The following is a 143677-nucleotide window of genomic DNA, read 5'->3' on the forward strand; positions in this document are numbered from 1 at the left end:
TTTCTATCAAATAAACCCCTGCATGAAAAATTAGCTTTCCGCAAATAAAACCCTAGCCTTATCCTTGATCCATCATGTGCATGTATTCTATTTATGCCCCCTCCGTGGGTGTGGTTGGACTTGCTGAGTATGTTTGTACTCACCCCTTACTTAATTTTTACAGAGGAAGATCCATACTTTGTTCCCGAGGACGTTGAGTAGGGGTTCCGTTCTGCACCCAAACTTGCCTGTGGATAGGGTCACCCGCAGAAGTTCCGTATGGCGCAAGACTCTGATGACTTCTTTGTGCTTCACGTTCTTGTTTGGGTTGTAGTTGTTGTCCTTGCGATAGTGGCGCTTCACTGCCCATTACCGCGTAGTCGTACGGTGATGTACTATCTGATGTAATAAATGTGTTATCAGCCTCCTGGGATTGATATTGTATCACATTTAAGTCTTCTCTTATGAGGGGACGCTTCAGCGGCGCGGCAGCGCCCCGCCGGCCCCCTCACTGGCGTGCACGCTTAACCGTTAGGGAGCGTGCCACCGTCGAGCGGACGGATGGTGGTGCCCAGGCTGCGCGCCGGTTCTGCTTGGCGGTCGTGGCCCCGCGCGCGGATGCACGAGGGCGAGCGGCGCGGCCGATTCTGCACGGCACGCCGGCGAGTGGCGGCGGCGGCCAAGAGAGAGGTAGGTCTCCCCCCCCCCCGTTGTGTTCTTGGTTCAGCGGGTATTCTAGGGTTTGGGTTTCGTGGTGTTCTTGTTCGATTTGAAATTGAACCTTGCGTTCTTTCGGTTCTGTTGATTCGATTTGAGAACGAATCTCCGTTTCTTTCTTTGATTCTTCCCCAAAAACCCGATCTACAACTAGATTGGCGTCTGCTACCATTGATAGACTCTGATCTTCTCTATTTCTGTACAAGGATCTTATCTAGATGCAAAACCGAGTATGGGGAAAACATTCTGAGTAGGATTACAAGTGTTCATCTCTAATCTAGTACAAGAGAGAGAGGGGTGATTAGAGGGGCGCAGACCATCCACGGATGCCGATGCAGAGGAGCCGGAGGCCATGGCGCAGATGGCGCAGAGGAGCTCGGGGTCATCGAGGCGCGGGTCCGGCGGCGATGATGGTCGGCGAGGAAAGCGGAAGCCCTCGAGCCTCCACCGGCACTGGCCGGCGACAGGAGTGGCGGCGGCGAATGACGTGGTGGCGCTAGGGTGCTTCCCGTCGGCCTCGCGCTCACCCCAGATCGGTAGGGTTGTGGGAGAGCGGTTTGACAGCAGTCAACTTAGGTAAGCGTGCCCCGGCCCCTCTCCTTTTCCTTATAGAGCGGGCGATGGGGGCCCACCAGCCATAATGACTGGGTGCCCCCGATCAGGGCGCAAATCAAGGGATTGGGCCAAATCTTTGGATCTGGCCCTGAGATCAATTCCAACATATATCAATAACTTGCAAGTGAAATGCTAACTATATTGTTACATATGCACGAAATTCCAAAGCCATGCGGTTAGGGCATAGGACCTCTCTTTCTCCGTTTTCTGCGTATCTACGGTCAACGTAATTACGAATTGTAGCTCAGCTGGTAAAAGGTTTCTTTGATGGAATTTGCCTATCCGGATTCGAGTCCTTGACTTGGCATGTGGATGCACACGTTTTTTCTGAATGTATTTCATGATTTAACCAGCGCTATTCTTTTCAGTGCTAGATGACGTGCCCATCGACAACGAGGCACCTACGATGAGTTCGACAATCTCAATATATATTGGTCTAGTCTCTCGAAGGTGCTTATAAGGTGGGTTGTTGCGTACATGTATTTACAAAGCTGAGTGTGCGTGCGCATATGATGGATATAATGCACACATTTTGTGCGAACTTTTGGTAACTGAATATGAAATATATGTGGCTAGGCATAATTCAGAGTCACATGATATAAAACAACAAATACAGCATTGCAGTTGTGACACATAGTCTGATAGTTTCTCAAAGATGTGATTATCATATAATTCACGGTACCCATGCTATAGTGGAAGAACAGAGCACCTTGGTTGGGGCGCAGCTAGCCATCGCTTCAGGCGATGGTTCGCGGAACCATCGCCTGAAGCCAGGCCAGCGGCCCGTCTGCCTCCCATCATCTTCTTCCTCCTTCCACCTTCTTCTTCCCAAGCCTCCCACCGTCCGCCACCCAGCCCCTTCTCCACCCCATCAGCACGGGCGGGCTAGGGTCCCGTCGCTGCCTCACACTGCCGTTGTTGTCGCTGTCGACTCCCCTATCCCCCATCCCTGCACCAGCCCAATCGCCATTTCTCACCACGCGACCGGCAACGCTCCCACCACCGGGCTCACCCCCCTCCCCCCAACCCCCCCTGCCCGCCTCCTCCATCGGGCTAGCCGACCGCCGTCAGCCCTCCCTCTATGGACGGTGGTGAGCAGCAGCCCCCCGGCAACCCAGAAACCCAGATCCCGAAACCCTAATCTAGCATGGCGACGGTGAGCGGCGGCGGGAGTGATTGGGCCGAAATAGTAATTGGACTGAAATCATGTAAGCGATGGCATCACGCGCGTGATGTAAAGCTTCAGCGCCTTGGTTGTGCCACCACCATCACTCAGCGCATTAGTGCTTTTAGTTTCACTCCACCCCCTTGAAAAGAACACAATGTCAGCGTCATAATGCATTTTGAACCATGAAGGGACTGTCATCTAAACATATAGATAATAAAATCTTCAAGCCTCCTCTACAACCTAGAATGAAGCAAGAATTGAATCAGTAGAAATAAAGAGATGGTAAGTAATCTGAATATAAAAAATACTAGATTACAATAGAAATGCTAAACTAAAATGAACATTTGCTTCACAGATTGATAGGCATATGCGAAATGGCAAAACTATCGTAATATGAAAAATGACAATGCCAAATCATAGAAATGCTAGTCTAAAAATGAAACAATTGCATCTTCATTCTTCCTCTCTTAGGATCCTAGTGCATGCCATAAGCATTTATATTAATATTTAGTATGCATTTTAATGATACCAATTAAGCATTTCAAATCTCCATTTCAAGTAGTTTATTGCCTAATGAAGTATATTATTATTAATTTATATGATCCTGAACCATAATATTTCCTAATTTTCTTCGATATTATTACCTAGCTGGGAACCATAATTTTGCATAACAAAGTACATTATTTTTCCTACTCATAACTATAAAATTGTATAATCAGAACCATATTATTGCCTATTGAATTATATGGTTTTGGAAAATTGGGCTAGTTACACCACACCATAGCTCTAAGGGGAAGACATAGCAAAAATGGTGGGCTTGTTACCCGCACCAAAACAATTTCACCAAGATTAAAAACACACTAAAAGAACTGCTATGATTAGGTTCAGCTGTTCTTTATGCAGAGTTAGTGTTTTCACAAATAATAACTATATATCTTTAGTGATGATATTTGTGAATTATTTGTGAACAATTATTTATGATTAGACCGATTGACGCCGTCTTCATCCGTCCATGTACTCTGCTCTTCATTGTACCACGTGGATCGCCCATGACTCCGCCTGGACTCCTCGGGTCCCTCAGTCCAAGCCTACTCACGTTCATCCTTCACTGCCCTTGGTTCATTGGCACAAACCTTTCGCTTGGCCTTCACCGCATCTATCGACCGTCATATCGCATCTTGCATCTGCACATCATGAGTCAAGAGATATCAAATTCACACAATGGTGTCAATCACTCATCATCTAGGATTGACTATCATTGGTCTTCAACTGTGGTGCCAAAAGTGTTAATTGCAAAAAAGATAAGGGAAAAATCCAGTTTATCGAGTCGGGTCAGGTAAAAACCCTCGGTTTTTTCATCAGCCCGAACCCAGCCCAACCCGGTCATCGTGTTGTATTTTTGGCCCGAGCCTAACCCGACACGTGGTCGAGTTGGGTCGGGTTCGGGTACTGTCGGGGCATACCTAATTTCTTGTGTACAAATTTCGAGTCGAGTCAGGTTTCAGGTAAAAAAATCAGCCCTTATCTAGCCTGAGTTTTGCGTCGGGTCGGAAATTTCAGTCCTAGTCCAGCCCACATGTTGATCAGGTTGGGTTGGATTTTTTCTGGCGGATCGGTTCGGATTTATCGGGTCAGGCGGGTATAGTCGTGTCATCTACATTATAATTATTTAACAAGTTTAAACACGCTAAGGCCACAACTCCAGTGATCTGCGTGATCCTGCCAGAGTTACTTGAAGATAACGGTGGCAGGTGGTGCCGCCGTGCCGGTTAGGTTTATGGTTCCAGGGTCCTGCAATCACAGCTAGCACATAGAGAAAGAGGGCTTGGGCCCATGCCCATTGGCCATGACACGCACGGGCTGTGACGATGCCACTGGAGCAGCGGGTATGGCATGGCAATTGGCAAGAGGTTAGTGGTTGGGGCTGGCAGCAAAGCAAGGCACACATAAATGCCGGCAGGAAGGAAGAAGGGAAGGCGAGGAGGGAGATGACGTGGCAGACCATACGTTAATTAGCTTCATCCTTTGCTGTCTATTGTCTTTTTTTCAAAAATTGTAAGAAAAGAGGCAACACATGTAAATGCGCGCTGTCCATGTATATGCAAGACTTTCATATGATTCATAAGCTCGGATGGTGACAGACATTTGGTCACGTACTGGCTTCTACGCTAGTTCTGCAATTTGCATTCTCCCTCTTGGACGACAGTACTTAAACGTGACTGTCTCTCTCAAACTCTTCTTTTGGCATATGCTTCATGCCTCATCAAACTGTGGACACGTCTCTCTCTTTACATCTCTTGCGAGTTTTGCACCTCAAACTCTTCTTTCATTCGATTTAGCTGATAAGGTTGGTGCCAGATGCCATCAAAACCAAAACTAGTGGTCGTCTGGTTCGTTGCCGTTAGCAGACATGTCATTTGCAGTGATACAAGAGGTCGATAGGAACTTACATATATTATATATAACAAAGTAACTAACTGGATTTCGTTTACTTTAACAAATGTGATCCTCTTATGCCTCTGTTCCAGACACGGCACCCTGTCAAAGGCAGAACACTCGACGACCTACCAGTCACACTCATGCATGCCGCTAATCCGCTATAAATACCTGTATGCACGCAATAGAGAATCGCCAAGTAATCTAGCTGCAGAACAGATATCATCAAGAAAAACAACACTAATATTCATACCGAAAAGATGTCTGCACTTCATTCCAACAGTGATGAGGGGCTGGCAAAGGCTCCTACCTTTCACCCGAGCCTGTGGGGTGATTTCTTCCTGACTTACCAGCCGCCAACTGCACCTCAGGTAACGATGGCATCACACTGAAGATATGGAGCATGTTTTTAAATGCGCTGACAACCTAGACTGATGCTTGTCTCTTGCAGCATGCATACATGAAAGAGCGAGCTAAGGTGTTAAAGGAAGAAGTCAGGAAAATTATAAACGGCACAAATGAACTACCAAAAATATTGGATCTTATACTCACACTACAGCGGCACTTGAGATTTGTTTACAATTCTGGTTATGATGTTAATGATCTGAATTTAGTCTCACTGCGATTTTATCTTCTAAGAAAGAATGGCTATGATGTACCATCTGGTAAGGCCTTGCTGTTAGTTCAAAAAATATTTGAAAGAACAACAGTATAATTCAAAGTAAACCACATTAAAAGGTATAAAAGGGAAGCTGTTAACTTAGTCTGATGACTTCAATTCCTTTTTCATGGTTCACAACATGTAGATCTCCATGACTATACATGTGTACAAACACATAAGTAGTTGATATGGTTAGCTAGATAGTATGCACTGATTCCGGAATATATAACATAAAGGGACCCAAAATTATTGATTTTAAGTTGAACATGGTCAAATGCAAGCCTATCTGATAAAATAATTGATATGTTGTAACTCATGCATATACTTTTGGTTCTAATCATAAATATGGTTGATTCGATCAACTTTGCAGATGTATTTCTAAATTTCAAAGGTATGGAAGGACGTTTTGCTTTTGATGATATTCGAGGTCTTTTGAGCTTATATAATGCAGCATACCTGAGGACTCATGGCGAGAAAGTACTGGATGAAGCCATTATATTCACTAGAAGCCACCTTGAAGCTGTATTAGACTCTTTGGATTCCACATTAGCAGATGAAGTCTCAGTCCCTTCAAACACCTCTGTTCCGAAGGGTTAGAATACTGGAAACAAGAAACTATATCCCCATTTACGAAATGGAGCCTTCACAGAATATGGCCATATTAGAGTTTGCAAAATTGAACTTCAACCTCCTTCAACTTCTTTATTGTGAGTTGAAAATGGTCACACTGTAAGTTTGTACAGAACTTTGAAGTTGTATTCACTAGCTAAGTCAATTACACAACACATATTTACAACTATATCATTACAGGTGGTGGAAGCAGCTTAATGTTGAAACAAATTTAAGTTTTATTCGAGACAGAATAGTTGAAACGCATTTCTGGATGGCAGGAGCATGCTCTGAGCCCAAATATTCTCTTTCACGAGTTATACTAACGAAGATGACAGCCTTTATCACCATATTAGATGATATAATTGATACCTATAGTACAACAGAGGAGGCCATGCTGCTTGCTAAAGCAATATACAGGTACAGTTACAAGTCCCCCAGGCAATCTAATAGTCCATATTGATAGTGTAATTTTTATCTTTTACTCCACCTTTACTGTAAAATTCGTGTTTACTTGCCATTTTGCATATGCATAACATCTGTCATGGTAAGGGCTCCATGGGCAACATTTCAACAGCTGCACACAGCATCTATTGCTGCTAGCATAAGTTCCACTGTGGACTATGTATACCATGAGATTGCATCACATTAGATGGCCTATTTTCGATTAGTATAGTTAGGAAACCATATCAAATAATTTGGGATGATTTATAATCTTATCTCTTGCAACTTTTCTTTAAGAAAGAAGATTGTGTTGTTATGATAAAAGATGCAATGGAACTGCTTCAAATGTTCCCAATGGATTGTACATGTAGATTCAATGAAGACGCAACAGAACTACTTCCGGACTACATGAAGGATTTCTACCTGTTTTTATTGAAGACATTGGACTCTTGTGAGGATGAACTGGGACCAAACAAAAGATATCGGGTGTTTTATCTCAAGGAAATGGCAAGTATTGACTAGACAGCTAGTTCTAGTTACTTAGCAAACACATGATTTACTAGAAGTACATATGTATTATTATCTTAGAGGGTCAACCACTAAAGAAAAGAAAATAAGAATATTATATCAATCATATTGTTTGGTTCTACTGTTTCAAAGTAATATTTAGTTTCACTACAGCAGAAGATAGTTACATATTTTCCCAAACACATATCCATAATTACTTCATATTTATTGTACAGATTTACTACGATGAAAAATTTCTTTACAAAGACTCCCTAGTTTTTTGTGGAGAATTCTGAGCATAGGTACCAGGCATGCACAAGCCCAACAAGCTACTTGAACTGAAAATCATTGCAAAGCCCAACAAGCTACATGATCATTGCAAACCTTTCTCCAAGACATCATTATGGGTTCACACTACTATTACTATCTGATATGAACTCACATATTTATATGTTCCATGCAGATAAAGATATTGGTCCGAGGATACTCTCAAGAGATACAATGGCGTGATGAACATTATGTTCCAGAAACAATCAATGAACATCTAAAAATTTCAGGAGTAACCATTGGAGCTTTTCAACTAGTATGTTCTTCATTTGTTGGGATGGGTGACATCATAACAAAGGAAGTTCTGGATTGGCTTCTGGCATTTCCAGAACTTCTCAATTGTTTCCCAACATTTGCACGACTCTCCAATGATATTGCATCAACAGAGGTCATTGTCTAGCTTCACACATGTGAATCTCTATGTGTATTCATGCACCTTAGCACTTCTACATTATTTTGTGGAATTGAACTTCATCACCAAATATCACATGATATAAGTGAATACTTAAGCAACTTTAGGTAGACAAGCACCAAACTAATGAACAAATGATTGCAATACACATTGAATCAATCTATTTATTTTATTTTGCTACTAAATGCAGCGTGAGCAAACCAGGGGGCACCATGCTTCTACCATCCAATGTTATATGTTGCAGCACGAAACAACAATGCACGATGCATGTGAGAAGATAAAAGAACTAATTGAAGATTCATGGAAGGATATGGTGAAACTCTACCTTACACCAACGGAACAGATGAAGGTTGTGGCACAGACAGTTGTTGATTTTGCAAGGACTGGGGAATACATGTACAAGAAAACTGACGGATTCACTTTTTCCCATACAATCAAAGATATGGTAGCATTACTGTACGTGGAGCCAATATTGTTCTGATCTGCAGAAACTCGGCAATGCCTATTTACAAGCTATTATAGTTCAAAATATAGTGTTTAACTACTTTCATTTGTGTGGAATAAAGTGGTGACTGCCTGACTGGTGTTCACTGTCAGTTAAGGTAGAGTATGAAATGTTGTAATGGGTGAAACACAAAACACTATCATCAGCTCATCAGATGCATTGTGTTGCCTTCCCGTGTAATATAATGTGATTTTTTTTTCCTTTTCTTTCCATACATTGCTCTGTTTCCCATCTCAAAAAATTAATGGTTATGCAGAAAACATGTTACAATGTTTTCTGCGCCAAAACTGCTTTTTATAAGCAGGTGTTAAGTATCACAATTTCTTGGAAACGATCCACGTGGGTTCCAGTTCTTTCATTTCGCAGAAGTAATTATAACATAATTGGCCTATTTGACTTTATCTGGCATATATTGCCAGTCTGGAAAGAGTATATAATGGGCACAAATACAAGATAGAAATCAATACCAGAGGTGTGTTATTCAGGAAACTTTCAATGTAGAATCAGTGCAATGTATCCTCTGTGATGCTAAGGTGACGGAAGAGTGGATGCATCATTTATTAAAGTATAAGTTCAGTAAGGTTTGCTCAAATCAAATTCACAATACCGGAACACATCTGTCCAGATTTGCGATAGCATTACTTAAATAAACAACTAGAGATGGGAAAGTATTCTTTGATCAAATGGAAGCAAATGGAGCTCCTTGACAAATGGTTGATGATATGACAAGTTGGATCTGCGTACTGCGGCCGAAAGGTGGAGTTTGTTCGGCCTCAGTAGCATATTTCTTCATTAGGAATTATTCTCATCAACTGAATCATTACATATCACTTCTAAAACAAATCATATGACATCAATAGTTTGCTAAACAAATTCTCAGCAATGTTTTCTCCTACGATCATCCTTAATAATAGTTCCATGAATGTGGGGTTATGTCGTCCACAATTGAAATCTTTTGGTTGCTTCTTAATTACAGGAGGCAGTTCCTTGCCTTCTAAAAAAATAAAATAACTCCAGTTAAAGCAACATGAATTGCAGGTTCGTTGGTTCAGAAAGAAAGCTGAATCAATGGCAAGCATAGTAAAAAGATTTCATTTACCTTATCAAGCAATCCTCCTGTGCCTCCAGGCTCCTGCGGGGCAGCCATTTCGTCGAGCATCTAATGGGCTTCTTCCGTTCTGCGGACTGCGGGTGGCTCGAGACCCAGCCTCATCCGGGGAGATGAGAAGCCGCCATCGGAGCCATCGTCCGTGCGGGGCCACTGAAGTTCGCTTCCCGTGCCTCCGCTTCTGCACTCGCGCCGTGCACTCCCCTCCCCTCGCCGTTGCGCCGGTGCCTCCGCGGCTCCGCCGGTCACCCTCACGCGGCACTGTTTTTCTTCCTTTTGGTCCTTGTGGAGTAGATGTCATGAAAAAAAAACGCCTTATTTGGACCTAGCCAGTGTAGATGTGCGGTATCACTTACTTGAGAACTCATCTGCCATGTTCCACAGAAACGAAAGGAAATAGGATCATCACTAGAACGTTGAGCTGAGATTAGTTACTGATGTTTGCAGAGTCAGGAAACTTTAATGTGTTTGCGATTAGTTACTGGATGATTATTGCAAACACATTAAACTTTAATGTGGGTTTGGAGTGGGGGAAAGAAAAAACTAGTCAATGTCCGTGTGTATATGGTAAGTTCTTTAGACTAACTGAGTATATGCAAGTTCTGGGATATCATTTCTATGCATTTGTTTCTATGCATTTGTTACGGTGGTTGTGGGCTGAGAGGATTGAAGAGGAATAGACAGACAACTAGAGCTGCTGGGGCGCTGAGAGCACTAGCCGCGGGGTTTCGCCCACGGTCGGTAAAAGAGAAGGTGTTTCCTTCTAATCTCTTGTTTCGTTAAATTGATACATCTCCCCTCTTTATATAGAGAGGCTTGACTTTGCCCCTACGCAAACAACTAATTAATTCTAACCCTAACGGGCGATAAAGCCAGCCCAAACCAAATAGGCCCATGACGTACTCTAACACTACATCCCACCTGGACACGCAGCTTGTCCTCGAGCTGCAGCCTAACAAATTTATAACTAGGACTCAACTCGACATAATCCCAACATCTGAAAACAAGCATTTTACATCTTGCCTTTTTTTTATTACTTTCAACCTAAAATAGACCGGGACTCTATATCTGTGGCCTGGTGGACACCATCTACTAACCTGACCTGTACATCTACAGCCATCTAGATCCCAGGGATGCAGCCATATGGACTGGCCTGAATGTGGGCCGAAATCTTCCAAAAACAGCAGTAGATCACCAACCCACATAGCACACCTGGAAGCAGAACGTGGGCCAAATTCTTCCAAAGGACCATCCTATCAGGCCCGTCCAGCAGCGCTCCCCTCCAACGCAGCAACCCACAAGTCCACCGCCCAACTCCAGGGCCAAGTGAGCGCCGCCGACCCCTTTTCCAAACGGAAAAGCGGACATCACGCCTGCCGCCATGAACACTGTCGCGCCCGTCGCGTTCGCGCGAAGAGGATCTCCACCCCGTCCGCCGATGTCGATCCTCTCGCACCGCAGCATGGCGAGGGTGCTGGGCGCCCTGGTTGATGGAGGCCAGCCATGGCGACTGGCGGAGGCGTCCACGCATCGACTGGTGCTGGTAGATCAAGTAGGAGGCCCGGCTCTTCTGGGCGAGCATCCTCCAATCCGCCGGCCGCATGGGACCTGCAGCGTGGCGGCGAGATTGTTGTTGGACCTCTGGCGAGGCGAGATCGAGCCCCCTGTATCGAGGCCAACCGCCGCCAGGTCTGCCTCCCGATCCGCATCTTCTGGCGCATCTCCTGGAGCCATCGCCGCCAACACCTGATGGGTAGGCCGCTTCCCCGCCGGCTCCGTTGAGATGTTCGTCGGTTGCTTGATCTGTTGGGAATTCTCGCCCTGGGCTTGGATCTGCTGGGCGTCGGTTATAGTGGTAGTGGTGGCCGCCGGCCCATAGCCTGGCAAACCGTAGGGGAACACCGGTGGCATGGTGAGGATGATGGTCGCCCGCTGTCAGGATTCCAAGGCCTCTGGATTTGCCCAAAGAGATGCCAACTGCTGGAAGATGTCGGCCATTGTCTTGGCGATGGGATCAGGCAGCGGCTGGATTTGCCCAAAGAGATGCCAGCTGCTGGAAGATGTCGGCCATTGTCTTGGCGATGGGATCAGACAGCGGCTGATCAAAACCTGGCATCTCTGATACCAAATTGTTGCGTTGGTCGTGGGCTGAGAGGATTGAGGAGGAATAGACAGACAGATAGAGCGGGGTTTTGCCCATGGCCGGCAAGAAAGAATGTGTTTCCTTCTAATCTCTTGTTTCATTAGATTGATACATCTCCCCTCCTTATATAGAGAGGCTTGACTTTACCCCCTAAGCAAACAACTAATTAACCTTAACCCTAACGGGCTATACAGCTAGCCCAGGCCCAATAGGCCCATGACGTACTCTAACAGCATTCTTCTTCATTGGTAGTGTACATCTATTGGCGTGTGAAGTTGCTACTATGATAGTCGATGATATGCTTGGTTGCTTCCTGCAGCTGTGCAGTATTTGGTCGATTTCTTATCTGCTGACTGCTGGTGCATCTAAGGATTACTCACTTGCACTTCTAGCAAAAGCAGAGGATGGCACGGCGGAGGCGGGTGCAGCGGCACCGAACAGGTGACACAAACCCCATCCAAACCAGGACGCTATATGCAAAATGCTAGGGGCGTATGTAAATAAATAGTGGTCAATATGCAAATAATCGGATCGTGATAATTGCGATCCAAATGAAAGTGGTGATTTTGCAAATATTCGATCTTTCCAAAATTTCTAGTTGCAATCCGACCCTCCGTCGCGACTCGTCGAACTGTGGACTCCCACGTGAGCATATAGATAGCCATGCCCAAGGCTCATGCTGCCTTTTTGGCCCGGCACAAGATTAGTCGGACTCAGGCCTAGCACGGGCCTCGGCACATGGGGCGGCCTGGCACGGCACGGTTAGCAGATGGTCCAATGTGCCCTATAATTCCAGTCCATCGGACCAAACAACCCCCACCAACCTACGTGTATGTACACACATCTTCATCCCCAAACCCTAACTTCCTATCTCCCAAACCACCCCGCCTCCCTTGTCCTGCGATGGCGGCGGCGCCCGGCTGCACCTCTCCTTCCGTCCCCCGCGGCAGTGGTGGTCGCCTGCCTGCACCTCCTTCTCTCAACACATCCTCCTGTGCAACGGTGCTCGGAACTCATGGAGTTGAGCTCGAACCAGAGGTCGTGGATGATGAGCTTGTCCTTATCCCGCGACAGCTGGTTTCACCGGCTCCGGCATCGTGGATAGGGTCGCGGAGGAGTCAAAAAGGTGTCATCAGTAACGGTTGGCAGCGCCTGGAGCTCCTCTCTTTACGCCCGCCCTTCTCCGAGTGGCATGTCGCGGCGGGTGCGGTCAGCTTGCCCTAGCCATGTGCTGCATGCTTATGCAGGTCAATCGAACCACTGGACTGGCACGACACGGCTAAGACGTCGTGCCTAGGCCGACACCTCAGCCCGTGGATGGCGCGTGGCACGGCCCGTTTAGCAATCATGCCTTAACGGGCCTAGTAAGGCAGAGGAAGGAAAAGGGGAAGGAGAGGAGCGAGATGACGTGGCGGATCACCAGGGGCTGGCCACACATGTATTCATGGGTATTCAGTTGTACTTAAAATTTTGGCAAAAAAATTTATATACGTAGTATATAACATGTGTATGTATCATAAAATATCAAATAACACCACAAAACAAACTTTTCAATTGCATTTTGCATCTTAAGTTCAATTGGCCCATTTCCACCTCCTCTGGGTCCAATTGTGGTGGCCCAACTGCTCCCCTCGTCTCGGTCCTCAACCCGACTCCTTTCCCCATTCCCCCATTCCGAACTACCGTACTGATCAGCCCTGCTCCTCAGCATGGGCTAGCTAGGCGGCCAGCGGTCACCGGGCAGCGGCGGTGGTGGTGCGGTGGCGTAGCGGGCGGGCAGGACCCACACACAGCGTAGGCCGGCCGGGTGCCGGGGGGCAGATGGTTCTGCAGGTGGCACATCGGTGTGCAAGTGCAGCTGGGCAGGCGGCCGGCTAGGCGGCACACCAGTGGCACGGCAGTCTTCTCTTTCAGAACTTGGATTTTGGTATACTATTTATTTTACAACTTGGATATGTTGATTATTTAGTACATCTATTATTTCCGTGTCAAACAATTTCAAATTATGATAAATGTTATAATTTTGATACTTAATTATATGCTATGAATATATACTTTAGGCTGTCAAAAAAAATTCCGCCCTGTAAAATTTTAAATACCCGAACCTTAAATCCTAGGCTGGCCCTGTAGACCACTTCGTACTTTGCTGTCTATTGATGTATATTTTTCAATTTTCTTTTAAGAACTGAGGCAACACTTGTAAATAAAGAGGGCAAGAAACCGACCAAATAATAAATGAAGCTTACTCAAAGGCGTACTGTATAAATATATCGTCGAAGTATATGCATGACTTTCATAAGAGCAACTCCAGAGGAGTGACTAAATTTGAGTGACTAAAATTCATTTTAGTCACCCACTTTTCAAATTTAGTCATTCAAAATGTAGTCTCTACTCCAGCAGCACCGACTAAATAGATTTCTAAATAGACTAAAAGGAGAAAAAATGGGAGGCTTACTTTTGGTAGTCTAAGTAGAGAGTGACCAAATTGAGGGGGTGGGAGAGGAAATTTAGTCACCCCTTAATTTTAGTCACTCAAGTAGAAGCCCTACTGGAGATTAAAATTTGAGCAAAATGACTAAAATGTGAGTTTAGTCACCAAAATAGTGACCCTGCTGGAGTTGCTCAGCTCGGATGGTGACAGTCTTAGGTCATCACGTACGGGCCCGGGCTTTTACACCAGTGCCTATTGAGAATCTTTTACGCTAGTTTTGTCATTTCCATTCCCGCTTGGGCTACGGTAGTACTTGAAAGTGACCACTGATGAAACTATAACCAAATAACAAAATTGGCAATTTTGCTTTGTCGAAATCCCAAACCAAGATATTGTTCAAGCCTCAAACTCTTCTTAGTTTGGCATATGCTTCACGCCTCATCAATCTGTGGACACGTTTCTCTCTTTATCTCTTGCGAGTTTTGCACCTCAAACTCTTCTTTCGTCCGATTTAGCTGATAAGGTTGCTGCCAGATGCCATCAAAACCAAACTAGTGGTCGTGTGGTTGCCGTTGCGAACAGAACCACTCGCAGACCGACCTGGGCTTTGGGTTGAGTTGTGAACGGCTTTGACAGTCAGAAGATTCGAAGTGAGTAGCATGCACTCAGACGTCATTTCTGCTGCATCTATGTGACGTCTTCAGGATACAACTTCAGAACTTGATTCAGAATGGATACAACGTCATTACTCATTAGAAACATTAGATCATTGGTGGCTCTGTTCACAAAGCAACAGATCTCTCGATTGACAAAAAGGTGTTCCATCGTGAGGAATGTTGAGTACTCTACTCTAAAATTTCATATGGCAGAGGCTAAGCCACTACCAAATTTTAAGCTTCTATAACCTTTCAAAATTCTACAGTAATTTTAAGCTTGGGCACCAGGCACATGGGCACCAGGCAAAACCAACGGCGTCCCCCCTGAACATAGGCGATCCTCTAATGCCTGTTCCACTAGGAAGCCATTCTATCGAGCATCTGGCGTGCTTCCATGTGTGTAGCCTGAGACCCAGCCCCCATCAGTGAAGCTGCTGTCAGGCTATGCCATTTGGCTTCCATCTCAATCGAAGTCGTTTTTTGGCATTATTTCAGTAAAAAAAACATGTTTCTGCCGTTGTCGGGCCATGCCATGTGGCTTCAATTTCAATAGAAGTCATTTTTTGGCGGCCAGCAAAAAAGTAGTAGCTTTTGTCATTCAGCAAAAACATGTTTTCGTGTTAATTAAAATGTGGACTGCTAGGAGACAAAAAGTTGCCATTATTGTTAGCTTGTGTTGTGTCAAGATCAGAATACATGTTTGATGTTACTTCACTTGGACGGTCAAATATCATTGCACTACATTGCCACCAAAATTGGGCAAAAATAAAAAAAATCTAAATCAGACACCTTGAACTCTCCACATGCATGGCAATACGTCGGTGTAGGCAGACTTTACCTGTCCTATTCAAACGTTGCTGTGTATTGTCACACATTTTCAAATATGAAAAGGGCACATTGTCAGAAGTGACTAGGCTTTATTTAGTGGTTCATGAGCTCAGATGGTGACAGAGATGTGGGCACATACTAGCGTCCAGCCTAGCTTCTATTCGGCAATAATATTTTGCTCTTGTTTTGTTGTATCCATCCTCTATTGGAGGATCAATCTTGAAATTGACCATTATTAAAAGTGTTTTTTGCGTGTAAACTAGCACCACACATAATTTCCATTTTTTTCTTTTGTCAAAATCTCCACCAGGATATATATGCTAGGTTTTTTCTCTTATAAAGTTTCTATATATGATGCCTGGCATACACATAAGATCTTTCCATGTTGCAACAACCGTAACTAAATAGCTTTTTTTTAGATAATGGAAATTTCAGATAACTAACTAGCTAGAGCATAAAAAGTAAGCTCCACAGCATGATGGCCATTCTATTGTTACTTTTGCAAGGCAGGTTCTAAGGAAAAAGCATGATATATGGCATTATCCTGAGTGGGTTGGGTGGAGCCCATGGCAGGAAAAATTCATATATGACATGTAGTCACCAAGACACTTTGCAGGACAACATTGTAGCGCCTTCTCATTTCTTAGCACAGGTGGCCAAGGTTTTTTTGTTCAGGCACATGTGTGGCGGTCTAGTCTTAGGATTAACAGTCATTAGTGTGGAAGGATATATATCAAACTCTGTTTAGGCTGTGTGCCGTTCAGATAGAGGTTCGGAAAATTTCAAAACGATGTATCACCTTGATGTATTGTGCTTGAAATCAATAAAATTTCTCTTTTTCAAAAAAAAAAGTCACCAAGACACCAACCCAAATATATGCTTAGTGGTTAACTTGAACAACGACTGGGGTTTGAGCCTGTAATATATGGACATAAGTGCACATCTTTTTTACTGAATCATCCAGAGCTCATGGCCCTATTTTCAAGGTGTAGAAAACTAGAAATGGATTTGCCTGTGTCGAATTTCTCCCATCCACATCAAACGTTTATCATGCAAAACGTTTTTATCATGATAACACAAGTAGTGGCCAACTTGTACAGTTCAGCTGTCACCATTTGCTTGCATGCAAGCGCCATTTGATTTGTGTGCATACATGTTTAGGCTGTAGATTCCTTTGGCGATGTAACGACGTTAGTTCCTGGTCCGCCGAGCCTATAAGTACTGACACAATGGAACAGAGATGTCCATCAAGAAACCTACAAGCAACAGAACAACGATCACCAAGAGAAACAAAAAAGTTAAGGCTGATTGACATCGCGTCGAGAAGATGGCACTCACGCCTCCAGTTTGCTCTGTCAATGATGTTCATCAGGGGCAGCGGAAGGATCGGCCGACGTTTCATCCGAGTCTGTGGGGTGATTTTTTCCTGACATACCAGCCGCCAACTGCACCTAAGGTAACATCAAAGAGAAGGTGCACTGACATTCTGGATTGTAAAAACTAACTACTATTTATTTGTCTGGTGCAGCGTGCATACATGACAGAAAGGGCTGAAGTGTTAAAAGAAGAAGTTAGGAAGATGGTGAAGGCTGCAAACGAAATACCAAGTATATTAGAACTAATAATCACGCTACAGCGGCTTGGACTGGATAATTACTACGAGAATGAGATTGATGAGCAGTTGCTCTTTGTTTATGATTCTGAGTATGATGACAAAGATCTGAATTTAGTCTCACTGCGATTTTATCTTCTACGAAAAAATGGTTATGATGTGCCATCAGGTAAGGCCTCATTTTTAGTATGAAAATATTGAATAGACAATCATAGAACGTATGTGTCAAACAACAAACAAGCACACCGAAATTTATACTAAGCGCTGTCCATCTCACTAACGAAAACCACCAATGTTATCATGCTATTTTGATATCCATGCTGACCATGTTTCATCTGACTCCATTGCGCATGTTTTTTGAGCAATTACTATAATAAGTAAACTTCTTTTGTTATCAATACATATATCTCCGGTGAATATGTACAACGACGGATCAGTATCAATAATGCAATATTATATAATCAGCCAGCTACTTTTAACTACTAAGCATTCCCAAACTATATAAACCATGCAAGTTAAATTGAACAGATCATGTTAATGTCCCACATTGTTAGATACTTTGGATGTTGTATTTCATTTAAATATTTTTGGAGATAAAACATCTACATTTTTTGTCATTTGATTGTCTTTGCAGATGTCTTCAAAAGTTTTAAAGATAATGAAGGAAATTTTGTTGCGGATAATACAAAAACCCTCTTGAACTTATATAATGCAGCTTTCCTTAGGACTCATGAGGACAAAATACTAGATGAAGCTCTTTTATTCACTAGAAGCCAACTTGAAGCTGTATTAGATTCTTTGGAATCAACATTAGCAGATGAAGTATCTCATGCACTTCAAACACCTCTCTTCCGAAGGATTAGAATACTGGAAACAAGAACCTATATCCCAATTTACGAAAAGGAGGCTGCACGAAATGAAGTCATATTAGAGTTTGCAAAATTGAATTTCAACCTTCTTCAACTTCTTTACTGTGAGGAGTGAAAAACCGTCACACTGTAAGTTGATTCAAATTTATAGATTTTTAATTATCATCACTAAGTCAACTAAACAATTTTATTTAAACAAATTACATTGCATGATGTGTGTTTATATTCTTTATATCATTACAGGTGGTGGAAGCAGCTTAATGTGGAGACAAACTTAAGTTTTATTCGAGATAGAATAGTAGAAATGCATTTCTGGATGACAGGAGCATGCTCTGAGCCACAGTATTCTCTTACACGAGTGATAACTACAAAGATGACAGCCTATATCACCATACTAGATGATATAATGGATACCTACAGTACAACTGAGGAGGACAAACTGCTTGCCGAAGCAATATACAGGTACAAGTAGCTAGTATCCTTTACAATATATTGATTGGTACTTTAACTTTATCATATAGTCCAACCCCACCACAAATTGATCTGTGTATTTTCAATCGATTGCAAATATGCAAAAATCCTGCCATGGTAAGCACTATCTCCATAGGCAGTATTTTTGCATATCTGCCAACAGATAGTGAGGGAGGGGGTGCCAAGGAGGGGGGGGGGGGGGGGGGGGGGCTGATGATTGTGAGACTGTTGCAGCACCTCTCCAAATAATTCTGAAAATAGTTTTGGGGTTCTTCCAATACCACCTTGTTGGGAGTCACATTGACTCTAGAATCCAAGTGGGAATTGCTAGTTTCGATTAGTTTAGGATCTTATCTCTATAAATTGTTTTTACTTAGGTTAAAATGTTGTAGACAAAGGACTTAGGGGATAAGTCAGTCAAGTATACTGAATATTCACTTATTCTCATTGCAACCAAATAATATGAAATTTGATCAGTAGTTTGCATGAAATGCACTCTGACTATTCAAATATTGAATATTTCAATTAGTGTATTGTAAAATGCTGATGGGAAGAGAATGCAGCGGAAATACTTCCAGAGTACATGAAGGATTTCTACTTGCACTTATTGAAGACATTCGATACTTGTGAGGATGAACTAGGACCAAATAAAAGCTTCCGAGTGTTTTATCTTAAAGAATTGGTAACTATTGTATTTGGTCTCACTTAATTAGTAGTTAAATAACAAATGCATGTGCTTTATGAAAGTAACAACTTATTGTCATAGGTGATGAACTATTTTGCATACATATAGGAAAAGAAAGAATATTCTATTTTCATAATGTTCACTTGTTGTAAATATTATTATAATTTGCATACCAGGATTATTCTAAAACTTATAATTGCTTCTAAATTTATAACAATGAAGCCTTTTAGCCTTCAGAAGTTAGGCTAGAGGTTAAATCAAACAAAAGTCGTATTGTCAGAGAATAAAAAGGCATAGTAGTAATAATAGCAACAATAATAGTTCTTTGGGTATATTTCATCCTCTTAGGTCTCTCTTTACTACCTCTTCCGATCCCATGTCAGAATTGATCTACCCCTACTTCTTCTCACACTATTATTGGCGCACCTTAAGCCATTGCTATGAGATAGTGTCTCCATAGGACTTCATTGGATATGTGTCCAAATCATCTTAATCGATGTTTGACAAGTTTTCTGTGATCGACACACCCATTACCTCATCATGAATATAGTCTTTTCGTTAGTCTATCCTCATGACCACAAGTCCAAAGAAACATGCATTGCATTGTCTACTACACAAATAACTGCTAGACATAAAAGCAATCAGTAAACTACCATTATAATTTTCCAAATGGCTATATGCTAAGAATTTTATTGGCAAATATTCATGGTGTGCATGAAGAAATCATAAATTAGCTTACTTGCATAGCAAACTTCATGAACTTATCATACTCGTTATAGACCATGTTCAAGAAATAAATATGACTTCCCAATTATGTGAACATACAATATGGAATTCACATATACGTGTTTTGAATGCAGTTAAAGGTGTTGGTCCGAGCAAACTCTCAAGAGATAAAATGGCGTGACGAACATTATGTTCCAAAAACAATAAATGAACATTTAGAAATTTCAAGAGCAACTGTTGGAGGTTTTCAAGTAGCATGTTCTTCTTTTGTTGGGATGGGTGATGTCATAACGAAGGAAAATCTTGACTGGCTTTTGACATATCCAGAACTTCTCAAGTATTTCTCAACGATAGCACGACTGTCCAATGATATTAAATCCACGGAGGTCTGGCTCTCTTTCTCTCTCTTTCTCTAATTTACACATGTGAAGGGACCTTATGTGTATTTATGCACCATATTACTACTACATTAAATTGGAGCACCAAGTTAATGTTGTAACCAAATAGTGTATATATATATGATATAGACAACAAAAAATTAGCACCGCATCTTAGTTGAGAAAAGAGCACCAAACAAATCAAAAGGCGCAATTTTAGTATACAATTATTCTATATATTAATTTTCTTTTGTGTTGCAGCGGGAGCAAATTGGGGCACACCATGCTTCTACTGTAGAATGTTATATGTTGCAGCATAGGACAACAATGAGTGATGCATTTGAGAGGATAAAAGATTTGATTGAAGATGCATGGAAGGATATGATGAAACTCTTCCTTACACCAACAGAACAGCCAAAGCTCATCGCAAAAACAATTGTTGATTTTGCAAGGACAGTGGACTATATATACAAGAAAAGTGATGCATTCACTTTTTCCCACACAATTAAAGATATGATAACAATGCTCTATGTGGATCCAACATTATTTTGAACACCAAAAAGTGAAAACACCCTTTCCCCATCTATTACTCCAAAATCCCTTCTGTTGTATTGAACAAAGTGGCATCCACAAGACTTGTGTTCACCAAATTACAAAAGTCAACTGTTTAAAGGTAGAGTAAACATGCTGTATTGAGTAAAGCATGAAATATGTTATGAAATAATTGCATGTATTGTGTTGCCTTGTTAAATAATATTACACACATTTTTGTATGTTGCCATGTTTCAAATCCTTGTTTCAGTTACTTTGTGGTTCAAAAATAGGATACACTAATCAATAATATGTTAGAAAAATATTTTATGAGTATGTCCTCATTATGATAAGAGGGTAGTGGTTCAGCCCTAGATCGTAGCAGGGCCAAGGCACCTGCGAGAAGGAGAAGGAAGGAGTAGGGGAGCAGAAGAAGATGGCATGGCAGGCCAAACATTTACTTTAACCTTTGGCTATCTAGTTTTTTTTTCATTCAAATTTTGTAAGAAATGGGCCAACACTTGTGAAAAAGATTTGCACAAAACATGGCACATCGTGAAACTATTTTGAAGGTGTGTACTATATATTGAAGTTCCAATTGAGGTGCACTACTAAAAAACAATTTGAAGAGGCAATATATACCTTTTTATGGAGCAGACGAAGGGTTTATCCACCCCTACTACCTTCTAGGTACACTGTTGTGGCCAATCCGTTCTTCAAAGTTGACTTTTAGGTGGCAATTTTTGCTATGATCCGCTCTTAAAAATTGCCTTTATTTCGTGGGTGGACCGAAACATGAACCATCCCTACAAATAAATATTTTAGGGACGGTCGACGGTGCGGACCTAAAAATAGGCCGACCTATTGGAGCGAACCACCTTATGAACTATCCCTAATGATGGTTGTTCATAATGTGGCACAACCTTAGAAATGGCCACGTGAAAATAAATTCATAACTTTTCTATATGACCTTGAAAAGATAAAATTTATAGTATAAAATTGTAGAACTTGACGAGATCTAAAACTTATATTTGACATTTTTTCATTTAAGATCATTTAGCGCTCCAAATATTCAATTTAAATTTCACCATAGATAATATATACAAACAATAGCATATGCCACATAGTCTCAACTAGTGTGGTGTTATGAAGAGGATGAAAAATGCCATATGCGAGGCCTCTAATCTATTTCATGAAAAAAAAAGCCTGAGACTTGTGAGCACATGATACCTCCTCGAATATCTATTTTATTTCTGATTTTTTTGAAATTGATTTCCAGGAGGAGTTCATGTTATGGAACCAGCCCTAAAAATGTGGTTTCGACCATACCTACAAATGTTTTATGCAGTACTGGTGGTCAATATAGTACTTGAAAGTGACATGTCACTACTACAGAATAGGTTTTTGATCCAGCTCATTTGTCCCGGCCACCATTGAACCCGGGACCAATAATAGATTTAGTCCTGGGTCCAACAACTAGCCAGAAGAAGGGATCATTGGTCCCGATTGTAGCCACCAACCGAGATAAATAATAGACATTTAGTCCTGGTTGGTGGCTCTAAGTGGAACAAAAGGAATTGGTCCCCGTTGGAGAGAGCCACCAACAGGGATCGGTGGTTAAATTTTGGTCCCGGTTCAAACAACCGCCTGGGACAAAAAAAAATGGTGGGCTGCCGGAACTATCCCTCCTTATTTTTCTAAGTCCTTGGCTGGCTCCTCTCTCTCTTCTCAGGCCATAGCTGGCCGCAACGGCGGTGCTGGAGAGAGGGACCGGGATAGGGCGAGCAGCAGCGGGTTCGGCGAACGGCGCCTGCAGCGCGCAGAGGCGGTGCGGGGCCGTCGGGCAGTGCCCGGCGGTGGGTCGGGCCTGCAGCGAGTGGCGGCGGCGCAAGGTTGGACCCACAGTGCGTGGCGGCTGTGGGTGGCCCGCAGTGTGTTAAAGCATCGCAAGGCCTCGCCCACAGCGTACGGCGGCGGTGCAGGGCCGGCAGTGATGGGTCGAGCCTGCAGGGACCCGCGGCGGCGCAGGGCTGCGCCCATAGCACGCACGATAGTGTGGGGTCGGCGGCGGGCCGGGCTCGCAGTGAGCCGTCGTGTTGCGGGTCCGGCGAGCAACGCCTAGTGGCGGCGTGGGGAGCGGCGAGTCGGGCCCACTACGCACGGCGGCGGGGCCGGCGAGCAGCACGCGGGGGCGGCGGGGCTGGCAAGCACGGTGGCCGGCCGCCCGCAAGCAGGACTTGTAGGGTTCTTTTTTTGATAGTCTTTGATCCTGGTTCCAGACACTAACCGGGACTAAATGTTTCGACCTTTAGTCCCGGTCCCAGTATCCCGGTTGGGAAACCGGGACTATTGTAATTTTCCAACCAGGACAAATCAATGTTTGTGTAGTAGTGTGTGGTGCGATTAAATAATGAAAAGGGAGTGACCTATGATAGGCCTTGCACAATTGGCCATTTTGCTTTGTCGAAATCTCAACCTGAATATCTGGGTATGCTTTGAGACTCTACTGTAGATACATCTGTCTCGTGTGTTACGTTTGTGTGTTGATTATGATGCTGCCGGATGCCATCAAAACAAAAATTAGTGGTCATGGTTGCCATGTGTGAATGATGAAGACCTCAATTAGACCGACCTTGGCTTGGATTGTGTTGTGTTGTGAACGGCTTTGATAGCATCAAAGCCGTACACAACACAATCCAAGGCCTTCCCTTCCCCAGCCACCCCTCCCCTCCTCTCCATCCCTGCCCGCCCTCTCCCTCCCCACCATCCTTCCCTCTCTTGCAAGGCGAAGCCAGCCACGGCGGTCACCGAGGTCATCGTAATTTTCCGATGGGGTCAGTAACATTAAAATCAGTGATGAACAATAAATTTGTATAGGATTGCCGGAACTTTCGTCGGGGTCCACTGACCCCAATGACAAGCTTTAGCTTCACCATTCTCCTGCCTGGCGGAGTTGAGGTGGATCGAGGTGGCTACGATGTCACGGATATCTCGTCACCACCTCCTCTTTCCTCGCCTAGCGTGACGGTAGCTGCGGCAGCGCTAGGGGGAGCGGTGTGGCGGTAGGGGGTGTGACATCCCGGCTCAGGACTTAATAGGATTAACAGAATACTCATACCAACAAGTTGCAACTTCTTTTCCGAAAGCCGATCTCCAAAGAACTCCGAGGTTAATCGTGCTTGGCCTGGAGCAATTTCGGGATGGGTGACCGACCAGAAAGTCTTCCTGGGTGCGCACGAGTGAGGACAAAGTGCGTAGAAAAGACTTGTGTTGGTCTGTGAGGGTAGTCTATATCCTAATAAGTTGCCAGATGTAAGCGGACCCGGCCTCGGGGAGGCGGGATGTTACAGGGGGACTGTGGTAGCGTGGATCGAGCCATCCCTCCCCCTCCCTCAATGGAGGGGCAGCAACGATGGTGGCGCGAGGGGCCTGGCAGCAGGGTGGACCGCAGTGTGAGAGCCGGCAGCAGCGGTGAGCAGGGTGGAGCCCTTGTTTTTTATTTTTTTTCTAGAAACGGTATCACCCAGCGGTGATAGCCCAATCCATCACCATCGATTTAAATCCAATGAGGATCTAAATTGGCGGTGATGTGCCTTCCAAACCAGTGGTGATGACCATGTCTGTAGTAGTGAATCGTGTAAATTGTCTATATATATAAACTGCTCAGTGCAAGAAGAGGAAAAATTACCGGCCATTAGTTTGACTTGCATTATAATAGTGGACAATGGCAGTATGCATTGGATGATGCAAAAGGTCTGATCTTTATCCATTTTCTAAGAAAAAATAGTTTGACTTGCGCTGAGCCAAGATCAGGACACATGTTTGATGTTACTTCAGTTGGACGTACGGTCAAATCAAATGCCATTAGACTACATTGCTGGTGAAAGTCGGCAAAAGTCGGCAAGCATAGACGACCTTGGATTGGATCTGCACACAGTAATACGCTAGCTGTAGATAGGTAGACTTTACCCAATCCTGTTCAAGTGTATGTTGCACATTCTCACATGTAATGTAACATAGGCTATTGTGGTTCATGAGCTCTGAAGGTGACTAGGTGTGGGCACGTACTTGCATGTCCGGTTCTGTCAGAACATTGATGTGAACTGATGTCCACACCCTAGTTTCTATTTGTATTTGCCGAGAATCTTTTACTTCTGTTTTGTGGTATCAGCCCTCCATTGGACGAGTCAACGAACCTGAAATTGACCAGTGATAAAACTTGAGCTAGATAATTGCCATTTTCACTTTTGTCGAAATCTGTACCAGGTATATGCTTCGACCCCCTGTTCACTTATTTTTTTCTTCTCTTGTGACTTTCAAGCCTGGAAATCTCATTTTGTTGATTACATGGAGTTCAGATGCCTGGACTTGGAGATACCGGTTAATTGTTAATAGTCAGAAGATGTGAGGTGTGTGGCTTGGGCATCCTGTGCCAGCCAATGGCTTCAGGAAGGATACAATTTTAGAAACAGCAGCCTTGTGGACTGACAAGGCTTTCGAATAGTAGGCAAATCAAAACCCGCTTGAATTAGTTCAAATTTATTTGGACTGCATTCTAAAAATTTTGAGAAAATTAGATATTTGGGACTTCAAACATTACGCTTAGCAGTTTCGTCATCTCTATCATCGACTTTTTTGTTTTTCTTTTTCTCTCGGCGTTTTGACTAAAAAAAAATTCAACACATACTGGAGCAAATGCTAGAGATTGCTAGCCACCAAGAAATCTGCTAGTAGCTAAAGACCAAAAAAGATCGGTGAGATAGAAGAAAAAACAAGACTTAATAAAGTGGAGTCCACCCGACGTGTGTGTTAACCAAATTATAAAAGTCAGCTAATGAGAGTAGAGCAAGAACTGCTCGCTGCCCATGGCCCGTGAGAGCATTTTTGTTGGGAGCCATGACAGGCATTTTGTTAGCAGTGAAGACGTGAAGTAGGCCCAGCCCAACAAAATGCTCCCACCAGCCCAACATTTTGTATTTTTGTCATTGCCGGTCATCGGCAAACGCTGTGACTTCATTAGGTTTTACTTCCTAAATGATATGATGACAGAGAGATGAAGCACAGTGAGAGAAAGTCTGTGTGCAGTGTTGCCTTTAAGAAAGAGAGACATGATTTTCTGACGGAGAATAGGCCTACAACAGTGACGGAAAAAATAAGATAAGTTTTCACTTAAAAGATGTGCACTCAAAGAAGCCTTCAACACAAGAGCAGACCCTTTTTCGTCGTAATATTGATACGCAGCTTGCGTATTAGAGAAAAACACGCAAATTTGACAACTTGGCTTGGACTAATATTTTTTCTGAATCGTATAAAAAATGATTAAAAAGAAAGTACAACGGCAATACGGCACCAAAGGTCCAGCGCGCGTGCCGCGGACTGCACTCAATTGGCATGTGTGTGCCGTGCATCCTCAAACTCCCAAGCCAATACGTCGTGACAGCTGACAACCCGGCGAATCAGCCTCTCTTGAGTCTTGAGTCTTCAGTGAAACCTTAGTTGCATCGGATGTGAAAGTTCTGTTTCTTTTGACTATTGTCCTTTCAAAAGTTCCACTAGCACTATTATAGAAAAGGTTTTTGATCCAACACATTAATCTCAGTTGCTGTTAGACCTGGTACTAATGAAAGCTTTAGTCTCAGATCCAAAGGCTAGGGGATGACCGGGACTAAAAGTCACCCTTTAGTCCCGATTGGTGGCTCCAGTCGGGACTAAAATCCAAAACATTTAGTCCCGGGTGGTAACACCCACTGGGACAAAGGATGACCCTTTTGTCCCGGTAGGTAACTCCAACCTGAACTAAAAGATCATTCACGGGTTAATTTAAATAGAAAACATCTTATCTAAAGTTACATATACTCTGTAGAAAGGGTGGTCGAAACAGCTACACGTGAGGCGAGACATCTTGAATTCAAGTTTTTGCCTTGCACATGAGGATGCAATGAATCATCTGGCAGCGTATAATTGGCTGGGTACTGACCAGATATTTCTTTACACAATGTTCGCAAGTCAAGTCTTCGTTTTTAAGAACAAGTCCTGCATGCGCAGGTCTTCATGTTCAATGAGACGAGTTCTCAACTCAATTGTGCTTCGGTCAGTGAGGTGTTTAGTCGGCGGTCACATGCTTGAGTAGTAGTATTTAAAACCAAACATATGGTGGTGGCAAGAAGGATCAGTTCTTTGATCTGATCTAGAGTAAAGGGAGAACAGAATCTCTTTGTTTAATTTATGTATAGTTTCTTTGTGATTTCCAGATGTCCTTTTTATTTTAGGGATGGAAGGCACTGCATTCGCACTTCAGTATATAATCCTCAAAACCCTTGTGGAAAAAGAAATGACTCGATGACAACCTGTTTTCAAGCCATCTGAAAAATAGAATAGGATAGCTGGCATCATCAAAACGATTATACTTAGGTCTGGTTTAGATGCAAAATTCAAAATTCTAAACTATCACATCGAATGTGTGCAGCACATGTGTGGAGTATTAAATCTAGATGAAATAAAAAATAATTGTATAGTTTGCTTGTGAATTACGAGATGAATATAAAAAGCCTAATTAAATTATAATTAGACACTAAATTGCTATAGTAATTAAAAAGAAAGTACAACGGCAATATGGCACCAAAGGTCGAGCGCGCGTGCCGCGGACTGCATCCAATTAGCATGTGTGTGCCGTGCATCCTCAAAGTCCCAAGCCAATACCTCAAACTCCCAAGCCAATACGTCGTGACAACTGACAACCCGGCCAATCAGCCTCTTTTGAGTCTTGAATCTTCAGTGAAAACTTATTTGCGTCGGATGTGAAAGTTCTGTTTCTTTGACTAATATCCTTGCAAAAGTTCCACTATCACTATTACAGAAAAGGTTTTTGATCCAACTCATTAATCCTAACTGCCGTTGGATCCGAGACTAATGAAGGCTTTAGTCTTGAATCCAAAGGTTAAAGGACGGTAGAGTGCTTTAGTTCCGGTTGAAACTACCAACCGGGACTAAAAGTCACCCTTTAGTCCCAGTTGGTGACTCTAACTGGGACTAAAAGTCCCAAACATTTAGTCCCGGATGGTAACACCAATTAGGACAAAGAATGACTCTTTGATCTCGGTTGGTGGCTACAACCCGGACTAAAAAGACTTTAGTCCCGTTTGGCGGCTCCAAGCCGAACTAAATGGTCATTCACGGGTTAATTTAAACGGAAAGTATCCTATCTAAAGTCACATGTACTATGTACGTGGAGTGGTAAAAAAGCTACACGCGAGACAAGATATCTTGTGTTCGAGTTCTAGGTTCTGTAGAATATTTTTGAAACTGGGATTAAAAGGAATTGCAGCCCGGGACTGAAGATCCGTTGTGTACTAGCACACATGCGGTATTCTCCTTTTATGGGCTTTCAGCAGAAAGAATTCTGTAGGGGGGATGCAATGAGTCATCCGGCAGCGTATAATCGGCTGGGTACTGACAAGATATTTCTTTACACAATGTTCGCATGTCAAGTCTTCGTTTTTAAGACACTACTACAAAAAGAGTTTGTAGGGGAGAGGAAAAAACTATTTTTAAGAATGGGTAGCACATCCGCCCCTGCTTTTTGCAGCTAAAAATAGCTGTTTGCAGAAGCGGATACGTTACCCGCCCTTAAAAATTCATTTGTAGGGGCGAGTGACCCCTAACCCGTGCCTGAAAATTGATTTCTAGGGACAGTTAGGGGGATGACCTGTCCCTAAAAATTCCATTTTCAGGGGCGGACCGCGGCACCACCCGCACCTACAAATAAAAAAATAAAAAAGGCGAGCCGCGGGTGTGACAAGCAGACACCGCCGCCGCTACTGTGGGCTGCTGGTGGAGCAGCTCCATCGGTCGGCCCCCCTAGCCCCACGCTTGCTGAAGCCGCTGCCGAAGTTCCACGCCTGTCGGACATCGAAGCCGCCGTGGTTGGCCTCCGCGTGCTTCAGGCCGCCGCGCTCTTGTTCGCCGTGTCGACCCGCCGCCGCAGCCCCGCAGAGGCCGCCGCACTCGCCTCCCTCGCACCGAGCCGCCGCCGTAGTCCAGTCGAGGCCGGCACGCTCGCGTCCGCCGTGCCGAGCCACCGCCGCAGCCCTACAGAGGCCACCGCGCGCCGCCGCCCGATCTGCTCCCTGCGCCGCCGCCCGATCCGCTCGACCGCTCCAAGCATGGCCCGCGGCCATGGCCTCCGCGCGCCGCCCGATCCGCTCCCCTGCACCGCCGCTCGATACACTCGGCCACTCCAAGCATGGCCCGCGGCCATGGCCTCCGCGCGCCGCTGCCCGATCTGCTCCGCGGCCATGGCCCCCGGCCTGTAGGGAAGGAAGGGGATGGGGGAGAAAGAGACGAGAAAGAGAGAGGGAGGATAGTTGGTGTGTGGTGGGAGGAAGAGATAAGCAAGAGAGAGATGCCAGCGCCCCAGCAGGGAAGGGGAGGGGTGGGCCCATCGATCCTCGCCCAACTGTCCCAGCCAATGGTTTGACAGTATATGGATCCCACTACCTGTTTTGTCCCGGCCTCCATTTCTAAGGGCGGGTAGGGGAATGACCTGCCCATAAAAATATTATTTGTAGGGGCGGGTTACCCTATCACCCGCCCCTAAAAATGATCCATTTTAGGAACGGGTGAGGGGGTGATCCGCTCCTATAAATGTATTTTTAGGGACGGGTCTGTTGCTACAGTAACCGAGTATTATTTATAGAAACGGGTGAATTTTTAGTCTGTTTCAAAAAGGAGGTTGACGCGTTCCTACAAATCAATTTTGTAGTAGTGAGAACAAGTCCTGCATGCGCAAGTCTTCATCTTCAATGAGGCGAGTTCACAACTCAATTGTGCTTGGGTCATGAGATGTTTAGTCGGCGGTCACATGCTTGAGTAGTAGTATTTAAAACCAAACATATGGTGGTGGCAAGAAGGATCAGTTCTTTGATCTGACCTAGAGTAAAGGGAGAACAGAATCTCTTTGTTTAATTTATGTATAGTTTCTTTGTGATTTCCAGATGTCCTTTTTATTTTAGGGATGGAAGGCACTGCATTCGCACTTCAGTATATAATCCTCAAAACCCTTGTGGAAAAAGAAATGACTCTATGACAACCTGTTTTCAAGCCATTGAAAAATAGAATAGGATAGCTGGCATCATCAAGATGATTATATTTAGGCCTGGTTTAGATGCAAAATTCAAAATTCCAAAACTATCACATCGAATATGTGCAGCATATGTATGGAGTATTAAATCTAGACGAAATAAAAAACTAAAGTAAAGGGAGAACAGAATCTCTTTGTTTAATTTATGTATAGTTTCTTTGTGATTTCCAGATGTCCTTTTTATTTTAGGGATGGAAGGCACTGCATTCGCACTTCAGTGTAATCCTCAAAACCCATTTGAAAAAAGAAATGACTCGATGAGACAACCTTTTTTTAAGCCATCTCAAAAATAGAATAGGATAGCTGGCATCATCAAGATGATTATACTTAGGCCTGATTTAGATGCAAAATTCAAAATTCCGAAACTATCATATCGAATATGTGCGGCATATGCATGGAGTATTAAATCTAGATGAAATAAAAAACTAATTGCATAGCTCGTTTATAAATTGCGAGATGAATCTAATGAACCTAATTGGGCCATGATTAGACACTAAATTGCTACAGCAAATATATACTAATGATGGATTAATTAGTTTTAATAAATGCATCTCGTAGTTTACAAACGAGTTCTGCAATTAGTTTTGTGATTAGTCTATATTTAGTACTTCAAATGTGAAAAGATTTTTTTTCAAAAACTTTACCACGTGCATCTAAATAAAGCTTTAGATGAGACTTGTTCCCATCTGTTGAACCAAAAGCATATAAATAACCGTATCCAGGCATGCTCATGCTCATCAAATAAGAGCAAGTATTATGGTGGGCTAAAAACAGGCTAAATGCTGAGGTGGAGGAAAGAGAAGAGAAGAGAGAGGGGAAGTGGGCTGTTAGTTTACAGCCAGTTTCGACACAAGAACCAAGAATTTTTGTGAGATAGACAAGTTGGCCAAGTATTTATAGTGGAGAGCTAAACCATTATATAAATGGACTGAGAGATGAGCTGCAAACACTACTAGAAAACAGGCCAAAGATCCAGGCCAAAAGAACCACTTGTTGTTTGAACCGGTACTAATGTGAGACATCAGCACCGGCTGCATCAATAGCCAGTACTCTTGGCCTGCGCCGCGCACTGGCAAGGCGCGCCACGGCACAAACCGGTGCCAATGCACTGACAAAGGCACCAGTTAATGCCATGAGCCGGTACCAAATGGACGGTGCATCAATGGCACCGGATGGTGGATCTAACCGGTGCTAATGGCGCAGACATTGGCACCGGGTCATTCCACAGCCCGATGCCACTGGATGCCCTAGGTATAGGCACTGGTTGGTGCCTTCAACCGGTGCTGATCAATAACTTTTGGCACCGGTTCCTAGGCACCAAATAGTGCCTTTATGCTCCTCCAAGCTACCGTGAACTCACTGTTCATGGCAGCTGAGTGAGGGGAGGGGGGCGAATTTTTTCATCTTTTTTTAAAAGGTTAGTAATATTGTTTTCAATACTTTTACAAATTAATTTTGTAGATGTAATTAGCACTTGATTTAGTTTATACACATAATAAATATTTGTAGATATATTTTTGGACCCGATTTAGTTTATGGTTTCATATTATTGTTATATAAAATATTAGTCATAAGATAACTATTTATTTATATATAGTTAGGATTTGGATTATTATATTTTTATATTAGGCATGCATAATATATATATATTTGTAGTATATAATTTTGATGACACTCCAATTTAATTTGTTTCGTAATCAATCATTGATTAATTCAATATGTTATTATTTTTACTTCCAATGTTTATTTAAAAATAATTTATGTTGACACTAGTTTGATGTTAATAAATGAAATGTGAACCCAAATGAGTCGGCAATGGATGTACATGACGGACCGGCATTCAATGGAGTTCATCGATAGTGTGCATGAATTCATTAAAGTTGCAGAGAACCACAAGTATGGTGGTTTCGTTCGTTATCCATGCAAAAAATGCAAGAATGAGAAGGATTACTCATCATCAAGAACGATCAACAGTCACTTGTTCAGTAGTGGTTTCATGCCGAACTATTATGTTTGGACCAAGCATGGAGAAAGAGGAATAATGCTGGATAATAATGAAGAAGAAGATGACAGGATTCCTGACTTTGCAGGCAATTACAGTGCCTTTTTTGATGACACTACAATGGGTGAATGAGATGCTGAAGGACATGATGTAGAAGATGATCTCGGTCAGATGCTGCGTGAAGCTGAGGAAGTTTGCAAAACAGAAAAGGAATCGAGAGATTTGAAGCATATGTTGGAGGACTACAGAACATTGTTGTACCCAGATTGCAAATAAGGCCAAAAGAAGTTGGGTACTATATTGGAATTGTTGCAATGGAAGGCATCAAATGGTTTGTTTGACAAGGGATTCGAGGAGTTGCTGAAACTTATAAAAAACTTACTCCCTGAGGGTAATACCTTGCCGGAGACAACATACGAGGCAAAAAAGGTTGTTTGTCCTTTAGGATTAGAGGCATAGAAGATATATGCTTGTTCTAATGACTGCATCCTATATCGAGGTGAGTATGAAAATTTGGATTCATGCCCTGTATGCAACGCATGCCGGTATAAGATCCCTCGAGATGATCCAGACGACGTTGAGGGGATGCGTGTCAAGAAGAGGGTGCTTGCCAAGATGATGTGGTATTTCTATCTAATACCACGTCTGAAACGTTTGTTCATGAACAAAACAAATGTTAAATTGATGCGATGGCACAAAGAAGAACGTAAGCAAGACAATATGTTGAGACACCCCGCTGATGGGTCGCAGTGGAGAAAGGTGGACAGGACATTCCAAACATTTGCAAATGGTGCGAGAAATATAAAGTTTGACTTAAGTACAGATGGCATGAATCCTTTCGGTGAGCAGAGCAGTGACACTCTGTATATACAACCTTCCTCCCTGGTTGTGTATGAAGCGAAAATTCATTATGATGCCGGTGCTTATCCTCGGCCCGAAGCAACCTGGTAACAATATAGATGTGTATCTAAAACCACTGATTGAGGATCTTCTATTATTGTGGAAAGAAGAGGGTGTTCGTATGTGGGATGTGCACGCAGAGGAACATTTTAACCTTCGTGCATTGCTTTTCGTAACCACCAACGATTGGCCAGCTCTAAGCAACCTCTCCGGACATTCCAATAAGGGTTATAGGGCATGCACCCATTGTTTAGAAGAAACCGACAGCACGTACCTCAAGCACTGTAGGAAAATTGTGTATATGGGTCATCGTCGATTTCTTCCGATCAAGCACTCATTAAGGAGGAAGCATGCTCACAATGGTGGAAAGGCAGATCATCATACCAAGCCTAGGCACCGTTGTGGGAAAATGGTGTCTGAAATGGTCAAAGATATAAAAGTAGTATTCGGAAAAGGACCTGGCAGCAGATCAGTGCAGAGGGATGACAGTCGTGCACCTATGTGGAAGAATAAGAGTATATTTTGGGAGTTACCTTATTGGAAAATCTTAGAGGTCCGCCATGCAATTGATGTGATGTACCTAACAAAGAATCTTTGTGTCAACCTTCTAAGCTTCCTTGGTGTCTACGGTAAGCCAAAGGATACACTGGAAGCACGGCAAGATCTTCAATGTATGAAACAACGGGCCGCCCTACATCCAGAAAAAGGGATAAAGGACATCATTACCTAGGTCCTGCGTGCTACACTCTTAGTAAGGAAGAGAAGCAAAATATGTTCGACTGTTTGAACAGTATCAAGATCCCATCGGACTACCCTTCGAACATAAAGAGGCTACTGAACCTGAAAGAGAAGAAATTCGCACACGTAAAGTCCCATGACTGTCACGTGTTGATGACGCAATTGATTCCAGTTGCACTTAGAGGTATTCTACCAGTTAATGTTCGGGCAACAATCATAAAGCTATGCGCCTTTCTCAACACAATTTCTCAGAAGGCAATCGATCCATCGAGTCTAAGCAGGCTACAAGAGGATGTTGTCCAAAGTTTAGTTGGTCTTGAGATGATATTTCCTCCATCATTCTTCAATATTATGACGCATCTTCTAGTTCACCTAGTCAAAGAGATTGGTATTCTAGGTCATGTTTTCCTTCATAATATGTTCCCTTTTGAATGATACTTTGCAGTCCTAAAGAAATACGTTCGTAATCGGGCTCGTCTAGAAGGAAGCATTGCGAAGGGTTATGTCACAGAGGAGGTCATTGAGTTTTGTGTTGACTATGTGAAAGAACTCTGCCCAATTGGGATTTCAGTATCACATCATGAGGGCGGCTGATTGGAAAGGGCACACTTGGAAGAAAATCAGTAAATGCCACAGATCACGCCACGTTGAGCAAAGCACATCTCACAGTTCTACAATAATCAGCCTTGGTGGCTCCATACATGGAGGAGCACATGCAAATTGTGCGAAGCATGTACCCTTTGAAGTCGGAGATATGGATTACAAAACATCATAACGATACATTCACCACCTGGTTGCAGAAGGAAGTCATGGCCAACGATGAAATTCATGAGCAGCTAGCTTGGCTGGCCAGGGGTCCGGCAAATTCAATCCTGATGTACCAAGGATATGAAATTAATGGTTTCACATTTTATACAAGAGCCCAAGATAACAAGAGCACCAATCAAAATAGTGGTGTCCGTATTGATGCCACTGACTCTAGTGGCCAAACGAACTCATATTTTGGTTACATTGAAGAGATCTGGGAACTCGACTATGGGCCGTTGAAGATCCCTCTATTTTGTTGTCAATGGGTTAAACTGACAGGAAAAGGTGTCGATATCGACGAGTACGGAATGACAACGATAGACCTCAAAGCACTTGGCTATCGAGACGAACCATTCGTCCTAGCTAAAGATGTCACTCAAGTTTTCTATGTGCAGGACATGTCTAGCAAACCGAGAAAGGACAAGTCCAGAAATAAATCAAGTTTTCTAGGTGCCGGAGATGAGTCAAAGCGCCATATTGTTCTTGCAGGAAAAAGGAAAATTGTGGGAGTCGACGATGTCACTGATGAAGAAAAATACAATAAGGTTGAAGATATGACTCCGTTCGCAGTGGAGGTTGACACAAGTATTCTTTTAGCCGAAGAGGAGGCTCCGTACGCACGTCATGATCATAATGAAGGAACGATTGTAAAGCGAACCATCGTTAATATTCCCTTAGTTGAATGATTATGTCTTGTAATATTTTCCGTGAACATACTATTAATGATTATCTATGATTATTCTGGCAATTATCAGATATATTATGTAATTAAATGATGTATTAATAGAGTTATTGTGCATTTAAATAATTTATTATGCAATTATCCAATTTATTATGCATTTAAATGTATTATTATGTAATTAATAGAATTATTGTGCATTTAAATGATTTATTATGCAATTATCAAATTTATTATACATTTAAATGAATTATTATGTAATTAATAGAATTAGTGTGTATTTAAATGATTTATTATGCAATTATCTGATTTATTATGCATTGAAATGAATTATTATGTAATTATAGACAAATAATAAAATTATTGTGCATTTAATAATTTATTATGCATTTACATGATTAATTATATTTGTAGTTGAATTATTAGGCAATTAATAGAATTATTGTGCATTTAACCAATTAATTAGGCAATTACCAGATTTATTATGCATTTACTTGATTAATAATGCAATATACAAATGTCCAATGACCTAATGGTACCGGTTGAAAACTTCAACCGGTACCAAAGGCGTTGCAAAAAGAAAAAAAAGGTGCACGGGAGTCGAACCTGTGCCGCGACGCACACAACATTTGGGTTTACCACTGAGCTACTCCGTGACTTCAATCCTTAAGGCGGCAAAACTCTAAAAATACAGATGCCACAAGGGCCTAAGACACCGGTTTTTTAAAATCAACCGGTGCCTTAGCTCCTTTTCAATTCCTGCCCGTTGGAACCTTAAGGTACTGGTTGGATCATCACCCGGTGCCTATGTGATACCAAAGGTACAGGGTGGATCACCACCTGGTGCCTTAGGCCCTCTTAGGCACCGGGTGATTTTTTTCAACCGGTACCAAAAGGCCTTGCGTATATAACAGTTGGATCATCACCCGGTGCCTATGTGATACCAAAGGTACAGGGTGGATCACCACCTGGTGCCTTAGGCCCTCTTAGGCACCGGGTGATTTTTTTCAACCGGTACCAAAAGGCCTTGCGTATATAACACAGTGCCCTATTCCTCCTCTTCACTTGTTCCCCCTCCATTGCCGATCGTCGAGCTCTGCCGCCGCACGCCCGATTCTCGACATCCGCCGCCGGCCCCTCCACGCCCGGTCGTCACCGCCGCGCCGCCTCGACGCCGCGCCGGTCGGCCTCCACAGCGCCACCACCAGGCTCCCCCTCGATGCCGCCGCGACACCAGTCGTCCGCGCGCTGCCATCTCCGCACCTCCACCTCGACGCCCCTCCGCCTCGAGGCCGCCGCCCCGTCGTCCGTGCGCCGCCGTCTCCGCCCCGGCCGCCTTCGACGACGACGCCGCCACGCCGATCACGGTGTGCCGCCGCCCTTCCCCGTGCCACCTTGTGCCGCCTCGTCTTCGCTGCCCCCGGCCTCCACTACGCGCCTCCGCGCCACGCCGTCTCCGCCAACACGCCGCCGCCCTCTCCGTTGCGCACCACCGGGCCGCCAGCTCCGCCTCATCCAGGGCCGCCGTGCGCCCTATCCCCACCGACGCCGCCGTGTATGTGTGGCCGCCGGCCAAATTTTTTTTCTTTTAACATTTTAAGTTTAAGTAATTCTAGTTTTTATATTAACTAGAATTCAATTATGCATATAGATATTTTTATAATTATATAGTTATTTATAGAATTATATACATATTTTTATAATTATGGATATAGTGTTTTGTTTATTATATATTAAGTAGAATTGATTTATATAGATATTATTAGAATTCAATTATGGATATAGCATTTTGTTTATTATATATTAAGTAGAATTGATTTATATAGATATTATTAGAATTCAAATACTGATATAGTGTTTTGTTTATTATATATTAAGTAGAATTGATTTATAGAGATATAGTGAGAATTAGAGAGGATATAGGGAGAAATAGAGAAGGAAATAGAGAATTAAGGAGAATTTCTATTGTCATGTATTAATTATTTAATTATGTCATTCAAAGACTTTAAGTACATGTATTCTTCATTCTTAATTCAAAAGTGTTATTTATATTACTTCTCGAGCTCGCAAACTCGCGCTAACACGCAAACACACGCTCACTCACTAACTCTCGCTCGGTCACACGCTCACTCACTAACTCTCGCTCGGTCTCTCGCTCACTCACTCACCGACGCTCTCTCCTTCTCACCGACGCTCGATCTATCACTAACTCTCGCTGTCCACACCCTCACTGACATTTGTCCACACACTCACTCACACCCACACCCACACACACACACACAAACACACACACACACACACACACACACACACTCACACTCACACTCACTCACTCTCTCTCCTAACACACACACACTCACTCACTCTCTCTCTCTTTTTCTCTCCCTCTAACACACAAACACACACACTCACACTCACTCACTCTCTCTCTCCTAACACACACACACTCACACTCACTCACTCTCTCTCTCTCCCTCTAACACACACACATTCGTTTAAAGAATTAAATTCTCGTGCTTCAGTTAAGGATGGTCACCTACTCTTACACATTTATACGGTTTCAGTTAAGGATGGACCCTTTCGGTGATGACGAGGCCGCCAGGCAATACATGTTGGACACAATAAACGAAGATACGAGGGCCAACACCACCCAGTCAATCGGTGAAGAAGAGGCTAAGATAGCTGATTCGTTCCTGAATATGTCTGGAGATGCCGAAGAAGAAGATGATGACTTTGCGTCGCCGCCCAACCATCGGTAGCACGTTCCAGTATGTATCTTAATTATGCATGGTGACTTTGGTAGATTAATTTTGCAATTCACATATCTTTTCTGTAATTTAGTCGACCCCCACATCGACTTCGTTGAGCCAGTCAAAAGGGAGACGCCGGCCAACCAAAAAAATGGAGGAAAGACAGGTCATCACAGAAGTGGATGCGGAGGGCTGTCCAAGTGCTCCAGAGGCTGCTAGCACGAAATTTGTCAACCAATGTGGGGTTATTGTTCGGGCGAGAATTCCGATCACCACAAGACTATGGAAATCGAGCAAACAAGAAGAACAGCAACACGCCGTGCCTCCACATCAGAAGGAAATGCTATGGACAGAACTCAAGGATATGTTCACTCTTCCTGAAGGAGTTGACCAAGAACTTGTGAAGAAATGTGCCTTGAAAAAGATGGCCCTTGCCTTTGCAAGTTTCAAGAAGAAGTTGTACACCAATTACATCAAAAAGGATAAGGAACCGAACTGGGATGATCTTCCTCGAGTTAAACCTTACTGGGAGGAGTTCAAACAATACAAACTTTCAGAGAAAGCCCAAGAAAAATCCCAACAGGCCAAGGCGAATGCAGCAAATAAGAAGTACAGCCACCACCTTGGGGCTGGAGGGTACAAGAAGGCAATAAAAAAATGGCAGAAGATAGAGCAGGACCTTATGGACAGAGGCATCAGGCCGACGACTTGGGATTGGCCGGATATATCCAAGTGGTAGTTATTTCCTAATGGCATGACACTAAACCAGTTGGATGGAAGTTTGGTCGTGCCCGAGCATATGCAAGAAGTGTCCCGCGATCTGGTCGCTGCAATAGATGAGGCCCAACAAGGAACATTCCAGTCTTAAAGGGAGAATGATGAGCTGACAAGGGCATTAAAGAATCCAGAACACCCTGGACGAGCCCGCGGCATCGGCGTGGTCCCATGAAAAGTTGCTTGGGCCGGAGATTCCTCTTACAAGACTCACCGAAAGAGCAAAGCCGAACAAGAAGAGATGAACAGGAAGGTTGCGTCCTTGGAATCTCAGATGGACGCTAGGGTCAATGAGGCAATTGCGCTAGCTCTGAGTCAAAGGGGCACTGCTGGGTCACACCCGGATGTTGTGATAAGTCCGGCCTCTCAGCGACGCAGCAGCTGTGCATCCACGGCGACGCCCGACGTACAAGCTGAACAGCAACCCCAGATTGAGCCAACAGCGGTAGATGACCAGAGGTATCCAGTAGATGATGTCACCATGCCGACACCGTGCGAGCTTCATGTGCGAGCAAAGAATATATCCATTCATGTCGCATACGGGTCAGCCCTGCCCCTCAATCATTGTACTACAATCCATGGAAGGCCGATACCCCCTGGCTACACCTCTGTCACAGTCAAGCAGATAGTTGGAAACAATGAGGATCTTGAACTCGACTTCGTTGGAGGGGATGGAGAGAAGACATTGGGAGACACAATGCACGGGGTCGTTCTATGATGCAAGGCCGACATCAAACTAACTGCAAGCACAACGGCTCCCGTGCAGACCGATCGCCCATCTCCGCGGCCTCCCTCACCGCCGTCCCCACAACCAGCTCCCTCACCACCGTCTCCGCCAGCGCAAAGGGCCATGAGTACTCCAACTCCTCCTGCACCAGAAAAAGCAAAGAAAAAGAAAGCATCCCTCCCAGCGGCTGGACCCTCAAAGAAAAAGCAGAAAACGGTCGAAAGAAAATTAACATACGAGAAGACCGCTGAGGAGTTGGAAGAGAAGACTGCTCGATATATAAAAGATCAGTTGAAGCCTAAAATCCCCCCGCCGAGGGAAAAGGTTCCTCTAGAATTAGGGAAAAAGCTTCTCGCGAACCTAGACAGCCCACCAAAACCGAAAAGCTTACCCTCGGACTATGATCGTACTCTGATAAAGGCACACAAGGTGAAATGAGAAGAAAAAATGTGGCAAGACCATTCCTCAGCTTGGCACGCAACAAAAAGAACTCGAGGCCCCATTGGTCTTGGTTTGGGGGAACTGGTTGGAAAAACCGGTGCCTAAGGCTGTTTCCAACCGATTCCCATGGCTCGTTTTCTAGTAGCGAAAGATTCTTACAGCCAGCAGCAGACTAAATCATTAGCCTTACTCTAATGTCATTCCAACGCTATCGGCTAATAGCTTTGAACTAAGAAACTTCCACGACAGTAGGGTCGGCTAGCTTTAATATGTATAATATACGTTGCTCTCTACTACATCACAACACGTCAACACTAGCTGGTGAAGGTCAAACACCAACTACCCGGCCAGCTAGGTTAGCCGCCATAGCCATTATTATTATTGTTAGGTCACAATATCTATTGCTGCTGCATGCGTGTCCTCCCCTCCCATTCAATCGCCATTGTTATATAAGTAGCGCTCCATGGATCAGCAGCTGCATCCTTTCTTCATCAACTGAGAGAGAGAGTGTGTGTGACAAGACAGAGAGAGAGACAGACAGAGAGAGAGAGAGCCCTTGTACGAGTCGCAACTGCAGAGTAAGGCAAGAATCCTTTCTCTGACCATTTACATCCAATCGAAATTTTCTCAAAAGCGCAAATGAGTCTCATTGATGTATATGCATGCAGGCTGGCTATACATACATCAAGCAAGAGAGGCGTTGGTCAGGGGGATAAAATGGCGTCGGGGCATGAAGATGATTCTGGCTCTGGCCAGGAGCAGACGAAGAAGCCATCTGCTTCGACCTTCCACCCGACTCTCTGGGGTGACTTCTTCCTTTCTCACGAGCCGCCAACTTCACTTCAGGTATATTTCTGCCTACGCTGAGCAGTAGTTCCTGCTTTAGTAAACTTGTTATTGTGAGACCGGAACGGGCGACTAGAAGGGGGTGGGAATTGATAAAATCGTCTACGAAAAGGTGACTCTAATTCACAATCCAAAACATTTCTCTTCTAATTGCCAAGATGACACAACTCAACTAGTAATATGCTCATCCTAGAAATGATCAGGAAAAACTCGACGCAAAGCGGAATCAAAGATTAATCAAAACACCGAAAGCTCGAGACTAAGCGAAAACAAACTCAAAACAATCTACTCGAGCAACTCTATCACAAAAGTTTAACTAAACTAAGCATGCGATGATTTAACAATGATTAGCTATCCTCAAAGTCAAGCGAAAGCAAAGGCATTAGTACGAGAAAGTACTAATCACAAGCTTAAACAAATGTGCTCCAGCCCCCCTTGGGCCGTCTGCCCCGCGCGCCGCCCCCTGGCCGCCTCCACGTGCGCAGCGCATGTGCTGGCTAAGGATGGATTCGGATCGAATATGAATAAAATCGGATCTGAATGTCACATTTTACCACATTTTAATCCAGATACGAATGCGAATGCGAATCTTATCGAATACGAATACAAAACGGATAGTTCGAATCCAGATTCGGATCCGGATACCTTCTTGATTTGAAACATAGAGCTATCACGAGTATCATTTGATTTTGTCAACAATTTTATAGTAGATCAGAAACATTTATATAAGTAGGGAGTAAAGGATTAGAAGATAGCTAATAAAAAAGAATATAATTATCTATGTATAGCTTTATATTAAATATATAATATTAATTTTAAATGTAAAATAAATAAATATTTAATAATTAATATATATATATAATATTTCATCATTAATTAATTAATTTAACTCGTATAAAATAATTTTATCATGAAATAAATATACTAAATAGTTAAAGTTAATTTTTATATCATTACTAATTTAAATAAATATATTATTAGTCATCTAGCTTTCTAAATAATTTAAATAGTGTACATCATTAAGTAATTAGATATAGAGATAAGTTTAAGATTGTTTCGGTAGTCAGTTTTTCTTTGCGTATATGGATGGATACGATGTGATCGGATATTCCTCAAATACGAATATGGAATCGGATAGAGAAGAATTCTCAAAGTCGTATTCGGATACATCTATATAGCATCCATATTAAAATCGAATACGAATACGGATATCCATATTTATGTTTTAAGCAAATACGAATACGGATAATTCAGATGTTCAGCCATCCATATCCATCCTTAGTGCTGGCAGGGCTCGCTGCTGCCGGCCGCCACCCCGCCGCGAGCCGCTTTCCTCCACACGCCGCCGTGCGTGCGAGCCTGCACAGAATGCAAACAAGCAAGGAACAAGCAAACCAAAAGGTCCAAAACTAAACTTTTGAACCCAAAATACTCCCTCGATACTTAATATATGCAAACAAAATTCGAACCATAGATGTGCAGGGACAAGATCTATCAGATCCAAAATACGGAGGGGAAAAAGTTACTTAACCCCCAACTATTAATGATAGACTACTTCATCCTCCAAACTATAAAACCGAATATTCTACCCTCTAAACTTTCCAAACCAGATCAAATAACCCTCAAACAATTAATGGTGGACTACTTCACCCCCAAACTATAAAACCGGATATTCTACCCCTGAACTTTCCAAAAGCGGTCAAATAACCCCCTCAAGTAGTTTTGGACGGTGGTTTTGCTACAGTAGCACAATTTTATCCTTTTTTTTACTTATTTCCTCTAAATCTTTAAAAAATTATAGTAAATCATAGAAAAATGATAAATAGAAATCCAATTTTGTTGGACTTTACATGAGTAGATCTACACAGTGAATATATAATATGATAATTTTTAGTATAAAGTTTTTGTCGTAGTTTTAGATCTATGCTTTTCTATAATTAATTGAAACAATTCACAACTACAGCTTCTACGGTCCAATTGTGGTGAAATTTCATACACATTGGATCACGTATAACATAGTTATAGATAAAGCATAGATTTAACAAGTATAAATCTAAATAAATCTATAACTAAGTTATATGTGATACAATAAATATAAAAAACCAGACGCCCCTTTCAAGAATACGATTTTGGGAAAACTCAAAATTCGAGATGATTTCATAAGGAATTTGAGGGAGGATTGGACCAAAGATATTCACAAGTATCCTAGCAACAAATCCCCTCAAAAATTTTGATCCAAATCGCAGCCAAATCAACAAATGAAAATTCATCCGAAAATCACAAAGAAACATTGGGATGAAACAAAACAAGCACGAGATGAATCTTCGATTATTTACCAGGTCTGCTCCTAGCAAAATCAAAGCAAGGATGACAAAAAGCTCAAATTAAAGAGTCACTCTCTCTCAAACCCTAACTCTCACCCACACAAATGAGAGGATCTCCAAAAGAGAGACTACAAAGATGTGGCTGCTCCAAAAGCCCACCACACACATATATAGGCGCAAATGACCAAAACACTCTTACATGAAGCACAAACCCAAATATCCTCCAGGGGCAAAAACTGTCGAACTTTTTGCTGGAGCACCAGACGGACATGCCACCTTCACGACTCTACTACGCCTCGACACAAGCTCCGCGATGATGTCACGTGTCCTCCTCCACTATCATCTGACCGCACCGGACGCACTCCCGGTTTTGAGGTCCAAACCGGTAAAATCTGCCGCCCCAGATTTTAAGGTCAAATCAGTCAAACCCCTCTTGCACGCCATGCACGGCATGGCTCACCGATGTCGACGCATGTCCGTCCTCCGCCAAGCTTTGACGCCTTCGAGTCTTTCGCGCTCCCGCCGCACGGGCAGCCGACTCGATCTTACCATCATCTTCCTTCTTGACTTGACCGACACCATCTTCATCACCTTCTCGCTCTCCATGTACTCTTGCTCTGATCATGCACCATGTGGATCGACCATGACTCCGTCCGAACTGCGCGGGTCCCTCAACGTCAAGCCTGCACTTGTTCTTCACCACCACATAATGCATCAGTGCCAAGCCTCTTGCTTGCCCATCATCACCGCATGGTAGATCGCACCCAAGCTGGAGCTCGCCCTTCACCACATGCCTTCAGCCGTCATGTCGAATCCTACACCTGCACATCACAAGCCAAAAGATACATCAAATCCATACAACGTTATCAATCACTCATCATCCAAGGGTAACCACCATTTGTCCTCATTTACTGATTGATTTTTATTCCTAAGATGGGTTAAGTTGTCACATTGTTAATTTAATGTTACTTAATTAGTAAACTTGTGGCATCATATGCTGCGAATGCCTTCATACTCCCTGGTTAAGCTTAAAAGAGGGGAAAATGTGTTAGCTACATCAGTCCATCACGTGTTGTGGAGCTTATTGATCTATATGCTCATAAAAAAAATGGATATTTGCACAAAAAAGCCATGAATAGAAAAATTATATACTATTATGGAACTACTATGGATATGCTGGCTAATATCATTTTCAAAAGCTCAATCTAACTAGATATATTCCAACAGATATCAGTGTCCAAAGTTTAAACACGCTGACCACACGCAATCCATAAATCCAAAATTCCACGCAATTAAGTGTATATATGTATAGATAGATAGCTACTCATGTATCAGAAAAATAATATTGCTTTACTATTTATTGCAATATTATAATAAAAATTAGAAGAAGAAGTATAATCATTTTAATTAATTATCATATCAATTTTTAAATTGACTGTTAAATAACTGAACAGAACTTGTACATAGCATGATGTATTATATCTCTGTTCAAGAAGATATATATCAGCCTTCTGATAACACATACGGTTTTCGGCTAAAAACTTTTAGCAACAGCAGTTATCATAACAACTATGCATCAGAGAAAAAAACTGTAGATTCCATATCAATTCTAACCATACTGCAGGAAATTCAAATGCGGGAAAGGGCTGAAGTGCTAAGGGAAGAAGTGAGGAAGATAATCAAAGGCTCAAATGATTTGCCAGCGATGTTGGAGCTTATAATCACGCTGCAGAGACTTAGTCTTGACTACCACTACGAGGATGAGATCAACGAGATGCTTCTCATTGTTTACAACTCCAATCACTATGATGGTGATCTAAATGTCGTCTCCCATCGATTTTATCTTCTGCGTAAAAGCGGCTATTACGTGCCATCTGGTGAGGTTTATCATATCTAGTCAAGCTATCTAATGCATATTTCATAGATATGGCCAACTAATTGTAATTGTTAAACAACTATATGCAGATGTATTTCTAAATTTTAAAGATAAACAAGGGAATTTTGTTGATGCTGATATTAGAAGCTTGTTAAGCTTATACAATGCAGCATATCTGAGGACTCATGGAGAGCCATTGCTTGATGAGGCAATTTCTTTCACCAGAAGATGCCTTCAAGGTGGACTAGAAAATCTGGAATCACCACTTGCTGAGGAAGTGTCATGTGCCCTTGACACACCTCTTTTTCGAAGGGTTGGGATTTTGGAAACGAGAAACTATATACCCATTTATGAAAAGGAGGCTACACGAAAGGAAGCTATATTAGAGTTTGCAAAATTAAACTTTAACCTTTTGCAACTTCTTTACTGTGAGGAGCTAAAAGACGTCACAGCGTAAGTTTATAGAAATCTCTTGCTGGACATACGTTGGTCTCACGGATTAAATGATTGTGGAAATCCATTTATTCTTATGTATATTATTCTAGGTGGTGGAAGAATCTCAACGTTGAAGCCAACTTTTATTTTGTGAGAAATAGGATAGTAGAAATGTATTTCTGGATGAATGGAGCATGTCATGAGCCTCAATATTCTCACTCCCGAATTATACTTGCAAAGATGACGGGATTTATTACTATATTAGATGATTTCATTGACACATATGCTACCACTGAAGAGAGCATGCAACTTGCTGAAGCTGTTTTCAGGTCAGACTGGCCCTCACCTACTCAAATATTTTGCTTATTCATTTACTTTATCATCAAATATATTAGTTGTTGCACTATTATTTGGTTTAACAGGATGCAAATATCACCATTTGCTCATGTATAAAACTAAAATGAACTAAAATGTGTTGATTTAATAATTGGGAACTGGCAGTTAAGCAGGATGTAAAGGGCAAAAATAAATTTCGTACTCCCATTTTCTTTCACAAGTATAAGATACTAGAAAGGAATAAAAATATTATATAAAATCAAAAAATATAATCACAAAGGCAAGAATATCAGCAACTAGTATTCCAAAAAGTTATACTTTTAGAGACAACCATGTATCTATTACTGCATCTACCATTTGAATAGAATGTGGTTTATTTCATTTTGTTCTTTGAAAAGAATCTATTTTACTCCCCTCACAAATTCACTTTGTCCACTTAACCCCCTGAATAAAGTTTAGGCTCAATTTACTTCCCCCAGCTATTTCAATTGGTCTAATCTACTCCCTTGTACGATTTATCTTTTTTATTTCTCCATGTACAAGTGGCATTTTAATTTCAAATTTTGCAAGATGACTTATATTATGATGCCCTATGCTAGAAAAATACAGTATGGTTTTTTCATAATTATTTCACTTTCTAAATTATATCTCTAAGATCAATTTCATATTAAAATTACCTAATCTATTAAAATAACCATGAAAAATTCTTAATATATTATTAACATAAAAAATCATCCTCTATATCCACTCAAAAAATTTGAACTTAAATTTGTGCACAGGGAAACAAAAAAGAGAAATATCATTAGGGGATATATTGACCAATTAAAATCATTCGGGGGAGTAAATTAAGTCTTCATTTTGATTCGGGAGAGTTAAATGGACAAAGTGTTTCTAGGAATATTATGGCATAAGTGTTAACATGTTGCTAAAATGCAGGTGGGACAAGGATGCCATAACTTTGCTTCCAGAATACACAAGGGATTTCTACCTGTTCTTATTGAAGACATTCTGTTCATTTGAGGAGGAATTAGGAACTGGAAAGAGCTACCGTGTGTTTTATTTAAAAAAGGCGGTCAGTATTGATATTGCATATGATGGTTGATGGTATCAAAAATAAAATCACATATTGTTTATTGGATTCATTTTATTTGGAAAGATATGCTAGTGTTTGTTTCTTGAAGTCAGCGGGGGTCTAATAAGAAAGCCCACCTGAATGATTTCATTTCCTCAAAGGCTTAAAGATTACAAGATCAGGCAAACATCCTCGTTGCCATGGATGGTGATCGAGATACAATTTTGGTAGAAAGGGGTAGGGGCCACAAAGGATTATGATCGAGCACACACCAAAAGAACGCAAAAGATATTGTTTGTCCTTGTTAGATAGTGCAAACAGTGCAAACATTATATATTATTTCTTCTTATACATATTCATCATTTGGTATTAATTTTTTCATCCTTTCCTTGAAGTAATATCAACATGCAAAATGACTTGGAACACATGTATATTTTGGCACAGTTAAAGCAACTAGTGCAAGCATACATTGAGGAACTTAAATGGCGCGATGAAAATTATATACCGGAAACATTGAGTGAACATCTTGGACTTTCAATGAGAAGCAGCGGGGGCGCTCAAATACTATGTTCTTCATTGGTCGGAATGGGTGAAATAGTAACAAGAGAGACACTTGACTGGTTTCTAAGCTATCCTCAGCTTGTCAGGTCGTTTGATACATTTGTACGACTTTCAGATGACATGGCATCAACTGAGGTACTCCTATATCTTTACGCATTTCGTTGTTCATTTGTGTTCTCTTTATATTATTGTTAAGTTTATCTCATGCACATTATTGCTATTTTGGTTTGTGTCATTATTTATCAAGAAGACACACCTCTCTAAATTTTATTTTTGGTTTATGTGATATTTATCCACTTGAACATCAAGATGCAACCCTAAGATAAGACCATAATTTTCCAAGGCATTCAAACCCCAGTTGACTCCATCTTGAACTGTATTCCCCTCGTACAATATTCATCAATAAGATAACAAACGTTTTGCAGCGTGAGCAAAAAGGGGATCACAGTGTCTCCACTGTCCAGTGCTACATGAAGGAGCATGGAACAACGATGCACGAAGCGTGCAAAAGATTACAAGAACTCACCGAAGATCTATGGAAGGACATGGTACAGCGTCACCTTGCAAGCACCGAACAAACAGAGATCGTGTCACGTATGGTGCTTAACTTGGCACGAACTGGAAACTACATGTACCAGAACAACGTCGACAAATTCACCTCTTCGCACACTATCAAAGACGCGATAAGGCGACTCTTTGTGGAGCCAATACCAGTGTGAATGTACCTTGTTATGTTAAGACTAGAAGAGACCAAATAATGAACTCGTACCAGATATTTGTACCGTTGGTAAAAAAAAACAATGATTTGTTTTTTGGGCTATTGATTGTTTGGGCCTCGCCGCTGTAGATTTGGTTGCAACAAGCCTATAATGATGGTTTCTGGGCTAAGTGAGTTGTTGGGCCAGCGGAGGAGGGAAGAAGAGACCGGCGCTGGTTGCCGAGCCCTCGGGAGAAAGACATGCATGGCCGACACAGTACCTGTCACGTTGCATCTCCAACAAAATGCCCAGTACTTGTCAAACGCGCCTTTTTTATTTTTATATTTAAAAAAATAAAATTTTAAAAATATATGCCGAATAGGGAAATTTTCAAAAATGGGTGGCCCTGCCTCCGTTTGCTGAGTGTCCATGCCAGGCTCAGCAACAGTCATGTCTCCTTGCCGCAACTCATTTCACGGCTTGTTTTGTTCCACTTAAAATTTCACAAAATTTCATATCATATTGAACATTTAAACACATGTATGAAATATTAAATGTAGCTAAATAAAATAACTAATTATACAGTTTGTCTATAATTTGCAAGACAAATTTTTTGAGTCTAGTTAACCCATGACAGGACAATAATTATCAATTACAAACGAAAGTATTATAGTGCTTTACAGATTCAGTTTTATGCATCTAAACAAGGCCCTGTTTAGATCCCAAGTTTTTACACCCCAAAAACATCTCATCGAATGTTTGGACACATGCATGAAATACTAAATGAAGTCTATTTACAGAACTTTTTGAATGGATGGGCTGTAAATCGCGAGACAAATCTAATTAGCCTACTTAATCCATGATTTGCAACAGTGATGCTACAGTAATCATCCGCTAATTATGAATTAATTAGACTCACTAGATTCGTCTTGCTCCATTTCTGCAAAAAGTTTAATAATAGATTTTATTTAGTACTCTGAAATAATAAGATTCTGTGTCCAAAAAATTTGGCCAAAAGGACTAAACAAGACCTGCACTTTCTTTCATTTGTTTGTACTATCCTACTGTGTTCGTCAATGAACTGTTTACCTGCACCGTTGTGAATGCTCAGTTCGTTCAGCTATAGACCTATATATGGTGAGAAAATTTAACTGCTAGATTTCGCATGTACGTGTATGTCTTAGAGTTTCGGATATTGTCGTGGTGGATATATACTCTACCCGCACTTTACATGACTTGTTGCCATCTCTAACAGTCACATGTGACGATATGAGATATGTTATTCTTTTATATTAACTCTGAAATCGATTTGTAGGGGCGGGTGAGACCGTACCCCACCCCACAAATCCATTTTCGGGGGCCATAAAAATATTTTTCTATTTTATGTTAAAAATTTATTTAAAATTTTAAATATAGCAGAAAAAATTAAAAAATGAAACTTTTACACTATAATTATCGTGAACTATAGATACCGAAAAAATATGTCAAATATATTTTAGTATATAAATGTTAAGATTATGAAAACTTTAAAATATAACTTGAGTTGTATGAGATCTACAGTATAGTCATAGCTATATGTAAAGCATAATTATTTAATGATCTTGTGATACTAAATGTTCTTAAATGAATAAACTATAAAATTTTAGATCTTACCACTAAAACCTTGGTATGCTACTACTCTACATTTTACGTCCGAGGTTGTTTGAAAACAAATCAAAACTTATAAATTATGAAACTTGACAACTTATAATAATTATTTAGACTATTAAATGACTTTAAAAGGAAAAGTTGTCAACTACAAAGTTATAAATGTCATCAAGCTCTACAAATTTGGTATAAAGTTTATTTTTATTCGAGATCATATGAAAATTTTTTTGTGTAAAATATTTGTAGAAGTGGATTATGCCATCACCTGTCTCTACAAATGACCAACCACTCTAGAGGCGCTGCTCCGACTCCAGCTATCACCGCATCGTCCTCACCCCAGATCCGCTGTCCGCTATCGCCGTTCACCTTCTGGCGCTGCCGCAGCTCCGCATCCAGCCAACCCGCCGGCACACGCACACACTCGTCGACGTCTCCACGCAAGTCGCCGTGGGCAACCACGTGGCGCAGCTCCTCACTCCAGATACTACAGCCGAGCTTCGTCGTGGTCGAGCAACCTGGCCGCCGAGCCGCGTCCGCTGCTGGCCGCCTTGTTGCCAGCGATTGCTCCAACTCGCACCGGTGCTGCTCGAATTGCAGGTGGGGCGGAATCTTAAACGAGCCCGTTTAGCCGCCCCGTAAAATCAGCTGCTGTGGCCGATGCGGGTCAGCTGCAAAGTTTATGCGGCCTATTGTTGAACAGCCTGCTAAAGTCTGTGGACAACAGATGAAACCCGCAAAGCCCACAAAAAACCCGCAGCCATTCGTAACCTAGAGACGGCAGCTGCCACCACCATCGATGTCTGCGCCCCGCCGCCACCACCATCGATGTCTCCAGCCCTCCTCAGTCCTCACCAACGAACATGAGCGGCAGGAACAACAAGAGCAGCTCGTCGCTCCCTCAGCCCATGCCGCACCGGTGCCATTGCATAATATTTAGCACCGGTTGCTGATCTCCAACCGGTGTCTTTGTGCCAGCACTATAAATACCACGCTCCTTTTCCCCCTCCAAATTGTCATGAACTCACTATTCTTGGCAGCTGAGTGAGATGAGGAGAAGCGAATTTTTTCAATTTTTTAAAAGGTAAGTGATATTATTTTCAATACTTTAGCAAATTAATTTTGTAGATATAGTTAGCATTTGATTTAGTTTATACACATGATAAATATTTGTAGATGTATTTTAGACCCGATTTAGTTTTATGGTTTTATATTATTGTTATATAAATTATTAGGCATAATATAACTATTTATTTAGATGTAGTTAGAAATTGGGTTATTTTATTGTTATATTAGCCATGTATAATATAACTATTTATAGTATATAATTTTGATGACACTCCAATTTATTTCGTAATCAATTTATTGATTTATTTAATTTATTATTTTTACTTTCAATATTGATTAATAAATGGTTTATGTTGACACTCTTTTAATGTTAATAAATGAAATGTGAACCCAAACGAGTCGGCAATAGATGTACATAATGGATCGGTGTTCAATGGAGTTCATTGATGACGTGCATGAATTCATAAAAGTTGCTGAGAACCACAAGTACGAACCACAAGTACGGTGGTTTCGTTCGCTGTCCATGCGAAAACAGCAAGAATTGAAAGGATTACTCATCATCAAGAATTATTCACAGTCACTTGTTTAGTAGTGGCTTCATGTCGAACTACTATGTTTGGACCAAGCATGGAGAAAGAAGAATTATGCTGGATAATAATGAAGAAGAAGATGACAGGATTCCTGATTTTGCAGGCAATTACGGTGACTTTTTTATGACACTGCAATAGGTGAGTCTGAATTACCTTAATTATATGCTTGCATTTGACTAGTTTCAAATATTCTGTGAAATCGAACACGACCAATAGACGTATAGTACTGTAGAGCTCGGGTACGCTTAGCAATTATAAAAAATAAATAGTAATAAATAAAACAAACAAAACTAGATTTTGACAAAATAGGGAAAACTCATTCGTACCGGTTGGAAAGACCAACCGGTACCAAAGGGGCTGCCAGCTTGCATCAGCGTGGCAGTCTTTTTGGTTTCGGTTGGTCTTTCTAACCGGTACCAATGAGTGCCTAAAGCACCGGGTGAAAAATCCGGTGCCTTAGAGAGAGGCCATTGGTCTCGGTTTGCGGGAACCAGATGGAAAATCGGTGTCTAAGACCATTTATAATCGGTTTCCATAGCCTATTTTTCAGTAGTGTATAAAACTATACATTGAGACTGGTTTTAAGCATACTTGCGGGTTATGTATATCTGCCGCGACGTCCACGAGTTGTTAGCAACCTGTTTAATTAATTTGGAGGCAGTCACAAACCCACTTAATTTATTTGTGGCAATCGTGGTGGCCACGCGGCTGTCCGCAATCCGCCCCACTTGCCCCTTGAGATGCTGCGAACGAGCAGAGAAGTCGAAAGTGGGCCCACAAGCACATGCGCGTCACAAACTAGCGTCGGAATAGCCTCCACGTAAGCTGGAATCCAACATCAATCGGCGATTTCAACGCCAGTTGGAGGAGGCCCACAAGCAACCCGCTCCACTCTCTCTCATACATTCTCTCTCCTGCGCGTTAAATTTTGTTAATATAAAGTACCATTCAACCAACTAAAGATGTTTAGTTCGCCAAATTTTTTGAATTTAACTATTGTAGTACTTTTGTTGTTATTTGACAATTAATATCTAATTATAAACTAATTAGGTTTAAAAAATTCGTCTCGTCATTTACGGTTGAACTGTGTAATTCATTATTTTTTAAATTGTATTTAATGTTCTATGTATATGTCCAAAGATTTAATGTGACGGATACTGTAGGAAAAATTTTAAAACCTAAACAGTGCCTAAGCATCATAAAAATTTACTGTCAGGACTTCGGGAGTCGGCATAAGCGACGGGCCAACTACTACGAGCTCCTCGATCTACAAAATAAAGAAGACTGCAGTGTTCACTACGGGAATCGCATAGTTGGTCATGACAACAATAATTGAGCTTTAGAGCTAGAGTCATCGTTAGCTGGTTTGTCGAAGTGATGAAACACATATTTTTTTTCGAAACGAGGCTCGTCCCAATTCCATTACAACAAACGGAATTACAAAGTTATACATGTTCAGAAATAGATGGAGGAGCAAAGACTAAACCGTTTTCTAGCCTTGACTTTCAAGTTAGAAGACAGCCAAAACAGACCCATAAAACCCAGAGTTCCTAGGTGAGGACCAGCCAGTGACACAAAACAGTAAAAAAAATAGATTTTATCTCTCGAGCTAGAAACACACATATTACTGCTGCGAATTTTGTGCAATCTTATCTCTCGAGCTTTGTAATAGCTTATGCACAATTAGATTTTTGTTTACTTCATTTTATTTACATGTCGTGTTAGATTGGTTCTAAATCAAATTTGACCTTGGTCAAATTTATAGGAAAAAAACAATACCAAATTTGTTTCATCAAATGCACCATGAAATTTGTGTTGACAGTGCATATGTTGGGTATTATAGAAATAATTTTTATATTTTTCTATAGATTTGATCAAAATTGACCAAGTTTAACTCATAACAAACCTAGATTACTACGTGTAACTTAATACGACAAGTAAATAAAAAAGAGAGACAAGCCCATATGACTTGGTCAGATACGTATGTATGATCAAATTTCTAGGATGATGTGCATATTATATACGACGTGGGCGATGGGAGACGAGAGGAGGCGAGCGGCGCAGCACACGATTAACACAGCGGCGTTAATGCGAAGCGGCGCGTGCGGCGTTAATGTGCCAAGCAGCGCGTGCGGCGATTGAAGAGACGCGCAGGGGCAAAGACGTCAGTTTTGGCTGGCCCTGGGAGGAACGACATCTATTGTGCAACGGCACCCATCACCTAGAACGACATCTGATACCGATACGGAGGGAGTACGTAAGATTCGATTTGTACCAACTGATCGATTATTTAACCCAAGTGCGTGCATCTCAACGGTGATATATAGTATAGAAGATCTTCTCGAAAACAATAGCTGTATGTGCTCGGGCTCCATGGTTAGGAGCACGGTGATGCCGCCGTCGTCGCTGTTGGCGCCCGGGCCGGGGTCATGAATGCCTGGCCAGGGATGAACATGCGTGCAGGCGCAACGGGCCCCGGCGCGCCTGAGCCGAAGTCAGCGCCATACTCGCCCAGCCATCTCACCACCCACACAGGTCCTTGTACCCGCGAGAAGTAGGGTCGACTATCACGTCCTTCTGTCTAAAAATTATAACCATCGAACTGAGAGCTGGAAATGTATTTAATAAGAAGCTCGTGTTTCACGTTTTCACTTGAATAGGGCCCGCTCGTGTTTCACGCTTTCACTCGAATAGGGCCCTGTTTGGATGATTCGGGGTAAATTTACCTCAAGGTAAATGTTTTACTTCTATCATTTGCCTCTAATAATTTTACCCTATAAAAGTGTTTGGATTAGAGGTAAATGTAGTTGGGGATAACATTCAATGTTTAGTAGGTAGGTAGTTAGGTTTGGTAAGATAGCCATGAAAGAGAGCCATATAATAATTGTCCTACTTTTGGTGGGATCTAGGCAAGTTTTACCCCTATTTGACACCTAAAGAGGGGTAAAAAATATTTGGGGGTAAAATATTTACCTCAACTCCTTTTACCCTCATGTTTGGATGTTGAAGGTAAAAAGTACCTCTTTTTACCCCTTTTACCCCTCCATCCAAACAGGACCTAGATCTCGGCAGTCTTCCGGCTCAGGCCTATTTAATAAGAAGCTCGTGTTTCACACTTTCACTCGAATAGATCTCGGCAGTCTTCCAGCTCAGGCCCTATTTAGATCTTTACCCGTAAACCCCGTAAACACAAAAAAAAACATCACATCGAATGTTTTGACACATGCATGGAGTACTAAATAAATTTTATTTACAAAACTTTTTGCATGGATGGGCTGTAAATCGCGAGACAAATCTAATGAGCCTACTTAATCCATGATTTGCAACAGTGATGCTACAGTAATCATCCGGTAATTATGGATTAATTAGCATCATTAGATTCGTCTCGCGATTTACAACTCATCTGTGAAAAAAATTTATAAATAGACTTCATTTAGTACTTCAAATTAGCAAGATTTCATTGCAAAAATTTTTTGCGTTGGAACTAAACACGTCCTTAATTTGAGCAAAAGTAAAATCGATCTCTATAAATATACACCTATGGATGGTCAAATGGACCTAGTCAGATGGGTGGCACGGAAAATGACACTAAAAATACGACATGAACACGAAACGACACGGTGAATTTAGTGTCAGTGCCAGCACGACACGAGCGTAGTGTAGTGCGTGGACCGTAACCCCAGCACGCAGTGCTGGCACGAGCACGACACGGATAATGGGTCGGCACGAGTCTGGCATGGTATCTATCTGATACTAGCCGTTAGGCCTGACCTACTAACCATTAACCATACAAACTTGATCGGAAGCCCACTTGAGGCCCGTCACAGCGACTGGCGTATATATGCCGCGGACGATGCCTTTCGCTCCTTCCAAATCCAGCCTAACTCTCGCTCACTTTTGTGGTGGCAGTGCCTAGGCCTGCACTAGCACGACATGCTAACAGTGCCGTCGGTACGACACAGCACGGTTAAGTGCTTATAGTGTAGTGCTTGGGCCGAGTGGCCAGCACGCAGTGCCGGCACGACACGGCACGACTAGGATTTAGTACCGAATAGTGTAGTGTCGAATAGTGTTAGTGTCGAGTGGAGCCGGGCTCCATATTTGGCCATCTATCTATATATACACCAAGGCATATGCGCACTTGGTCTTCAAGGCCACAAAATATCGATCATGGACATGGATAGCCTGTCCCTGCAGGACTACTTCAGCTGCCTGCTATTGCTTGCTCTCCTCTACTCCCTAACCAAATGTTTCTACACTGCATCCGCCCGCTCCAGCGGCCATCGCGGCCTCCGGCTCCCCCCGAGCCCATGGCAGCTCCCTATCATCGGCAGCCTCCACCACCTGGCCGGCGCGCTCCCACACCGCTCGCTGCGCCGCCTCTCGCAGCGCTACGGCCCCATCATGCTCCTCCGGTTCGGCGAGGTGCCGGTCGTCGTCGTTTCCTCCGCTGAGGCCGCCAGGGAGGTCATGAGGACGCACGACGTGCTGTTCGCCACGCGGCCCCAGCTCGCGGCCATCAACACCCTCACCAAGGAAGGCCACGCCATCGCGTTCACACCGTACGGCGAGCACTGGCGCCAGATCCGCAAGATCTGCGCCGTGGAGCTGCTCAGCGCCGCCCGCGTCCGGTCGTTCCGGCCCGTCCGCGAGGAGGAGGTGGCGCGGCTCGTCGGAGCCGTCTCGTCGGCGTCAGGTAACAATTAGCTTATGAACCTCAGCGAGATGATTGCAGCGTATGTCGCCGACACCGCGGTTCACGCCATCATGGGGAGGCGACTCGACGACCGCGGCGCCTTCCTCAGCTACGTCGACGAAGCCGTTCGGTTGGCCAGTGGCTTCAGCCTACCTGATTTGTTCCCGTCTTCATGGATCGCTCGAGCTCTGAACTGGAGGGAGGCGCGTAAGGCGGAGGTGTACCGAGAGGGATTGTTCAAGTTTCTTGATGCTGTGATAACCGAGCATATGGAAAGAAAGTCGCAAGACAGCAACTCGCAGGAAGACTTGATAGATGTCCTCCTGAGGATTCGAAGCCAAGGCTCATCTCAGTTCCTTACTATGAGCATAATAAAAGGTGTTGTTTTTGTAAGTGTCATCGTCCTTCCAGCTAGCTGCAAATACCTTTGTTTAATAGTTTGAAGATAAAAAGGTAAAAATTAATGAAAGTTCAGAATTTTGATGATTTGACGTACATGTAAATGTAGGATCTTTTCTCAGCTGGGACTGAAACTGCTGCAACAACGTTGCAATGGGCCATGGCGGAGTTGATGAGGAACCCTGACATGATGTCCAGGGCGCAAGCTGAGGTAAGGGGAGCCTTCATGAGCTGCGGAAAGGTTGTGGAGGAGGGATTGAGAGAATTGAAGTACCTGCATTGGATCATCAAAGAGACCCTGCGCCTGCACATTCCCGGCCCGCTGCTGATCCCAAGAGAGTGCCGAGAAACTTGCAAGGTCCTGGGCTACGATGTGCCCAAGGGTGCTATGGTGCTCGTGAATGCATGGGCAATCTCGACGGATCCACATTGCTGGGAGGAACCAGAAAGGTTCAAGCCAGAGAGGTTCGAGAGTGACACAAGAGACTTCAAAGGGAATGACTTTGAGTTCACGCCGTTTGGAGCCGGACGACGTATTTGCCCTGGGATGTTATTTGGGCTTGCTAATGTCGAGCTTGCTCTTGCAAACCTTCTATTCCATTTTGATTGGAGCCTACCTGACAGCATTCGTCCCAGTGAACTAGATATGACTGAAGATATGGGAATTACGGCAAGGAGAAAAAAGGACCTCTGGTTGAGAGCTACAGTGTGTTCGAATCTGCCCCATTAGATAACTATTTCAATGTATCATGCTAAAAAAGACAGAATTATTTCAATGCATGCTTTGTAATCCTTGGTTGGCCCTTTGCTTCACGCTCTTGGGCCATCCAATTATATATGTACTAGTCTATCAACCCATTCTCCTGCACGGGCTAATTAGAATTAATATAAGAATAAGGTCAACAATTATAATTATCTATTTGGACGTCTTTTTTCATCTATTAAATATTCTAACACATAATCTAAAATATATACTTTCATTATTTAGTTACAATAGATTTCATTTTGTGCACCTCCATATTTATTCTATATATGTTTAGTTGAACTATTTATTTGTGAATTAATATTCTTATCCCTTCCATCATAGATGAATATATGGAAACATACATCGTGGGTAGTATTTTAATATAAATAATATTTTAATAATGTTAGAAATAGTAATTTTAGAATTTTATATTGGTGTACTTTAATATATTTTTATAATTATATAATTTAGATTCAGATTTATGTGTAATTTAACTTGTATTAATAATGATGTAACTGGATAATTTATATGCAAAATTAGGGGGTATTTGTATTATATTTATAATAGCATAGGTGGGTAATTTACACAAAGATTAGGGGGTTACTTTAGATTTTTTTATAATGGCAGAGGTGGGTAATTTAGACATATGTTTAGAGGGTTATTTTAGTCTATTAATGGCATAGGTGGGTAATTTATTAGAAAAGATAACAGATCTGATGGTTGTTATAATTAGAGTTGTTGGATTGATGGCCAGATGTTTCTAATTTTTGTGAGAATTTATTGGATTTTTCTATTTTTTCAGAGTGTCAACTTAGGATCCTAGGTGACTTCACGTGAAGACTCCAAAAAAACCTCCAATTAGTAATAGTAAGATGTACTGTACCCTCACATCAATAAATCCTTGTATATAGAGGGGCGTGGTTGCTCCATGGAGTGAATCGCAACTGACCCATCGACCCAAACTTGCAGTAACGGGGCATCGGTTGATCCATTTCTTCATTAACTGTCTGGTTTGGTGCCCATTGGTTCTGGTGGGTCGAACCACTAATCAGCAAGAATGTTCAATCAGCATGAGCCACGAGCTGCTGTGGAAGTGTTGTCACCCCTGTGCCTGCATAGTCCTCCTGCTGCTCCTTCAAATAAGATGGTTGCATGAAGCTTCTGCTGCTCCACTCGTCATCGAAGGACAACGCCGGCAGCCAAGCAGCGGCTCGTTCGGCTTGCGCGTGGTGTCAGATAGAGGTAAGTCTGATGAGAGTGCTATCTCCGCAAGCGAATTGAAGGGGTCAGATCGATCCACTCGAACCTATGGTTGACGAGGTTCTAATCCACTGCTCCTTTGCTGGTTTGTCAGTTCGATAAGGTGCCCGTTAGTGCCATTTCAATGGTTCGATTCGATGAACCACCGAATCGACCCGGACCTCGCCCATTAGGAGCCTTGTAGCTTGCCATACAGCAATATGGGGGCAGCTGCCCGAGCTAGCAGCGAAGCAGACCTCATGACACTCATGCTTCCACCATGACGATTTAGGTGGTCGGAGCAGTGTTTGGACTTTGGAGCTCAGCAACGTCTAGACGAGGGCAACGGCTAGCACAGCGAGCATATTCTGCCCTGTTGGAAAAAAAAAAGACAACTATAAGTTTAAATTCCGAACTAGATTTATCATGACGAGAATTAAACCTAGCATGCATGACTCTAACATACTAGACAGTACGTATATCATAAACATGATCTCAGAAAACATGATTATGAAATAGATCTGATCACAAAATACATACTGTGCGGGAGCCACCGGGAAGACGAAAGGCGCAGACAAGACGAAGACGGTCCTTCGAACGGAGTGCAGCAACCGGCGTTGCAGACGACGGTACGACGCAGCTCCTGACTTGGACGGAGGACGAGCCGTGGCGAAGAAGATGAGCAGTCGCGCTTAGCGCTTCCCAAAACCTTATTCGCCCTCTCCCGGTGCAGGATCACAAGAGCGAGCGGTTCCGGAGACCTGCTCTCCCGTTCGCCGGTGCACGCCGGCGCTCGGGATGGAGAAGACTACGGTGGCGGCGCAGCAACGAGAGAAGGCAAAACCCTAACTCATATTAGATCTTCTTATGAATTCCCAAACCTTGGGGACTCCACGTATAGCGATCTATGGTGCACTTTTTCATAAGGGAGGTGTTCCGTATTTAAAGGGAGAAAAACCCACTACACCCTTGTCCATTAGCAATACGGGACTAATAGATGGTGTACCTCCTCTTAGCGCTAATGAGCCTTTGAGATTTATTAGGATTATTTATATGGGCCAAGCCCATAAATCTAACAATCCCCCACCAGATCTCAAATACCCATTTATAGATTTTGTATGTTTCTCACTACTATTTGATATACCAGTGTTTTAGTGAGGACTGTTAAGTTGAACTCTCACCTAGAGCTCCAAACTACACTTATCCACAACTTGTACAATAGACTACGCCTTGAATTGCAAGTTTGGTGTGAACAAGTTTCACTCAAAATCATAACCAGTACATGGCTGCCCGTAGCCTTCTCCGCGGGTGGGGCATATACGTCGTACTCCCTGGTCTCTTCATGAGTTTACTGGAGATCACCCAAATCTCACAGACTGCGACATTAGACAGTCAGACTCATATATGTGTGTTCTTTCAAGAATACTCTGTAGGACAGCACCTTTGCTCATTAGAGCCAACAGAAACACATTAAGGCAAATAGCCAACCTGCCTTACAGCAACTGAGAGTATTGCATCTTTTCTTAGAGAGGGTTTAACCATTACTCTCCTCAGTTCACCATCAGCTTGTTCACCCCAAGTCCTAATTCACGGGATCTCCAATCATATAGATTGGGTTACCACTGTGGCAACTTATACGGGTCTCATACCCATCTCCCTTGATGCACTATCTATCACATTCCGTGATAATCCTTTTGTAAAGGGATCTGCCAGGTTTTTGTCTGTTTGAATATAAGTCACACTTATCACTCCAGAGTTTCTCAACTTCCTGACAGACTTCAGTCATCTTTTAACATGTCTTGATGACTTTGCATTATCCTTAACACTGTTCACTTTGACTATCACCGTTTGATTGTCACAGTTCATAAAGATGGCCGGCACTGGTTTCTCAACCACAGGCAAGTCCATTAAGAGCTCACGCAGCCACTCTGCCTCAACAGTGGCTGTGTCCAAAGCAGTAAGTTCTGCTTCCATGGTTAACCGCATCAAAATGGTCTATTTGCAAGACCTCCATGATATCGCACCACCTCCAAGGGTAAACACATACCCACTCATGGCATATAGCTCATCAGCGTCAGATATCCAGTTTGAATCACTATATCCCTCAAGCACAGCAGGGTGCCCAGAATAGTGAATCCCATAACTCATAGTACCTGCTAGATAGCGCATTACCCTTTCAAGTGCATGCCAATGATCAGTACCCGGGTTTGACATGAACCTACTCAATTTGCTCACACTAAAAGATATGTCGGGTCATGTTGCGCTAGCTAAGTACATGAGTGAACCAATAATCTACGAATATCTCAGTTGATCATTGGCAATTTTCCTGTTCTTTCTCAACATCACACTAGGGTCATAAGGTGTTGGAGAAGGCTTGCTGTCGATATAGTCAAAACGGCTCAAGACCTTTTCCACATAATGGGATTGTGAAAGAGTAATCCCATTCTCAACCTTAATCAGCTTGATGTTAAGGATAACATCAGTTTCTCCTAGATCCTTCATATCAAAACTCTTTGAAAGAAAGGACTTGACCTCATTGATCACATCAATGTTTGTGCCAAAGATTAGTATGTCGTCCACATACAAGCATAATATCACTCCTCCACCCCCACCATAGCGATAGTACACACATCTATCAGCCTCATTAATGACAAAGCCCGCAGAAGTTAAAGTTCTGTCGAACTTCTCATGCCATTGCTTAGGTGCTTGTTTCAACCCATACAAAGACTTCAAAAGCTTACCCACATTGTTTTCTTGACCTTTCATTACAAATCCATCAGGTTGATCCATGTAGATCTCCTCATTCAACTCTCCATTTAGGAAAGCTATCTTAACATCCATCTGATGAATGATAAGACCATATGAGGCAGCCAAGGAAATTAATGCTCGAATAGTGGTCAATCTAGCGACAGGTGAATAAGTATCAAAAAAGTCTTCGCCTTCCTTTTGTGTGTACCCTTTAACAACAAGTCGAGTCTTGTACTTGTCAATAGTACCGTCAGGCTTAAGCTTCTTCTTGAATATCCACTTACATCCTACTGGCTTGCAACCATAGGGTCATTCAGTGAGCTCCCAAGTCCCATTAGAAAGAATTGAGTCCATCTCACTTTGGACTGCTTCTTTCCAATCATCTGCATCTGAAGATGCATATGCCTCTGCAATGGACGTGGGAGTATTGTCCACAAGGTACATAGTGAAAACGTCACCAATCCTTTGTCTCTTGCTCCTTCTAGGAGCTTCACTGTCATCCTTCTCTAGGACATGCTCATGTTCATCGGATTGTTCAGAAGACTCGATAGGTGCTACAAGTTGAGGAGTTATCTCTATCGAAAATCTAGAATTGCTATGCATATCTTTCATAGGAAAAATATTCTCAAAAAATGTTGCATCACGAGATTCCATAATAGTATCAACATGCACATCTGGTATCTCAGATTTAACCACTAAGAATCTATAAGCAATGCTCCTCTGAGCGTATCCTAGAAAGACACAATCCACTGTCTTAGGTCCCAACTTGCGCTTCTTTGGAATAGGCACATTAACTTCCGCTAAGCATCCCCACGTGCGCAGATAAGAAAGTGATGGTTTTCTCCCATTCCACATCTCATATGGAGTTTGATCATGATCTTGTTTGGAACTTTATTTAAGACATGACACGAAGTCAATATAGCCTCCCTCCACCATACCTTAGAAAGACCAGCTGTGTCTAACATGGAGTTAACCAAGTCAGTCATCGTGCGGTTTTTCCTCTCGGCAATCCTGTTTGATTCGGGAGAATAGGGAGGCGTCCTCTCATGAATAATTCCATGCTCCTCACAGAATTCATCAAATATTTTGGGAAAATACTCGCCACCACGATCTGACCTTAGACGCTTGATCTTTCTCTCTAGTTGATTCACAACTTCCGCTTTATAGATTTTAAAGTAGTCTAACGCTTCGTCCTTAGTTCGCAACAAATAAACATAGCAAAATCTAGTCGCATCGTCAATTAACGTCATGAAGTATCTTTTCCCACCTTTTGTCAACACACCATTCATCTCACATATATCAGAATGTATGAGTTGTAGAGGTGCCAAGTGTCTCTTCTCAACAGCCTTGTGAGGCTTCCGAGGTTGCTTTGATTGCACACAACTATGGCACTTAGAACCTTTAGCAATGGTGAATTTCGGAATTAAACACATGCTGGAAAGCCAAGACATCAAACCAAAATTAACATGACATAAAACGTGAATGCCAAACACTCGCATCATCGCTAACGTTGCCACAAATATGATTCACCGACTTATTACAAAATTCAGCAAGAGAAAAGCGGAACAAGCCTCCACAATCGTAGCCTTTAACAACGAATTGTCCATGTTTCGACATGACAAATTTATTGGACTCTAACACTACCTTAAACCCGTAATTGCATAGGACTGACCTGCTGGCCAGATTCTTGTTGATAGTGGGCACATGCTGCACATTCCTCAGCTGCACGATCTTCCCCGAAGTAAACTTCAGATCTACCGTGCCAACACCATGAACAGAAGCATGTGAACCATTCCCCATCAGCACGGAGAAGTCTTGGACGGTCTGGTAAGAAGAAAATATAGAGATATCAGCACACACATGGATATTAGCACCTGTATCAAGCCACCAACTCGTGGATTGAAAAACTGAAAGAACTGTAGGTAAATTACCGTACCCATCTCCAGTATTGCTTATGGTCACCATGTTGACATCCTTGGACTCCTTTGCTTTCTTGGCCCTGCGGTCAGCCCGATCTGGGCACTCCTTGGAGAAGTGTCCAAGCTTACCACATGCATAGCATTTTTCCAAAGCCTTGTTCTTTTTCTTCTTGAAGGTAGTGGTCTTGTTAGGCTTGTTGTTCCCTTTGTTCTTGCCATGTGGGAACTTTTAGACTAGGTTGGCCTTGATCTCCTTTCTCGGGCACGTCTTTCTTCCGAGCCTTCTCCTCAACATCAAGAGTCGCTATCAGATTTTCAACTGATATCTCCTGTCTCTTGTGTTTCATAGTTGTGGCGAAGTTCCTCCACTGGGAAGGCAACTTTGTAATAATGCATCCAGCCACAAACTTGTCGGGAATAGATCACATAAGGAGATCAAAATCCTTGACAATGCACTGCACCTCATGCGCCTGTTCCACCACAGAACGGTTATTCACCATCCTGTAGTCATGGAAACTCTCCATGAGGTACAGCTCATTGCCCGCATCTGTTGCATCATACTTTGCAACCAGAGCATCCCACAGCGTCTTCGCCTCTGTCTCATCAATGTACACACGGACTAATCCGTCTGATAGATTGCTAATGATACATCCGACAAAGAGATTATTGGCCTCATCGTACTTCTTCTGCTCTTCAGCAGTAAGTACGCCCTCAGGCTTGCCAAGTCTCATGTCCCAGATGTGCATAGCAGTAAACCAGAGGCGAACCTTGGACTTCCAGATCTTAAAGTTCACGCCAGTAAACTTTTCTGGCCTCAGTGACTCAGCGAAATCAGCAATTGTTAAATCAACAGATTGCCTATAATAAGGTTTTTGGATTGTTGGAAAAAAAAGACAACTGTATGTTTAAATTCCGAACTAGATTTATCATGACGAGAATTAAACCTAGCATGCATGACTCTAACATACTAGACAGTACATATATCATAAACATGATTATGAAACAGATCTGATCACAAAATATGTACTGTGCGGGAGCCGCCGGGAAGACGAAAGGCGCAGACGAGATGAAGACGGTCCTTCGAACGGAGCGCAGCAACCGGCATTGCAGACGACGGTACGCCGCAGCTCCTGACTTGGACGGAGGATGAGCCGTGGCGAAGAAGATGAGCAGTCGCGCTTAGCGCTTCCCAAAAACCTTATTCGCCATCTCCTGGTGCAGGATCACAAGAGCGAGCGGTTCCGGAGACCTGCTCTCCCGTTCGCCGGTGCACGCTGGCGCTCGGGATAGAGAATACTACGGTGGCGGCGCAGCAACGAGAGGAGGCAAAACCCTAACTCAGATTAGATTTTCTTATGAATTCCCAAATCTTGGGGACTCCACGTATAGCGATCTATAGTGATTTTTTTATGAGGGGTGTGGTCCATATTTAAAGGGAGAAAAACCTCCTACACCCTCGTCCATGAGCAATACGGGACTAATAGATGGTGTACCTCCTCTTAGCGCTAATGGCCTTTGAGTTTTATTAGAATTATTTATATGGGCCAAGCACATAAATCTAATATGCCCTAGCTAAAAATCTGGATGACCTACACCCCTCCACACACACATTGCCACAAGCCTAGAGAGCCTGCACCACAATATGGAAGCTTTGCTTTCCTTTGATGGAGGAGTTGACGAAGATAGGGGCACCAAACATGCTTCGATGCGTGCAAGACTTGGCATTGAAGTCCTTTGCGGCTTCGCGCTGTGCCGCATGCAAGTTGTACCTCGAAGGCCCCTCCTGTACTCATTTGACCAAGCTCGAGGAGAAAATCGTGGAGCTGGAGAACGAGAGGTCAGAGCTCTAGAATGCTTTTGGGGCAGAACGAAGCCATGTTATCACCCGGACCGAGGTTGTGTCTACTCTGGGAATGGCGAAGCCCCTAAAAGACCAGCTTATCAAAGCCCAGGGCGCGTGTCAAAACGGTCGAATCCCAAGCCAAAAGGGTTGAAGAGATGTGCCTCCTCGTCGAAGAGAATCACGATGGACCCTATGATGGAACATGCGCGATCACAAAAGGTACGAATCACGATAACTTTTTTATTACTGGCTATATATAATTGGGAGAGATTTGACTCGACCCATCCTTCGGTAATTTTTTATGAATTTTGGGTAACTAAGCTTAGTTTATATGAGCAACGCAGCACCGCTGCGATTTTTTTAACTTCTAACATGACCCCGGCCCTTGGTCGAGAAATCTGACGGGTCCAAAATTGTTGTAGGGTACCATACAATCTACCTAAGGGCCTCCGGTAACAGAAACGGAACCTGTTAAGGACAATTGTGGTTCTTTGGAATTTATGTACCATGTTAGGAAGTGACTGATTGAGTGAAGCTGCAAGCTGACCATGCGCTAACTTCGGCTATAGGGCTTTCTTTCGAAGATATTGTAATGATTGTTATGAAGAAATTGATAGACGAAGATATGTTGAATGATTTATTTGTATTTTGCTGAAACGCCATTTGTTGGCCCATGTCCATGATTGAGTACTGAAGAAAAAATCAAAGTGCCAACCCCCCCCCCCCCTCTCTTAATCAGGGAGTTGGGACGACAAAGCACTATGCCGTATGTTTCACTTGGGGGGCCTTCGGTGACCCGATAGGTTGATTGAGCTTGTAGGGTGCGTCGAAGCCCCACCCCACCGATTTTCCGACCTTACTTTTTTTCATTTATAGAAATTTTTTTATCGTTTTCTGATTAAATTTTTTTAAAAAAATACAAGAAAAGTTTTGGAGACAAAAAAAACATTTCAAGCAAAATATTAGAGCAGAAAAAAAATTCAAGAAAAAAAATTGGAGACCAGAAAAAAATTTCAAGAAAAAAAAATTGGAGAGCACAAAAAATTTCAAGATTTTTTTTTTGGGTCATTAAAAAAAATATTCATCCAAAAAAAATCAAAAAAGAATTAAAAAAAATTGTTGAAAAATTTTTGCAAAAAAAAATGGAGGCGCGAGGCGGCGGCGGATCTGGGCGCCTCCTGGCCACCGCCGGCCCGCCCCGCCCCCTCCCCTGCGCCAGATCTGCCGCGCCGCGCCTCCCCGCCGCTGCCGGCCCGCCCCGCCACCTCCCGGCGCCGGATCCGCCGCGCCTCCCCGCCGCCGCCGGCCCGCCGCCGCCCCGCCGCCGCTCCGCCCCGCCGCGCCTCCCCGCCGTTGCGCTGCGTGCGGACCTCACGGCAGCCGCAGCCACCGCGCAGCGCTGCGACCTCGCAGCCGCCGCCGCCTCCACCGCCGCTGCCGCGCGGGCGTGTAAGAGGAAGGAGATGGAGGAAGGGCACGCGGGATGGATCTGAGGGGGGCGGAAGAAGGAGAAAGAGGCGTGGGGGGTGCGGTAGGAAGAGAAAAGGAGCGTGGAGAGGGGGTGCTGCGGGATCAGAGAAAAAAGCAGTGGGTGGTGGGCCTGCCACGTGAGAGCATGGTCCAAAAATCGACCGCTGGGAAAGAAAAGTCACGGTTAACTGTAAACTCAGTATTGCGACCCCCACCCTGGCTTGGTTGGGATGTCTATGCAATGAACTAGACTTTACGTAGAAATCCCAGAATCTTTTTCTTCCGTTGACCTTTTGTTAGCTTCGTGCTTACTTCTGTCAAAACTTATACGATATCCTTCGGCCGTTCGCTCGAGAGGACCTTGTCTTTGATTCCTTAGGATGCCTTCGGCTCTTGGGCTAAGAAGGGTTCCATCCTGTCTGTACGATAGCCTTCGGCATTCATTAGGATGCCTCCGACTTTCTAGCTCTGAAAGGTTCATCCTTTTTAATCAATAGCATTCGGCCTTTCGCTCGAGAGGGCTTTGTTTTCATTTCATTAGGTTGCCATCGGCTTTCTAGCTTAGAAGGGTTCCATCTTTTTAATCGACAGACTTAGACCTTGAGGGCTTCATTTTTTTTTCTGTAAGTTACTCCGATCCGTAGCAAATGCACGGGCACAGATCTGGTTAGAAGGTAAGATTGTAGTAATCTATTCCCATGTGTAAGAATTGTGCTATCTCGACGCGATGAAGTTTAGCGTGGTCCAAAACTATTCATGACCTGCTGTTGATAAACGAACCATATGGCTGTCAAGACCTATTGTTTAGCCTCACCTTGAGATACACACATGAAATTAGCGTAATCCTCAATCTAGTGCCAAAGGGCATCTCTCGATGATCGGGACAAGGCCAATCTCCTCTACGACGTGCTATATACTATTTATCAACTCGATCGAATCCATGGAGAGATTAGCCCAGACGAAGCTGTTGACCCCAAGTCTAGCTACGTGCAGAGCAAAGACCAAAGAGCATGGCGAGGCCGCACGCCGTGGTGGTGCCGTACCCGGGCTCCGGACACATCAACCCGGCGCTGCAGCTATCCAAGCTGCTGCACCGCCACGGCGTCTTCATCACCTTTGTCGTCACCGAGCACAACCTCCGCCGCGCTTGGGCCGCCGTCGAGGGCGCCGCGGGCGGCCGCGAGGGGTTCCGGATCGAGGCCATCCCGGACGGGATGCTCGACGCCGATCGGGACGCGCAGGACTACGACATCAGCCTGTCCAAGGCCACCGTCAACCACGGCGCGGCCCCGCTGAGGGAGCTCGTCGCGCGGCTCCGCGACAGGAGCGCGCCCGGCGTGCCGCCCGTGACGTGCGTCCTGCCGACGACGCTGATGAGCTTTGCGCTGGACGTGGCGCGCGAGCTCGGCGTCCCGTCCATGGTGCTCGCGGCCCTCGGGGCGGCACCGCTGATGGCGGAAATGAGGCTACGGGAGCTCAAGGAGAGAGGCTACCTGCCACTGAAAGGTACTTACGCAATCCTAGAACTTGTTCAAGTTTCAACCAATGTTATCAGATCGTCTGGCTAATCATGATATCGGTTCCCTGTTAGATTATACCCACGAGTCAATTAGCTCGACTAGATTGCAAGCTGTCTCAATAGTAATCAACTAATCACAATTAGTCTTTCGATTAGACATTAAACGACTAATATCTGATTCATAATACACTCCTTTAGGTTTGTAATCCATTACTAATCTTTTGTAACTAATAGCTAGCATTTGACAATTTGCTTAGGGATACTTGTCCAGTGAGATATTTATGTCTTTGGACCAACCAATCATGGTTGAATCTTAATCTTTATTGTTTGCCTACTTATTCTCTATTGAATTTATAATTATCTATTTATTTAATATATGCGCATCCTAAGTACTTGGGGATTTAGGAAGGACGACTAGACTACCGACTCGACTCGACTAACCTATACTAATCAGTCTGATTAACGATTAGTCATCTTATCAGTGCTCTTATGGCTACGTTTCGATAATACGATTTGAAAACATTGGTTTCAAAAAATTATGAGCAATATTTGCTGATTTATAAGATTCAGCCAAAATCTATATTTACTCACCGTTGATTCGAAAAATGGAACGGTTCAGATAGATCATGTCGTCACATGCGCATGTGAAAAAGCCAACAAAAATATTCGGAATTTCACTCTTTTAGCTAGAGACAACGCCCTTACCGAAATTAGTAATTCAGTCCGGTTCTTCCAACTAGGAATTCATTACATTCACACATGCATGCACTCGGTCTTCCATTTGCAGACGAGAGCTGCTTGACAAACGGCTACCTGGAGAAGACGATCATCGACTGGATCCCCGGCATGCCGCCGATCAGCCTCGGCGACGTCTCGAGCTTCGTCCGCACCACCGACCCCGACGACTTCGGCCTGTGGTTCAACATCACCGAGGCCAACAACTGCACCAAGGCTGGCTCCCTCATCATCAACACCTTCGACGCCCTCGAGGCCGACGTCCTCGCCGCCCTCCGCGCCGAGTACCCGCGCATCTACACCGTCGGGCAGCTGGGCACCATGCTCCGCCTCGGCGAAGAAGCCAGCGACGACGACTCGATCGACCTGAGCCTGTGGAAGCACGACACCGAGTGCCTGGCCTGGCTGGATGAGCAAGAACCGGGATCCGTCGTGTACGCCAACTTCGGCAGCCTCACGGTGCTCACCGCCGCCCAGCTCGCTGAGTTCGCGTGGGGCCTCGCGGCGACGGGCCACCCATTCCTGCTGGTGGTCCGGGAGGACCTCGTCCACGGCGGCGGTGAGCTGCCGCCGGAGTTCCTTGCGGAGACAGCGGAGCGGCGCCGCGTGGTCACGTGGTGCCCGCAGGAGCCGGTGCTGCGCCACCGCGCCGTGGGGTGCTTCCTGACGCACTGCGGCTGGAACTCCATGCTCGAGAGCATAGCCGCCGGCGTGCCCATGGTGTGCTGGCCAGTGTTCGCGGACCAGTACACCAACCGCAAGTACGCCTGCGAGCTGTGGGGCGTCGGACTCCGGCTGGACGAAGAGGTGAGGAGGGAGCAGGTCGCCGGCCGCGTCAGGGAGGCGATGGGGAGCGAGGAGATGCGGAAGAGCGCGGCGGGATGGAAGGCGGAGGCGGAGGCGGCAGCGCGCCCCGGCGGGTCGTCACATGAGAACTTGTTGGGCTTGGTGAAAGCGCTTAAAGAAGGATCACTCAACTCCGAAGCATGATTTCGTGAAAAACCCAAGTGACGGACGCTAGGAGGGTATGTAGTAAACCAAGTCCGTTGAAACTTGAAAGGGAGAAATAATAATTTTATAAGGATGTGTTCAATTTCAGACCCAAATATAATGCACCTTACCATTGTATCAAATCAATAATAAATTCCTCCGTCAATCTTAAAGATTTGCTGACTCAGTCTTTCAAGATGTTCATATGAGTAGGGTTTGCATTCTTGTGTTCATAATGATGAGTGTGTATACATTGTGAATGTCTGAGATATACTGTATAATTTAATTATATGTACAATCATAGAAAAAGAGTTTCGCAGTTGCTAAATTTCAGTTCAAGGAGCTCGCTTGTTGAATCTTCTTTGGATCCATGCATGTTTCGAGGGTTCTTCCGCCTCTTAGAATATCTCCAACAGCCACCATCTTGCTCAGCTCGGTGTCCCGCTCAGCATCCATTGTTGCTCGCAATATATACCGACCGGGCGGATTCGCAATCTCGCTCGGCACGCACCTCTCCGGTGATGTGTACTCCCTCATGCAGTAGTACCCACTACTGGAAAAACGCACATTTGTCCGCGGCCGTCAGTACCGGTCACGGTTTCGGCCGGTACTAATGTGCAAATTTAGTACCGGGCTAAAAAAACAGTGCCCATGGGAGCCGATTAGTACCGGCTGGTGGCTCCAGCCGGCACTAAAGTGCGCCACCGACAGCCACCTGCAACGGCTAGTGACCATTTAGTACCGGCTGGAGCCACCAGCCAGTACTAAATGGCTGCCAGGAATCCATAGTTAGAGAAATTTGAGATTTTTAGAAATAGTGACAATGAGAATTTCTTTGATTTATGCAATGATTTGAAATATATAAAACCGATGACTTGAGTGTGGTAGTAGATTTATTGGCTAGGTTGAATGTAGATAATTTATAGAGGTAGTATATTTTTCGAAATGATCTTAGTATATTTTTTAATTTTTCGAATGAGATGAGTATATGTACGTGGACAGTGGAGATTTTTGTAATGATTTTAGAGAGTTCATGTGATTTACTTGTATATATGACCACATATGGAAAGTAAATTTTTTTATAATGAATTATTGAAAGAAGTATAATAGAATTTTTTGTATTATGAATGGATTATTTTGACACTCTAGTGATGTATTTAGTCAGGCTCACATTGAAACCATCTAGAAGCTTAAAAAATCTTTATTTCGAAACAAGTATACGTCGTTAATCTCCATTCAACGGTGATGGAACTACATTTCGGGGATACACGATGCGCTATAAGGACGTCGCCAATGGGCTGATCGCAACACCAGCATTTGCGGTTGATCCGAACACAGCATCTGGCGCAGCCAGCGTGGCCGTTGTTGCACTGAGAGCGTATCAACGAGCATGCTGTCTGTGCCAAGTGTTGTGTTCCTATCAACCATAAATATTGGAGTTGCGACTGGCCTATTAGTGACGTACTTGTACCGCACCGTGTCCCCCCGAAAGGCAGTGTCATCACCGCAGGGTCGAGATTACCGACATATACATTTTCCGAAGCAAAGTTTTTTTTCTTCTAGATGGTTTCTGGATATTGAAAAGAGTGTTCTCCTGGAACTGAAGGGTGTCAAAATAATTAGGAGTTATAGAGATTTATTTCAATTAATTAGAGATTTCTTTTAATTAATTTATTCAGGTTTTTCTAATTGAGAATTAATGTGATTTTGCATTGTAGTTCACAGACACTTACCAGCAAGTGTGAAATGTAAAAGAAGTAGTGTTGCTATTGGGGCATTAGTCACATTGTGGCTGCTCTGTCACAGCTCTTTCTAGACAATTCATTATGTAGATAGGGTGGGGTCAGGACCGACAAAGAATAAGGGCTTAGACAGAGCTGTGACATAGCACGGCACACAATGATGACTAATGCCTCAATAGCAATTCTAATTTCATTACATTTCAGACTTCATTGTAAGTACTTGTGCAATTCGAATATGAGGATATAATAATGTACATATTTACATTGTAATTGTATGAGTTTTTTCAATCAATTTGCAAATTAATGTGATTTATTTTAATTAATTTATTCAGATTTTATTGTAATTGTAAGAATTTATAATGTTGTAAAAAATAATAGTGTTTTCCAGTAAAATATGGCTTCAGCAGCCAGAGGGAGTGGTGCCGGTGGGGGTGATCGTTGTGGAATGTATGTGTTGTGGAATAAAATGTGTATGTGTTGTGGAATCTATGTATGTGTTGTGAAATAAATTGTGTTGGATGTAATTTAAATATTTGTTATTACAAAATTGTGAAGTTCTTTTCCACTGAATGAAATTGCTTATCCAACGAGAATATATTATTTGTAGATGGATCGACAATGGATGTACGGCCATCAGTGCACAATGGATTGGATTAACGGTCTTAAAACTTTTCTCGATGCTGCTGAGGCCCACAAGTCGTCGAAAGGTTTCATGTTCTGTCCATGCCGCATTTGCAGAAATTAAAAGGAGTTCTCAAGAAGACATACTCTACATGTCCACTTTTTTTAAAAGGGTTTCATGGATAACTATACTCTTTGGACCAAGCACGGTGAACCTGGAGTTCCGATGGAAGACAATAAAGAAAATAATGATGATGATAACATCCCAGACTGGACTCACTTGTATGAAGCGCGTGTCTTTGAAGATGAACCAATGCATGAGGCAGAAGCAAATGTTGCAGAAGAACAACAACCACCTGACGAACTAGGTCAGGTTTTAGTCGATGCATACAGAGACGCTGAAACTTTGAAGGAGTCAAAGAAGTTTGAGAAGATGTTGGATGATCACAAGAAAATATTGCATCCAGATTGCAATCAAGGGTTAAAAAAATTGGGCACCACACTGGAAATGCTGCAGTGGAAGGCAGCTAATGGTGTTTCAAATAAGGGATTCGAGGAGCTACTAAGACTTGTAAGGAAGATGCTTCCAGATTGGAACGAACTGCCCCCAACAACTTACGAAGCAAAAAAAGTTATTTGCCCTCTTGGGTTGGACGTACAGGAGATTCACGCATGTCCTAACAATTGTATCCTCTATTGCAGTGAATACGAGGAACTGGATGCATGTCCTATCAGTGACGCAAAGCGGTATAAGATCAGACAAAATGATCCTGGTGATGTCGACGGTGAGCCCGCAAGAGAAAAAGTACCGGCTAAGGTGATGTGGCATTTTCCGATAATACCACGCTTGAAGCGCTTGTTCAGAAACAAAACAAATGCTAAGTTGATGCGGTGGCACAAAGAAGAGCATAAGCAAGATCAGCTGATGAGACACCCTACAGATGGGTCTCAGTGGAGAAACGTGGATAGAAAATTCGCAGATTTTGATAGGGACCCAAGGAACATAAGGTTTGGTTTAAGTACAGATGGAATGAATCCATTCGGTGAGTGGGGGAGCAGTCACAGTACATGTCCTGTGACCCTTTGTATGTTTAACCTTCCTTCTTGGCTATGCATGAAGAGGACGTATATATTGATGCCGGCGCTTATCCAAGGCCACAAACAACCTGGCAACGATATTGATGTGTACCTAAAACCGTTGGTTGATGAGCTTTTATTGTTGTGGAAGCCAGAAGGTGTACGTGTGTGGGACGAGTACAAACAAGAGAATTTTGACCTCCAAGCATTGCTTTTCATAACCATCAACGATTGGCCTGCACTTAGCAACCTGTCCTGGCAGTCGAACAAGGGATATCAAGCATGCACTAATTGCTTAGATGAAACCGACAGCTTGTACCTGAAAAATTCTCGGAAGGTCATCTATATGGGCCATCGTCAATTTCTGCCCCTCAAACACCCCTTGAGAAGAAAAAGGAAACATTTCAAAGGGGAACTGGAAACTCGTGCTAAGCCTATGTTCTGTGACGAAAAGCGTGTTTACTCGATGATAAAGGATGTTCATGTAGTGTTCGGAAAGGGTTGCGGCAGCCAACCAGTTCCGAATGATGAAAATGGCCATGCACCGATGTGGAAGAAGAAGTCTATATTGTGGGAGCTACCTTATTGGGAAGCCTTGGAGGTCCGCAACACAATTGACGTCGTGCACCTGACAAAGAATCTTTGCGTGAATGTACTAGGTTTCCTTGGTACTTATGGTCAGGGAAAAGATACACTCGAAGCAAGACGCGACCTGAAAGAAATGAAACAACGAGAAGATCTTCAACCTGAGAAGAGAAAGAAGGGACAACACTATTTACATCCTGCTAGCTACACTCTCAGTAAAGAGGAGAAGCAAATCATGTTTGATTGCTTGAACAGTATAAAATTACCGTTCGGGTACTCGTCAAATAAACAAGGAAGATTAAACATGAAGGAAAAAAAGTTCACAAATTTAAAGTCTCATGACTGTCACGTCCCGATGACACAATTGCTTCCAGTTGTGTTGAGGGGTATTCTACCGGAGAATGTTAGATTGGCAATCGTGAAGTTATGTGCTTTCCTCAACGAAATTTCACAGAAGGCAATTGATCCAGAGAAGCTCATACAACTACAGAATGACGTTGTGCGATGCCTTGTCAGCTTTGAGATGGTGTTTCCACCTTCGTTCTTTAATATTATGACACATCTCTTGGTTCATATTGTCAAACAGATAAATATTCTGGGACTTGTATTCCTGCACAACATGTTCCCTTTCGAGAGATACATGTCAGTTCTTAAGAAGTATGTTCGCAATTGTTCTCGACCAGAAGGTTGTATCGCCAAGGGCTATGGAACAGAGGAGGTCATTGAGTTTTGTGTTGACTTTATCGATGATCTTAATCCAATAGGGGTCCCGATGTCACGCCACAAGGGGAGATTGAACGGAAAGGGCATACTAGGGAAGAAATCTAATATGCACATCCCAGATAATGAATTCTGCAAAGCAAACTTCACAGTTCTACAAAATTCGACCCTCGTGTCTCCATATATGGATGAGCACATGAATATCGTAAGGTTTGAAAACCCAGGGAAGCCTGAGGTCTGGATTACTAGGCATCACATTGATAACTTTGCTGTTTGGCTTAGAGCAAAGTTGATGGGTGACGGCATGATTGCAGAGCAACTTCAATGGCTGGCAAGGGGCCCATCAATGAAAATCATGCAGTGCCAAGGGTACAAGATTAATGGGTATACATTTTACACAAGAGCTCAAGACGAAAAGAGCACCAACCAAAATAGCGGTGTGCGTATAGGCGCAATAGGCAATGATGGAAATAAGGATAGCTACTTCGGAGTCATAGAGGAGATATGGGAACTAGAATATGGGCCTTTAATGATTCCTTTGTTTTGGTGCTAATGGGTGAACCGAGCTGGAGTCGGCATAACGATAGACCGGCATGGGATGACAATTGTGGACTTCAAAAAATTTGGATACAAAGACGAACCATTCGTCCTAGCCAAGGATTTCGCACAGGTGTTATACGTGAAGGACATGTCAAGCAAGCCTAGGAAAAATTCAGTCAAGTCCGACGACGAGCCAAAACGCCACATAGTTCTTCCAGGAAAACGAAAAATCATTGGAGTTGAGGATATTTCGGACAAATCAGAAGACTTTGATCAGTTTGATGACCGTCCTCCGTTCTCGGTTGATGTTGACCCCAAGCATCTTGTTAGCCAAAGAGGACGCTCCTTATTTACGTCGCGATCACAACCAAGGGACGTTCGTCAAAAAGAAAATTGTAAATGTTCCATTAAATAATGTTGAGTCATAGTATTGTGTATCCATTATGTTTTATTTTATTGTCATTTAATGAAGTGATTTTTGTAATATTTATTTGTATTTTGTGATCATATAAAATATAGATTAGTATTGTTTACCTATGTATTAATTACTCGTTCAGTGTAATTTTTCTGATTTTTTTTTTAAAAGTAACTTATATTAGCATTTATATGATTTTTTAAAATATGTTACACACCAAAAACAATTAAAATGTAAATAAAACAATTTTCTATAATTTTCCAAGATGCAAAGTACCCAACAAAATTTTCCAAGATGCAAAGTGCCCTACAAAATTTTTGCATGTTCAAAATATTAAATCATTCTATTTTTTAATGCCTTTATCAATTTATTACACAATAGAAATGCATATTTCGTAAATAAAATAATTGGTGCAAATAAATAATTTTGGAGGTTTAGTACCAGTCAAGGCCTTGGCCCGGTACTAACCTGTCTCCACGAAAACTTCCCGCCAATGGAGCACTTTAGTACTGGGCAGGACCTTGGCCCGGTACTAAAGTCACCAATTTAGTACCGGGCCTTGGTTGCGCCCGCTACTAAATGGCCTAGGAGCCAGTTTAGTACCGGGCGGAGCCACGGCCCGGTACTAAACTGCCATCCCTATAAATAGCCTGGGACTTAGATCGATTTCAGTCCCTCTCGATTTCCCTCGCTCTCGTCGACGTCGCCGGCCGCCGCCGACCGTCACCAGCTGTCCCGCGCGACGCCGCCGCCGCCGTCCAAGACCGTCGCCGTCCCGCGACCGATGAAGTGCCGTTGTCCCGCTGGTCCTCGACCGCCGCCGCACCGCGCTGCGTCGTCGAGCTCGGGCGTCGTCGATCCCCATTGCGGCCTGGACGCCGCCGCCGCCTCTCGACGACCTCTGCCTCCTTTGCTTCTGCCCGCCGCGTGCGCAGGACTTCGATGCCAACCCGACGCCGGACCTCGACGCCGACCCGCCGACCGCGCCGCCCCGGCCCCCAGGACGCCGACCACACGCCGCCCGTCGCCGGCGCCCGACCTCGACCGCCTCCGCGCCGCCCTGCTGCCTCCCCGGCCTGAGCTCGACCGCCACTGCCTCCCCGACCCGCCCCGACCCGTGCCGCCCCGCGCCGACCACCGCACAATGCCGCCCGACCCGCCCCGACCCCCCGGCCAGGAGAACACGCGGGCTGACGTAAGCCCTTTGCTGACGTCAGCACTGCTCAGTGCTAACGTCAGCATTTTTTATTATTTTAGAAATAGTTGTAATATATATGAAATAGGTAGAGAATTAGATAGAAAATTGTAGAAAATTATAGGATATTGTAGAAAATTATAGGGAATAGTTAGGAAATTGTAGAAAATAATAGAAAAACTATAGGCAGTTGTAGAAAATATTTTAATATTATAGAAATTTATGCAAAAATTGTATGACTTTCTAGAATATCATAGAAAATATATGAAAAATTGTAAAATCATTTACTTGTTGTTAAAAATTGTTAGAGAATCATGAAAAATCATAGAAATTTGATGGAAAATCGTAGAATCCTGTTTTTATTGTTGAAATTTGTTGGACAATCATGGAAAATCATAGAATCATGTACTTATTGTTGAAAATATGATGTACTTATATATGAGTTTAATAATTTTCATGTTGTTGCATTATGATGTATTTAACTTATATCTGAGTTTACATAATTTTCATATTTTATGTAAATTTTGTTGTTGTTGGATTGTGTGTCACTTCATGATGTATTCATCTTGTAAATTTAAATTCTAAATTTATCTTTTTTGCTTTAATTTTGTGTAATTCCATACAACAACGCCGCATCATTTATAACTCCGCGTATCACACGTAACTCCGCATATTATATATGTTTGCATAGTGATCGAGATGGATCCCTTTCAACGTGAATTCGAAGACGAGTACGTCCTCCATGAAATGATCCAGGCAGGCACCGAGGCCGCAGAGTCTTTCCAAGAGGAACAAAACGAGGATGATGGCAGCCAGTATCTCAATGATACTGGTGATGGCGATGCCGAAACTAGGGAAGAAATGCATGTGGAAGATGACATCCCCGAGGTATATGGAATTCGATCACAGAATATGACATACTTATGTATCACAAGCGTGTAGTTATATATATACATATATATAATTTCAGGCTTCTGGATCGAAGAGCACGAAACGTAAATGAGGCTCGAAGAAAAAGATGGAGGGCCGTACCACGATCACCTCGTTGCACCCGGATGGGGAACCCAAGTCTCCCAAGGGGGTTAAGACGACTGTGGTGAATCAGTGCGGATGTTATGTCAGGGAGAACATCCCCATTAGCTTCAAGCTCTTGAAGAAAACCAAAAGCACAGATAATGATGCTGACATCGTCCCTGAAATAGAGAAGCAAATGCTATGGGCAGATGTCAAACAACACTTCAGTTTCCCAGAGGACAAAGAAGAAATCTGTAAGGATTGGGTCATGAAGAAGATGGCTATTTCTTTCCAGACGTTCATGAAGAACTTGAACAAAGACTATATAAAGAAGGGCCACGTGCCAGACTTCGAGAAGCACTTCAAGAAGCAACGTCCATTTTGGGATGCATTTGTGCAGTACAAACTGTCCGAGACCAGTGAGAAAAGGACAGCACAAGCCAAAGAGAACGCGAGCAAGAAGATACACTTTCATCATCTTGGGCACGGAGGTTATTCGACGGCAATCCCCAAATGGCAGAAAATGGAAGACGACCTCACTGCGAGGGGAATCGTACCGGCGACTTTCGACTGTCCGCAGCGAGCAAAGCATTTCTTCTACGCTCATGGAGGCTCCCTAAACCCGGAAGATGGCTCGCTTATTACTAGCGACGCCATAAGAGAAGCGGCCAACAGGCTAGATGAGGCACTAAAGGCCGTGTCCGAAGGCAGTTTCAAGCCAGACAGAGAGAAAGATGAGCTGACGTACGCTCTCGGGACACCGAAACACACAGGATGTGTGCGAGATATGGGTGTAGTTTATGAGGTCTCGCACACATCCTGTGTGTTCCGGTGTCCAGAGAGCGTACGTCAGCTCATCTTTCTCTCTGTCCGGCTTGAAACTGCCTTCAGACACGGCCTTTAGTGCCTCATCCAGCCTGTTGGCCGCTTCTCTAATGGCGTCGCTAGTAATAAGCGAGCCATCTTCCGGGTTTAGGGAGCCTCCATGAGCGTAGAAGAAATGCTTTGCTCGCTCTGGCCAGTCGAAATTCACCGGTACGATTCCCCTCGCAGTGAGGTCATCTTCCATTTTCCGCCATTTGGGGATCGCCGACGAATAACCTCCTTGCCCAAGATGATGAAAGTGTATCTTCTTGCTCAGATTCTCTTTGGCTTGTGTTGTCCTTTTCTCGTTGGTCTCGGACAGTTTGTACTGCACAAATGCATCCCAAAATGGACATTGCTTCTTGAAGTGCTTCTCGAAGTCTGGCACGCGGCCCTTCTTTATGTAGTCTTTGTTCAAGTTCTTCTTGAATGCCTGGAAAGAAATAGCCATCTTCTTCATGACCCAATCCTTAAAGATTTCTTCTTTGTCCTCTGGGAAACTGAAGTGTTGTTCAACATCATTTCATAGCATTTGCTTCTCTATTTCAGGGACGATGTCAGCATCATTATCTGTGCTTTTGGTTTTCTTCCAGAGCTTGAAGCTAATGGGGATGTTCTCCCTGACATAACATTCGCTCTGATTCACCACAGTTGTCTTAACCCCCTTGGGAGACTTGGGTTCCCCATCAGGGTGCAACGAGGTGATCGTCGTACAGCCCTCCATCTTTTTCTTCAAGCCTCGTTTACGTTTCGAACTCTTCGATCCGGAAGCCTGAAATTATATATATGTATATATATAACTACACGTTTGTGATACATAAGTATGTCATATTCTGTGATCGAATTCCATATACCTCGGGGATGTCATCTTCCACATGCATTTCTTCCCCAGTTTTGGCATCGCCATCACCAGTATCATTGAGATACTGGCTACCATCATCCTCGTTTTGTTCATCTTGGAAAGACCCTGCGGCCTTGGTGTCTCCCTGGATCATTTCATGGAGCGCGTACTCGTCGTCTTCGAAATCACATTGAAAGGGATCCATCTCGATCCCTATGCAAACATATAATAATACACAGAGTTTAGGGTGACACGTATGGAATTATGTGTCGTGATAATATGAATACAGCAGATAATATGAAATTTTCACGAATATAAGAGAAATTTATAACATGAATACATCAGAAATACATCAGGTATACATCATATTGCAATAATATAAAAAATATTAAACTCATATATATAATACATGATTATACAATTTTCCAACAATTTTCAACAATAAATTACGTGTCGTGATAATATGAATACAGCAGATAATATGAAATTTTCACAAATATAAGAGAAATTTATAACATGAATACATCAGAAATACATCAGGTATACATCATATTGCAATAATATAAAAAATATTAAACTCATATATATAATACATGATTATACAATTTTCCAATAATTTTCAACAATAAATTATGTGTCGTGATAATATGAATATAGCAGATAATATGAAATTTTCACGAATATAAGAGAAATTTATAACATGAATACATCAGAAATACATCAGGTATACATCATATTGCAACAACATAAAAAATATTAAACTCATATATATAATACATGATTATACAATTTTCCAACAATTTTCAACAATAAGGAAATGATTCTACAATTCTCTAACAAGTTTCGACAATAAAGAAATGATTCTACGATTCTCCAGCAATTTTCTACAATTTTCCATGATCCTCCAACAAATTTCTAAATTATTTATGATTTTTCTACCTATTTCTATAGTGTTCTACCTATTTTTATAATTTCCTAACTATTTTCTCCTTTTATTTCCTATGTTTTTTTTACTTTTCCAACATAATTAAAAAATCCTAACTATTTTCTATAATTCCCAAACTAATTTCTATATTTGCTAACAATTTTCTATATTTCCTAACTATTTTCTACAATTCTTACAATAGTCCAAATAATTAAAAAAAACTGATGTCAGCAAGTAGTAGTGCTGACGTCAGCAAGGGCTTACGTTGCCCTGCGTCGAACCGGGGCGGCGGGGCGTGGCCGGCCGGCGAGTAGGGCGGCTACCGCGCGGAAGGGGCGCCGGTGGTGCGGGACCAGCGGTCCGGGGGTGGAGGGCGGTGCGTTGGCGGTCCAGGGGCAGCGCGCTGTCCGGGGCGGCGCGCGGTCGGGGCGGCGGCCGTCGAGGGCGGCCGGTGGGCGGCGCGGGGCGGCGCGCGGTCGGGGCGGCAGCCGTCGAGGGCGATCGACCGAAGCGGGTCCCGCGGTGCGTGTCGGCGTCGAAGGGGGCGCCCGGGGCGGTGGGGCGGCGACGAGGACGCAGCGGTAGAGGAAGCAAGAAGCGGCGGCGGTCGAGGGCGCGCGCGGCCGGGCGGCGTCGAGGCAGGTACCGGCGAGGGCGACGCGCGCCGTGGGTCGGCGTGCAGGGGCGCGCTCGGTGTGGAGGTCCGGCGGCGGAGGTCGTCGGGAGGACCTCCTGCAGCAGCGGCGGTCGCGGGACGGCGGCGGCGACGACGACGTGAGCAAGGGAGTGAGATCGAGAGGGCGAATGGGGAAATCGATTTAAGTGCTGGGTTATATAGGTGCGGTAGATTAGTACCGGGCCGTGGTTGCGCCTGGTACTAAATTGCCTCCTGGGGGCATTTAGTACTGGGCGCAGCCACGGCCCGGTACTAATCTGATCACTTTAGTACCGGGCCAAGGCTCTGCCCGGTATTAAACTGTCTCCAGCGGCGGGAAAATTTCGTGGAGGCAGTTTAGTACCGGGCAAAGCCTTGGCCTGGTACTGAAACAAAATTTTTTATATTTTGCTGCCATTGTTTTTGGTAATGGATTATGCATTTCTAATGGGTAAAAAATTGATAATTTAATTTAAAATAGAACGATATAATATTTTGAACATGCAAAATTATTGTATAATACTTTTCATTAACAAAAATATGTAGAATATGTTTATGCGTATAAAAATTTGTGTCATTTTCCTTTTATATGTTTCTGGTGTGTAACATATATTTAAAAAATTCATGAAAATGCTAATATATGTTATTTAGATCAAGAAAAATGGTAACATCCCTTTGGTATTATATATTACTTATGGTAACATTCTTTGGCTACTAATTGATATTACTTGTGCTAATATATTATTTATGATCACAAAAAATTCATGAAAATGCTAATATATATTACAAAAATTACTTAACGAAATTAACAATAAAGTAAAACATAATGGATACACAATACTATAACTCAACATTATTTAATGGAACATTTGCAATTTTCTTTTTGACGAACGTCCCTTGGTCATGATCGCGGCGTAAATAAGGAGCGTCCTCTTTAGCTAACAAGATGCTTGGGTCAACATCAACCGAGAACGGAGGACGGTCATCAAATTGTTCAAAGTCTTCTGACTTGTCCGAAATATCCTCAACTCCAATGATTTTTCATTTTCCTGGAAGAACTATGTGGCGTTTTGGCTCGTCGTCGGACTTGACTGAATTTTTCCTAGGCTTGCTTGACATGTCCTTCACGTATAACACCTGTGCGAAATCCTTGGCTAGGACGAATGGTTCATCTTTATATCCAAATTTTTTGAAGTCCACAATTGTCATCCCATGCCGGTCTATCGTTATGCCGACTCCAGCTCGGTTCACCCATTAGCACCAAAACAAAGGAATCATTAAAGGCCCATATTCTAGTTCCCATATCTCCTCTATGACTCCGAAGTAGCTATCCTTATTTCCATCATTGCCTATTGCGCCTATACGCACACCGCTATTTTGGTTGGTGCTCTTTTCGTCTTGAGCTCTTGTGTAAAATGTATACCCATTAATCTTGTACCCTTGGCACTGCATGATTTTCATTGATGGGCCCCTTGCCAGCCATTGAAGTTGCTCTGCAATCATGCCGTCACCCATCAACTTTGCTCTAAGCCAAACAGCAAAGTTATCAATGTGATGCCTAGTAATCCAGACCTCAGGCTTCCCTGGGTTTTCAAACCTTACGATATTCATGTGCTCATCCATATATGGAGACACGAGGGTCGAATTTTGTAGAACTGTGAAGTTTGCTTTGCAGAATTCATTATCTGGGATGCGCATATTAGATTTCTTCCCTAGTATGCCCTTTCCGTTCAATCTCCCCTCGTGGCGTGACATCGGGACCCCTATTGGATTAAGATCATCGATAAAGTCAACACAAAACTCAATGACCTCCTTTGTTCCATAGCCCTTGGCGATACAACCTTCTGGTCGAGAACAATTGCGAACATACTTCTTAAGAACTGACATGTATCTCTCGAAAGGGAACATGTTGTGCAGGAATACATGTCCCAGAATATTTATCTCTTTGACAATATAAACAAAGAGATGTGTCATAATATTAAAGAACGAAGGTGGAAACACCATCTCAAAGCTGACAAGGCATTGCACAACATCATTCTGTAGTCGTATGAGCTTCTCCGGATCGATTGCCTTCTGTGAAATTTCGTTGAGGAAAGCACATAACTTCACGATTGCCAATCTAACATTATACGGTAGAATACCCCTCAACACAACTGGAAGCAATTGTGTCATCAGGACGTGTCAGTCATGAGACTTTAAATTTGTGAACTTTTTTTCCTTCATGTTTAATCTTCCTTGTATATTTGACGAGCACCCGGACGGTACCTTTATACTGTTCAAGCAATCAAACATGCTTTGCTTCTCCTCTTTACTGAGAGTGTAGCTAGCAAGACGTAAATAGTGTTGTCCCATCTCTCTCTTCTCAGGTTGAAGATCTTCTCGTTGTTTCATTTCTTTCTGGTCGCGTCTTGCTTCGAGTGTATCTTTTCCCTGGCCATAAGTACCAAGGAAACATAGTACATTCACGCAAAGATTCTTTGTCAGGTGCATGACGTCAATTGCGTTGCGGACCTCCAAGGCTTCCCAATAAGGTAGCTCCCATAATATAGACTTCTTCTTCCACATCGGTGCATGGCCATTTTCATCATTCGGAACTGGTTGGCTGCCGCGACCCTTTCTGAACACTACATGAACATCCTTTATCATCGAGAAAACATGCTTTCCGTCACAGAACATAGGCTTAGCACGAGTTTCCGGTTCCCCTTTGAAATGTTTCCTTTTTCTTCTCAAGGGGTGTTTGAGGGGCAGAAATCGACGATGGTCCATATAGACGACCTTCCGAGAATTTTTCAGGTACAAGCTGTCGGTTTCATCTAAGTAATGAGTGCAGGCCTGATATCCCTTGTTCGACTGCCCGGACAGGTTGCTAAGTGCAGGCCAATCGTTGATGGTTATGAAATGCAATACTCGGAGGTCGAAATTCTCTTGTTTGTACTTGTCCCACACACGTACACCTTCTGGATTCCACAACAATAAAAGCTCATCAACCAACGATCTTAGGTATACATCAATATCGTTGCCAGGTTGTTTGTGGCCTTGGATAAGCGCCGGCACCAATATATACTTCCTCTTCATGCATAGCCAAGAATGAAGGTTAAACATACAAAGGGTCACAGGCATGTCCTGTGACTGCTCCCCCACTCACCGAATGTATTCATTCCATTTGTACTTAAACCAAATCTTATGTTCCTTGGGTCCCTATCAAAATCTGGGAATTGTCTATCCACGTTTCTCCACTGAGACCCATCTATTCAGCTGATCTTGCTTACGCTCTTCTTTGTGCCACCGCATCAACTTAGCATTTGTTTTGTTTCTGAATAAGCGCTTCAAGCTTGGTCTTATCGGAAAATACCACATCACCTTAGTCGGTACTTTTTTCCTTGCGGGCTCACCATCGACATCACCAGGATCATTTTGCCTGATCTTATACCACTTTGCGTCAAAGACAGGACATGCATCCAGATCCTCGTATTCACCGCGATAGAGGATACAATCGTTAGGACATGCATGAATCTTCTGTATGTCCAACCCAAGAGGGCAAACAACCTTTTTTGCTTCGTAAGTTGTTGGGGGCAGTTCGTTCCTCTCTGGAAGCATCTTCCTTACAAGTCTTAGTAGCTCCTCAAATCCCTTATCTGAAACACCATTAGCTGTCTTCCACTGCAGCATTTCCAGTGTGGTGCCCAAGTTTTTTAACCATTGATTGCAATCTGGATATAATATTTTCTTGTGATCCTCCAACATCTTCTTCAACTTCCTTGACTCCTTCAAAGTTTCAGCGTCTCTGTGTGCATCGACTAAAACCTGACCTAGTTCGTCAGGTGGTTGTTGTTCTTCTGTAGCATTTGCTTCTGCCTCATGCATTGGTTTAGCTTCAAAGACACCCGTTTCATACAAGTGAGCCTAGTCTGGGATGTTATCATCATCATTATTTTCTTCATTATCCTCCATCGGAACTCCAGGTTCACCATGCTTGGTCCAAAGAGTATAGTTATCCATGAAACCCTTTTCGAAAAGGTGAACATATAGAGTATGTCTTCTTGAGATCTCCTTTTGATTTCGGCAAATGCGGCATGGACAGAACATGAAACCTTTCGACGACTTGTGGGCCTCAGCAGCATCGAGAAAAGTTTTAAGACCGTTAATCCAATCCATTGTGCAATGATGGCCGTACATCCATTGTCGATCCATCTACAAATAATATATTCTCGTTGGATAAGCAATTTCATTCAGTGGAAAAGAACTTCACAATTTCATTGCCGATTCGCGACATCCATATAGCGCATCGTGTATCTCCGAAAGGTAGTGTCATCACTGTTGGATGCAGATTAACAACGTATACTTGTTCGAAATAAAGATTTTTTTAGCTTCTAGATGGTTTCAATGTGAGCCTGAATAAATACATCACTAGAGTGTCAAAATAATCAATTCATAATAAAAAAATCTATTATAATTCTTTCATCAATTCATTATAAAAAATTAACTATCCACATTATGGTCATATCTACTACAATCACATGCTTTGTCTACACTCATTCTAAAAATTTATATTGTCCACATGCTCATCTGAATTTAAAAATAAAAAATGTGCTACGGTCATTTCTAATATATAGAAAATGATTGAAAAATATGTCTATAAATTTTCCATATTCAACCTAGCCAATAAATCTACTCCCACATTCAAGTCATCGGTTCTATATATCTCAAATCATTGCATAAATCAAAAAAATAATGCTCATCCTCACTATTTCCAAAAGTCACAAATTTCTCTAACTATAGAGCATAAAACGAAGAATAAAGACTATCAATGAAGAAGAGGATGAAGTTGCAAACCTTTGGCGCACTTGGATGACTAGAACACTCTCTAAAACTAGAACAAATGGCAGCAACTCTCTAAGGGGAAGAACAACCCCGAGCTCGAGCTTCTGTGGTGAAATGGCACTGGCTCGGGCTCGGGGAGAAAGAAGGCGACAATTTATAGTGGGCGCATTAGTATCGGCTGGTGGCTCGAGCCGGTACTAACGCGCCACATTTAGTACCGGCTGGAGCCACCAGCCGGTACTAAGTTTCCTGGCGGCCATTTAGTACCGGCTGGTGGCTCCAGCCGGTACTAAATTGTCACTAGCCGTTGCAGGCGGAGGTCAGAGCCTGTCGGTGGAGCACTTTAGTGCCGGCTGGAGCCACCAGCCGGTACTAATAGGCTCCCAGGGCCACTGTTTCTTTGGCCCGGTACTAAATTTGCACGTTAGTATCGGCCAAAGTTGTGACCGGTACTAACGGCCGCGGACGAATGTGCGTTTTTCCAATAGTGAGAATTTCACCCGCGGGTTTAGCGCGGCTAAAAGTTTTTACCTGCGGGTACCCAACGGGTACTCGAAATACAAAAAATAATCTAGTGAACTCATATCATTCACATGACTTTAACATGACAAAAAATAATCTAGTGAACTCATATCATTCTCATTTTCTTGTGATTGTATGAACTAAATAAACGGATAGTAAGATTGTGCAATAGATGTAAAAATGACTTTGACATTTTGTTTATTATTGGTAGTGAACGCATGTACTTACATTCAACTACAAAATATATGCTGAAAATAAGAAAAAATAGTGCAAGATGATCCGTTTAGTTCTCTATTGTTTACTAATGCTTTGTGTTCGCATATATGGAATGATAAATCCAAAATATGCTTGTTAATACGCCCAAATGATATGTTATTTATGTTATTATTAAAACACCCGATGGGTACCCGAAACCTGACCCGGGTACGGGTATAAAATTTTACCCGCTAGACTTCGCGGGTACGAGTATATCTTATAGTTTCGGGTATTGTCGCGGGCGGGTATTTGCTCTACCCGCATCTTACCCGATCCATTGTCATCCCTACTGCCCGGCCCGGCATGGCTCGGGCCCATCTCTCAGCCGAACTCGATTGGTCCGATTACTTATCCGTGTCGGGCTGGCCCGGCCCACATGCCGGGGTCTCAGCCCAGGCACGGCCCGTAGGCCTGTTATCCGTGCCTGGCCCGCCCGATATCCTATACGGGCTCTGCGGGCCGGGTCCGTCCGTGAGCCCATGTAGCCATTAACCTCTTCTTTAATGCAAAATTATCTCAAAATTTCAAATTTGACAAAAAAAAATTTATCAAAATCTTAACACATTCTCAAATTTAAACACTTTTATTCGCACATACTCAACAAGTCATCCTAGGAATTCTAAGACAAATTAATAAGAATATAAAATGACCATGTTTGCCTCTATATATTATCCATATTTGGCACTAATTGATTCTTGTATGCACATGCACTTTCTAAATATGGTAGGGTGACTTGTTTTTTGGGATAAATTTTGAATCCCAGAATGACTAGTATTTTGGGACGGAGGGAGTACACATTCAAATATACATATACATGAAATTAATCAAGCTTATGGGCCTTAGCGTGCCTCTTATGCTCGGGCCGGCCCACATGCTTGGTTGGGCCGAGGCTTACTCGGGCTGGGCCGAGCCAGCCCACATGCCGAGGCTTCAGCCCAGGCACGACACGACGATCGTGTTGGGCCGGCTCGGGCCCTATTAACTTGATGTCGGGCTGAGCCTGTGCTGGACCAAAAAATCGGGCCTTCGGCCGACCCACGGGCCTCGGGCCGGATGGTCTAACTATAATTGGACGAGGCAATAGAAAATTGTAGTACAGCAGCCGGCCATAAGCCCATGATGTAAAATTAAATGTGTGCAGGGCATCTCTTGGTAAGCCCTCCATGCTTGCCTCGGCATTCGCGACGGCCGCGCCCCAATTAATCTCGGGGCGTCCTTGCCCCTCGTTTGAACTGATTAAGAAGTGATTGATTGGAATCATGGCAGGATAAGCACAGATCGAAGCCATCTCACCAAGCGTGCGCACGTGAGCAGCAGCAGCTAGCTTAAGCTTAGGCCTCCTCCAAAAACTGGAGATGTCGCCAGCTAAATTAAATTTTTAATTGATAAACGTTGCAAAACTGGCCTCGCTAGCGAGAAACCCGCCGCTAGTGCATGGGGTGCTTTCCCAAATGCTGAGTGTGGCAGCGTGTATACCATGAAGCGCAGCAAGTTATTTTCCTTCTTTTACTCGTTTCCAGATCATCTCTCCTGACGTCGCCAGCACCGTTGGACAAGGCCTTAGCAGCCACCAGGAATGGCAACGCCGCAGGCCCGCAGCGCCCGCACGCCGTGGTGGTGCCATACCCTGGCCCCGGCAACATCAACCCGGCGCTGCAGCTGGCCCAGCTGCTGGGCCGCCACGGCGTCTTCATCACCTTCGTCGTCACCGAGCACAACCTCCGCCGCGCGGAGGCGGCCGCCGAGGGCGCCGCGCGCCGGCGCGAGGGGTTCCGCCGTTCCGGGTCGAGACAATCCCGGACGGGCTGGTGGACGCCGACCGGGACGAGCAGGACTACGACCTCGGCCTGTGCAAGGCCACCACCCACCGGTGCGCGGCGCCGCTGAGGGAGCTCGTCGCGCGGCTCCGCGGCGGCGTGCCCGGCGTGCCGCCCGTGACGTGCGTGCTGCCGACGTCGCTCATGAGCTTCGCGCTGGAGGTGGCGCGGGAGCTCGGCGTCCCCAGCATGGTGCTCTGGGGCAGCAGCGCGGCGGCGCTCATGGGCCACATGAAGCTCCGGGAGCTCAAGGAGGGAGGCTACCTGCCACTCAAAGGTACTCCACACTCACTTGGATTTTGTCAATTTCAATTGAATTACAAATAATGTTTCCGCAATTCCACTCTATCCGAAGTCCAAACACCTGCTAGGTTAAATTAAAATGAAAAAAAGAGAAATAAAAGGGTACGGTATGGGAAAACTTTCTCCTGGATCATTGTGAATTTAATTTACATTTTTAAATTGAGCTCTCAAACTGTTATTGAATCAATGTCATAAATAAAAATGATTTCCTGGCCTAAATCTATGACTCAGTCTTCTGTTCATTCTTACATTCAAATTCAAATAGCAAAACAAAATTCATGTCTAGACGCTTTTGCAAATGATCGATATGTTAGATTGGGACCCGTGATCTAGGACTGGTTGAATCAAAAGCTTACTGATATATACCTTACTCACAGCAAAAAAAAAAAAACTATCCGTTTTCTTGGATCAAGTTTTAATATCTTATTGGCCAGTTGCGTATACTTCAATTTTCTGAGAGCAACTTGCTTTGCCGCATAAAGTAAAGGTCTTTTGTTGTGTATGCAGATGCTAGCTTTTATTGTTTTCAAATTCTACTTATGCTCCGAGCTTGACCGTTACTCCTTTCTTTCCAAATTATTAGTCATTTTAATTTTTCAAGATTTGTAGATTTTCCTACACATCTATATATGTATTATATCTAGGTGCATAGTAAAGTGTACAAATTTAAAAAAGCTAAAACGAGTAATAATTTATGGCGGACGGCCGGACGAAGTCTTGCAAAGACCATAGGTTTATGAATTTTTGCATTTTTACACATGCATAGTGCCAAAATTAGTCCATCCATATATGGGTGAGTTTTAAAAAAATAGTAGCTAGCTCTTTCAAATGAAGATGATCTTGATATGGAAAAGTTACGGAAAATTATATCTCTTAACAGATTTACTCCTCCTCAATCAGTTGAAATTTTGTTTATCTGTCAATCGACGCGGTGGCTCGTTGGATCAGCACTGAAAGGAGGAGATTGACTTGTGTGTTAACCATCTAATTGGGTCTGCGTCCATGAGTTTTGGCCCTGTTTACTTGTTACCGGGTCTCGGCACGCGCTCCCGTCTGTTCCCCATCTTCACGTGAACAAAAGAGATTTGGGAGAGAGGAGCTAGAGCTGCTGCGGCGGGTATGCGCCATCAACAACGTGGGGGCCAGCTAGGGTCGATGGGAGTATGCTGTGGCAAGAGTGTCGGCGTCGAGATCCGCGGCGGCCCTAGCAAGTAGGACCTTGGCACGCCGCTCCCCGGCGGCGACGTAGATCCCCGGCGGGCAAGCGTTGTTTCCTGGCTGATGCAGCAGTCAGGCTCGCTGCAGGTGAGTGCGATTTCCTGTCAGAGTTGTGCCATGTTTCCCGGCAGGGGGATCACCTCCTTATGATAGGCTAGTGCTAAATTTTTGGGTTCTCTGATTTGTTTGTTTTTAAGGTGTCAATGACTATATTGTCTTTGCATGGCGATTAGGTTGCTTTATTGTCTAGTGATGGTTCGATTAGTGCTTCGGTAGGGGTCGATATGTGCATTTCTCACTGGTTTGTGCCCCGGGCTGTGGTTTTGCTGATTTTGTGGTCAGAACATGTGGTCTTCTTGTGTTCAATTGTTGGTCTACTAGTTCCATTGTCGACTGCTCAATAGACTCTACTATTAGTTATTCTTTTAATATACTGCCTTGTTTTGTTATAGGTAATATTTGTGGTTTTACAATATATTCTACAAATAAGCATTGGTCATGTTAGCATCTAACAACTTTTGTGATGAACTATCTATCAAGTTAAAACTGCTGTTAGTTTGCTGTCTTACTAATGATATGTGGTGGCAATTTCGTTATTGTAACAGTATATTGTAGCTGTTATTTGTTCTGTGTTTACAATGTCAATTTTTCTTCGGTCTGAAATAGATGGCATATTAGCTAGTTACTTTGGTTTTTCAAAAGCCTTTTATTTTGGTCCTTTTCCGATGGCACCATTAAAAGGACCAAACTGATGTGGTCATGTGCCTTTGCGATTGTGGGATTTAACTTAATATAGATTTAAAGTCTAAAAATTTTTCTTAGATCAGCTATGTTACAGTTAGGATCAGGGGAGCCTTGTGCTGTGCATTTGTAGAAGCAAAATTTATAGGCAACAAATCCCCTTTTATTCCAAGCTATCAATGATGGGTTAGCGTCATACTTGTTTATAGATGACTAATGCTATGATTTTCTTAGTACGGTGTGATTTAACGTTGAACTGTTTGTAGGATTAGGGAACTGTTAATATCATTCCTTTTTGTTCCAAACTAGTATTTTTAGTACGATTAGGGAAATGTTTTCTTGCTGTTGTGCAATGCCTTTGAACTTTTGTTTTAGGTAGCTAGGTTGGGTAGTGTATGTGTCCAACTAACACTGCTTCCACGGGCCACCCGACCCGATAAACCCGACCGAAAAAAACCCGACGCGACCAACTGACGGGTCGGGTACGGGCCGAAATATTTGACTCGAAACTCAGAAAAAACCGATCCAACCCGAAAATTACACACAAAATTGCGGGCCAACCCGACCCAACCCGAACCCGACCCGACCCGACCATGTCATGGGCCGGGCATGGGCCAACATTTTTTGACCCGAGACCCGAAGTGACCCGACCCGACCCGACATATGGTCAGGTATATGTCCAAGGCTCACCTTGCATTTCAGCAGCATCCTACTGCATGGGACTAGTCAGGACTTGTCATGTTCCTGCAGCATATCCAATTGCAACGCTTGCAATGCATGGCTCGTGCTAGATCAGAAGCCATTAATTGATGTGCACATATAGAGGGCACACACAAATAGATGTGCATCGTGGATTTTATTTAGTTGTTATAAATATTGGCTAGCAAAAAACTTTACTTGCAACTTTGTTGTCAGCCTAAAAAATTTACATGTAACTATTTTTATTTATTATGTGTTTGAACTTTTTGTTTGCCTTCTAGATGGCTAAAAAGACATAAAATAGCCCACAAGGCTGTAATTTTTTCATTTATTGTTTTTGTGGATTTTTTTACTACAAATTTTACCTCTAATTTCCTTTTATTTTTTGTTTTTTGGATTTTTTTACTACAAATTTACCTGTAACTTTCTTTTATTTTTTGTTTCTGTGGATTTTTTACTACAAATTTTACATGTAACTTTTTTGTTTAGGCATTTTGATATTATTCAGATAAATGAAAAAACATCTCATTTCATTATTATTTTTTAGTTTTGTAATGTGTGATTGAAACAAGTATTCGTGTTATTTGGTTTCAATTAATCAGTATACCAGATACTACAGTTTTAACATTCTTTAGTGTAAATTTTTCTTGATTAAACAAAATCTAAATCTTTTAATTATGATTATGTGGAATGTTCATATCATTGTTATATTTGGTATTTTCATTAACTGTATCTTAAAGTGATTAACAAAATATGTGGCATTTTACATGTGTTTGTGTATGTGCACAGGGAGTTCAAGGTGCAGTCCCAGAGACAACTACATAGCCGGCTGCTCCACTTTGTTTCATAGCGTAAACGGGCCTGCAGATGCAGGGTGCAGCTTCCATGCGCCCTTGATTGACCTTCCTTTTTTACACCAGCAAGTGAAATAAACTTTGACTGCTAATTTTTGCACATGGTTCATCCAGTAAGTCTTCCTTTTTCCTATTCGATTGAACCACAGATTCATCTGTATCCACAGGTAGTCCTAGCTATGAGAATTAATTGCCTTGGATGCAACAAAGAAAATTTATTAGCCTGCTTATTCAAATCTTACAACTTGTGTATATTTAGCAATTCTAGTGTACGAATACGATCAAATTATTGGGATTCTGTTCTACTAGCCCTTATAACTTGCTGTTTAGTTTACTTATATGTATGAAAACCATTTAGTAAAAGTCTTCCTATGCAAAGGTCAATTTATCATTCGTGCCAATTATTCTTGAGATACCTAGCTAGTTACATACATAGCGCATAAATAGTAGTCCTAAAATAATTTGTCTTGTGTTAAGTATGTTTGCTTGAAATCCGAGACTATTTAAGTAACTGTATTAAGTTACGAGCTTAATTACTTCATAAACAACTATTTTAGTATGTTAGAAGTTGTATAATTTTTGGAACAAGACTAGTGTAATTTTTATTCAATTAGACATTCATGTGCCATCTTTTATGGATTTTGGTGTGCTCGGATGTGTGATAGTAGGTAACACTCTTTTGGTATGTGTAGAATAGTCATATGTATTCATATAGCCCTATGTGGTTTTGCATGGTTTCAAATGGCAAATGATGCTTAATTGTTTTAATTTGATTTCCATGTGTTGAACAATTTACTAACACTATTTTTGCCAATTGTTTTCTTCACGAAGAATTGGCTTGTTTATTTTATTTCTTGCTCCCTTTTCAGGTTGGTCAAATGAAAAACTCATGATTCAACTCCAAAGAATTACTCTCTTTATATCTCGGTTATGATAATAATTGTAGCAAATTTGTAACTTTTTTCCTGAAATATCTCATGTAAGGTTCCAATTGTTAGGCAGCAGTTCACGTCGTGTGAGGGCACCTCGTTAGCTATGGAATGGTGAAGAACAATATATACAGAGCTATTGAATGGTGAATTTTTTTTGCTACCTGGTACAGTTTGTTGTATGTAGAATAGACATGGAATGTGAAAAACTGATGTCTGGTAGTTGTTATGTATACTGTATACAGTGTTTGTATTTTATTTGGCAAAACAAAGTTACAAACAAAATATTACTGGGTTCCATGCCTCAATGTCATGTGCCGGGCTGGTAACAACAGCCTCTTAACAGGCCTCCAACAGAACAGCAAGACCCCAAGTGGTAATGACTAACGGCTTCTTAACAGTGCTCAACAGTGTAAAGTGGGCCTGGAAAATAAAAATGACATAGCAGCATGGGAAGCCGTGGTTACCACCGGTGATTGACAGATAAACAATTTGTCAATTGATTGACGAGGAGACACACTCATCTCTTAATGCAAACTATGACTTTATGGATGATAGTTCCCAGAGCATGTTTTCAGATTTGAACTACTTTTTCGTCACCAAAATACCTTTCAATTTGGAAGTTATTATAAACTAGTACAACTACAAGGTAGTAGGTCGCATCAAGAGCCAGCAAACGTGATCATTCTATTCAAACTAAGACGTAGTAATTATCAGGCTGCCTTACCAAACAACGTCTATGTGTTCACCGAATAACTAGTCTTTCTCTCATCTTGCAGATGAGAGCTGCCTGACGAACGGTTACCTGGAGAAGACGATCAGCGACTGGATCCCGGCATGCCGCCGATCAGCCTCGGCGACGTCTCGACCTTCGTCCGCACCACCGAGACCCCGACGACTTCGGCCTGTGGTTCAACATCACCGAGGACAACAAGGCCGGCGCCCTCGTCATCAACACCTTCGACGCCCTCGAGGCCGACGTCCTCACCGCCCTCCGCGCCGAGTACCCGCGCATCTACACCGTCGGGCCGCTGGGCACCATGCTCCGCCGGGGCCACCACGGCGACGCCGCCGGCGGCGGCGACTTGATCGACCTGAGCCTGTGGAAGCAGGACACCGAGTGCCTGGCCTGGCTGGACGCGCAGGAGCCGGGCTCCGTCGTGTACGCCAACTTCGGCAGCCTCACGGTGCTCACGGCCGCCCAGCTCGCGGAGTTCGCGTGGGGGCTCGCGGCGACGGGCCGCCCGTTCCTGTGGGTCGTCAGGGAGGACCTCGTCCCCGGCGGCGGCGGGCCGGCCGCGCTGCCGCCGGCGTTCCTCGCGGAGACGGCGGCGCGGCGCCGCGTGGCCGCGTGATGCCCGCAGGAGCGGGTGCTGCCGTGCTGCGGCACCGCGCCGTGGGGTGCTTCCTGACGCACAGCGGGTGGAACTCCACGTGCGAGGGGCTCGCCGCCGGCGTGCCGACGGTGTGCTGGCCGGTGTTCGCGGACCAGCTCACCATCTGCAAGTACGCGTGCGAGGTGTGGGGCGTCAGGCGCCGGCGGGACGCCGAGGTCAGGAGGGAGCGGGTCGCCGAGCTCGTGAACGGCGCGATGGGGAGCGAGGAGGTCCGGAGGAGCGCGGCGAGGTGGAAGGCCGAGGCGGGGGCCGCCGCCGGCCGTGGCGGGTCGTCGCACGAGAACCTGCTGAGCCTGGTGAAAGCGCTCGGAGTCAGCTCGCTGGACTCCGAGACATGAGGGGATCATGGATCAGTTCGATCGCTCTCTGTGTTTGCCATTATGTGCCGGCCGCCATTGTTAATGCTAGCTAATAGGGGCATGCACTCCTCCTTTTTAATATAATAATCTTAATTTCTTCGATCTTGTGTGCTCCTTTGCTATATACTGGATATTTTATATAATTTTGATTGGATTATTATACGGCGAGCATCCTTCGGACCTACGGTAAAATACCCATTAACAACAAAATATATAGGGGCACCAATATTTTAAATAGTGGGAAATAGCAGTACTATAAGTTATAACTACGCTATAGAAATTTTGCAGAGCTACAGCTACAACCACTACATTAAAAAATCGCATGCTATAGCCGGCAATAAGAGGATATAGTAGCGCTAATAATGGTTTGAGGACCATGCCCCAAACTCCAATAGCCCGCTATTTAAAATATTAATTGTGATTGACCCATCGAGCATTGTCTTGTGAATTCTAGAAACTACTCTCTCCATCCTAAATTATTGGCCGTGTTGGTTTTTCGAAGTCTATAAATTTTGCTATACACCTAGATATATAGTATGTTTAAATTCATGATAAACTCTATGTATCTAAAAAGTTATAATGAGTAATAATTTGGGACAAGGCGTGACCAAAGATGCTACTGGATGGAGGCTCCGGAAATACGAAATGGAGTTCTTCTATTCGATAAGAAGAAATTGTATCGACACTAAACATCATTCCATTGTCGTCTAGTCCGGTTAGGATACCTGGCTTTCACCCAGGCGACCCCGGGTTCAAATCCCGGCAATGGAACATGTTTTTTTATTTTTCTTTAATTATTCATCATTTTTTTATAGGTAATCGAACTTCCTGCGCTGACAAGTACTCCATCCCCGACTGTTCTGTGAATGGCACGATCAATCGATCATGCAGCAGCAGACCTGTGAAGAGAAATAGAAATTTGTGTGCATGCTCAACGCCGGGTACAGGGATGACTTACAAACTCAAGCCATGGGAGCCCAACTTCAGCAGCAGCCAGCAGATCAACTTGGTTCCTCGCACTCCAAACACTCGAGAACAAGTCGAAAGGTAACAATCGACTAAAAAATTTGATTCTATCACTCGGATTTTTGAAGCCAAGAGAATGAAGCCACGTGACATTAGTAGTAATCCTAACTTGAGTGATGGAAAGAAAAAAATCACTCAGAATATTTTCACTAGGATGCAAGGAGAATTCGATTGAAAACCCGAGGACAATCACTCAAAAAGGTGACCCCATCCATAAACAGACAATGGGCCAGTCGTCTAATTAGAAGCTTATTTTTCCTAGAACACTACAAGCAGCACAAGACATAAATTCAAAACATATAAAATTTAAAATTAGTAATATTAAATATGTCCTGAACTTACAAAACATTAAAGATTGGGACCATCATCGTCGTCGTCGGTTCTTAGAAGGTTTTATTTCACAAAATTGAGGGTAAATCAAGAATTTAAAAGCATATAAAAACAAAAATTGACAATATCAAAGTCATACCTCCAAATTACAAAAACATAACAAATTCTTCCATTAATTTGATTTGACTTAAAGAAATGATATTGTGCAGAGCACAAACAACTTTAATATTGAAATAAGAAACACATAGCTCAGGTTGGTTAGGTTCTTTAGTCAAACCTACCATGGTTAGGTTCTTTAATCAAACCTACCAGTTTGGATTCAAGTCATGGACTCAGCAGGGTGCTCATATTGTCCTAGACTTATTTTAAGGTAATGAGCTCTTCTTTCAGTGGTATAGCCTGTTAACAGAGAGACAACCTTCGTTGTGACTTTGTTAATCTCAAGATCGTTTTGTAAAGTCTCCAAGATGCTCATAGGGGTAGGACTATGTACGTCTATTCACAGGGTGAGGTTGTGTGCATATTCGTGAGTGTCTGCATTAAATCCCACATTAATCAAACCCCCGGAAAGGAAGGGCGCACAATAAAAAAAGATGATAACATAAGATTAGTTTGATATGAGGCAAAGGGGTAATCCATTAATCTTACCAATACATGAAATTCTTGCATTATTAAATAACATATTTTACCTTATCCCTGGACATACACAACAGTATTCTTCACAAAACTTGTGCGTGACAAAAAAATAGTGTACATAAAAATACAACAGAATAAAAGGAGATTACATGGCCTCATAGACTAATATTTAACAATAAATAAAATTAGAGAAAATTAGATCTGTACCATTAAAAGATCTCAAAGTTAGATATATATCATTGTTATCTCACGATGAGTCAATAACATATGGGTCACGATGATATATATCTAACTTTGGATCTTTTAATGGTATAGATTCAATTTTTCCATAAAATTAAAAGGAAAGACATCTCGAGGTTAGAAGGAACATTTTGGTTAAAGCCTAGTTGGTGCCTACGTTTTTTGAGAGATGACTCAATTGTTACGAAGTCCACCTGAACAAAAGGCCGTGTCAGGCTGAAACCAGAGGTGGTAAAGGGCCATATTTTTTTTGTCTAGATAATCTAAGAGCCGGATCCTAAAATAACCGGGCTCTAATCTTATTCAATTTTGAGCTAAAAAATTTAAGAGCCAACTAAAATTATGAAGAAAGCATTAGAGTCATTATCCATTAGCACCCCTGGCTGAAACAACTGTGCCGGCTTCCCCATCATCTTCTGCGCACGATGTTGTGCACGGAGTAAAAAAAACTGGGCGTATAAGAGGAAAGGGGATCGAATGAGCTAAAGAGATGATAGACAAAAAAAAAATTTAGTGACAGACATAGCCGCTTTTTTTACTCGCGAGATGGTTAGGAATTCCGTTTTTAATTAAAAGAAGAGAAGTGATTTTCCTTGGCTTCGATTTTGCTGTGCTTTTTGGGGGCTATATGGGCTACTTTCAAAGTTGGGCCAACACGCAACGCCTCAAGTGTTCTGGGCCGGCCCACCTGGCTCCACGTGTCGGCCCACGGCCCGCCCCACCCGGACCTCCGCCAGGCATGCCGGGACCACGTCACGCCAGCCACCCACACCAACGAACAGCAGCTTCTTCCTCCTCGCGCCGCCCTCCTCCCTCCCCAATCCGCTCGTTCCCGGAGGGGAGGACGCCCGTCGGGTCCCGGGATCGATCCGTTCCCTCGGCGAGGCGCGCCACCACGCTCCGGTGTCTTCTTTTCTTCCGCCGCAAGTCAACGAGCCCCGTTCTGCAAGGATACAGGTAGGACCGATCTCTTGGTAATCTTTTCGCAGATGCCGTGAGCGACGGATCAAATCTGAACCTTCCCTCCTGCCCGCCAGTTCGTCCCGGATTCGGTGTCTTCACGCCACGGCGGGGCGTTGGTTGCTAGTCCGATCCGTACGCCCGTCCGCGTCCCTGGTTCCGCCGATTGAAATAGGAATTCGTCTCTCCTTCGTCCCCGGCGGCGCAAGGTCGATCGATTGAGTTGTTCCTCTCTGGTGCGTGGCGCGGCGCGGCGAGTTTCGCAGTTTGCCGGAGGGAATTGTGCTTGGGTTGTTGCTTGCAGCGGGGGAGGATGGAGTCCGGGAGGAAGCCTCGGAGCCTGCTGGACATGTGCGTCCAGAAGCTCATCGACAACCTCCGCCACCTGGGCAGCGTCGACGGCATCGAGATGGAGCTGCTCAAGCGCATCCTGCCGCACTGCACGCTGGAGCAGCTCACCCGCATCGAGAACCGCACCGAGGTCGGCAGCCCTGCAAATGCCCTCGTCTCTTTCTTGGAGATTATATAGATGGTCATTTTGTGTGATTGTGTGGCTTGCTTGTTGGAGCAGATGGATCTTAGCCCGGTAACCGATTCGCTGTGGAAGCGATTCTATCAGCGGGAATTTGGCGAGGAGCATACCAACATGGTCATCAAGAGGATGAAAGAGAGTGGAGGGAGAGCGCGTTACACATGGAGGGAGCTCTTCAAGGTAAGACGCTGCGCTTTCTTTATTTGCCTGTACTTTTGGTTGCCTTGGAGGACCTGTAAATGGCCAGCAAGGGAATTAGAATTAGGAAACAAATGTATGAAGGTGCCCATACTCGTTTTTAGTAAAGGTTATCAATACGATTGGCAACAGATCCTCTCAAAAGAGGGAAAAGTGAGTAAAGCTTAGAAGCTACACTGGATGTGTACATAATTGGTTACTGGGGGCTTTTATATGTTTAATACAATGGATTGACTTCATCCTGTAGTAACTTGTACCTGTAACTTTTCAGGCAAAAACAGAGAAGCAAAAGGAAGTTGAAGATAAGATGCTTGAGAAAATCGCAAAGAAGTTTCAGGCAGAGAAAGCTGGTAAGTAGACTTATCATGGTCAGTGTTTTAAAGGTGTTGCCTAGCGCTTAGGCATCCAGGCGGAACAAGCTCACCTTGGGCAATAACCACGCCTTGTCGCCTAGGCTCGCCTTGGGTCGCCTTGACGCCTTTAATACACTGATCATGGTATTAAATTTTGTTGTACTTGCCCATTGGCAGTACAATAGAAGTATCACTAATGCTTTTCTCCTCTATAAATTTCATGCAGAGAAACAGAGCAAGCAAATTAAACTTTGTACAAAGGTGCCTCCAAGCAGCAAAAGAAGTTTCTTTGGAGGTTGATTTCCTGTTTCTGTTTCTGCTGGATATTGGTCTGCAACTCTATTCTTTCCAGTGTTAACCTAAGATCTATATTTTGTAGGGAGTGGACCAAGCAGTCTATCCAATTCCAATTACAAGAGCCCTATACTGAAAAAAGCCAGGATAGAGGTTAACAGGTAATTCTTGTTACTCCTGAGATTATAACCATAAATTGAAATCGCTATTTTTAATGCATGTTTAATTCTGTTTTGCAGCCATGCAAGATTGCAATGTGCCATCCAAAAGAATACTTTTCGGAGGTTTATACCATCATTGTCTCATCGTACTACATGAACGATTTTCAGAAAATGCACTTTTAGGTCTGAAAATTTTATAATTTCAACCTCTCATGTTACAGGCCATCTCAGCCAATAAGGACAAACTCTTTGAGTGGACAGACAGTGCGAACAACAACCATTCATAGACCCAATTCAACCATCACCATCACCAAGCCGATTGGTTCGAACAGGCAAATTCAGAACAGCAGACCTAAATTCTAGAGAGGTTTTGCTGCAAATAGCGTGTTCAACTACAGAGCTCGTGTGGCTTCTGCAGAAACAATCTCCTTTCTACGAGCTGTGCTACTTGCCATTTCATGAAGCTCCTGTGCCCAAAGAAAGGTGTCTTAAGTTTTTGCCCAGCTGAGCACTTGCAGTTGTATCTTGCAGCCATTTGACGAAAGAGAAATGCACCAACTGTAACATATAAGGGCATTATCAATACTTGTAAGTCATTTTCTTATTAAAGAAAAACATGTTTCTTGGTGTCTCTGTTTAGCAGAGACTGGTTCATGAATTTACAGAGAATGTGTAAAGTTGATCACGAGAGAGGCCCTCACATTAGCTTTCTTTTCTATATCCAATACACTGCAAAACTCTGATGCGTAAAATGTCAGACAGTTCACCGACCTTGGAGGCATCAAGTGAAGAATCCGTAGAATGGTAAGTTTATATTAAACTATTAAAGAAACAATTACAGTCTTGCAATAACAATGAAGAAAAAATAGTTTTTACATGGCAAAACTCATCTGATAAGAAAATATGGGTCAAAATTTGAGGCCACTTTGTTCTCTGGCTTATCTGAGCTGAACCTCTCATGTGACAGTTTTACAAGCACATAAAGGTTAGATATCAGAGGGTTCTTGAGGAAGGGTGTGATAAACCCATTAAGGTTTGAAAATTCTTGCAAATAAGTCACCGGACTGTCCTGTTGTTCCAGAGAACCTGATGGTGCGAGCACATATAATCCTAACAGATCTGCGTAAACTGATATGAACACATCCTTATGGTTGCCTATGCCGCCAATCCAATCAGTTTTCCCCTCTTTCTCAATATAGCCACTGGTCAGTGATGTGAGCTGGTTCAAAAAGCTTTCCCGCCAATTCTGCAGGAACAATTCATTTTTTCCTCCTGTTTCCGTCTGACATTTGGACTGCAAAAGCTTCTGTATATTAAAACAGCAGACTTGACATATCAACAGCTTTTCCTCGTGATGGTTATCTATTTCTTTATCAAATATCTGACGGACCAAATCCCCACGGGACTTCAAAGTGTTTCCAGTATCTAAGACTATGCTTAACAAGCAATCGATGTATTTCAGCCAGTGGCCAAACAAGGAAGTAAGATAGTCAAAGCTCAATTCAATAACTCTATCAACTTGCAGTGGTGTGGAATCGTCACAGAAGGCACTAGCTGAACCATTTGCGATTATTTTTTGTACATTATTTGCAAGGTTTTGTCTCAGATAGGCATCTTCATCCTCCAACAACTTAATGCATATGAACCATAAGTCAATAATCTTGCATGCATAAAGACTCGTAAATTCAGAAACACTAGCTTCAATGCATTTCTCTTTGATATGCCCTTCATCACATTCAAAAGGGAAGCACGCGTTGGACACAGATGAAGCAACTAAGTTCGCTTCTTCAAGAAGACCCGAAGCAACAATTGCCTCAGCAGCAGCACGTCGAGCATTATTAGTTTCCGATGGCGCACTTCGGTTCTTGACAAGAGTGACAAAGAAGTTTACTCTAAGCAAGGCATCAGACAATATATTCCCTTCATTGATTCTGACAAATGATGCAGAGAGCTCACTAGTCTTAAGCCCATTCATTTGAAGAGCATTCCTGAGTAATTTAGCAAACCATTTCATGCACATACCCATGCAACATAGAATTATTTCTCTGGTTTTTGCATGTGACATGGTGTTGTTCAAATGAACTAGTCTGTCCCAGAAGGATAAAATTGTGAAGGAATCTTCTCCGTTGTTGAATGGGGATTCCATGTTCCACAAAAATATAATCTTTAGAGTATAATAAAGGCACCTGGGATGGTCTTCCGCAAATAACCGTTCCATTAAGACAGGCTGCAGATTAGCTCCTGCCCGTTGGTGCAAAATGTTTTTCCTCTGGCCATGTCTGATTGATTTTGTGAGCCGAAGAATCCTCTTCAGCACTGTAATTCTAACATCGTATGTCGGATCAGCAAGACATGACATAATCTCCTTGTGTAGTTCAGGTAGGGAGACCTCCCTAGGCATCACTGAAATGATTGAAGTGGGTTCACCAAGTATTTGGAACTGAACATCTTCCTCACAAGTTTCATCATTTCTTTTCGAAAGACCAAAACAGCTGAAAAATGATTCAGTTGCTTGCTGTTGAAGTTCAATCCGGGTTGGATCATGGAATGCATACCGGGTTGATATTGCACTGCTCAAGCACTGGGAGCTCAACTCTAACAGTAGTGTCTGGATGACTTCAGTATGTCTGCTTTTCCCTGTCCTTGCAATATCAAGCATGAGATCCAATACCCGCAAGTAAGATGTACTTACAACAGGGCAAGAGCATAATTTGGTGCTGCCAAGCCAAGAACATCTTGAGAGAACATCAATTAGTTGGCCAATAATATGATCTTTCTTGCAACTGTCTGTCAGACCTCTAAAGTTGTTATCCAGAAGAGAAGACAGCTGCAACAAAAGACCATGGATTGAATTGAATGAAAAAGACCTAGAAGCCCGATGCAAATTTCCATTTTGCATATTAGCTAATATTGGAGGGTCAGAAAACTGAACTCTGTGGGAAACCACTTCACAATTTCCACTAGCCAAATTATCCAGTAGATCGCTAATAACTTGCTGCAGTCTCTCATTAGATACCAAACCAATTAATGCCCTTGATGCAAGGACACGAACCCGGTAGTTACTCTGGGTAGCACATCTTTGGATGAAAGGCAAAAGCAAAAAAGGGTCTAAAGAATCATCAGTTCCACAACTTATAGGCGATGGCTTCAGCCTTGATAGAAGAATAAGAATTGGACAAAGGCTAGGGTGTATGGCTTTCACAATATGTGACTCCAAATTGTTAGAAACTCCATCAGCTAGCAGTTCAGTTGCAGTTTTCAGTTCACTAGAAAGGAAAGGATGAAGTGCTGGGTACCTACATAAGAAAGCAAGGCATACATTTCCATTAAACAGATGATGCACATACTGAACTACAAATTAGTTCGATCACTTTGACAGAAAAAAATAATGGAGATAATGCCAAGTTCTTTTTCTGTTGATTCCTTAATATACTCCCTCCAGTTCAAAGTACATGTCATTTGAGAATTGTGCAAAAGGATTGAGAAAGTGGATCAAATGACATTCTTGCCCTACATTTTACTACATTGGAAAGAGAGGTGTCATTTATCTGTGAGAGTGATAGCATTTATTTAGCAAGGGTAAGGAAGAAAATAGGGGAAAGTGCCTAGAAGGATGACATGTATTTTGAGAAGCTGAGAAGGCCAAAACATGTATTTAGTATCATGTAGAAAACACTGAAGTGCTGAACCAGCAAAAAGGTTACCCAACATATCAAAGTCCTGTTTTTTCACAAATAAAAGTAATGCAGTACACATCACATGAGCACAACCACATAGAAATGTATTCAACTTGCCTGTGGAAGAATTCAAGGCCAGTTAATGATCGTTGTGCTGATTCACGTTTCTGCACATTCAGAAACCCAACCATGCGACGAACCAGTGCAGTGTATGCAAGGCAAGCTGCATTGCGCACTTCCCAGTAGGGAGATGAAAATGCCTGAATTGCAACTATTGTTGCCTCAGCACTGAAACCAGAAGTGTCGGTTGCCAAGCTTGCATCATTAAAGGCAGCTCTAAGCACATTGAACACATGCACCGTGGGAACAACGCCCTCATCTCGGCTTTTAGATAGATTCCCATTAGAATGAGCACTTGCAGCAGTTCCTGATAGTGATTCACATGGCTCTCCAAGACCATCTTTCCTTATTCCAGACTTCTGGTTGCTATCTTTCTGAAAAATAGCTAAAGATGCCTTAGCAAATTCTATCAACCATTCTAGTGCCCTTGGAAGTAGCTTCTTTGGTGTTCCTTCTGGCTCTGCAAGGAACAGGGCGATAAATGCAGCAGGTATTCCTGCACTCCTTCTTAGCAAATCATCTACAGTTTGCCCTTTGGCAATTGTCCTATCCATCAGTAGCACCATCCAAGATTCTGTCATTTGGCATAGCCTATATACGAAGACAAAAAGAATCCTCAGAAAGAAGAATACAAGTTACTAAAAGGTTATATTACACATAATAGGCAACTGTATATTCTAATTTAGCCAAATATAATTCAACTCCAGCACTAAACACGCATGCAGGTATTCAGGTTCAATAAAGATCACACTGAAGTACGAACATTTAGTAGGCCATGGCTTCATTACCAAAATATACATTCATAATGACTCAAACATCTGTTAGAAGGCAAGGTTTTACTGACAGTTAAGAATTTCAGCCTTTGCAATGTAACAAATTTATTGTTGTCTAGGGTCAATGTAATATGCACCGGCGTACGACTCAATTTATTCAGGAGGTATGATTGTACAACAGTGATTAAACATTTGGAGGGTGCATAGTCCCATTCTAACAAAAACAGGGGTTGAATAATTTGAATATAATAAACAAGAACTCTAGCATCAGGTATAAGCACATGAAGTCTCATTCTTTAGGTGAAAAGATGCAGCAAATGGCCTCAGTGAGCATTCAACATACCTTGAATCATTTGAGCAAAGGAGACGATTGCAAAGGGCAGTAAGCCCAGCCCTTGTCTTATCTATTGCACCATTATGCTTCATTTTAAGAAGAACTTGTAAAAAATGGTCACCCATTTTCTCTAGCTGCTCCACATCAAGAATTTCTTCTGACATGCTTGTCACCTCAGTACTGTCAAGTAAGCCATCCTGAGATGAATTTGAATGAGAACAGCCAGGCAAAGGAACTTTCCTGATGATGGTTCCAAAAAGTAGGCTAACCTGAAATGGAAAATGGAAAAATTACATCATAGAGAAGACATTTAAGCACAATAAGAGAAATGAATTGCAACAGTAAGATAAAACTGAAATAAAGTGTGCAGCTTCTTGAAAAACAAAGTAGTCTATGAATTAATCAAAATTGTGGCCTAAAGCCGAACGAGAAGCCTTTCAATAAATGCAACATGCCAGTGGCCAGAAGCATATTTTCTGAAAACCTTCCTACTAGAAAATTAGAGTTTGTAACATACTTGCATTACAATTATAGTATATCGTAGCTAGTAGAATTTGTAGTTGCTCGACTTATCTCGAAAAGGAATAAGAAAAATGAATCTGCTGAAAAGTAAAGGTGAATATGTGGTAAAGAATCAATTGATCACCTCCTTCATAGCAAGCCAACAACCAACCATAACAACCTGATCGGCTGGTTTGCCATTACTCCCTGGTTTTGCATTCTGCTCTTCTTTTTCTGTACCAGTAGTACGTTGATCTTCCTCATATATATCTGAGAGGAAGGAACCATCATCAATCACATCATCCATATCGTACGGCATATACCATGCATCAGAAGAAACAACCCAGAGAGCCAGCGAAGTTATATGCATTATGAGCTGAAGAAGCCTTTCTACCAGGCATTTCATTTCAGAAACACACGATTGCACTACCTCAGAGTTCCAATCCAGCTCATCGAATGTGTAGCGCAGGGTGAGAAGAACTCCATGAACAAAGCTTTTCTTGCATGCTTCGGAAAGATCCTTCTCACCCTCTTCAACAACAGTACAGAGCCATTGAATGAGTGAAGAGATATACTGTGCAACTGGGTTTTGACTAGTAACAACTTCTGTATCTCCATCCGTAGATTGTGTGTAACATTCAAGGCAATCACTCTCTTTAGAAAACACAAGACTGACTCCAAGCTCCAAAACATACTTCCTAAATATAAGACGGAAGGTTAACGCACCGGCATCACTTTCCCGGACTCGTGGGCTTAGTACAAGTGTTTTTGCCCATCTGATAACATTATTTATGGATAGACTAGAGGAAATTCCAGGAAGTGGTGTTGGAAACTGCAGCAGAATGCGAAACGAGTTTTCCCTGAGCCTGTCCCAGCTATCAATTATAGACCCTACAAATGAAATTGTTGAATCTGGCAATATTATGCTGTCATTGTAAGGATAAAGATTGTTCTTCCCTTCAGAATGGCAAATAGGCCATACATCTAATAGTGTAAGAATAAGCTCCATTGCAATTGTTTTCCTTTCATAAGGGCCAGATGGGTAACAAGAGTTAAACAGAAAGGAGCTCAGCCACTTCATGAATTGGAATAGATCTTCAGCCCTCTGGGTAACAGCGACCTTAGCAGCATCAACAGAGTCAGCTCCTTCAATACTAGCGGTTGAAGATGGAATCCATGACCCCTGTTTTACCTGTCTGTCAAGGGCTGTTCGTACCCTAGCAAAAAACTTCCGAAATAAACTTGTCCATTTCATTTGAAATGCTGTTGAGCTACAACACATATTCAATGGGACTGCCTCTTTAAGCAAGTTCAGTTCCAAGGAGGAGGGAAGACTTGATGTCTTCGGATTTAGAAAGAGAGATTCAGCAGCATCTATACGGAGACTTTCATCACTGTGTGTCAGTGCCAATGCAAACCAATTAATAGGCACTGTAACATTAATCCCTCTAATAGATATAACTGCAGCGCCCCTGTTATCCTCTTTCTGAGACACTGACAATTTATCAGGATCCAAATCAATGTCCCCTTCAACAAGAGCTAGGTTTCGAGAGACTTTGAGCAGTGAAACCAGTGCGGCTATACACTGATCATTTTTCAAAACAACATCTGGTTCAGTTGCCTTTGCACTCGGGCCAACTGAGATGAACCCAAGCATTGTGAATATACTATCTGCATCAACTTCAATAAGAGCAGGTAGAGCATAAGTATTTAAGTTGGAACGCAGTTTTGAATTTCCAGATACAAGTCCCCGCATCAAAGGAGGCAAGCACAAAACCCTGAAGGCATCGTACCCTTGATCGATACCATCATCATTCCAGCATTCATCTCTTAAAGTCTCCAGGAAGGACTTTAAAAATGTTGTCGCAGCACAACAAACATCATCATCTATGTATGCATAAGCAGTTTCTGAAAGCAGGTTTGGTTTCAAACTTAGAAGAGATTTGGCACCCAATCGCTTTGTCAAAGAAGCCAAAGGAACATATCTCCCTTTACATCGCGGGCCCAAGCAAAGTAAATCATTTGCAATATTGCTTAGGAACAATTTGTTGTTGAGTCCATGGTCTTCTGATGGAATACAAGATTCAATATCTAATAGGAGATCAAAGATCAAATGCACCTGTTTTACTGTCTGACTCAAAGGATCTTCGAGATTGCGCCATATGATTCTCAATATACGGTTGATAACACTTCTTGAGAAAGGCTTATAGTCTCCAGAGAAGTCAGTGGAATCAGTTAAAACAGAAGTATTTATCTGCTGCAAACATATTTGTGTCACTGTAAGAGCATGGAAATTGAAATGGCTATCAATAGGGTTCTCACAATGCTTGCAAAGTTCAGGTAAAATCCCATCATACAATACAGTCCATAAAGATCCACTGGAATCAAGTTGGCGTATGTTGAGTACTGTCCTTGGAATAGAAGTCAAAATCCCTCTTAGCAGACAAAGTCTACTTAAAATGGAAAGATCTCTGATTTCTTCACACAGATTAAAGTCAGAAAGCACATCATGCACGGATAGATCTTTTCTATCTTCATGATCTGCACAGACACCAAATAGACCTTGAGAAATAAACCAGGAAATCTCCTCTGCGCTCATGAAAACCTGAACAGCAGCACAGAAACTCACTCCAGAGGCCACCAGGCAATCCCTTGAAAAGGCAGATGACTTGAGAACGGATAGTATTGTCCTAACAGAACTATTGAAGACACTTGATGCTTTGTCAAGGCCAGTAAACTTAGACGGGTACCGCTGCAGCAAGTAGTACATGCAAGACATGGCCTCCTGGCACTGCTCCATCACGACTGGAGATGGCCGTGACCCTTCACCAATGTCTCTAGTCACTCCATCAAGCCCATCAACAATATCCAGTGCCATGATCGCTGCACACCTCTCTACAGCCTCATCCAAAAATCCCAACTTTGGGTACCCAATCAGTGACAAGGCTGCCCGGGACACCAAAAATCTCTTCTTTGCCTTACTACCAGAGCCACCATATTCCTCACAGAGCAAGGCAAAGCACACACTGATAACTGGAGAGAATTTCTTGCACTTGGCAAGGACCGATATGAGTGTCCGGTGGAGAGGGAGGGAGTTCTCAAGGAAGAGGATTTCCAGATAAAGTTTTGTGGCGGCAAGCACTGCATCATCAGATGTCCCTGGAGCAGACAGAAACTGCACGTATGCCGAGGCAAGGTCTTTGACCGCAACCACTTGAGAGTAGGTGGAGGTCAAGGAGATCAAGTTGTTCAATTGCAGAAAGAAATCGGACGAAGTTATATCAGCCGGTACAAGTGCTAATGCCTCATGGTAGTGCTTGGGGAACACAATCGAGGTATAGGTGTACCGGTGCTGATGCTGCAGCGACCGCCACTTTGCTGACATTCTTCCCCCAAATTAGCCCCTCTCTCAATCTGAAGGATAACAATGAAAAAAATTGAAGCTTGCAGCAAGATCAAATTGGACTTAAACAGGCATACAAAGAGAACAATCCGATTGATTCACCTGAAATCAGTACAGCTCCAACAAAAATCTTCCTCCACAAATTGGAATGCAAGTAAAAAACTGCCCAACCACAAAATCTTCCTCGGTTCCTCCCTAATAAATCACAGCAAAGCTCATTCAGTTAATTTTCATCCACAAAAACACAACCAAGAGCTACTTGAGCTGAATTAGAACACGCCTCCCACCGCTAGTAGAATGAAGAAGCAATCAGAGGTCTAAGTACAGAGAGAATCGGCAAGTGAATAACCTTTAGCTTCGTAGACGGCCCGTGTCGCTCCTTCTGTAGGGCGGCGGCGCCCGGCGAGTGCAGCAGCTGGGGAGCCCGACGAAGTACAAGCGGGATTCGGCGGCCACCGAGCACCGGAAGAGGCGACGCCGGGCGAGCACCGCAGCGAGAAGGAGGCGGGCGCGGGGGTTTAGGGTTTGGTCTTTCGATTTCTCTCTCTCTTCTCAGCCTCTCTCCTCGATCTGACCAAAATGCCCCTCCGCTCCCCGGCCGTGCTTTGAGATTCGCGCCGCGCACTCCCGTTTGGCCTCGTATTCGTATCGCTCGCGGACTCGCCGTCGAACGCCTCTTTGGAGATGCCGCCCGCCGCCGCGGCGAGCTGCCCCCTCCTCCGGCGAGCTCCGGCGGCCCCGTTCGCGGCCCTCAGTGGCGCTCTGTCCCGATCGGGAATGGCGCGTCGTCTGGTGGCAGCGAGCGCTGGGGGCGGCGGGCGGGCGCCGGCGTACGGGGGGCTGCTGCTCGACGCCGGCGGCACGCTGCTGCAGGTGGCGCGGCCAGTCGCCGAGACCTACGCCTCCATTGGCCGCCGCTACGGTTTGTCCGCCTCCAGAGGATCCACCGTTCTCGCTCTTGGGTCCCTCTTCGTTGTCTCGCTTTGTCCGCCATTTCGTCGAGCACTTGGCGTTCCTGACGTTGGTCGCTCTCCAGGTGTGACGAAGCCTGAGAAGGGCATCATGGAGGGGTTCAAGCGGGCCTTCTCGGCGCCATGGCCGAAGACGCTCAGGTACCAGGTAACGGACATTAGGCGCGCAGGAATTGCATGCGTGTGGTTGCTTCCTGAGGTGATGATGAGTTTTATTTGGAATATCATTGCAGGGAGATGGGAGGCCATTCTGGAGAATTGTCGTAGCGGAAGCAACCAATTGCACTGATGATGATTACTTCGAAGAAGTGTATCAGGTATTACCCCAGTAGGCCAGTACTGTTCAGTCTTCTGTGAATGTGTAGTCTTATTTTGTAGCTATGGTTGTTTGGATGAATGCTGTGTTTGTGAATGAAGGTTGATCGGAGTATCTAAATATGTATTCAAGTGTTCTTTGCCTTAAAGAAATCTGTGATCTCACATACTCTGTTGAACTTGAGCAAGTAATCACTAATCAGTTTTGTGAATATGCTGTTAATGAACAAGAGCCTAGGCGATAAAGTTCACCACTCTCAAATACCATTCAATTTTTCAGTTGAAGGAAACACTCCATTGTATTGGGGTCTTGAATGTTCACCGTGTGGCTAATGAATGGATTGTTCTATCTTTTAGTATTATGCACATGGAGATGCTTGGCGTTTGCCTGTTGGAGCAGACACAACACTGCGTGAGCTGAAGGATGCTGGAGGTCAAGCCCTTGTACTTATTCCGTTTTCAGTTCTTGATCTTCAATTTAGTTTCTGGCTTTCCACATTCAGGCCCTTATCTTATTCTACTCTATCAGCAGTACAAATGGTTGACATTAGTGTGTCTCAATTTCAGTTAAGCTAGCTGTTGTATCAAACTTTGATACAAGGCTATGGAAATTACTTAAGGACCTCAATGTCTCCGATATGTAAGTACCTATGAGTTGTGCTGTCAAATTCAGTACCTCACCCGGGCTTGCATATGATCTATATTTTACATATATACATATATTATTTGCGAGTAATGGTTATATGTTAACAGATCTTGAGCTCTCCAGGTTTGATGCCATTGTGGTATCATCAGAGGTTGGATACGAGAAACCTGCTCCCGAAATCTTTAAGATAGCATTAGGTAGAGACAAAATAGAATTTGGTATGTGAAAGATAATAGTAATTTTCTGTAGATAAGGAATAGAGTAAGAATGTTCTTATTTTTTGTTTGCCAGATCAAATTGGTGTGGAAGCCACCAATGCAGTGCACGTAGGAGATGATGAAACTGCAGACAAGGCAGGTGCTAATGCTATAGGACTTGAGTGCTGGTATGCTGATATCATATTTCAACCATGTTAAGTCTTTTGACTATGTCATTAAAATGTGATCTGCTCACTGATTACTATGTCATTTTTTTGCTGCAACTATTTTTAGGCTGTGGGGTGCTGATGTGAAGACATTTTCAGAGATAAGGGACCGAATTCTAACAACAGATGATCCTCAATAATGAGTGCAGAGTTGCCATGTTGCGGAATCGTCACGGCAGAAGTCCTCTTTATTTGACATTTGCATTCTGCTCTTATAAAATAAGCTCATTCCATGAGTAAAAAGTACTGCCATACCTTACGACTTCCGCGGTGAAAAAATTGACTTGATGAGCAAATGTGTAAGCTGACTGTGTAACAAGTAAATGTTATTCATAAGCATGAACTGGTGAAACACACATGTGAAAATGGATGTAAAACACAGCTGCTGCGGTGAGCACATGGACCTTCATGCAGAGTTGCAGACAGCAGAAATGGAATATACATGGAGCCTCCAGGCTCAGATTATTATCGCAAGACTTGCACATGGATCAACAGACTCCTGGTGTTATCATGGACACAGACACTACACCAGCCCGGCTGGAGATCAGAAGATGATGTCCTCATCCCTGTCGCCGTTATCGAGCATGCCCGCGGCGGTGTCCATGGAGACGCCACGCTTGAGCGCGACCTCCCCCGGCGGCCTTCTCCGCGGCGTAGCGCGCCGCGGCCTCCTTCTGGCGCTCGAGCTCCCGCTGCTTGTACCCCTGGATCTTCTTGAGGCGGAAGAACTCCTCCCGCTCGTGCTCGTCGAGCTCGCCGCGGATGTAGGCGATGGTGTTCTCCAGGCGCGGCTTCACCACGTTCTCCAGCGCGTTGACGCGGCGGTTGGTGGTCTTGATGGCGGCGTCCAGCGTCAGGAACGACGTCTGCAGCGACGCCAGCTCCACCAGCACCTCCAGCGCGCGCGCGTGCGCCGCCCGGCACGCCGCCACCTGCTGCCCGCCGCCGGCGAGCCCCGCGAGCGACGCCGACGAGGATGACGGCCCGCCGGCCAGGACGGTCTCGAAGCGTGGGAGGCGGACGCCGGCGATGTTGTCCTGGTGCGCGCGCACGCACAGCCTGGCGGGGCCCGAGACGGACTGCTGCACGACGTGGCGGAGCGGCGCGCCGGCGACGTAGAGCGCCTCGGCGAGGGAGAGCGAGGCGGCGCGCATGGCGTCGCCCATGGCGTCCTTGGCCGACACACGATGCGCTTGAGGATGGCGCGGAACTGCACGGTGAGCGCGTCCGACTTCTTCTTGAGCAGCGCGTGGCCGCGGGTGGCGCCGGCCAGCCGCGCCTTCACCACGCCCAGCGTCGTCACCGTCGGCACCACGTTCAGGCGCTGCCCCTGCCCCGCCATCCCGCCGCACTCGCCGTTCAGGCTCGCCGGAGACGGTCACACGCTTTTTCTTAGAGCTGTACTTGTGTCGCCCACCGTGTTCATCGTGTCCGTCCATATATGTGTACAGGCCTACCTGAACATTGTTTGATTGGATCGCGTCAGGTGTCAGGCGTGGCCGCGTGGTGTCGCGATGGTTCAAGAAAAAATGAAAGCGACGGGGGCGGTCATGGGATATAGTAGTATACATATACTTGTGTATACAGTACACACCTCTCTCTGAATGAATATTTGCCATGCTAAAAGTGTCCATTGAACTATATACATTAGAATCAACCAAACGAAATCAAAGTGTGTCGGTGTGTAGATCGACTCATAATTTCAGCTGATTCAATAGTATTCTGTGAGAGAGAATAAGTCGAAAGCGGACAAAATGAACAGTGTTGTAAAATGTGGTCACTTTTCATGGAAAATTGGCATAAGTTTTCAATTATTAATCAAATAGAAATAAGGAGATCAAGCAATGCCTACGTTTAAAAATCTATAGTTTCCTTTACATAAATCGCAATCGAGGACAAGCCAAAACAGTATTACAGGTTCAAAAGTGTTACACAGATGTGGCAGTATGAGACATGCAGGCTGCAGCACACTTCTGGAACCTGCACACCGCTGGCTATGGACAGGACTTGCCACTTCACATTGCAAAGGCCGTGTTTAGTTCGAGCGCAAAAAAATTTGTGTTGGAATCTTGCTAATTTGAAGTACTAAATGAAATTTATTTATAAAACTTTTTGTACAGATGGATTGTAAATCGCGAGACAAATCTAATTATGCTAATTAATCCATGATTAATCAATAATTAGCAAATAGTTACTGTAGCATTACTGTTGCAAATCATAGATTAAGTAGTCTCATTAGATTCGTCTCACAATTTACAGCCCATCTATGCAAAAAGTTTTATAAATAAATTTTCATTTAGTACTCCATGCATGTGTTGAAACATTCGATGTGATGGTTTTTTGTGTTTACGGGTAAAGATCTAAACAGGGCCAAAGTGGATAAAATAATTTAGTAGAATATCATCCAGGCATCACTTCAGTAAGGTCGAATCATCCATCAAGCCAGAAAAAGTAGGCCACGACAGCGATCGGATCGCCACTCTGAAGCAACAAACATCAGATGAACAGCGAGCAACATTTATATCTATCGCATTAACATGTATAAACCAGCGCAAGATGTCATGTCACACAGAGAAGCTAACTAGCTACCACCTGGACAAACGCAACAAAAACCAGTTTAGACTAGACTTGTCAGGGGAAGCAGAGAGAGACCCATTTCCTTCTTGCATAAGTACATGGATCAAGGTCTGTTTATATGATACCAGGTAGCTTAAAATGAAAATCGGAATGCAAGGGGGCTGGTTCTAGGCGAGATAGCGGTACATCTTCCTGTCCGTCTTGTCCCGCTCCAGGAACTCACGCTCAATGAGGGACTCGATCCGCTTCTTGATCACCACAGGGTTGGGCAGGAACCTGGGCTGCAGCTGCTTCGTCACCTCAGTCATGATGCTGTTGTGGTCCAGAACCCGCCTCGACTTCATGATCCGCACAATGGCTGCCTCGATCTGCGGCTTCCTGTCCTCCTCGACCCGCTGACGGGTCTCCAGCTTCTCAGGGTCTGTCTCCTTCTGCGCCAACACAGTGCCAATCTTCACCTTGAACAGCTTGCTGGTGAACTTGTCGTTCACACAGAAGCTGTCGTCGTCGGCAATGTCCCTGCTCATGGGCTCCTTGCGCAGGACTTGCTTACCCTTAACAAGAGCCAGGGACTGGAGGCATCGCTTCAGGTCAACAGCTGGTATTGCTGTAGACTGCTCAATTTCACGGTAAGTCAAGACATCTGATGTGTTAAATAGCATGAGAACGCACATCTGGTAGGTTGAGACGGTCAGTTCATGCTTGCTGCCGTTTCCAAATGTTGCTTTGATGTCAGCATTCCCCATGTTAGTTTGCCATGTCAGCCTCCTGCCATTGTGGGTGCCAAGGTAATATGCCCGAAACTTCTCAGAGACAGCAACTATTTCAGGGGGCAGGTTGCAGGTATTGCAGGGTTGTGTTGGCCATGAACCAGTGGTGAGTATCTGGACAGATATCGTGGGGTAATCTGCCAGATCCGAAGTAGACGCATAAAACCCTTGCGTAGTATCCTGAGAGGTCTTCAAATCAGTGAACATGCCCTCCAACTTCGAAGTAAACTGGTATCCACATTCTGTCTTCAGCTTCACAAGCATGCTCCTCTCAGATTCATCAGAAGCAGTCTTCCCAGATAGAAGACGCTTTGCCAAGTGTTGCTTGTAATACTTCTCAAATAGATCCTTTTCTTGCAAGTACCTAAACAGCATCATCACCTTGTCCAGGACAGTCTCAAGATCCTCCTCATTGGCTTCTTTCACCCCCTTCCGCAGTTTGTCATCAACAAACAGTGATATGAACTCAGGGGATCTGTTGTTTAGGTTGATGAAGTGCTCAAATGAGGAATTCAGAGCATTCAGGAAACTCTTGTCATTGTTAAATGACACATTGATGATATTGTCATACTTATCCTTCTCATTTAGAAGTCGCTGGACAAAATCAACCGGATCCTTCAGTCTCTCTGGGTCTGTTACCAGACTCTTTCCAGTATCCTTAATATGAGACATCATCACAGATCTAATCGTTGTGAGTCCGTCAAGAACATGATTAAACAGAGTGTACATCCTGGTCAGGTCTTCATACCTGTCTTCAATAAGCATATTTACAAGCCCAGAGTTCTCCATAAGAATCAACCTCTGCATGTGATTTGCTAGCATCTCTTTCACCACAACAGCAGTAATCTTCTCATTTGTTTTCACATCCATATACTGTGAAACACGCTCTGATTCTTCACTGAGGCGCCTCTCAGCCAGCTTCAGATAGTCACCACAAGAATAGCGATCAATGAATTGCTGTGACTCACCACTGTAGAAACTAGCAGACACCTCAAGAAATGGCCTTTCAAAATCATCCTGATAAACAGAAGACCCTAGATTCATAAGCATTTTAGTCGTAGTCCTCATCAAGCATCTATTTATCACTTCACCGGTCCTTTCTCTATGTATGAGTTCAAGAAGTGTGTCAAGCAACCTCCCCTGAATCATGGGAGATCGAACTATGGTATCCCTCCAAAGCTCCAATCCAAGATCAAAGACAGGTGTCTTTTTATTAGTGGGAATATATGTCCTGTCCATGTACATCAGAATGTCTCTAATCATTGTCAATGCCTTGTTATGGTCATTCCATTTTCTCTCTAATTCTTCCAGGAACAAACCACCTTGTGCTGCCTCTACACATGTACGCATCTCTTCAAGATGCTCTTTCATGTTTTCTGTGAGTTTTTCATAGAGCTTAGGACCAAACTTGTGCAGTACCATGTTATAAGCAGTCCTGTCATAATATAAGAAAAATGTTATATTCACCATTAATATTAACAACATGAGCACCAAAGCAAGGATACTTTGAAAAACAAATATTTGGGAGAGAACTGAGTAGACTTGGGGTTGTGAGTTCTTGGTGCTTTCATGCAATTGCTATGTTACGTTTCTTGGTATCATAAGCTGATGCAAGGTTCATACCAAGCACCCAAACATAGCAGCAGATTCTTTTTTAAAGCAAAACTATTTTTGAAAATCATATCAGCAGATTATCCTGACGAGAAAAGGTTCTACAGACCACACATACAGGAAATTCACTTCTCTGTTTAGACAGCAAACTTACAGTAGAATTTTTAATACTGTTTAGCCAAGACTTTGCGTTTAGTAACATGGGCAACAAAGAAACAAAAATTAACAGGGAACAAGGATCAATCATGGGCATGAGCTTCCGAGAACCAGTAGGTGAGGTATGATTGTTTGAGTTGTCACAATTTAGCTGTATGCACATGCTTATCTATAGCACCACTAATGCATGCACAGGCATCTATATAGTACCACTGATGTATTTCAGTATTTGCACACCTTTTGCAAAGTTCAAAGGCTGCAACATGCTGAAAACAAAGGCCATAAAGTTGGCCATTAAACGGTAAATTGAATCAGAGGTACACATGACTTACAAATCCTATTCGCCAAAAAAAGAAAGAATTGCTAATGAGAAGAAGGTTTCAGAAATAAATGTCAACTATCCAAAAACATCAACCTTCCAAACTTAACACACAGGACCAGTTGCCAAAAGTTAACTAAACAAGTTCCTTTTTTGTTTTCAGGTTCTTAATAACATAGTTGCATGCATCTGGTGCTGAGAAACTAGCTCTTCATAGATCTCCACTAGTCCTCATGTGCTGCAAAGGCATCATACGTATGCATGTTTTGACCAACTCCTAAATTATATGATTTCTTTATTTCCCTCAAAGTTCATGTTTCTTAGCATCTGTGTTCAATAGCCTGTGGCCATCATCCTCTGGTGCTAAAACTAAATATTCACAACTTAAGAGAGTCAGGTAATGCAATGAGGACCAAAAGGGCATGTGTTGTCCTATTACTTTGCTAAGTACATGATCCTAAACTGAAAGACTAACTTCATAGATGGAACTAGCATCAACCTATGTTTCTAAGCCAACTGAAAAGTTCTTTCTTCATCACCAAGATCTGGTCTGTTCTGTATGGTTTTTGCTGTGGCAACAATCTGTTTTTTTAGAGAAAAAAATGACTGCATATGACTTAATGCAAAAGTCATCCCACCCAGTTGTGGGATTGCTATTGCAATATAGATCAGTTTCATCTTAGCCAGCATGTATACGAAGTCATAAAGCCTAGTTGCCAAGGGAATCTAGCAAGACTCAAAGCAACACGCACCAGAACTCCTAGGCACCTATGCAGAGTGGCCAGCATTGGAAAAAAAAATAACAAGCAGCACCTTGTAAGGCTGGAAACTGAAAATAAATATTTATATAATAACAGCAATCCAGCATATCACACCAAGCCATGCATGGATGGCAGAACACCTAGCAGAGCGTGATGGCATGGCACACCATAGCATCCTCTTCAGAGTTCAGCAAACAAAGTAATGACACAACCTGGCCACGTGTACTACTAGGCGCCAACTGGATGGGGGCAACGACACTCGGATATAATAAATGCATATAACTAGAAGATAACACACTAGGAAGTCCAGGAACACAAGCACAGGATTATTATGGAAGTTCTCTAGTCTAGACAATAAATGACAATAACGCAAGTCTAGATGGCAGTTCCAATTGGTTCAGCACTATTGTAGCCAAAGGTTAAAAATGGGTGCATCTAGTTTTTACCAAAATTTAACAGTAAATTGTGCATACAGCTTTGAAAAAGCTTGAATTGATAAAAGATCCTAATATCATAACAACAAATTATGGTTACAGGACAAGACTTAGAACATCAGTAACTAAGGCCCACTAATCGAGATTACTATTAAGAAGAAACATTCACATATCATCACCTCACATGCATACAAGCAGATAAAAGGATTAATTATTATTGAACAAATCAACATCACCAATCAGTACAGCAATCAATTGAACCTTCGCCACAATCCGATTCACCCACAATCATACGGCACGACCAACCAAATCGTGGGGGGAACAAGATCCGACGGAACAGGGAGAACAAAATTTCAGGGTGGGGGCGGTGCGCAATGTTAACATCAACCTATGCTTAGATTCTACTATGAGGACCAAAAAGGCATTTGTTCTCCCACTACAGTGCTAAGTACATGATCCTAAACTGAAAGACTAACTTCATAGATGGAACTAAAATCAATCTACATTTACATTCTATGATGGGGACCAAAATGGCATAGTGGCACCACGCACCAGAACTCATCAGCTCCCCTAAGCTCCTAGGCACCTAGGTAGTGGCTAGCATTGGAAACAAAATAACAAGCAGCACCTCGTAAGGCTGGAGATTAAAAATAATAAAAATATTATTACAGCAATCCAGCATATCACACCAAGCCATGCACGGATCGCAGAATGCCTAGCAGAGTGTGGTGGAGCACCATAGTGTCCTCTCCAGGGTAAACAAAGTAATGACGCAACCTGCCAATTGGACTCCTGGGAGCCAACTGGGTGGGGCAATGACACTCGAACATAATGGATGTATATAGAAGGTTGATAAATTAGGAAGTTCAAGAACACAAGCCCAGGATTGTAATGTAAGTTCTCTAGTCTATCTAGACAATAAATAACATTAATGCAAGTCTTGATGGCAGTTCTCATTCAGCTGTATTGTAGCCCAAAGGCTAAGGTGCATCTATATTTTACCAAAATTTAACAGTACATGTGCATACAGCTTTGAACAATCTTGAACCGATAAAAGATCCTAATATCATAAAAACAAATTTTGTTTGCAGGACAAGCCTTAGAACATCAGTAACTAAGGCCACTAATCGGGATCACTATTAAGAAACATTCACAAATCATTAACTCACATGCATAAAAGCAGATAATAGTATCGACTATTATAATATATAAACCAGGGATCACCAATCAGCACAGCAATCAATCAAACCTTCGCCGCAATCCAATTCACCCACAATCATACAGCACAATGAACCTAATCGCAGGGAGGATAAAATCCGAGGGAACAGGGGGGGACGAAAATTCAGGATGGGGGTGGCACGCAAATTAGCCTAAGATTACATTCTACGATGAGGACCAAAAGGGCGTGTTTTCTCTTACTACAATGCTAAGTACATTGATCCTAAACCGAAAGACTACCTTCATAGATGGAACTAACATCAACCTATGTTTACATTCTACAATGAGGACCAAAATGGCATTGTCGCACCATGCACCAGAACTCCTCAGCTCTCCTAAGCTCCTAGGCACCATCGTAGCGGCTAGCATTATTCGAAACAAAGTAGCAAGTAGCACCTTGCAAAGCTGGAAAATAAATATTTATACTACAACAGCAATCCAGCCATTGCGGGAAAGGGAAGCTCTAGTACCGGTTGGGAAACCCCGTTTAGTGCCAGTTTCTCAACCGGTACCAGCTCTCCAGTACTAAATAATTTTATGCCAAAAACAACAACAACAACAACATAGCCTTTATGCCAAAAAATTAAAGAAAAAAATTGAACCCACCGGGAGGCCTGCACACGCACAAACACAAGTCAAGCGATTTGTTCACTCGTAAATGCGCGGTGCGTGGGGTTCGAACCCACAACCTCCAGCCACGCACGAGACTTCCTTACCATCCCACCTGCACATCACTTGTGACTTGGTGGGAGATGCTTGCCTTTTGAAGTAACCCATGAAGGACCATTTAGTGCCGGTTAGTAAAACCAACCGGTGGCCGTAACACCAACCAGTACTAAATGATGGCATTTACTACCGGGGCTTCAAAATTTGGAACCGGTATTAAATGGCTCAAGACCATTTAGTACCGGTTTTAAGGTGACCAGCACTAACGTCCATCGACGAATGTGCAGTTTTCTAGTAGTGAGCATATCACACCAAACCATGCATGGATTGCAGAATGCCAAGCAGAGTGTGGCGGAGCACCATAGTATCCTCTCCAGGGTGCAGCAAACAAAGTAATAGCGCAACCTGGCCACGTGGACTGCTAGGCGCCAACTGGGTGGGGTCAACGACACTCCGTCATAACGGATGTATAGCTAGAAGCTAACAAATTAGGAAGTTCAGGAACACGAGCACGGGGTTGTAACGGAAGTTCTCTAGTCTAGACAATAAATAACAATAATGCAAGTCTAGATGGTAGTTCTCATTGGTCCAGCTCTGACGTAGCCCGAAACCTAAAAGCAGGTGCATCTAGTTCTTACCAAAATTTAGCAGCACACGCGCACATACTGCATACGGCTCTGAGCAAGCGTGAACCGATAAAAGATACTAATATTCATAATGATAAATATTACCGCACAAGCCTTAGAACATCAGTGACTAAGTAAGCAAGACCCACTAATCAGGATAACTATTCAGAAACATTCGGATATCGTCATCTCACATGCATACAAGTACAAGCTCATAAAAGGATAAAGGATAAAATCAAAAACAATCAGGGATCGCCAATCAGCACACCAATCAATCGAGCCTCCGCCGCAATGCGACTCATCCGCCCGCGATCATGCACAGCGCGACCGACCCAACCGCCGGGGGGAGAAACAAATCCGACGGAACAGGTGGGGAACGAAAAATTCGGGGGATGGGGGGGCGGCTCGCAATGTTCACCTGTAGAGCTCCTCGAAGGAGAGGCCGCTGGCGTTGTGGTTGTAGATCTCGCGGATGGCGTCGTGGAGCTTCCGCCACGACTTGTCGAAGAACTTGGGGTCGGTCTCGACCTTGTGACGGAAGGGCTCGATCTTCGGCCCGCGCTTCTTCTGGCCGTTCATCATCTTGCCCCTCTCCCCCGCGGCCGCCGGCGCCGCCGCCTGCTCGGCGCTGGGTTCCCAGCGAGGTGGTGGTGGGGAGGGGGAGGCTAGGGTTTCGCCCGCGGCGCTCGCTTGGGGGCGAAGCTAAGGGAGGGAGGAAGAAGAAACGATGTTCTCGTTGCGATTTCTTTTCCTCTGTAATCGGCTGGTTTGGTTTGGCCCCCACCGTTTTAAGCTCTCCAGAGTTTGGGCCTCCACGATCCTGATCTATTTTTGGTGTCTGCCTCTCTTTTCGTCCCTGAGCCCAACAGGTCGCCACGGCCTAAATTACATTAGGCTTACATGATTATTAGTAATGTATATATATGCTATAAAATATTTAGCAACGACTATAGTTTTCTTTCTAAAAGTTATAAATGTTTTTTTCTATGCGCACTGAACATGACACAATGTTAGAGTTTGAGAGGGATTTGGTGATGAGGATGTAGTTAATCTACTTTACACCTGCTCTATTCTTTATGTAGCGCTACTCATTCATAATCATTGCGTATTTTATGTCATAACATGTTATTTGTACTTTCATTTTGCATGGCCACACGTATACGAATAGGTTTATAGGCGCAACTGTATAAGAAAGTTTTTAAATCAATTTTGCAAGCCATTCTAAGCATATAAATTTGATTACTTCCTATATAGGTACAATTTCTGAAAAGGAACGAATATTATGCCGAAATGTTTTCATTAGAATGCAAGTGACAAGCGTATATAGATTACATCAACAGAAAACTATTTCTCACTGATTGAATTACTTTTTTTTAGTTTTGTTATACCATTGCATAGACTTAAATGTGATACAAACATCAGTCCCAGGAGACTGATGACACATTTATTACATCAGATGGTTCATTACCGTACAACTCTACGCGGTAGTGAGCAGAGAAGCGCCACTATCGCGAGGATTACAATCCACACACACGCAACGATATTAAATACAAAAAGGGGTCATCAGAGTATTGCGCCATGCGGTAACTCCTGCGGGTGACCCTAATCCACAGGCAAGGCTGGGTGCATGACGGTACCCCTACTCAACGTCGTCAGGTACAAAGTCTGGATCTTCCTCTGTAAAAATAAAGAATGGAGTGAGTACAAACGTACTCAGCAAGTCCAACCACACCCACGGAGGGGGTATAAACAGAATATAATGCACAGGGTAAATCAAGGATAAGGCTAGGGTTTGATTTGCGGAAAGCAATATTTTTGTGCAGGGGTTCATTTGAAAGAAAACATTTTCCAAAACCAGTTTTCTCGTACCGAGTAACACGAGGGGTTGATCCACACAGGATCCAAGTTTTAAGCTGCTACCGGACTCCTCATCCGCCGTAGCACACGGCACAACTGCCGGACACATTTCCAAAACAACTCACGCCAACTCATCCCACAATAAACACTAGTTATGTGACCACACCGTAACTCGCCCAGTACCGTGGGCACGGCTATTCGAATAGATTCTTAACTCTGCAAAGGTGTGCAACTTTACCCACAAGCGGGGTACCGCAACTCGATCACCTTAGTGTCGGTGCAGATCCCAACAAAGCCATTACCCACCTTAGCTAGACCTGACTAGCCATCACGGGATGCACCAAGGGGTCATTGACCTATCACAGATGTTGTAACCGGGGCATAAGTCACACAGAGCTAATCCCTTCTCCTTGATCACCCATTGCTCTCAGCTCTCCTGATGGCTATCAGACCAACTAGTGGGGTTTATGCTAAACCGTTGCCCATACAACGGTCGAGTGGTTTGCACGATAGTAGAGTTAGGTGAGATGACACACCAACTCGGTCCTTAGTGGTGACAAGATGGATATCTCCCTTCCTTGCTCTGCCACACAGGCACGAGCACACCAATCGGCAAATCACACAGAAATGCCATCCATCTCGTCTAGACTTATCTTTTGAAAATTCCACTTTTATCTCTTCCCACACACGCACACCTTTTCTTTATAAAACAAGTTGTATTGTGTATAAGATCCTAAGCGTTCGTGTCGGGTACCACGATCAGTGACACCCTAATCGGGGTACTAAGATCACTTTAAAAACGCAAAACACCTGTTAAAGCAACTGGGCCCGCAAAGGCCCACGGCCTGCCTCCCATTCGGAAGAAAGGAAAGGACTCAAAGAAGCCCAGCGTGCGGCCCATTCACATTCCCCTCGAACCCGCGGAACGATCTCCGCCTCGCTCGAGGGTCCCTCTCGGGTCCGCTGGGCAATCTCCGCCTCGCTCGAGGGTAGCGGATCTACCCTCGAGCAGGTGGCTCATCTCCGCCTCGCTCGAGGCCACCCCTCGGCACAAGGGACAAACAACCCCGCCGCCCAACCGCTCGCCGTACGAAGGCATTAAAAGCCAGCCACTCCGCCACGGCTCAAAGGACGGGCGGCGTCAGGCTGCCACTCCCACAGTAGATATGACCGGGGTCCCATCCGCTGACTCCGATCACCATTCCGCCATCCCGGATGCTGTAGCAGCACCTTGGGACCTGCAACGCGGGACAAGACAGGCTCGGCACTGCTCCCGTTACTATTCTGCCGACACCGACCATCCGGACTCGCCTCCCACTGGGGAAGGGGTCCGGCGACGTCACGTGTCTTTCCGAGAGGGGCGCCCAGTACAAAATGGACAGAGTCCTGGACCTTCCCCTTTAGGGGTCCGGGACTTCCACGTGTCCCCCGGACCTTCTAGTGTGCACGACCGCACTCCGACCAGGGGGTCCGGGGCCGTCGCACGCCACCACTACCGCTGGTGTGTCCAGGACCCTAATCCGTAGGGCCCACTGAACGCCACCGCACCATATATAGAGGACCATGCACCAGCAACGACCACGCCGACTGCAGGGACTGACTCGGCGACTGGCGCAATCTTCACAGGACGAAGGACGATATCCAGGACGACTGCGACGCACACCGCCTTCCCACAGTGTACTTCCTACAGTGTCCGACCACTGTACCCCGCGATTCAGGGGAAAACGACGACTTCCGCGCCCTACACTCGTGTACGCCGCCCCCTCCTTGTGACTATAAAAGGAGGAGGCGGACTCCCTTTAAGCCCCCCTGGACTCTAGCTGGACCTTCTCTGGTTTCTCTTTTCCAAGAGGACGTTCAGGGACTACTGAGCATTCATCTCAACCGACTCCACTCCTAGCAGAGACTTGGGAGCTTCCCTCCCTCTCTCGCCTTGCTTGTACCCCCTACTACAAGCACTCCGGGTGCAAGATAATACAGTGCCCTCGCACACCCCCTTTGCTGGACGTACGGCCCCGCGGCCGGAACCAGGATAAACCGTGCGTTACTGTGATTGCCTCTTGCATCATCATCTGGGACGAGTAAACACGTAGCATTTACTAGTTGGGATCCAGGCCCCCAGGTCGGGACACCGACAGTTGGCACGCCAGGTAGGGAGGCTGCGTAACATTCAATCTCTTTTTCCCATTTGATCTCCAGGGATGGCAAGCAGATCCAACCCGCACCCTATGGGTGTTTCGGATCCGCTCCCACCGGGACGCGTGATCTCGTTCGGGAGTCTCGAGTTCGGAGCAACCGGCAACGGTTACCTCATGCAGCTCCTCTCCCCCGGACGCAACCCCATCGCTTCTACTTCACCAGCCCGGCGCGACGGGCGCTCGGGTCAGCGTTCGCGACAAGCACGCGCGGAGCGGCATCATGCGGCACTCCACAGCTCCCCCGCATGGGTCGAAGCTGGTGTGTCGCAACTCAGCATCACGGCCAACGGGGCCACCACTTCGTCGTCACGTGCCTCGGCGTCATCTGCGCCGGCATCGTCTTCTGCGGCAGCACCAGTGCTCCCTTGGGGGGTTCGACCTCGCCATCACCCTTCCCTTTCGGGATGCGCAACATTGCCGCCCGCGCCTCGTCAACCAGCGCTAACTTCATCGAGCGTGAGGATCTGCCGGGTCATCATCTTCTGTCGATCCGCAGCCTCATCGCGTCGTCTCCTGATGAATCCTACCCCGAGACGGCGAGCTCGATCGCCGATGACGTCAACTTCTTCATGAACAACTTCACGGCCGAGGAGGCTGAGGACTACTCCGGGGTTCGCGACCCCGATGCCCTTCGCTCGTTCCAGCTGGCGATGGCTTACTGCCTCACCTGCTCCGAAGGCTCCAGCGAGGGGGATTTCGATCCTTCCCGGGAGTTCTTCATGGCGGACCTTGCGGACGAGCAAAACGACAACGCCCCGAGCAACGACAGGGACAGCGGGGCGGACGCGCAGGCAAACCGACCAGTGGTTCCGCCTGCAGCCCCTTCCTCATCAAGCTCGGTGGCGCGACAGGCTCAACTGGCGCAGCTCAACAAGCTTCAAGCCAAGCTCGACGAGCAGCGTCAACAAACCCAGGAGCTACGCGCCGCACTCAAGCAGCAGCGTACCGCACGTGGTGCATACGCCCAAGCAGCGGGACGTGTTGCCCGGGAGCGCATCCTGTCCGATGACAACGTCGACAAATCTCCGGAACTGCAAACGGCTGGCGAAAAACTCGTCGCTGCGGCCTATCTACTTCAAGCTATGCCCGAGCCATCGACGCCTTTAGGCTGCAACCTGCGCCGCGAGGCACAGGAGCTCATCGAGCAAGCTGCCGTGCAGCAGGCCGAGAGTTCTGCGTCTCGTATGCGCTCGAAGGCCCCGGAGCAGCATGATGGGACTGCGCACCAGGACCGCGAGGTTTCTGTGCACACACCCCCAGCAGGGAAGGGCAAGGCAGCCGTAGCGCCCGGTGCGAAGGCGCCCTCGGTGCACGAGCGCATCGGGAGAGTTCCCGTAAGGGAGCGAATCCGCGACACTCGTGGGCACGCTGGCGACGGCGACGCCCGCAACGTCACCGACGGCAGGAGATACACCCCTCGACGGGGTGGACGCTTCGACCCCGAGCACGACAGGGGTGAGTCCCCGGAGCCTTCGGGCACCTGGGTATTCAGCCGGGAGATTCGAACTGCATCTTTTCCCCCGCGCTTTCGACAACCCAACACCCTCGTCAAGTACTCGGGCGAGACTGACCCTGCAGTCTGGCTCAACGACTACCGCCTAGCGTGTCAGCTAGGCGGCGCGACAGAGGACGCGGTCATCATCCGCAACCTTCCTCTTCATCTTGCTGACGCCACATGAATGTGGCTCGAGCACCTACCTGCAGATCAGATCCACAACTGGGCCGACTTGGTCCACATCTTCGTGGGCAATTTCCAAGGCACGTACGTGCGCCCTGGGAACTCCTGGGATCTCAAAGGGTGTCGCCAGAAGCCCCGCGAGTCCCTGCGTTACTACGTGCGATGCTTCTCCAAGCAGTGCACCGAGCTCCCTAGCGTCACCCACGTCGAGGTCATCAACGCTTTCCTCGAGGGTACGATGTGCAGGAACCTGGTGCACGAGCTTGCGAGAAGCCGACCCGTCAACACTAATGAGTTGTTCGATGCCGCCACCAACTACGCCGCCGGCGAGGAGGCTGTTGGTGCCATCTTCGACGACAAATCGAGCAAGCGCAAGGACGATGCGCCCGCGGAGGGCAGCAACGCCAAGCCCAACGCCCCCGCCAAGAAACAGAAGCGGGGGAGGAAGGGAAAGAAGTCGGTCCCACCGAACCAGCGTGGGTCGGGGCAGGCAGAGGACTCCGAGGAGGCCTTCGCCGCCGCCCCAGACCGCAAAGGACCTCGAGGCCCCCCTTGAGGCGGTGGTGGCCAATTCGACGACATGCTCAAGAAGCCGTGCCCTTACCACAAGGGCCTGGTCAATCATACCCTCGAGCAGTGCGAAATGCTCAAGAAATACTACAACCGCGTCGCGCATTGCGACAAAGACAAGAAGAAGGATGCTGGCGACAAAGGTGGAGATGACGAGTTCCCACAGTGGAGAACGCCTTCTTCATCTTTGGAGGAGCAACGACGAATATGACTTCTCGGCAGCGCAAGCGTGAGCGCCGCGAAGTCTTTTCCGTCACCAAAGTCATGCCATCCTACCTCGACTGGTCGAAGGATACCATCACCTTTGGCCGCGAGGACCACCCCGACTACGTCCCGCATCCGGGACGGTATCCACTCGTTGTCGACCCCATCATCGGCAACACCCGCTTCTCCAAGGTGCTCATGGACGGAGGCAGCAGCCTCAACATCATGTACGCCTCCACCTTGGAGCTCATGGGGATCGGACTGGACAAGCTTCGCCCCAGCAAGTCGCCATTCCACGGCGTCGCGCCGGGGAAGCGAGTCCAACCCCTCGGCCAGATCGATCTGCATGTGTGCTTCGGCACAGCTGCCAACTTCCGCAAGGAGGTACTCACTTTCGAGGTGGTAGGGTTTCGAGGATCCTACCATGCCATCCTAGGTCGTCCTTGCTACGCCAAGTTCATGGCCGTACCCAACTACACCTACCTCAAGCTCAAAATGCCGGGTCCAAAGGGCGTCATCACCATCGGCTCTTCGTTCGAGCACGCCTACGAGTGCGACGTTGAGTGCGTTGAGCGCGCGGAAGCTCAAGCGGAGGACGAGGCCCTCGCAGCCACCCTCGACAAAATGGCAAGCGAGGCCTTGGACTTGACGCACCGACACGCCGGGAGCTTCAAACCAGCCGAGGGTATCAAAAAGGTGCCCCTCGACCCGAGTCACCCCAACGACAAGGCATTGCGGATCAGCACCAACCTCGACAGCAAATAGGAAGTGGTGCGCATCGATTTCCTCCGCGCCAACGCAGACATCTTTGCGTGGAGCCCCTCGAACATGCCTGGCATACCGAGGGAGGTCGCCGAGCACTCCCTTGATGTCCGACCCATCTCCAAGCCGGTGAAGCAGCGCCTGCGACGCTTCGATGAGCTCAAGCGTCGGGCGATCGGCGAGGAGTTGCAGAAACTTCTGGCGGCCGGATTCATCAAAGAGGTATTCCATCCCGAGTGGCTAGCTAATCCGGTATTAGTGAAGAAAAAGAGTGGAAACTGGAGGATGTGTGTAGATTACACTAGTTTAAATAAGACATGTCTGAAGGTTCCCTTTCCTTTGCCACGAATTGATCAGATTGTAGATACTACTGCGGGATGTGAACTCCTATCCTTTCTTGATGCTTATTCCGGTTACCACCAAATCAAGATGAAAGAGTCCGACCAGCTCGCGACTTCTTTTATCACACCCTTCGGCATGTACTGCTATGTTACGATGCCCTTTGGCCTCAGAAACGCTGGAGCCACATACCAGCGGTGTATGCTCCACATTTTCAGAGACCATCTCGGGCGCAGCGTAGAGGCATACGTCGATGACATCGTTGTGAAATCCAGGAAGGCGGATGACCTGGTTGCTGATCTCAGGATCGCATTCGATTGCCTATGAGCCAAAGGGGTAAAACTTAACCCCGAGAAGTGCGTGTTCGGGGTGCCTCGAGGCATGCTCTTGGGCTTCATTGTCTCCCAGCGGGGCATCGAACCCAACCCTGACAAAGTCTCGGCCATCACTCGGATGGGACCGATCCGAGACCTAAAGGGGGTACAGAGGGTCATGGGATGCCTAGCGTCCCTTAGCCGTTTTATCTCGCGTCTCGGCGAGAAAGGCTTACCCCTGTATCGACTCTTGAGGAAAACCGAGCACTTCACGTGGACCCCCGAAGCTCAAGAAGCCCTCGAAAGGCTGAAGGCATCGCTCACCCGTGCCCCCATTCTCACACCACCTACAGACGGCGAGCCCCTCTATCTGTACGTAGCTGCGACGACCCAAGTGGTCAGCGCGGTGATCGTGGTCGAAAGACAAGAGGAGGGTCATGCTCTGCCCGTCCAACGACCGGTGTACTACATCAGCGAGGTGTTGTCTGAAACTAAGACACGCTATCCGCAGATTCAAAAATTGCTCTACGCAGTGGTTTTGGCTCGGCGCAAGCTGCGCCACTACTTCGAGGCTCATCCCGTCACCGTGGTCTCGTCTTTCCCCTTGGGAGAGATAGCCCGCACCCGAGAAGCCGAGTGTAGAATTGCCAAATGGTCTGTGGAGCTGATGGGAGAAACGCTTACCTACGCCCCCCGCAAGGCGATCAAGTCCCAAATCTTGGCCGACTTCGTGGCTGAGTGGACGGACACTCAGCTACCTCCACCGCAAATCCAGGGCGAATGCTGGACAGTGTACTTCGACAGATCGGTGATGAAAACCGGCGCTGGAGCCGGCCTACTCTTCATCTCACCCCTCGGAGAACACATGCAGTACGTGATACGTTTGCATTTCCCCGCCTCTAACAACATGGCGGAGTACGAGGCCCTCCTCAGTGGCCTCCGCATCGCCATCGAGCTCGGCATCAAACGCCTCGACGCGTGCGGCGACTCTCAACTCGTCGTTGACCAAGTAATGAAGGAGTCTAGCTGTCACGACCCGAAGATGGAGGCGTACTGTAGCGCAGTGCGCCGCCTCAAAGACAAGTTCGACGGCCTAGAGCTCAATCATGTCCCGCGCAAGTACAACGAGGACGCCGACGAATTAGCCAAGATCGCGTCGGGACAAACCACCATCCCCCCGAACATCTTCGCTCGCGACATCACCAAGCCCTCCGTCGAGTTCAAAGATCTGACGGAGCCAGGCCCCTCATCCGCTGGGCCCTCCGGCGGGAACTCCTCGGCGAACGAGGTCGAGCCCATGGACATTGGCTTCGGGACCACCTCTGCGGACGAGGCCGAAGCAATGGAAGTCGACGAGGCCCCCACCTCGCGAGATTGGCGTGTCCAGTACCTTGACTGGATGATTCGAGGGGCCCTACCCTCGAACCGTGCTCAGGTACGGTGCCTCGCCAGGCGGGCCAAGTCCTTCGTCCTAATCGACAACGAGCTACACAAGCGCAGTCCCTCGGGTGTCCTGCAATGATGCATCCCCATCCCCGAGGGCAAGGAGCTGATCCGCGACATCCATGCCGGCGTCTGCGGCCATCACGCCGCGCCGCGCACCCTCGTGGGTAACGCGTTTCGGCAAGGTTTTTACTGGCCCACCGCGGTCGCCGACGCCTCCGACGTTGTGCGGACCTGCGAGGGTTGCCAGTTTTATGCGCGAAAAACACATCTCCCGGCCCATGCTCTGCAGACCATCCCCATCACGTGGCCGTTCGCCATGTGGGGACTAGACCTCGTCGGTCCGCTGAAGAAGGCGCCCGGGGGCTCCACCCACTTGCTGGTGGCGGTCGACATGTTTTCCAAGTGGATCGAGGCTCGACCCATCGGCAAGATCAAATCCGAGCAAGCAGTTCTGTTCTTCACCGACATCGTCTTCAGGTTCGGGGTCCCAAACTCGATCATCACCGACAACGGTACCCAGTTCACAGGCAAGAAGTTCTTGGCGTTCTGCGACAGCTTCCACATACGTGTGGACTGGTCGGCTGTGGCACACCCACAGACGAACGGGCAAGTGGAGCGTGCCAATGGCATGATCCTCCAAGGACTAAAGCCAAGGATCTTCAACAAGCTGAACAAATTCGGCCGGAGGTGGCTCACGGAGTTGCCCTCGGTCATTTGGAGCCTGAGGACGACCCCAAGCAGAGCTACGGGCTTTTCCCCGTTCTTCCTCGTCTATGGCGCCGAGGCCATTCTCCCCACTGACTTGGAGTACGGATCGCCGAGGCTCAAGGCATACCAAGAGCAACGAAACCAGCGAGCTTGCGAAGACTCGCTGGACCAAGTGGACGAGGCTCGAGACATGGCGCTCCTCCACTCTGCGCGCTACCAGCAGTCCTTACGAAGGTATCAATCGCAGAGGGTCCGGCGCCGAGACCTCAATGAAGGGGACTTGGTGCTAAGGCTTCGACAGGACAACAGGGGCCGCCACAAGCTCTCACCTCCATGGGAAGGACCGTACATAATCGCCGAGGTGCTCAAACCCGGCACATACAAGCTGGCAAACGAAAAAGGCGAAGTCCTCACCAATGCTTGGAACATACAATAGCTACGTCGCTTCTATCCTTAGCTTTCCAAGCTATTTGCACATTGTTTGTACTCGCATTTTCAATTTTCCCGAAATAGTAAAGAAGTACGCTTTACTTGTTTATTTTTGGGAACCATCCGGGCCCTCGAAGGCTAGGATGTGCGCTAACACTGAGGTACGCTCGGCTTTACCCTCGGCAAAGCCGAGCCTCCCTCGGGGGCTGCTACGGGGGGAACCCCCAAACGTCCCCAAAAAAGTACCCCGGCCGGCCGAGTCGTGGGGCCGCCTACGCCTCCGAGATACGGCACCCCCCTCACCACCCTACGCCTACGTTGCTTATGAAAGCGAACTTCCTCACAGATGTTTATCTAAGTCGCATACGAAGAACACGGAAATAAAGTAAAGAAACATAGGCTCGAACGCACAAGGCCTCGACGGGCCACACATTCAAATTACGAAATAAAATCTCTTATATTCATAGGATACGATTACAAAGCGCGACTATGATATAAACACTAATCTATTTACATGGGCTTCGAGGCCCAGTTTTCCTATAGGCTATCATCCCCCCTTGCGGGCCCTCAGGGGCGTCAAAATCGGCGATGGGAGGGATGTCTGCTTCGAGCTTCTCGGCGAGGATGGTGGCGAACTCTTCAGCGACTGCATCGGCTTCGTCCATAATGGCCGACGCGGCATCCGCATCCGCATCATCGGGAATGACGTACCCCGACGACACCCTCTGGAGATCCATGAGGTAATGCGTCGAGGCCACGGCGAGAGCCCGCAGGACACCGAGACGGAAGGTGCTCTTGGCGTGTTCGGCAATCCGGCTGCCTAGCGCGCGCAGGCGGCTGATCACCGAACTGCCCGAGACGGCACCCTCCCCCGCGAGCTCCTGACACACGCTCACGGCAGTTTGCTCCAGCTCGGCAAATTCCGCCTGTGCTGCCGTCAGCGCGGTGTGGACCGCTTCCTTCGCCGCGGTCTCGTCCGCCACCTTCTGCCTCAGCTCTGAGCAAAGGAAATCAACGTCAGCTACGAAAAGAAACAAATCGACGAAAAATCGAAGGTACTCACCCGTGATGTTCCTTTGTGCCTCCTCCCTCTGGGCTCGGGCGGTCTCTTTGAGTGAGGACAAGGAGGCTTCCTTCTCCCTAAGGGCGGCCCCCATGTTCTAGAGAGCCACCTCCTTCCCCTCGAGGGCCTCGCCCTTTTCCCGGAGGGTCCCGGTGAGCGCAACCACGACCACCTCTTTATGGAGGAGCTCGGCCTTCTGCTGCTCGAGCGTCGTGCTGAGGCGCTGCAGCTCAGTGCTCTGCACCTCAGCCTCGTGAGCTCTCTCCTCGAGCGCCGCCCGAAGGCGTTGCAGCTCGGCAGCTTGCGCCTCTACCTCCCGGGCCTTCTGCTCCACTGCCGCCTTCTGGGCGTCCCGCTCATCGACAGCCCGCGCCAATTCCTCCTCCAGCGCCTGCTGACGCGCCCCCAGATCGGCCATTTTTGTGTTGGCGTCGATATTCTTGAGCACCAGCTCGGCGTTGTGTTGCCCGAGCTGGCTCACCTGGGAGTACATCCGGGTCATCTCGGCGCTCTTTTCACGCGAGATGTCCCTCAGCTGCTGTAAGAGGAAGGACGTGGGTAAAGACACGTTAAAGTTAAACCGAATCCGAGCAATTTTCGGGGGGAAATATTTACCTGGCTGACCTGGTAATCCGCATTCTGGTGGAGCTGGAAGGCACGGTCGAGGGCTTGCAAGATCTCGCGACCGACGCTCATCTGCTTGTTCCAGGCCTCCTCCTCCTCTTGCTCCTTGCGGAGGAACTCCGAGGGGACCCCGGACGGAACAATCGCCCCGAGATGGCCCCCCTCGGACGTCCCCGCCTCGAGCATGCCCGCGCTGGCCGACGCGAACTCAGCGATGTGCACGGCGGCGCTTGCCGCAGCAACGGGGTCGATGTCCATCGAGTCCCCGTACTCCTCGCTGCTGTCCGGCAGCTCCACCACCGCCGTCGCGCCCCCCTGCGCCGTTGGAACGGGCACTACCGCGACGGTACCCTCGTCCCGGGCCTCGGTGGGCTCTGAGATGGGGGCTCCTTCCACCCCTAGCGCCTCTTGCGCCGTGTCCTCCTCTGTGACGCCCTCGCCCTCAGCCCTCGAGGGCTCGAAGACAAGGGTCACCTCCTCAGCATCGTCGGCAGGGCGCTCCTGCGCGCCCCCGCCAGTCTCTCCTCCTGTGGCCGGACGGGCGGCGCTAGCCGCATTGCCCTGACCGGCCTCAACTCCAGTAACTGCCAGGGCGGCACCGTCCACGCCACCCTGGACGGTCTCCTCGGCGTCGGCAGCCGGAGCGGCTACTTCGACACCGCTCTGGCCAGCGTCACCCTCCTCCTCCTGTGCCCGAGCTTGCTGCGCCGCCTGGGCACCCCGAGCCATGGCCTCCCGTAGCCTCGCGGCCACCGCCTCATGGTCCACAGCAGGCAGGGGCTGTGGCGCCATGTGCGGTGTGCTTCGTGCCCCGGTCTTGAGAGCCTTGGCCGGGGCAAGCTGCACCGCATCTTTGGGAACGGCCCCGGGGCTGGAAATCAAGAGACACGAGTTGAGGACAACAGGATCGGGAAACCCACCAAACACGCATCGAAAACGAAATCCAATTCACTTACCCAGATTGAGCACTCATGCTCCGCTTCCTCGTGGCGCTTCTTCGAGCCCGAGTCACCGAGCCACCCCTCGAAGACTGCCCCGAGGGCGCCCCCATCGTGTCGGCCTGGTGACTCAAGGCTGGCAGCGCGGACGAATCCGTGCCCGCCGCAGCCTCGTCACCACGGATCGGCACCTCGGGCGCGGGCGTCTCCTCACCGGCTGCCAGAGGCGACGACTCCCGCTCAGCCCCCTCGAGGGATGGGTGCGTCGAGGCCACGGCCTTTGTCCCTTCCGGTGCCGCCGGCTCCCCCTCGTCCTCGTCCCACAGGTAGAACGGTGGGGGGCTCGTGCCCGCACCTTCCCCGTCGCCCCTCAGAGCGTGGTCCTCGGCATCCGAGGCCTCCTCCTCGTCCTCCTCCGAGGACTCGGGTGTGGCGGGCTGCGGCTTCCCCTCCGCGCGAGCGAGCTTGCACGCCTTGTCGTGCCTCGCCTTCCTCTTCCTCTTCCTCTCGACCTTTGCCTCCGCCGCATCCTTCCGCCTTTTCATCTTCTCCGCGTGGAGGCGATTGATCAGACGTTGTTCCGGGACCAGGGGCTTCGAGATACTTCTCCTCAACCCTTGCTAAGCACGCCCGAGATGGAATCAGGAAAAGAGGGCTACACGACGCACGCCAAGTTCGAAGCCAAAACCTTCCAGAGAAATGTACCCCGGCTCGGGGCGCATCTTGATCCTCCAGAGATCCTCGGGATTTTGGGGGAAATCCGCCACCGCGTACTTCGCCCTCCGAGTGGCGGTGGTGTGGGAGAGAAGCTTGCTTGACGTCCTCGAGCCTTCAACCTGGCTCCCTGGAGTGAGCTGGAAGATCGGCAGGGCCCTCTCCACGAGAGGGATCACCCTCTGCCGGTGGAAGTTCGCGATGACGGCCGCCGCCGTCAACCCCTTGTTCGCCAAACACGCCAGCGCGTCGGTGAGGCCCTCGAGCTTGTCCTGCTGTGCTTGGGGCGACACCCCCCAATCCCACTTTGCCGGTCGCTCCCGGAGGACCCGGTCGGTGAACGCCGGGAGCGCGCCACGGTAGTTCCGAAGGTAGAACCACCCTCGGCTCCACCCGGCGTTGTTTGTCCTCATCCTACTGTGGATGTAGAGGTTCCTCTGGGAGTGGTGCACGTGGAACGTCAGGCCACCGGCGCGCGAGAACCGCCTCGGCTGGCCCCGCCCGCTCTCGACGAAGAGTTCGCCGCAGAACAGGTGGATCCAGAGATCCCAGTGCACCTCTATCCCGAGGTACCCCTCGCAGACGGCGACGAAGACCGCCGCCTGCGAGATGGCGTTGGGGCTGAAGTTGTGCAGCTCCGCTCCGTAGTACTCGCACAAGGCCCTCATGAACCTGCTGACGGGGACGCCGATGCCTCGCTCCTGGAGGCGCATGAAGCTTACGACGTAGCCTTGCGGGGGCTTCGGCTCGGTCTCGTCCGGGTGCAGGGAAATCCACGCCGGCGCCCCCGAGTCGGGGTTCCGCGGCAACAGCCGGTCGGCGACCAGCTGCTCCAGAACCGCCACGGTGGCGGAGGACTTCCCCCACGGCAAAGGCTCCTGGATGTCCGACATCTCTGCGAGTCGAGGGGGAATGCGGTAATAAAGGCTCCGAAACGGCTAAGGTCCTCTCTCTTTCTCCTTCTTCTTCCTCCTCCTCCTCGCTCTTGGCTACGGGTTCAGGAAGCAACGGAGGCGGAGAAGGCGAAGCAGGATGGAGGCAAATGGACAGGTGAACCCAAAACATCCCCTTTCTCTTCATCTTTATTCACCATGATGGGCGCATCCGCAGCCACGGCCCAAATCTACCGCATTGAATGCGGTAGATTTTGCTATCGCTGACGGATGGGCCCCACGACCGCGGAGTCTCCCACGCGCGCACGCAGCAATAAATGCGGCACGGTAACCGGCGGGCGCGGCGCGACTGTTGTGCTATCCCATCCGTCAGCCGCCGCCCACGCCGCTTCGTCTGCCCGAGGCTGTCGCCTGAAAAGGCGCGCCCACACCGCACCGCACGAATCGGGCCACGTCGCCCCCACCAGCGGAAGACCCGCGCGCGCGGCTCGCGACTCTGCGATGTTTTCAGATCACGATGGAATATTCCTTCAAGGGGTCTCTTTACCCTCGAAGGAACCGCATTTCGAGGCCTTACTGATCAGGGGTTCGAAGCCTGGCCCTTCAGGGGGTTCGACAGGCGCCCCAAATCACCAGAGTCAGGGACTGCAGGGATGTGCCGTACAAGCTACCCTCGAACGCGGAGTTCGAGACATCCTACACAGTATTCAAGGCAAGTCGAGGGTGCCTAGAAGAGGGATCCCATCGAGGGAGAGCATCGAGCCCTCGGACCCTATCGAATGGGTCCGAGCCCCGCCTAGCGAACCTTCGCAAGCGCTTTATGTGACGTGTCTATGGACCATGAGCCGACCCTCATCGAACGGGGCACGGACGTCCGCTTGAACAACCCGCTAATAGCTCAATGAAGCAGCCATGGCTCGCGGCCCGGGCATGGGTAGCATGGTGCGCTTCACCCCTCCTCCCTGCGGAAGGGCGACGAGGGTCGTAGTCGAAGTCGAGGGTTCCCCTGAACCCCTTCACACGGGCCTAGGCTCGGGGGTTCCTCGCACACCACGGTTCAAACCACACCATCGAATAAGTCAACGACCTTCAATTATGACCTTAGCTAGACCTAACTAGCCATCACGGGATGCACCAAGGGGTCATTGACCTATCATAGAGGTTGTAACCGGGGCATGAGTCACACAGAGCTAATCCCTTCTCCTTGATCACCCGTTGCTCTCAGCTCTCCTGATGGCTATCAGACCAACTAGTGGGGTTTATGCTAAACCGTTGCCCATACAACGGTCGAGTAGTTTGCACGATAGTAGAGTTAGGTGAGATGACACACCAACTTGGTCCTTAGTGGTGACAAGATGGATATCTCCCTTCCTTGCTCTGCCACACAGGCACGAGCACACCAATCGGCAAATCACACAGAAATGACATCCATCTCGTCTAGACTTATCTTTCGAAAATTTCAATTTTATCTCTTCTCACACACGCACACCTTTTCTTTATAAAACAAGTTGTATTGTGTATAAGATCCTAAGCGTTCTTGTCGGGTACCACGATCAGGGACACCCTAATCGGGGTACTAAGATCACTTTAAAAACGCAAAACACCTGTTAAAGCAACTGGGCCCACAAAGGCCCACGACCTGCCTCCTATTCGGAAGAAAGGAAAGGACTCAAAGAAGCCCAGCGTGCGGCCCATTCACATTCCCCTCGAACCCGCGGAACGATCTCCGCCTCGCTCGAGGGTCCCTCTCGGGTCCGCTGGGCAATCTCCGCCTCGCTTGAGGGTAGCGGATCTACCCTCGAGCAGGTGGCTCATCTCCGCCTCGCTCAAGGCCACCCCTCGGCACAAGGGACAAACAACCCCGCCGCCCAACCGCTCGCCGTACGAAGGCATTAAAAGCCAGCCACTCCGCCATGGCTCAAAGGACGGGCGGCGTCAGGCTGCCACTCCCACAGTAGATATGACCGGGGTCCCATCCGCTGACTCCGGTCACCATTCCGCCATCCCGGATGCTGTAGCAGCACCTTGGCACCTGCAACGCGGGACAAGACAGGCTCGGCACTGCTCCCGTTACTGTTCTGCCGACACCGACCATCCGGACTCGCCTCCCACAGGGGAAGGGGTCCGGCGACGTCACGTGTCCTTCCGGGAGGGGCGCCCAGTACAAAATGGACAGAGTCCTGGACCTTCCCCTTTAGGGGTCCGAGACTTCCACGTGTCCCCCGGACCTTCTAGTGTGCACGCCCGCACTCCGACCAGGGGGTCCGGGGCCGTCGCACGCCACCACTACCGCTGGTGTGTCCAGGACCCTAATCCGTAGGGCCCACTGAACGCCACCGCACCATATATAGAGGACCATGCACCAGCAACGACCACGCCGACTGCAGGGACTGACTCGGCGACTGGCGCAATCTTCACTAGACGAAGGATGATATCCAGGATGACTGCGACGCACGCCGCCTTCCCACAGTGTACTTCCTACAGTGTCCGACCACTGTACCCCGCGATTCAGGGGAAAACGACGACTTCCGCGCCCTACACTCGTGTACGCCGCCCCCTCCTTGTGACTATAAAAGGAGGAGGCGGACTCCCTTTAAGCCCCCCTGGACTCTGGCTGGACCTTCTCTGGTTTCTCTTTTCCAAGAGGACGTTCAGGGACTACTGAGCATTCATCTCAACCGACTCCACTCCTAGCAGAGACTTGGGAGCTTCCCTCCCTCTCTCGCCTTGCTTGTACCCCCCTACTACAAGCACTCCGGGTGCAAGATAATACAGTGCCCTCGCACACCCCCTTTGCTGGACGTACGGCCCCACGGCCAGAACCAGGATAAACCATGCGTTACTGTGATTGCCTCTTGCATCATCATCTGGGACGAGGAAACACGCAGCATTTACTTGTTGGGATCCAGGCCCCCAGGTCGGGACACCGACAGTTCTAGCAGCGATTAACATCAAAACAAAATTAGACATTAATCTAGGTGGTCAAGGAATGGTTATAACAAATCAAGGGGTGGCTATCCAACCGTGTTTTCATCAATCAAAACATATGCAATTTTGAAAAACAAGCCAATAGGTTGTGTTTATAAAAACTAGGACAAAAGCATGCATCAAAGGATGGGATTGAACTTGCCATCTTCAAATCCTTCGGGGAGGTCCTGGTCGAAGCACTGTCCTTCGGGCTCGGGGTCATGGAACTGGTCCTCGATCGCTGGCTCGCAATACTGCTCGTCAACGGCCTCTCCTTCGTTCACACCGTGGTCTACGACGCATACAAACAAACACACAAAAATTATGGAGTTTGGAGTAATATTTTCGGGTGGTTTCCTAATGGCATGGACAAAATTATGTCATGAGAGGCGTGGTAAAGTTTTAGGTAGATCCGAGGTCGTTTGGCACATGAAATGATAGGTTATATAAAGGTTTAGGGGTTAAATCAGAGTCCAGGGGCCTATTTATAATTATATTTAAGAAGGCAAGGGCTTGGTTTGTATTTTAGAAACTATTTGGGTCATTCTAAAAAAGGGTCAGGGGTTTGTTTATAATTATGTTGCATAGTGGAAGGGTTTGTTTGTGAATATCATAAAGGGCAGGGATGCTTTTGCATAAAAGCCAAAGGGTGGAGGGTTCTTTTAGCAATTAGAAGAAAGGGGAGGGGGTTATGGGCAAAATGCCCTCTTCTTCCCCCTCCCTCCACGGGGAAACTGAGGAGGAGGGCACAGGGCGCCGGCGGCATTGGGCCGACGGCCCTAGGGCTCGGCGGTGGCCACGAGGAGGGGGAAAAGAGAGAGGAGGCCATGGGGAACCCGCTCCCCACCTCAATTTGGGCCGGGGCGCAGCGAGGCGGTGGCGCCACGGAGGCCGGCGGGTGCGAGCGGCGGCGCTGTTGCGGCGGCACTGTGGAGCGCGTCGGCAGCCAGGGAGTGGGGGAAGAGGGAGAGGAGGAGGAGAAGGTCTGTTTCCCCTACCTAGCGTGAGCTGGGGTGCAGTGGGGCGGCTTGGCCACGGTGACCGACGGCGGCGGCGGAGGTGTGTGTGAGGCGGCGGCGCTGCAGGGCCGGGGAGGAGGGGCACGGGACGGTGTGGCTTGCGGTGGTGGTTGCCGACGCGAGGAGCGCCTATTTATAGGCGAGATGAGGCGGTGGGAGGTGGAACGCGGCGGTGGAGGTCGGTGCCGGCCGGCGAGCATCGCGGGGCGCCATTAATGGCGCTCCGGCCACTTGCTCGTGTCGCGACGCAGCGGCGCTATTTGCTCGGCGGGCGGCGCGGCAAGGCAGGTGACGGGACGCGTCGAGCAGGCGGGGCTGTGCTGGCATAGGGGCGACGGCGCGTGCGGCGAGGGCGGAACACGGCGAGGACGGAACACGGCGAGCGACGCGGGTACGGTTCGACGGGCGGCACGGGCACGCGGAGGTGGCAGCGGTGGGTCTGGGGAGCGCGTGGAACGGCAAGCGTGCGTGCGCAGCGGGGCAGGGGAGGCAGCAGCGTGCTCGGCGTGGCGGGGTGCGCGCGGGCAGGCGGCGCCGAGCGAGCGCGCGCGTGCGCGGCCGGGAGGCGCGCAGATCGGGCTGCGGGGGCGAGGGCGTGGGCAGCTGGCACGCGTGTGCCGCCCGTGGGGTCGGGGCGGGGGGCGCGCGCGGGAGCAGGGAGCTAGGCGGGCGCGCGCGTGCGGGAGCAGGTGCGGCTGGGGTGGCGTGCCGAGCGAGCTGCGGGGAGAAGGAGAGAGAGAAGGAAGGAGAGGGGAGAAAGAAAAAGAAAAAGGAAAAATAGAAAAAGGGAGGTGAAAAAGAGAAAAGGAAAAAGGGAGGGAGAGAAAGAGAGAGATTCGCGCCGAAAATATCGGCAGTGATCACGACGCCGGTCAGGCACGCGCAGCGGTCATGTGCGCGCGCGGACGAGGCCATAGGGAAGCGGTCGGGGGTTGGAAATCGGATACTGAGAACAGAGAGAGATTTCGGAAAATAGGGTCTGGGGTTTAAGGGGGTTTTTGAGCTCCACGATGAAAAGAAATTTTTGAAAAATTATTTAGCGTGTGATTTATTTGGTAAATTTTCCGAGATGTGACAAACCTACCCCACTTAAAATGAATCTCGTCCTCGAGATTCGGCTGGTTCCTAAAGAGATGGGGGAACTCCTTTTTCAGAGCGTCTTCACGTTCCCATGTAGCTTCCTCTACTCCGTGTTTGCTCCACTGGACTCTACAAATCCGTACTCTCAGAGCGTCTTCACGTTCCCATGTAGTTTCTCGTCCTCCTTGTGACAGTGTCCAGAATCTTGACCGGTATCTCCTGATATCGCAGGTCTGGCTGCAAATCTATTGCTTCCATTGGCACGTGTTCTGCCTCGGGTACACTCAAACACCTTCTTAGTTGCGAGACATGAAACATTGGGTGTATGTCCGACATTTCTTCTGGTAGCTCTAGACGGTATGCTACTGCTCCAACTTTCTTCAGAACTCGGTACGGTCCAATGTACCGAGGGGCCAATTTTCCTTGCACCTGAAATCTTCGGGTTCCTCGGATGGGTGACACCTTGAGATAAACGAAATCTCCTGGGTTGAAGCTTATTTCCCGTCTTTTCTTATCTGCGTAGCTCTTTTGCCTTGACTGGGCTACTTTCAGTTTTTCTCTAATCTTGGCAACTCTTTCTTCCACTTCCTTTATAAGTGCGGGCCCGACTAGGGCACGTTCTCCAACTTCTGACCACATCAGAGGAGTTCTGCATTTCCTTCCGTAGAAAGCTTCAAACGGTGACATGACCAAGCTTGCTTGGTGACGGTTGTTGTATGAAAACTCGACATAGGGTAAACTCTGCTCCCAATCTTTGCCATAGGTATGGACACATGCTCTCAATATATCCTCCATAATCTGATTCACTCTTTCTGTCTGGCCATCTGTCTGTGGGTGATAAGCGGAGCTGAAATCCAATTTGGTGCCCATGGCTTTATGCAGACTTTTCCAAAACCTGGAGGTGAATTGGGTCCCTCTATCTGAGACAATTCGGCTAGGCACACCATGCAGCTTTACTATGTTTTCCACATAGAGCTTGGCTAGCTTTTCTCCGCCGTAATTGGTTCGTACGGGTATGAAATGGGCTGATTTAGTAAGTCGATCCACTATTACCCATATGGAGTCGTGTCCTTTCTGGGTCCTGGGCAAACCCACTACAAAATCCATTCCTATCTCGTCCCACTTCCAAACCGGGATGGGTAGGGGTTGCAACAGCCCTGCTGGCTTCTGATGTTCGGCCTTGATCCTTTGACAAGTATCACAACGGGCGACAAAACGTGCAATATCCGCCTTCATCCCATTCCACCAATATTTTTATTTTAAGTCCATATACATCTTGGTGGATCCTGGGTGGATGGAGTATGCCGAGTTGTGAGCTTCATCCATGACTATTTGCCTGAAGTCTCCTTTCTGGGGTACACAAATTCTATCTTTATACCATAAGGTTCCCCTATTATCCACCCTAAAATCTGGTGCCTTATTTTCTCCAGTCTGCCTCCGGATTTCCATCAGCCCCTTGTCCGAACTTTGTGCCTTTCTGATTTTGTCTTCTAGTGTGGATTGAACGTTCAGCACTTGGCTGGAATCTCGAGGGACAATGTGCACATTCAATCGTGCCATTTCTTCTCGCAGATGATCATCCTTGGGTCCATAGGATTTCCGGCTTAGGGCATCGGCTACCACGTTAGCCTTTGCCAGGGTGGTAATGGATTTCCAAATTATAATCTTTAACCAATTCCAGCCATCTTCTTTGCCTTAAGTTCAAATCCGGCTGGGTGAAGATATACTTCAGGCTTTTATGGTCAGTATAAGTCTCGCACTTATTTCCAATCAAATAATGCCTCCAAATTTTAAGTGCGTGCACTACGGCTGCAAGTTCCAGATCATGGGTTGGATAATTCTGTTCATGAGGCCTGAGCTGGCGGGAAGCATATGCAATGACTTTTCCGTCTTGCATGAGTACACAACCCAATCCTTGTCGGGATGCATCACAATAGATGACAAAATCCCGATGAATGTCCAGTAGGGTCAGCACTGGGGCGGTTGTCAACCTATTCTTCAATTCTTGAAAACTCCTCTCACATGACTCTGTCCAGGTGAATTTCTTTTCCTTCTTAAGCAGCTCTGTCATGGGCCGGACTATCTTGGAACATCCTTTAATGAATCTCTGATAATACCCAGCTAATCCGAGAAAGCTTCTGATCTCACTGACGTTGGTCGGTTGCTGCCAGTTGGAAACTGCTTCGACCTTCTCGGGGCCCACTGCTACTCCTTCCGCGGTCAGAATATGACCAAGGAAAGCTACTTTCTCCAGCCAGAATTCACATTTGCTGAATTTAGCATATAGCCTGTGTACTCTTAATTTTTCCAGAACCACTCTCAGATGTTGCCCGTGCTCCTAGACACTCTTCGAGTAAATAAGTATGTCGTCGATGAAGACTACAACAAACTTATCTAACTCATCCATAAATATCTTGTTCATGAGGTTCATGAAATAGGCAGGGGCATTTGTGAGTCCAAATGACATCACAGTGAACTCAAATTGTCCGTATCGGGTGACAAAGGTTGTCTTTGGGATGTCGCTCTCTCTAATCTTGAGCTAAAAATATCCTGACCTCAGATCGATCTTGGAGAAGTACTTGACTCCTTTCAATTGATCGAAAGGGTCATCAATCCTGGGGAGGGGGTACTTATTCTTAATGGTGACTTCGTTTAGCGCCCGATAATCTACACACAACCTCATACTCCCATCCTTCTTCTTGACAAATAGGACTGGTGCTCCCCAAGGCGACGAGCTTGGTCTGATGAAGCTGATTCGTTGCAATTCTTCCAGTTGCTTCTTTAATTCTGCCAATTCGGAGGCTACCATCCTATAGGGTCTCTTGGCTGTAGGGGCGGTTCCAGGGACAAGGTCGATGACAAACTCTATATCCCTATCCGGTGGCATCCCAGGGAGTTCTTCCGGGAAAACATCTGGGTACTCATTTACCACTGGGACTTCTTCTAAGGACTTGGCTTCCATGCTAAACACCACCGGGTCTGATCCTCTTACCCGGGTATGGCAGGTTACTCGTACTCCTTTCGGGTTTGTCAGGTGTACCACCTTGTCCGTACAACCTATGAGGCCATTGTGTCGGCTTAACCAGTCCATTCCAAGGATCACGTCTATTCCCTTGGACTTTAGTACTACTAAGTCTGCTAAAAATTCTACCCCACTTAAATTGATCCTTACCCGTAGACAACCTAGTTGACACTTGATGTCACCTCCAGGCGTCCGGGTTATTAAGGGTGTTTTTAGTAGTACTGTAGGTATTTTGTGCTTTTCCACAAAACTCGAGGATATGAATGAGTGTGATGCTCCAGAATCAAATAACACTGTCGCAAGAGCTGAGCTGACTAGGTACTCACCGAGCACTACACCCTGAGCTCCTTGAGCCTCCTGTGCGTTGATATGGTTGACGCGGGCTCGTCCAAATGACTGCTGGGGCTGCCTCATCTGCTGACTGTTGTTGTTGGCGTTGCTGTTGTTGCGGATGGGCACTCGGTTGGCACCTGAGAGAACTGGCCTTGGTCCATTCACTGTATTGGAGAAGGCTGATGTAGCCAGCTTGTTCTTGGCATATGGGCAGTTGGCAATGAAATGCCCTGTCTCTCGGCAGTTGAAATAGACTCTAGCATTGCTGTTGTTGGTGGTGACCTGGCTTGCATTGCTCTGCGGGGCCTTCATGGTGTTCTGGCTCCGGAACTGCGCGTTAGAGGCCTGTGGGCCTGTCACTTGAGATTGAGTCCTATACTGCATTGGGGCCTGATACCTTGGTGCAGTATAGCTGAAGCTTCTTGGTTTCTGGAAGCGATCCTGCTGACGGGACTTGCTTTCTAGAAACTTGCGCTTGTTATCTTTTCTTTCATCAATTTTGGCCCTTTCGGTAAGAATCGCCTTGTTCACAGGGTGTTGAAGTCTGGGTAGATTTGTGGGGTAAGCAGGGTCCGGAGTTCTGGGTTCAATCCTTTCTTGAACATGTCCTATTTCTTCTCATCATCATTCACTTCTTCTGGGGCATATCGGGCTAACTCCATGAACTGATGGGTGTACTCTTCTACTGACATACTCCCTTGCTGTAGTGCGCGGAACTCATCCGCCTTGCGCTTCATGGTGGCCGAAGGAATATGATATCGGCAGAATTCCTTCACAAATTCCTTCCAGGTGATGGTGGAGGCATCTTCGGCGGCGGCACAGTAATTCTCCCACCAGGCTAAGGCAGTCCC

The 143677-nt window shown here is 45.5% G+C and overlaps 6 protein-coding genes, 1 long non-coding RNA gene, 1 other non-coding gene and 4 pseudogenes across 13 annotated transcripts; 8 read left to right on the plus strand and 4 right to left on the minus strand.

Moving 5' to 3' along the window:
* Positions 1 to 4905: 4905 nt before the first annotated feature.
* Positions 4906 to 10095, minus strand: LOC120679075. The gene is made up of 3 exons (XR_005676963.1): positions 9480 to 10095; positions 5169 to 9374; positions 4906 to 5086 (listed from the first exon to the last, which is right to left on the minus strand). It is a non-coding gene; the product is annotated as an uncharacterized LOC120679075 (long non-coding RNA).
* Positions 10096 to 16786: 6691 nt separating this feature from the next.
* LOC120679974 lies at positions 16787 to 21059 on the plus strand (annotated as a pseudogene).
* A 19151-nt stretch (positions 21060 to 40210) lies between these two features.
* Positions 40211 to 48044, plus strand: LOC120677227 ((S)-beta-macrocarpene synthase-like). The gene is made up of 8 exons (XM_039958376.1): positions 40211 to 40357; positions 40443 to 40620; positions 44569 to 44821; positions 44910 to 45273; positions 45366 to 45584; positions 46528 to 46663; positions 47108 to 47359; positions 47650 to 48044. The coding sequence occupies exons 2-8, from the start codon at positions 40492 to 40494 to the stop codon at positions 47941 to 47943; spliced, it is 1647 nt and encodes a 548-aa protein (XP_039814310.1). The 5' UTR covers positions 40211 to 40357; positions 40443 to 40491; the 3' UTR covers positions 47944 to 48044.
* Positions 48045 to 55387: 7343 nt separating this feature from the next.
* LOC120679700 lies at positions 55388 to 57238 on the plus strand (annotated as a pseudogene). The gene is made up of 2 exons (XR_005677289.1): positions 55388 to 56309; positions 56429 to 57238. The product of XR_005677289.1 is annotated as a desmethyl-deoxy-podophyllotoxin synthase-like (transcript).
* A 9488-nt stretch (positions 57239 to 66726) lies between these two features.
* LOC120679271 (7-deoxyloganetin glucosyltransferase-like) lies at positions 66727 to 69710 on the plus strand. Its single transcript, XM_039960816.1, has 2 exons — positions 66727 to 67789; positions 68590 to 69710. The coding sequence occupies exons 1-2, from the start codon at positions 67294 to 67296 to the stop codon at positions 69525 to 69527; spliced, it is 1434 nt and encodes a 477-aa protein (XP_039816750.1). The 5' UTR covers positions 66727 to 67293; the 3' UTR covers positions 69528 to 69710.
* Positions 69711 to 77440: 7730 nt separating this feature from the next.
* On the plus strand, positions 77441 to 94736 carry LOC120677875 (annotated as a pseudogene).
* Positions 94737 to 95332: 596 nt separating this feature from the next.
* TRNAE-UUC lies at positions 95333 to 95407 on the plus strand. The gene has a single exon. It is a non-coding gene; the product is annotated as a tRNA-Glu (tRNA).
* Positions 95408 to 97625: 2218 nt separating this feature from the next.
* Positions 97626 to 100066, plus strand: LOC120678861. The gene is made up of 8 exons (XM_039960272.1): positions 97626 to 97825; positions 97906 to 98309; positions 98400 to 98540; positions 98830 to 98908; positions 99138 to 99206; positions 99291 to 99366; positions 99445 to 99489; positions 99588 to 100066. The coding sequence occupies exons 2-8, from the start codon at positions 98142 to 98144 to the stop codon at positions 99727 to 99729; spliced, it is 720 nt and encodes a 239-aa protein (XP_039816206.1). The 5' UTR covers positions 97626 to 97825; positions 97906 to 98141; the 3' UTR covers positions 99730 to 100066.
* On the minus strand, positions 99564 to 108749 carry LOC120678858 (thyroid adenoma-associated protein homolog). 3 transcript variants are annotated; one of them, XM_039960267.1, is made up of 8 exons: positions 108524 to 108745; positions 108277 to 108369; positions 104917 to 108185; positions 104280 to 104539; positions 103161 to 103754; positions 100243 to 102662; positions 100068 to 100137; positions 99564 to 99924 (listed from the first exon to the last, which is right to left on the minus strand). In XM_039960267.1, the coding sequence occupies exons 3-6, from the start codon at positions 108154 to 108156 to the stop codon at positions 100253 to 100255; spliced, it is 6504 nt and encodes a 2167-aa protein (XP_039816201.1). In that variant the 5' UTR covers positions 108157 to 108185; positions 108277 to 108369; positions 108524 to 108745; the 3' UTR covers positions 99564 to 99924; positions 100068 to 100137; positions 100243 to 100252. The 3 variants fall into 3 exon arrangements, with proteins under 3 accessions (XP_039816201.1, XP_039816200.1, XP_039816199.1); XM_039960266.1 differs by having other exon boundaries at positions 100068 to 100160; XM_039960265.1 differs by having other exon boundaries at positions 99654 to 99924; positions 100068 to 102662; positions 108524 to 108749.
* A 32-nt stretch (positions 108750 to 108781) lies between these two features.
* LOC120678859 (haloacid dehalogenase-like hydrolase domain-containing protein 3) lies at positions 108782 to 110896 on the plus strand. Of its 3 annotated transcripts, none has more exons than XM_039960268.1 (8): positions 108782 to 109096; positions 109211 to 109293; positions 109379 to 109462; positions 109818 to 109893; positions 110028 to 110100; positions 110230 to 110324; positions 110398 to 110491; positions 110598 to 110896. In XM_039960268.1, the coding sequence occupies exons 1-8, from the start codon at positions 108859 to 108861 to the stop codon at positions 110668 to 110670; spliced, it is 816 nt and encodes a 271-aa protein (XP_039816202.1). In that variant the 5' UTR covers positions 108782 to 108858; the 3' UTR covers positions 110671 to 110896. The 3 variants fall into 3 exon arrangements, with proteins under 3 accessions (XP_039816202.1, XP_039816204.1, XP_039816205.1); XM_039960270.1 differs by having other exon boundaries at positions 110230 to 110303; XM_039960271.1 differs by lacking the exons at positions 110028 to 110100; positions 110230 to 110324.
* A 155-nt stretch (positions 110897 to 111051) lies between these two features.
* Positions 111052 to 111981, minus strand: LOC120678860 (annotated as a pseudogene).
* A 1045-nt stretch (positions 111982 to 113026) lies between these two features.
* On the minus strand, positions 113027 to 120427 carry LOC120677753 (cullin-3A-like). The gene is made up of 2 exons (XM_039958935.1): positions 120087 to 120427; positions 113027 to 115312 (listed from the first exon to the last, which is right to left on the minus strand). Exons 1-2 carry the CDS (start codon positions 120248 to 120250, stop codon positions 113275 to 113277), a joined length of 2202 nt encoding a protein of 733 aa, XP_039814869.1. The 5' UTR covers positions 120251 to 120427; the 3' UTR covers positions 113027 to 113274.
* Positions 120428 to 143677: the final 23250 nt, after the last annotated feature.

The sequence above is a fragment of the Panicum virgatum genome, chromosome 6N (assembly GCF_016808335.1).
Source record: "Panicum virgatum strain AP13 chromosome 6N, P.virgatum_v5, whole genome shotgun sequence".
Classification (NCBI taxonomy): Eukaryota; Viridiplantae; Streptophyta; class Magnoliopsida; order Poales; family Poaceae; genus Panicum; species Panicum virgatum.

Excerpts from the sequence above, each read along its gene's own strand:
- LOC120677227 (XM_039958376.1), top strand. The coding sequence starts at position 40,492 with ATGGCGTCGGGGCATGAAGATGATTCTGGCTCTGGCCAGGAGCAGACG. Across the intron at positions 45,274-45,365 it reads GAGCTAAAAGACGTCACAGC|GTGGTGGAAGAATCTCAACG; the intron begins GTAAGTTTATAG and ends ATATTATTCTAG. Across the intron at positions 46,664-47,107 it reads TGTTTTATTTAAAAAAGGCG|TTAAAGCAACTAGTGCAAGC; the intron begins GTCAGTATTGAT and ends ATTTTGGCACAG.
- LOC120679271 (XM_039960816.1), top strand. The coding sequence starts at position 67,294 with ATGGCGAGGCCGCACGCCGTGGTGGTGCCGTACCCGGGCTCCGGACAC. Across the intron at positions 67,790-68,589 it reads AGGCTACCTGCCACTGAAAG|ACGAGAGCTGCTTGACAAAC; the intron begins GTACTTACGCAA and ends TTCCATTTGCAG.
- LOC120678861 (XM_039960272.1), top strand. The coding sequence starts at position 98,142 with ATGGAGTCCGGGAGGAAGCCTCGGAGCCTGCTGGACATGTGCGTCCAG. Across the intron at positions 98,310-98,399 it reads GCATCGAGAACCGCACCGAG|ATGGATCTTAGCCCGGTAAC; the intron begins GTCGGCAGCCCT and ends TTGTTGGAGCAG. Across the intron at positions 98,909-99,137 it reads GTTTCAGGCAGAGAAAGCTG|AGAAACAGAGCAAGCAAATT; the intron begins GTAAGTAGACTT and ends AATTTCATGCAG.
- LOC120678858 (XM_039960267.1), bottom strand. The coding sequence starts at position 108,156 with ATGTCAGCAAAGTGGCGGTCGCTGCAGCATCAGCACCGGTACACCTAT. Across the intron at positions 104,540-104,916 it reads GTTGGCTTGCTATGAAGGAG|GTTAGCCTACTTTTTGGAAC; the intron begins GTGATCAATTGA and ends TTTCCATTTCAG. Across the intron at positions 102,663-103,160 it reads GGCCTTGAATTCTTCCACAG|GTACCCAGCACTTCATCCTT; the intron begins GCAAGTTGAATA and ends TTTCTTATGTAG.
- LOC120678859 (XM_039960268.1), top strand. The coding sequence starts at position 108,859 with ATGCCGCCCGCCGCCGCGGCGAGCTGCCCCCTCCTCCGGCGAGCTCCG. Across the intron at positions 109,097-109,210 it reads CTCCATTGGCCGCCGCTACG|GTGTGACGAAGCCTGAGAAG; the intron begins GTTTGTCCGCCT and ends GTCGCTCTCCAG. Across the intron at positions 109,463-109,817 it reads ACTTCGAAGAAGTGTATCAG|TATTATGCACATGGAGATGC; the intron begins GTATTACCCCAG and ends TCTATCTTTTAG.
- LOC120677753 (XM_039958935.1), bottom strand. The coding sequence starts at position 120,250 with ATGATGAACGGCCAGAAGAAGCGCGGGCCGAAGATCGAGCCCTTCCGT. Across the intron at positions 115,313-120,086 it reads TCCTTCGAGGAGCTCTACAG|GACTGCTTATAACATGGTAC; the intron begins GTGAACATTGCG and ends ATATTATGACAG.